The 142,724-nt window shown below is 45.4% G+C and overlaps 5 protein-coding genes across 8 annotated transcripts in view; 1 reads left to right on the top strand and 4 right to left on the bottom strand.

Annotated features, from left to right (window-relative positions):
• The first annotated feature begins 708 nt into the window (after window positions 1-708).
• KCTD17 (potassium channel tetramerization domain containing 17) lies at window positions 709-20,891 on the top strand. Its single transcript, XM_080971820.1, has 6 exons — window positions 709-948; window positions 3,993-4,101; window positions 11,752-11,843; window positions 13,709-13,804; window positions 14,462-14,587; window positions 17,222-20,891. The coding sequence occupies exons 1-6, from the start codon at window positions 733-735 to the stop codon at window positions 17,357-17,359; spliced, it is 777 nt and encodes a 258-aa protein (XP_080827946.1). The 5' UTR covers window positions 709-732; the 3' UTR covers window positions 17,360-20,891.
• Window positions 20,892-21,625: 734 nt separating this feature from the next.
• On the bottom strand, window positions 21,626-50,958 carry TMPRSS6 (transmembrane serine protease 6). Its single transcript, XM_080971694.1, has 18 exons — window positions 50,916-50,958; window positions 48,828-48,985; window positions 46,534-46,670; window positions 45,799-45,866; window positions 43,554-43,738; window positions 36,244-36,285; window positions 34,308-34,512; window positions 33,045-33,181; window positions 31,545-31,657; window positions 30,809-30,918; window positions 28,351-28,496; window positions 27,724-27,822; window positions 26,600-26,713; window positions 25,431-25,547; window positions 24,441-24,609; window positions 23,550-23,821; window positions 22,903-23,039; window positions 21,626-22,717 (listed from the first exon to the last, which is right to left on the bottom strand). Exons 2-18 carry the CDS (start codon window positions 48,973-48,975, stop codon window positions 22,556-22,558), a joined length of 2,361 nt encoding a protein of 786 aa, XP_080827820.1. The 5' UTR covers window positions 48,976-48,985; window positions 50,916-50,958; the 3' UTR covers window positions 21,626-22,555.
• Window positions 50,959-57,387: 6,429 nt separating this feature from the next.
• On the bottom strand, window positions 57,388-87,274 carry IL2RB (interleukin 2 receptor subunit beta). 2 transcript variants are annotated; one of them, XM_080971715.1, is made up of 10 exons: window positions 87,206-87,274; window positions 84,134-84,256; window positions 81,056-81,170; window positions 78,741-78,816; window positions 74,770-74,875; window positions 69,735-69,880; window positions 68,050-68,221; window positions 66,109-66,229; window positions 64,738-64,822; window positions 57,388-63,776 (listed from the first exon to the last, which is right to left on the bottom strand). In XM_080971715.1, exons 1-10 carry the CDS (start codon window positions 87,237-87,239, stop codon window positions 62,979-62,981), a joined length of 1,776 nt encoding a protein of 591 aa, XP_080827841.1. In that variant the 5' UTR covers window positions 87,240-87,274; the 3' UTR covers window positions 57,388-62,978. The 2 variants fall into 2 exon arrangements, with proteins under 2 accessions (XP_080827841.1, XP_080827842.1); XM_080971716.1 differs by having other exon boundaries at window positions 86,980-87,224.
• A 23,012-nt stretch (window positions 87,275-110,286) lies between these two features.
• Window positions 110,287-119,060, bottom strand: C1QTNF6 (C1q and TNF related 6). Of its 2 annotated transcripts, none has more exons than XM_080971113.1 (3): window positions 118,823-119,060; window positions 115,432-115,681; window positions 110,287-113,841 (listed from the first exon to the last, which is right to left on the bottom strand). In XM_080971113.1, the coding sequence occupies exons 2-3, from the start codon at window positions 115,673-115,675 to the stop codon at window positions 113,294-113,296; spliced, it is 792 nt and encodes a 263-aa protein (XP_080827239.1). In that variant the 5' UTR covers window positions 115,676-115,681; window positions 118,823-119,060; the 3' UTR covers window positions 110,287-113,293. The 2 variants fall into 2 exon arrangements, with proteins under 2 accessions (XP_080827239.1, XP_080827240.1); XM_080971114.1 differs by lacking the exon at window positions 118,823-119,060 and adding an exon at window positions 118,355-118,783.
• A 21,150-nt stretch (window positions 119,061-140,210) lies between these two features.
• Window positions 140,211-142,724, bottom strand: part of SSTR3 (somatostatin receptor 3) — an 11,794-nt gene continuing 9,280 nt past the window's right edge. For both annotated transcript variants that reach the window (XM_080971780.1, XM_080971781.1), the window contains one exon: window positions 140,211-142,724. This exon is cut by the window's right edge and continues 1,066 nt beyond it. In XM_080971780.1, coding sequence (XP_080827906.1) covers window positions 142,523-142,724 — 202 coding nt within the window. In that variant the 3' untranslated portion in view covers window positions 140,211-142,522.

Consider the following 142,724-nt stretch of genomic DNA (forward strand, 5'->3'; position numbering starts at 1 on the left):
GTTAATATCATGGAGTTAGCTGTCCTACTAGGCTTAGCTATGTCCACTTCCTTTACCTTAGGAGGAACTAGTCTATCAGGCCTATCATTCTCTCTCAGTCCACCAGAGCTCAGCATGTAAAGAGCGTTGAGCTGGTTGCTCCAGCTCAGACCACATGGCTCTCATCAGCCACTCTTGAATTCCTATACAGTACCAATAATCTAGGAACCTTCACCACTTTGTAGCTAAGCCAAGTTTTATGCTTATTGGGTAACTTTTCAGAATGCTGTATGGAAAAGCACATGAATCTGACCTTGGGCGTGTTTGTAAGTAAACCATTTCTAATGTACTAAATGTGTGGTCTTTTCCTGTGCTGGCGGAAGAGGAAAACTTTGGAAGGAACTTAGAAGTGCACATTTTTAAAGGTCTAATAGCCTCTATTTCCATGCTTGACTGGCTTGATAGTTTGTGATTTTGAATCTCTCACCCAGTACTTGCCCCAAACCTGGATCTTGGCATCCAGGGAATCTCCTTTTTCAAGCATACCTATTGTTTTTCCTTTAACCCATGAAACGCGCTTCGAATGCGCTCTAACTGTGCGTTGCGCTGCTCCAGCCCACTGGGAAAGCCTCCTTTGTGGTGGCGCTGCACCCGAGGAGAACTACAAGCCCCAGAATCCTCCAGGCGCCCCCACCTGCCTCCGGAGCCCCGCCTCCCCGTGGAAGTAGGAGGGGACGGCGGCGAGGAAGGGAGATGAGGATGGACCGAGGGGAGGCAACGCGAGGCGTGCGGAGGGCTCCTTGCGCGTGGGAGAGCTCCCAGCAGCCTCTGCCCCCCAGCAGCCGAGGCAAGTGGGTGAGGCTCAACGTCGGCGGCACCATCTTCCTCACCACCCGGCAAACGCTGTGCCGCGAGCAGAAATCCTTCCTCTGCCGCCTGTGCCAGGGAGAGGAGCTGCAGTCGGATCGGGTAAGCGAGCGAGCCCGGCGTGCCAGCGCAAAGGATCGCGGTGTTTTCGCGGGACACGTGCGCGCCCTGCTCCTGCCGCGGGGATCGGTTGCGCCTTCGGCTCGGGAGAACAAAGGAGACGCCGGAGGAAGCGCCCTCCGCCGCTCCTGTGTCCCTCGCTCAGCCATGCACTTTGCAAGGCGCGCTCGCTGGAAGGAGTCGGGCTTGGCTTATTTTTTAATTTTTTTATTTTTGCAAAGTCATAAGGCTTGCATTGCAAATGTTGCTGGGCCGCTGGATTTCCATGCATGCACCCACCCCCGGTCAGTTATATACAAAGCCTCTCTCGCCTCCTTTCTGGCATCTGGGAGATTTGGAAGAGGCGTGCCGACGAAACGCAGCCGCTGAAGGAATCAAGTCGTGGAGGAGGAGCCTGATTCGGGAAGGAGCCTCGTACTGAGCATACAGTATTCGCAGAATTAAAATAAAATGAAACGACGCCTGTTTACTCAGTAGAGATTTCCCTCCGCGCGCCCGGGCAATTGCAGCACCGCCTCCCGCTTACTTTACTTGTGTGATGATTAGTTTCCCCGGGGAGGCAATTGGGGTGTTTGGGCGCGCGCTCTGGATCTCAGATGCGCCTGATTTACAGACCGCACTGATGGGCGCACCCTCAGAAATACGAGCGCCCAAAGCGATGTAAGCGCCGCGTTTGCCTCTCCTCTCCCGCGTTGCTGGTTTGCCCCGCCAAGCCCTCACTGGACGCTGGTCGTCAGGACAGGGTGGCGCGCCATGAAGGCTCTTTTGGCCAGCCTTCCGGGCGGCGAATCCAAGGAGGTGTCCCAGAGCCCAAGGTGGGGCGTTCGGGCTGCAGTCTGGACTCGCTTAGCTGGGAGTCGGTTCCGTTGAATCCAGTGGGGAGTATTTGAGTAGAGATGAGTAGGATGTATCAGTGTTGAAGACCAAGAGTTGATCTTGGCTCTTGATTGCTCTTGCAGTGATATAAATACTTAAAGTATGTTTTATCAGAGAGAGTGAGCGAATTTTTGAAGTACGGTATGCAATTTCAAAGTTTCAGCTTCCCAGTTTTAAAAGTCATAGCTGCTGAGAGCAGATGGAAGAAAGAAGTAACGCCAAACCTGCAAATTTGGCTTACAATAGCCAACATTTTCTGTCTTCCCAATCTCTCCCGATTCCTTTCTCTCAATAGCATCATCCTGTTCTGAGGCTTCCTGCCGCCTTGGCTCCTGTTCTTGGCCTCCTGCCTTCCAGCCCAGCACTTTCTGGCCACTGCATTCTGTTGCATTCAATTTCCCCTATCCTTAAGCAGCTTGCGAGAAGCTTCTTTCCCATTCAAGCCAATGTTTCACTTCCTTCACAGTAGTAATGCTGACTTAAGAGTCCAGGACACCCTCTTCCTCAGTAGTTAGATTTATGAGCATTCTGTGACATCACAGCAACAGAGGGGACATACCATGGACTATTGACAGCTAGCCATCAGTCAGATGACTGTTGACAAATTGGATGCTGTGTTTGGACACAAGCATCTTTGGACACTTACTACCTTTGAGATTTGGTGACCAGAGCTGTACAATATATTCCAAGGTTTGTCCAAAGTAGGGGTGATGAAACTCTGGCACATGGGCCTAATAAGGCCCACTAGGCACCTTCATTTTACCCACAAATCCATTTTGGTCAAGCCATGCCCACCTGCCCTATACCTAATACAGTGGTACCTCGGGTTAAGTACTTAATTTGTTCCAGAGGTCCGTCTTAACCTGAAATTGTTCTTAACCTGAAGCACCACTTTAGCTAATGGGGCCTCCCACTGCTGCCGTGCCGCCGGAGCACAATTTCTGTTCTCATCCTGAAGCAAAGTTCTTAACCCGAGGTACTATTTCTGGGTTAGCGGAGTCTGTAACCTGAAGTGTATGTAACCTGAAGTGTAAGTAACCCGAGGTACCACTGTGCAAGCTATGTGGCAGGTCATCATTATCTGGCTCAGCCAAAACTGGCCCTGCAAGATGGTGTTTTGCAAGCGTCCTCTGAAGTCCCTTGCAAAGTGCTCTGCAAGACCTACACATGCCTAAAAAGACTCACTTGACATTGCAGTGCAGTCAGGTGACTATCAGGTGGGCAGACGTGTCCACCTATAAAACATGGCAGGCAGACCTGCCCACCTATAAAACTTGGGAGAAGATAATGATCAAGTCCACCAGCCACTTCCAGTTCCCCACCTGTAAGCTAAAGGCATTATGCTGCTAGCAGTTTTATTTCCATCTGGTTGGTTGGATGGCCGTCAGTCTTGGTTGCTTTTGTTGAGATTCCTGCATTGGTGGGGGGCTTGGGTTAGACTAGGTGACCCTTGTGGTGGCTTCCAACTGTACGATTCTATGGTGACTAGAGCTGTACTCATTATAATACACACCAAGGTTTGTTTAAAGGCATTTTGGTATTGACAGTTTTGTTTTAGAGCACAAACAATCCCTAGCACGTAATTTCTGTTTCCACAACTTCTGCACACTGGATCAACATTTTCTTTAAGCTCTTCACCATGACTTCCAAGATCCAATTCTTGGTTGGTTACTCCCAGTTTGCCTTCCACCTGTATAAATGTGGTTAGGATTTTGGTTCAGTGGCTCACTTTGCACTTGCTTACATTGAACTGCATTTGTCATTGTACGGCCCATTCTCCCAGTTTTGAACTGCTTTACAATCACTTCTTGTTTGTACATCCTGAATAATTTGGTTTGTCGTCAGCAAATTTCGCCACCTTGCTTCACACCCTGACTCTTGGTCATATGCAAAACAATTAGAAAGCACCAGTCTCTATACAGATCACTGGAGGAGCCCATCTCTTGTATTGTGAGATTTGCCCATTTATTCCTCCTCTCCTTTAGTCAAGTTCTGACCCATAAGATGATTTCCCCCCTCTTATTTCATGAATGCTAAGTCTACACAACAATGTATATTGGATCACCCCTATCCAGATGCTTATTAACACACTCAAGGGTGGTTCATGAGACAAGATTTACACTTGTTTGTTGTCTGCTTCTTTTGTTTAGGATGAGACGGGTGCATACCTCATTGATCGGGATCCCACTTATTTTGGACCCATTCTGAATTTCCTCCGGCATGGGAAGCTAGTACTGGATAAAGATATGGCAGAGGAAGGTAAGTTTTCAGACTTGTGCAACTATCGCACCCAAGTACAGGACTGCCTGATGTTGCTTGGCGTGGCCAGTGGAACAAACTGAGTGCATCAAGGCATGAGTGAAGCTGACTGTAAGAAGTGGATGAACTAGCCTATAAACCAGTGGTAGGGAGCTTCTGATCCACAGGCCTCTCCATTTGGCCCATGAGATGCTTTGGGGGAAAAGGCTTAAACTGCAAAGTAACAGTCTTCAAGGAAATGCTTTGTTTACAATGCTGCTAACATCCACTGTAAATAGAGTGCTGGTGCCATGGCTCTTGTTGTGCTATGACAGATCCTCTTTCACTTTTTGTCCCTGCATCCATGACGTGGGTGTGCGAAAGGAATGTCAACATTTACCGTAGTTCCATTTACAGAGTACAGGGAATGGATCTAATATATTGTCCTGTGATGATGATGTTTTGATACTCTTGTGCTTTCGTGTCCTCAGTGTTTCAGATTTTGTCCTCTTGGTACAAAGAGAGAATTCAAAGCAAAACACTTTGTTCCAGGGCCATGAAGAATAAGGTGCCAGCTCCAGGTTTAATGGGGAGGGGAGCTTGGGCAGGATGCCCTCACAGGGGAGGGGGAGGCTCCATCCCGCAGTGAGTCTACACCCTCATTGCTATTGTTTTTACAGGTTTTTGCTCCTCTGCCGCTTCATTGTTACCACTTGCATGCTTGCCAGACATAGTCAATAAACAAGCAGGCACTGGGAACTTCACCATCACTTGCTTGCCCTCCCTTCTGAGCCAGAGGCAAGCAGAACAGATTGTCTAAGGGATCACATAGCTCCATATATACCTGCTGGGCAACTGTGCTCCTTAGATGGTGCACTGCTAAGAGCACTATGTGCTCCAGAGGTGCACTTAGTATGCACTAGAAACCAGGCGTTTAAGTTCTGCATCTCCATTCCTTTGGAATCAGTTGGCAGCTGAAGTGAGACTTCTTATTCCAATTGCATCTCTTACTTCAATTGCATCTGTGCTATGTAGATCTTTGTGTTCCTTGCCTTGTTTTTGATTCTGGACTTGGCTTATCCACACGCTTCCATTCTTACTATATTAATTTATGTTGTCTTCTGTGTATGTATCTAGGCAATTTACAAACATCATAGAAACAGCGAAAATAGTTTTAAAAACTGTACCAAACATAACTGAAGAGAGGTTTAAAAACAATACAAAAAGAAAATCTAAGGCAGAGAACTTTTCATCCGGCTGGAAAAGCCTGTTTGAACAAAAATATCTTCCACTGTTTCTGGAAAGTTCAGATAGTGGGTGCCTATCCTATCTTGACAGGAATGATGTTCCACAGAACAGCGACAGCCACACTGAAAGCCCTGCTCCAAGTTACTGTGGAGTGGGCTTCTGATATTTTAGTCACTTGAAGAGGTAGCTTTCCTGTAGAATGCTGTGGCCTACCGGGTACATAAGGAACAAGGAGGCCTCTCACTTAACCTGCTCCGCATTGAACTTGGCAGAATAGCAGATTGGCAGGTAGTGCACATCCCACAAGCAAAGGTGTTGTATGCTGATGGCACTTGGCTCCTACAGAAAAACAATCTAGCCGCTGACCTGCACCTCCAAACCAGCTTATATCGAGCACATTGCAGTAAATCCAACTTGGAGGTTACCAGTGTGTGGGCAATTACAGCCAAGCTGTCTTGACTAGGGCTGGGCAATGTCAGGTTTTCAACATTGTGATGTATCACCAGCCAAACATTGCGATCTGGCAGCACATTGTGATGTTGAAAGGGAGGAACAAGCTGCATTGGCCCTGGCCCTGCAAGGTGCTGGGGTGAAACCGCTGCCCCCCCCCCCATGCTGAGGAAGTTTGCGGTGGTTTCACTCTGGTGACTTGTGGGGTGGGGAAGAGGCAGCTGGCGCCAGGAGGAAGAGGCTGCCTGCCCGTGCGAAGGCGGCGAAGATAGCTCTGCGGATGGAGCCTGTCAGGATTTGTCTGCAGGGCTCCCTTGCCACCTTCACATAGGTGGGCGGCTTCTTTAAACTGCTCTGCTGAGGGGTGCACAGCTGTCAGAGCCTCAGCAGAGAGGTTTAACGAAGCCCCCATCCTGTGCGATGGCAGAGGGACTTGGGAGCAGTGGTGATTTCAGCCGTGATACATCTCCCAGGCTTAATCTCGAACCCGGAGCAGGTGTAGCTATCTTACCAGCTTAAGCTATATCCTAATAAACCACCTCTTTCTCAGGGGAATGGGGGTAGACAAGTCAAGATCAAGAGTTGTCTCTGAGCTGCTCCACTTTTCATTCATTTTCTGTATCGCAAGCCAGGAGTAAACACAGTGGAAGAAATGCTTGCTCTGACAAGCAGTTATGGATGACCCTGACTGGTGGCGTGGTGCAATTTTGGTATTCTACTTTTATCCTCACCCCGTTTCTGGGAGCTGGAGCATTGGGCATGGGCAGGAAACGGAAAGCTCATCAAGGTCCTCTTAAACGTTGATGACTAGAACGTCTGTGGTCATGTCAAAAAAGGAAGGTCCTCTCCCTCATCTCCCGCTGCCCCCTGGGATTGAAGCTTTCAGTGGCCATAGTTGTTTATTCACCTGCTTCTGCAGAAGGAAACAGATATTGCAAGGTCAAGGTTCGAAATAAGATGGTGTGTCTGAGCGGGTTCTGGGTAATAACAGAATGCTGGTTCCTAAGCATCGTTCTGTTTCCACTGTGGATTCATTAAGTGTCTATTGCTACTGCTAACTAGGCAGCGGAGGAGGTTGTGCATGCCTCTGGGGAGGCGATGGATGCAAATAACCAGAGATTAACATAGCAGATGACAAATGCTTATTTGCCTATGTTGCAAGAAGCAGCATCTCATGTTAACGATCGAAAGGCAATATATATCCCTATATCTCTTACTGAGGTCACTAATTTGTCTTTCTGGATAGGGTAGCCTTCTTCTTGGGTCCAAAACTTGTTGATTAGTTGATTCTCCTTGGTTGACTAAAAGGGGTTCATTGGACGGAGACTTTATTTTCTTGAAGCTGACCTCATTTGCACCTCCCATCATTCCATGTCCCATTTCTCTTCTGTGATAGAACATAATTTAGGAAGGGGAATAGTCTTCTTTGCTCCAGCAGGGCATCAGAGAGCTCAATCATTATTTTCCATTTTTCATGATGCACAGCTTGCCCTTCTGTTTAGAACTATTCACGAGAGGCTGTTCCAGAACCCTGCTCAGGGGCGTAGAAACCATTTCACCCGCATTAATCCCACACTGAATAATGGTACAGTTGCTTTCACCCCCCCCCCCCGCTTAACCTAAATGGGTCGCCTTCATTTGAGTACCAACCCCATGTATTCATGGATTATTGTCTCCTCTATCTTTGGCACTCTGTGCTTGTATTCATTTAAAGTCTTCTCCATACTTACTGATTTATTCATATATCTCTTCATCACCCTTAAGAGTGTGCAATAGGTGCAGAATTCCATGCTTATGTGAAACTGCTATCCACACACGAGGACACAGGGCTGCCAACAGGATTGCTGGGCCCTGGTAAAGGTGTGGATTGGGCCTTCAGCTCCATTCGCAAAAGAGGAGACAAATCTGTACCACATTTTGCATATGCTCTGTGTCACATGCAAACTTGTACTATCTTTTGTGGGTGGGGTGGAGGGCTAAAAAAACAAATCTCTCTGTGTGTGCACACCCATGTAGGAAGATATCTACCGTATTTTTCGCCCTATAGGACGCACTTTTTCCCCTCCAAAAATGAAGGGGAAATGTGTGTGCGTCCTATGGGGCGAATGCAGGCTTTCGCTGAAGCCTGGAGAGCGAGAGGGGTCGGTGCTCTTCAGGAAGCTATCCGCAAGTCTTGCAAGCCCGGCGGGAGGTCCCGCGGGCTCGCAAGGCTTGTGGGCAGCAGCCTGCAGCCCAAAAGCTCGGGGGACAGCGGGGAGGTGCAGCACCGCCACCCCACTATTCCCCGACCTGGTCTGGAGGCTGGCAGGGGGGAGAAGCAAGCTTGCGCTGCCCCACAGAGGCTAGGGAGGCTGTCCCTGAAGGCAGAAGAGGGAGACGGAGCGCTCCATCTCCCTCTTCTAGCTTGGGGATGGCTGCGCAAACCTGGGGCATTTCCCTAAAGCACCCTGGATAGCATCACTGCTGGATTGTCGTTCACAACTCTCTCTCTCTCTGAGCCCCTCTCCAAAGTGTTAGTATAGCAATATGTGAGCTATGCTTTTTCAGGCACAATGTCCCCCCCCCCCCCCCCGCAATATGGCTAGACTAATCATAGCATTTTTTTCAGTGTTTACATAGGAGGAAAATACATTATTGCACAAAATTAAATTTGTTATAGTTTTCACCCCCAAATCCAGCTTTCACATTATTAAAGGTAAATGTGCTCTAAAGGTGTTCCAGGACCTAGACTAGTATTGTCCTGAATATATGTGGACATGCTGTTTGCTTTCCAAGTGCTAGGTTCTGCTTCCAATTTAATTCTTCCGATTTACAACTTCTGTCGTATGTGCCTCCCAGCTTCTCACTCTCTGTGGGTGTGTGCATGTGTACACTTCCCACATTTGTATACGTGTGTGTGTGTATAGTGGCCATTTGCTGTTTAATTTTGAGCACTGTTAAAAGAGTGCTGGGTTGTATTTTCAACATTAGCTGCAGCATTTTCCTTCCTTTGCTCTCATTTACATGAAGTGCCCCTCTGGGGTTGCCATCCTTAAGGTCAACTGGGACATCTTTATAATTGTGGCATCTCTGCGAAGTCTTTTTACTTTGCAAAGGGCATAAATACCAATGGTAGAAATAAATACTATAATAAAATGATGGGCCTTTTCTGCAGTGGTTCCCCATTTGTGGGATGCTTTCCCCAAGGAGCCGCACCTGGCGCCTTTATAACATATCTGTAGGCACCAGGCAAAAACATTCCTCTTCTCCCAGGCCAGGCATCCCCAAACTCGGCCCTCCAGCTGTTTTGGGACTACAGTTCCTATCATCCTTGACCACTGGTCCTGTTAGGGATGTTGGGAGTTGTGGTCCCAAAACAGCTGGAGGGCCGAGTTTGGGGATGACTGTCCCAGGCCTTTGGCTAATGAAATAATCTGACCTTTTAAACTTGGGGGGGGGGCATAGTTTTTGTTCGTTACTACATTATGAATTTTTGTGTTTTTATATTGTAAACTGCTCTGTGATCCACAAATGAAGGGTATATAATAGTAATAATTTTTAGCATTTATTTAAACATTAGCAATAATAACATTCCCTTCCCCCCCGCCCCTGTAGCTTTCTTTTCTCTCCGTATTTTCTTGTTAGCTTTGAATTTCCTTTCTGGGGTCCATTGTATAGCTAGAATCAACTCTGTCCGGCATTCATTAAGCCGATAGCTGTTCCTCACTACACACCCTTTGAAAAACCCCTACTTTGAACATAGTTATCAACTTATTTAGGTTTGGAATCTTTTTCTCTTGCAAGTTGTATCTTGGTGCTTGGTATGCAGACTGCAGTTACTGGTATTCTCCCTGCCTCTAGCAAATTTAGACTCATTTGACTCCACAGTGCTGTGGAAGTCTTGGCTTCAGGCAGCGTGCACAGAAACAAGCTCTAAAACTAAAAGTGTTTTCTTCATCTTCTCTTAAGAGTTCTGCCCAGCCACAACTGAACCACTATCATTTTCGAAAGAAGAGCCAACAATCCTTTGCTTATGTTATGAAACCTAGGTTTCTTTTCATTGCCCATTACTTTTAGCTATCAGTTTAGTTCCTCTTCACCAACCCAGTGCCTTCTGGATATTGCTGTACTACAACTCCCATCTGCCCCACCCAGCACACTGGGTGGCCTTGAGATTAATTGCTCTGAAGCCTAACGACCTGCCTCACGGGTGTGAGGATTAAAAAACAGAAGGGGTGGAGGAGAGCTTTGTGTGCTGCAATGAACTTGCAGGAAACATGGGATGGCCATGTACGTAACAGGGTGCTTCACCCACAAAGGAAGAATGGCAAATGAAACTGATGAGGTATGCAGAATTAGCAAATCTAACAAGTAACAGAGAACAAGAAGAGACTAGATTTAAAGAAGACTGGAAAGCATTTGTAGATTATTAGAAAAACTATTGTAAAAATGTTAAGGCACTAGTCGGTTTGGAGTAAGCTCAGCTGTTTAAAATTATATGGAGGGAAATATAAGTTTATTTATTTGGTTTTTCAAAGTAACATTTTACAGAGATATATCAAACAAAATTAATAAAAACAGGATTCCAAGGAATCTCCTGGACTTCCATTCTTCCCTTTGTGGGTCCTATTATTAATCATTTCCTCCCGCATCTTTTATGATAATCCAAATCCTTTACATTTCCATTGTGTCCAGAATTCAGCCTTAAACTACAAGTAATATTCCAATCCTACTCACTATATGGAAGGAAATATAGACGTAAAATGGCTTTGCTTAAAATAGAATATGCAGCAGTAACCATTAATTTAAAGAAACCATGGAAGATGGGTGGGAAGTCAATTGTATTTTTTATGTCCTTCCTGTTTTTATTTCTCTATTTGTCATGCTTGTATTTTGAAAAAAAAATGTATATATTTTTTTAAATGTATGAAAGTAAATAAGAGGATGGCCTTGCTAGTTGGTTCTTATGTGTTTGGAGTACACATGTGATTCAGCCTACCCATGGGATCAAAGCATCCCTATGGAGCCAGCAACAAAGGAGCACATAAGAAAATAAGAGCCTGCTAGATCAGAGTCCATCTAGTGGAGCATCCTGTTCTCAAAGTGGCCAAGCAGATGCCCATGAGAAGCCCCAAAGTAAGACCTGGGTGCAATAACACTCTCCCTTCCTGTGGTTTTGAGCAACTGGTATTCAAAATTATGTTGCCCCAAATCATGGAGGCAGACCATATCCATCATGGCTAGTAGCCATTGAAAGCCTTTAGCTCCATGATCAAGGTGTCTCTGATGTTGGAGAGAGGCTGAGTTGAGAAAAAGACCAAGGGTACATATTGATATAGGAATTTATTAGATAAAATGTAAAGAAATATTCAATAATAAGAGTACATTCATTTGAAAAAAAGGAATATACAACGGGATAGACAGGAAGTCCATAGTGTTGGTATATATATGATTTTGGAATAGTTTTTTGCCCTTGTTTTTTTCCCTTTTCTTTTAATATATAAACTTTGTATACACGTTGAAAATTATATTATAATAAGCCTTGTCATGTAATATACCGGTAATAGTTTACCAATGTAACATAAGAGCTTTAATAAATAAATTAAATTCAAAAATAATAATAATGAAAGCCTTTAGCTCCACAAGGTGTGTATGGCACGATAAATCTGCTCGTCTTTCAAGTGCCCGGTTAGCTCAAGCGCCCAGTGAATTCACCCTTCCTCGCTGTACGTGGACTTAGGGTATGAGCCCTGCTTCCCAGAGTCGCTGTTAATAGCAGGCTGCTTTTCAAAATTTCATCTGTGTAATCTTTAAACTTCTGCAGCAATATAACTCTGACTCGGGATCCAGAATTAACCAGCTGTCTGGTTATAGAATGACTAGATGATGGTAACAAAGGATGAGTATTTTTATCGAGAGCTGCTTGACAGTGAGTCAGCTCAGTGGCTCGGTGCTCATTATTTTATCTCTTGCGCTCTCTGCCTTTATTTCTAGGGGTTCTGGAAGAAGCCGAATTCTACAACATCGGGTCTCTAATCAGGCTAATCAAGGACAGACTGGAAGAAAAGGACTACACTATAACACAGGTGTGAATGGAATGGCCCCAGAAGGCCTTTGGCAATAAAATAAAAATACTAACAATAACAGGGAGCCTTCATGTATGAGGTGAAAACCAGGGGCTTTGCACCTCCCCAGAATGGCAGAATATCTTAAATTCCACCTTCTGAGGATGCGCAAGCAGGAAATCTTGCAGAACTGGTATAAGAAAGAAGGCCAATCTTTCATCCCCCCAGAGGAGGAAGTGAATGAATCTGGTTGTTTTAATTTCTGAGCACTCCCTAGCCTGGATCTCAGATTACAGTTTTAATTGCAAAGTAGAAAAGGGTGGTGAATCATTGCTGGGAGGGATACTCCTGAGATTCTGCTTCTCTGCATGGTTTGGAGATACGGGGAGGCAGGAACAGAGAGAAAATTGGAGAAAATAAATTGTTTGAGAAGCAGAGGGAGATCTGTGGACACTCAATGGAATGGGGGCATTCCAGACTTCTGGGCTCTTGTCCCTCATGGTAGCAGTATGACAAGAAGCCAGCACACCTTTCAAGCAGCGTAAGAAACTCAGATATATAAGGTAATTGCCAAATGGCACCTAGAACCTAAGTTACGGTCGCCACAGCAGGACAGCTAGGCTCCATTCCCTCCACCCAATGAAATATATTATTATTTCATTTCGTTTCCATACCACTTTACATTTTAAAGGGGGGGGGGGAATCTCAAAAGCGGTTTACAACACATTAAAACATTCAATAGAACAAATTCAGGCTTCAAGGGAAATCTCTCTGATCCTTCTCTAAGTGACATTTTACTTCCCCCATATTTTTTTAGCTGCTTAATTTATATAGCTGCTGCATAGCAGAAGCCAGTGTAGTGTAGTTGTTGGAGTGGAGGACTAGGACCTGTCTGGATTTTCACTTTTTGAAATATGACAACCCTATCTTAACCTACTTCACAGGGTTGTTGTTGTAATTAACTGAGGAGAGGGATAAACCATGTATTCCTTGGAGGAAAAGGTGGGATATAAATAAGTGCTTCTGCTTACCTACTTAAGAAAGCTGGAGAGGAGAGGCCAGCCAGGTGGAGATGTCTGTCACCAACTTGGCATGCAGAGGTCTCCATGTGGTTGCCATTGGACCTGTGCCAGTTGCAAAATGTGCCTGGGGAATTTCTAGCATGGCTTTCAAAGAAAGGCTCTAGTAACCTGCCTTAAGGCAGGCCAGGCACTCTGCTCATCTTGCTCAGTGTTGTCTGTTTTGATTGGCAGTGGCTGGAAGGCTGAAGTCTTTCACGGCATGGGCTGCTGAATCCTTTTAACTGGAGATGCCCAGGCTTGAAACCTGGGACCTTCTGTTTGCGAACTGAGGTCTGTCTCATCCCTGTTCTGAACGCATCCAGTCTACTGACTGTTTCCCTGCCACGTGAGAGGTGCAGAGGACGCCTTTGAGTCAGGAGCTGGCAGCCAACTGAATTGATGAGGAAAGCCTCAAAGAATTATTTGCATAGGTGCATCGGAAGGGGCCTTATACCAAGACAGGCTATTATTGGTCCAACCATCTCAGTTTTGTCTCTGCTGACCAGCAGTGGATCTCCACAGTTTCAAGCAGTTTTTCCCTGCCATACCTGGAGATACCAGGGCTTGAACCTGGGCCAATTTGCAGGTAGATCATTTGATCTACTACTGAGCTTACAGCTGCTTCCCAAAAACAGATGTAAATTCTCACAGCCACCAATTGCTTCTCGCTTTGATTTTCTGCAACAAGTAGATAGTGCAGGCAGAACTATCTGAGGCCCAGTGTTGTTGATAGCCCCATCTGGCTTGGTGTCCTAATGAGAATCTGCATGGATGAAGCGGTCTGCTTTTTCATCTCATACCGGTGTTTCCTGCTTTTTTTCCTAGGTGCCTCCGAAACACGTGTACAGGGTTCTGCAGTGTCAGGAGGAAGAACTCACACAAATGGTTTCTACTATGTCAGATGGATGGCGTTTTGAACAGGTATGCAGCAAGAGGTGGGGTTATATAAAAAGGAAATGGATTTTGCCAGGGTTTAGCTTCTGCAGAATCTCAGACACCCAGACAAACGCCACTTGGCAGAGGGGAATATAGGAAGCAGATCTTACCCACTGAGAGACCAGCTATGTTGGGCTTCTCTCCCTCAACTGTTTCCATTCATGCTGGTCCTTAGCAAAACCTTGTAACTTAAGAATTGGTGTCTATTACCCCCAACTCTCCCCATTACTTGTTTGTTTGTGTTGTGTCCTTTCTCTGTATTTCAGGGATGGTAAACCTGTGGCCATGCAGGGAGTGTTGGACCACCTCTCCCACCCCCACCCTCTGGCCATTAGCTCTGCTGTCTGGGACTGTTGGGAGTTAGACTTCAACAACTTCCCCATCCCTGCTCTTTTTGCTCATGCATGCTTTTAAAGTGGCCGCATGCCCAAATCTTTACCAACCAACAAAGACAGGAAGTGTACACATTTACTGCTTCATTTTTAGCATTCCTTCACTACTTTCAAAAGCAGTTTGCTCAAAGGTGGCCTACAGAGCCTTGAAGCTTCCCATTTTTACTGAATTTGGTTCAGAGAAGTACTGAATGTTCCTCACTTGGCTTACTTTGCAGTAAAAGGCATTCTCTCCTTTTCCACTTCTCAGCTGGTGAATATTGGGTCGTCCTATAATTATGGGAATGAGGACCAGTCGGAGTTCCTGTGCGTGGTCTCCAAAGAGCTCCTCAGCTCGCCCAGCGGCCTGTGCACTGAGCCTAGCCGGAAAGCCAAGGTGAGAGCAAATCACTAGCATCTCGAATTTTTACCAGTTCCATGTTTTCAGATACAGAATTATAGAATTGTAGAGTTGTGAAAGGGACCCTGAGGATCATCTAATCCAACCCCCTGCAATGCAGGAATATGCAGCTGTCCCATACGGGGATCAAACCTGCAACCGTGACCAGCCCCACACTCTAACCAGCTGAGCTGCGAAGAATCTAAATGACAAGCTGGTTAAGACTACACTACTTTGCTTTGGGCCATGAGGCACCCTTTCACATCAAATGGAAGGCACAGGGGCATCTTTCACAATGGCCAACTAGATCCCATGGGAAACCTGCAAGTAGGACATGAGTTCAGTCATCTTCTCCCATTCAAGATCCTCAGCATCTGGTACTGGGAGACATGCATCCTCTGATACTGAGGTAACACCTAGCCATTGTAGCTAGTGGCTGTTGATGGCTGCATTGTCCATGAATTTGCCTGATTCCCCTTTAAAGCTCTCTAAGTTGATGGCCATCACCACATTCCATGGCCGCAAGTTCCATAGTTTTAACTATGTGCTTTGTGAAGTAATATGTCCTTTGGTCTGTCCTGAATCTTGGACTGTTTAGCTTCATTGGGTGATGACCTTCAAGTTCTTGGATTATGAGAAGGGGAGGGGAAATCAAACCACACATAATTTCATACCCACTTTCTTTGCTAAACATGGAAATGTGGCAGAACCCCACCAGAGAGCAAGCATCTCATACCTGCCTTATGTGGTCCTTTGCTTGCTATTCTAGAACAAGTTGAATTTCCCAGGAGGCCTGACTTGACAAATATAAGAATCCCTAATGTTTGTGTAGTGCTGTCAAGTGTCCAGAGCTTTTTGCAGGCATTATCTAGTTGCAATCTTTATAGTACTCTTGTCAGGAAAATCAGTATTATCCCCAGTATTGCCATTGCGAGGTTTGAAGCTGAGAGACGGTGGTTTGCTTAGGTCCATCTCATGCAGTGGTGGGGAAGCCCAGGACTGGGGGGCAAATACAGCTCTCCAAAGCCCTCTTACCTGGCCCTTGATTCTCAGGCTGCAGCCCATCTCCCAAGTCACACCATTCCCATATCTGTTCCAGCTTTACCTCAAAAGCCTTTGCCATTCTGGTTCTGTGAAAATGCCTCTTGCTTGCCTGTGTGCACGAGGGAGAGATGGCACGTTTGTGCCTAATGAATACAGGCAGGAACTGGGTCTGTTGCTCAGCACACACTCTGCTGTCCAAGGTTCCCCACCCCTAATCTAGTGAGTTCGCAACAGAGGTGGGATTTGAACTGGAGGCTTTGATTCATCACTGAGCCTCTTAGCTGCCATATTATACCAGTTCTTTGAACCAGGAACTGCAATTATTTCATAAGATCGTAAGAAGAGCTTTGCTGGATCAGGCCAATAGCCCATCAAGTCCAGCATCCTGTTCACACAGTGGCCAGCCAGATGACAGTGGGACCCCCACAAGCAGAATCTGAGCCCATGAGCCCTCCTCCGTTATTTCCAGCAGCTGATATTCAGAAGCACTGTTGCCTCTGTCTGTGGAGAAAGAGCGTAACCATCTCCCGCTTGGACTACTGCAATGTGCTCTACGTGGGGCTACCTTTGAAGGTGACCCAGAAACTACAACTAATCCAGAATGCGGCAGCTAGACTGGTGACTGGGAGTGGCTGCTGAAACCATATAACACCAGTCCTGAAAGCCCCACATTGGCTCCCAGTACATTTCCGAGCACAATTCAAAGTGTTGATGCTGACCTTTAAAACCCTAAACGGCCTCGGCCCAGTATACCCGAAGGAGCATCTCCACCCCAATCGTTCAGCCCAAACACTGAGGTCCATCTCCAAGGGCCTTCTGGCAGTTCCCTCACTGCGAGAAGTGAGATTACAGGGAACCAGGCAGAGGGCCTTCTTGGTAGTAGCACCCACCCTGTGGAACGCCTTCTCATCAGATGTCAAGGAAATAAACAAATATCTGACTTTTAGAAGACATCTGAAGGCAGCCCTGTTTAGGGAAGTTTTTAATGTTTGATGTTTTATTGTGTTTTTAATATTCTGTTGGAAGCTGCCCAGAGTGGCTGGGGAAAATCCAGCCAGATGGGCAGGGTATAAATAATGAATTATTATTGTTAATTTTATTATCCTGGTTAGTAGCCATTGGTCCCTTCATCCTCCAGTCCTCTCTTACAGCCATCAGTGTTGGTGGTCATCACGGCCTCTTGTGGGAGTGAGTTCCATAGTTTAACTAGTTTCTTTTATCTGTCCCGAATCTTCCAACATTTGGCTTCATTGGATGTCCATGAGGGTTAGGAAAGAGTGAGAAAAACTATTCTGTATCCACTTTCTCCATGCCATGCTTTTTTTATATATAAACTTCTATCATGCCCCCTCTTACTTGCCTGTTCACTAAACTGAAAAGTCCCAAAGACTTCAGTCATTCCCCATAGGAGAGTCTCTCCACCCCCTTGATAATTTTGGCCGCCCTTTCGTGAACCTCTCAAGAACCCAAATCCTCGCCTACAGAGCACCTGCCTTGTGTGCAGAAAGTCACAGGTTCAATCTAGTAGCTAGACTTACAAGTATTTGTGCTCCACCTTCCTTTTTTGTACTGCATGCTGGGATACAGAGCACAGAGGAGGACCTAGAGGAGGAAGAGCAGAAGGAAGCGGAGCTGCAGGAGGAGGAGGAAGAGGAGAAGGTGGTGGAGCAGGAGCGAGAGGAAGCCGGAGTGGAAGAGGAGGAGAAAGGTGCAGCCAACCTCTGAAGACAGCCAGGAACAAAACTAATACCGAACCTTAAAGCCACATGCTCCCTTTTCTGGCGGGAGCAGGTGGGGGGAAGCACGAAAGGGGTGCTTCTGCAGGTGATGCTTATGCAGGGAGGAAGCAATACCTGGTGGCTAAAGGCTCAGGGAGGGTGGGGGGAGATCAGTTCATTTCGGAAGCCACTGCATTTAGGTCTAAACCACGTGTGTGTAGTGGTGTTTTTCTTTTTCTTACTTCTGAATTTGTTGCAGATTGGAATTGTGTCTACCCCAGGGTTCCTCCAATTCCCTCCCTGCCCTCTTCCCTTTTGGGTTCCTCTTCACTTTAGCTTTTTCAACTCGTGCACATTTCTCCCTGCCTTGCCAATCCTTCTTTCCTCACCTTCTTTCTTCTCTCCCTGAGCCAGCAAAGATCTTTTATTCTTTCCCAGCCTAGATCTCTTCCTCCTCCTCCTCCTCCTCTGCCAGCCCAGCCCTGGTCTGCACTCCCAGACTTGGACGAGTGACTCCCACTCCCTTCCCTTTGCTTGGACATTTGGGTGGGCTTAGTGCACCCTTGTCCTGAATTTGTCTTCCAGGGTAGCCCTTGCAGCCCCGGAGTGGGATGAAGAAACTTGGGGCAGAAGAGAAATGCAATTCGGCCAGGGAGCAGGGGAGAGATAGCTGCCTGCAGTGAACCTCTGAAGCTGCCTTTATAGCAAGAATGTGAAACCTGTTGCCCTCCTAGCTGTTCTTAGACTCCACCATCCTGGATGATTGGCTATGCCAGCTGGGGCTGATGGGAGATGGAGTCCAATAACAGTGGGAGATTCACAGGTTCCCCACACTGCTCTATGGTAGAGTAGGCCAATAGCCCACCCAGTCTACTGCTGTCTATTTTTTGATGGACAACAGTTCTCCAAGGTCTCTGTCTGGAGTCCAAGTGCTATTCCTTGACCCTCATAGCTGGAGAAGCCTGAGATTGAGCCGGAGCCTTCTGTGTGCAAAACATGCTTCTCTCCATTCAGCAGCAGGGCAGGCACTTGGTGCTAAACCAGAGAAACCCACATCCTGTACTGCAGGAGTCCATGTATCTGTGCTCAGAATAAATCAATGCAGATTTGCATTGCATGTAATATGCTTATTTCTCGTTATGGTGCTTAAGAACTATTGCGGAGGGCAAGCGGCGTGGTCTGGGAAAACTAGCAGGAGGAGAAATCGGGGCCTAGGTGCAGGATGGGGAGGGGCAGGAATCGATGCAACACATAGCAGATCTGCTCCATGTCCACCTCCCTTCCCCTAATAGTCTTGGTTACTCGTTTTCCGCAGGGGCTGCTCACTTTGGCCCATCCTCTCTCCTAGCGCATCCGCCTCCCTTCAACAAGCTCACAACCTTTAAGCCTAGAAACTGAAAATTTGGATTCGCAAGAAGCCAGATTCAGTGGCCAGGCATTGTCCACAATCCAATACAGAGTTAAGTGCTCTTAAGGATACTGATTTCAACTGAAGGTGGAAACAGAAGAGTGTAGCAATCATTTTCAGTATCTTCGTACAAGCTCTATTCCTAGAAGCAGCTATCTAATCCTTTGGAGGGGAGGTGTGGATCTTGCTGGTACTTTGCTTGCAAGTTCCCACATCTGCCTTCCTTCCGGTAATTGTAAAAACTTACGTTTTCTTGGCAGGAACAGATATTGCACTGTAGCTCCTGGTCCATGAGAAGCGTTCCCTCTTCCTCAGAATTAGAACTCAGGATTTAGCAGAAGGGCTGTCTTTTCCATTACGAAGAAGCCCTCATTGTCCTCTGCAATGAGAGCTGGAGAATTTGGTTCTAGGAGTGCAGGCTTCTCCTTTCTCCTTCTGTGCAGGAACCTCTTCAATCCACTGTGGCTTGATAATATCACATCGCCCTTCAGGCTACTAGTGCTTTTATGTGCATGACCCCTGCCCTCCCTCCCTCCGTCTCTCTCTCTCTCTCTCTCTCTCTCTCTCTCTCTCTCTCTCCTTCCCTCCTTCCACTTGCCCCTCTTCTGCTGCCGCCTTCCTCTGTCTTAATCCAGCTTTCTCCCTTTCACTTGGCTTCTCTGGCTTTGCTTGTTCTTGTCACTTTAAGCTGTTACAAACCAGATGTCTCAGGATATGATGCTGATCAATGTTTTTTTTTTAATGTTAATTTTAAAGTCTTTATTTTTGTACTGTACTTTTTTCAAAATTAAAAAAAACACAGCCGGGGGGGGTGCGGGTGGAGTTAGAATAATATTGCATTGTGGACCTTTTTACACAGCATTTTACGTTTGTCACAAATTATGAGCCACTCTTACACGGATGGAAGAGGTGTGTGTTTTGCCTTCAGCAGATCTCTCCGCTCCCCTGCCCCACAAGCCCTAGGGTTGGCATGTCATGCTGACCTGGTTCACAGCCCCCACCCCCAGCCAAACCATGGCTTAGTGCAGATGGGCGAGCACCTGGCCTACAGGAGAGGATGCTGCTGCTGCTTCCGCTGCTTTACATTCTCCCTTTTTGTTCTGAGCTGTGCCAAGCCTAGATTTAAAGTACAGTCGTACCTTGGATCCCAAACGCCGCAAAACCGGAAGTGAGCGTTCCGGTTTGCAAACGTTCTTTGGAACCCAAACGTCTGACGGGGCTTCCACAGCTTCCAATTGGCTGCAAATCAGAAGACACGCTTTGGTTTCCAGACGTTTTGGAAGTCAAACGGATTTCGTTCGACTTCCAAAGTACAACTGTAATTTGAACCCAGGCTCATGGTTTAACTTTTGCAGAGACACCATGAGCCATAAGCCACAAATCTTGGTTAGAGTTCATGGTTAGTCTGGAGAGAGGTAAATCACAAGTGTAGGTTTGGATGATAGGCTAGGCAAAGTCATGGCTTGTATCAGTGGAGCAACTGGTGAGCAAAGCAGTCACAATCCCCTCTCCTGGAGTCTGGACCCTCAGGGCTTCACTCTCAGCCATAGTTTGACTTAGTGTGGCATGTGAACTGGACCACAGTCACAGCGACCCCTATGGGGAACAGCAGAGCACAGCCTTACAGCTTTTTTGTCTCCCATTCCAAATTCCCATGTTTGCTCTGTAGGGAGGCAGTTTCTTGATAGGCTTGAACTCACAAATACACTCACCCCTGAATAGAACACTATATCAGAGACAGGGGATCTGTGGTCCTCCAAGGTGGTGTTGGACTCTTAACTCCCATCATTCCAGGCCACTGACCCTGCGGGCTGGGATTGATGCGAGTTGGGAGTCCCAACAACAACTGTAGGGCCACTGGTTCTGCTTTATTTCAATAAATGGGAATGACAGGAGGATACTTCCTGGAGTGTTAGGTCAGGAAGAGAACACCTCTAACAGAAAGCCAGTCCCATTTTACTACAGCAGGCTCTGCCGCTAATTCCGTTAAGATTGGATGGTAGCCACAAAACTGTGCCTGAGATTGCTGTGTAATAACTCCTGAATAAATTCTCGCGTCATCTCACCGTATGTGAGCTGGGTGCACTTTTATGTATAGAACCGTTTTCTCCATAAAGGCATTTGAACTCTGCCAGCTGTCTTACATTTTTTTCTCTGCAGCAGACAAAACTCCACACTCGGTTTGTGTGTTTTGGAATAGGAGTGGCTGCAGTCCTTCAGCCCAAACATGTTGATATCTTCAGGAGCATGTCACCAGTTTCTGCTTGTCATAGTATTTGAAAATGGTCATAGGATAGATAATTTCCATCGGGCTTAAAAGACAAAGGAATAGAACCTAGAGATGAAATCTAGGGCAATAAAACTTTTGTTATGAAACTTGGGACTTAACCTTCTCTGATGGGTTAAGGCAGGTATGGGTCCCCGACTCCCATAAGCCCCAGCCAGTATGGCCAACAGTCAAGGATGATGAGAGTTGTCCTCCAATGGCATATGGAGGGCTACAGGTTCTCTCATCCCTGATGTGCTGCTGTTGAGAGAGAAGCATACAGGGTCTTCATTGCTTGTGAATTGCTGCTTGCTGTCTTCTGGCAACCTTTGGAGATACCAGAAGCAAACACCCTGCTGCTTCTGTTGTTTTCAGCTGGTCCTACCTTCTGGTTGACCTTTCTATCTCCAGCCTCGGATAACACACTGCTGCATACTAGGAAACAAGGCACATCCCATCTTGCCTTACTGGAGGATCAAAAGGTTTGGATGGGAACAGAATCCTGACAAAGACCCAGAAAACGAAATAGGCCACAATTGGCTACATTTGCAATATTGCTTGTACAAAGCTAAGGCATTGATCATTTCAAATTTCATAAATATGTCAAATGCTACAATTTTATATTTAAGTTATAAGACGATGTATGCTGGTAAAGCAGTAAAAATGGGTTTGATAAGAAGCTTAGTATTGCATATATTTGGTTTCTTTTTCTCTCCCTCCACCCCCCGCCCTGCCCCAGTCCTCAAGATTTCTAGAAAGTGTACATCTCTTGTTACGGATGGTGGCAGACTGAGTCCAGCAGCAACTGGGGGCCCTCAGATTATCCCCGCCACTGCATTTATGTGTTTCCACAAACTCTTCGGTCACCCCCACTGATTTTTCTTTGTGGGGGGTTGCGTCCCACTCTCAGCAGAGTTCCACAGAGTTCTAGTCTTGTGAGCAGCTCCAATATGCTTTCTGCTGTTCGCTTGCTTTACTCTGGCCAAATTTAATGTTTGAAATGTAGCTAGTTAGTAATTGAGCATGTGTTGGATCAGTGCCCAAGTTTTTGGGGTGCTTAAGGTGAAGGCTTAAGCATTTCTCCAGTTCCCATCAGCTGCAGCCAACAGGAAGGATGGGAGTTGGAATCTAGCAACAGCCGAAGAGCCAAAAGTTCCCCATTCTTGTTCTTAGATTACCCATCTCTGGTTATCGTAGAAAACAAACCAATGACAGACACTACCTTTGGTAGCACCAAAGACGCAACTGACCAAATGGCAGGGGAGCATAACTTGCAGTTCCTCATAAGTCAGGGACACCTCACATTTTGGGTTTCATATCAGTCCCACCTCACTTGTGGTCCTTGCAGATGCTTTCTGCTACCCAGCACTGTATCTTTGACTAGCAACAGTTGAATATTAAGTGGGACATGAGCTGATGTGGGATGTCCCAACAAATATAGGACATGGGAGAGAGAGGGGTGAGGCCTGCAGGTGGCTCCTCCACGCAGCCTGCATTGCCTCGAAAGAGAAAACGGGTTGGGCATTTGCTCAGCTCTTCGTGGCTTGCTTAATCCATTCCATTACACTGGTGATCCTGGTGTAGACCCCGTAGTAATTCGGACGTGCACATCCCATTCCCCAGCTCACCAGGCCAGCTAGAAACCACCTGCCGCTCGGCTCCTGACAGGCAAGGGGTCCCCCAGAGTCGCCCTAGGAAGAAAGGAGAAGGAAAAAACACCAGTCAGGTCAGGGGGAAAAAGTGAAAGAGAAGGAGACAAATCGGAGAAATGTGCTTTGAAACTGGCCATGCAATGAGTTGCATGGAAACAAGAAAGTTTGTTGACAAGGGCCTGAGAAGACCTTTCTGTGCCGTGGGATGTGGTGCACCCAGTTACCTGGCAAGAGTCCTTCTTTCCATCATGGTAGCCAGCGCAGAGCATCTTGGACGTAACCTGGTAGTGATAGGCTTCATTGCACATGTCCTGCTGCACTAGCGGCACACTCACCCTTTGCAAAATCTTACTGCTGGGACCTGCATGTCGGGTACAAAGGTCAGCAAGATTGACTGAAGGAAAAAGAAATCCTACCTCCTCATGAAATTCTCCACAACACATATTTTATTTCACATTTGCATTTCCTACCCATTCAGTAGGTCTTAGGCAGGAGAAGCAGTGAAAACCTCCCCATATATCCACCTCCCCAAACAAGCTTATTGGCAAACCCGATACTTTGAAATACCATCCATACGCTTGCATGATTTTCTGGAAAGATTCGCTAGGGGGAGCTTGGGAGCATCTTGCTGCAAAGCAGGTTGCAGCGATGACATTCTGCCTTAGCTTGTCATACTACTTTATGATGGTGAGTTGGGTTTTTGACAGGACAGGACACACCTAAGCATTGTACATGCACCATTTCTGCAAAACACAAGAGGTGTTCTCGCAAGGTTGCTGCCAGTTGCATGGCTTCGGTTAGATTCTTATTTTAAAAAGCTGCAGAAAGGGGACTCTTGGAAAGGATGCGATATATATATACTGCGGATTACCTCCTTCCTTAGTTGCACCCCATCCTGTGATCCAGCACAGGAGGCCTGCCTCAAAGAGATGGGAGCTGGCAGGCAGACATATAGGCTGGATGAAGGCTGAATAGATGACTGGGTGGTCGAGCTGCAGCAGCGCCACATCGTAGTCATGGCTGTCCTCTTCGTAGTACGGGTGCTGCAGGATACGAATCACCTTGAAGGAGACCTCGTTTGGGCTGCTGACATTCAGAAGCTGCTTGCCAAGGTAGACTGTCCAGACAGTGGGGGAAGCCTGCCTGGAAAGGAAAAGGGTAGGGAAGGGTTTTGGCAAGATCTTTGCACGCACGCCACTCCTGTTCTCCAGCACCCAAAAGACTGCTCACGGGGACAGGGTCAAGGATCTTGCCTCACACCAGGTCACACTATTATCCACCTAGCTCAGCATTTTTACTGAGAACATAAGATGAGCCTGTTGGATCACACCAATGGCCCATCTAGTCTGGCATCCAGTTCTCACAGTGTGGGCGACCAGTTCTGACTGGCAGCAGTGATTCAAGACCATTCCCCTTACTTGCTACCTGTGCCTTTCACCTGGAGATGCCCTGGATCGAACCTGTGAACTTTGGGTCCCTTTTGGCTGTGGCCTCCTCCCTTTTCCATTAACAGTGTGCCCCCAATCTGCAGAGGTCTGCAATTACAATTCCTTAGCTGGAGAATTCTGTTGCATTCTGAACTGACTGGTTCACCCTGGGGGACGTTGGAGTCAAATAAAGGAGGCCCGGAATAACATAGTAGACGTGGACCCAAACATCATCAGGTAGAGATGGGAGGCTTATCTGAGTGGTGGCTAATGGACTACTTGAATTGTATCATTTCTAGAGATTCCAGCTGTCCTTCCCCATCACCCCAAATCACCTGTCATCCAGGAAGCAGTGAGCGGCGGTGATCACCCAGCGATCTGCAATCAGTGTCCCACCACAAACATGATGACCCCGCACCTGGAGACTAGCTTGCCATGGCCACTCCCCTTCCACAGAATGGGCACCACCCACAATGCGGTTCAGTGCAGGTTGCAATCCACAGTCTGAGGAAAGAGGGAAACAACTTAAAATCAAGTCCTTAAAAAACAAGGACTGAAGCTCTCTGTGTTGAGCCATCCCCATCTTTTTTGGCACCTCCTGTAAATCATCACCTCAGAAGACAGACAAACATGTTTGCCTTGTGCTTATTATAAACAAATACTATTGATTCAGAAAGCCAAGGATGGTTCCTCAGCATAATGTGAACCAAGCATTTTGGATCCTCTCCAAGCTGAGCATTTAACTGCAGTGCATCTGCCGCATCCCTGAAGGCCCACCCTGACAGCGCTATTAGCAAGACATCATTATTACCATCTGAGATGCTAACAGGGATGGGAAAGCTGTGTCCCTCCAGGTGTTGCTGGACTCCAGCTCTCATCAGGCCCAGTCAGCATGGCCACTGGTCAGAGATAGCGAGAGTCCTGGCACATCAACATCTGGAGGGACACAGGCTCGTCATACTTGCTTTAACAGCATAGTCCTAAGCATGTCTATTCAAATGTAAGTCCTGTTACAGGGGTGGGGGAACCTCTAGAGATAATTGGACTACAACTCCTATCAACCCCAGCCACCATGGTCAGTTGTCAGGAATGATGGGAGCTGTAGTCCAACAGTACCTGGAGAACCACAGGTTCCCCATAGGACTTAAGTTCAATAGGACTTATTTGCAGGTTAGTGTGTATGGGCAGAGGCCCCATAGACTCAGCTCATGACAGAATCATCTTCTTTAGAGCCCCTCTGCCAATGCCACTATAAATAGAAGGGTCTCCTCTGATTTGGCTGCCCACACTAAACTAGAGCAGATCTTCCCCTATTAACATCTCACCACAGTGCATCTCATCAGAGCGATCCTTGCAGTCAGGGACTGAGTCACACTGAGGGTTGGGTTTCTTCACGCAGCTCCCATCGGCACACAGGTAAGTGAAAAGTCCACAGGGAACTCCTGGAAGGAGAGATTTGTGGAAGCAGAAAGGAATGGGAAGTGTTATTTCTACTGGGTTGTATTCAACTAAGTTTAAAACAGAGTAGACCCATTAAAATTAATGGATCTAAGTTGTGTATATAAATGCCATGGGTCTACTCTGAGTAGGCCTAGCACTGCTAAAACTACTTTCTCTATGCCCAAAATGCTTGCCTGGTACCAGCAGTGTGCTATACAGACTGTTGTGGTTAGCATGCAGCACCGGTTGCCTGACCTCCCATCACTGCCATCATTAGGAAGGATGAAATGGTGAGGTTATATTGGTGGAGCCTATATGGTGCTCCTGCTGCTCTGCTTACGCCTTGCTGACCTCATGCTACCTTACCCCTCCTCTTCACAACACACCATGGTAACAGCAGTGACATGAGGTCAGATAAACAGCATTGCCCCAGGCCCCTGACTGATGCTGGAAATTACATGGTCAATTGGCCCATAATATTAAATAGTGAAGTAGCCTATATTTTAGGGGGAGGATGGGGTACAGCCCTCCTTGACCTCAGGCACATGCTAACATGCCTGACTTCTCCCCCTCCCCAATTTGCCCAATAAAAAATTCTCTGGCAGAATGGGTAGCTGTAGGGGGGGGGGCAAAATGATGGGTGGTGTAAATACTGGAGTTGATGGGGTTGGACAAGCGATATGATGGAGACACTACAGAGACATTATGGACAATATATGATCAAACTCTATGTTATGTTATAAACTTTTTTTTTTTTTTTAAAAAAGCAAAACACTAAAATGCTTAGAAGTGGCTAAGCAGCTGGGAGGATCCCCCAATCCAGGAGGGAAGGGGTTAACTTGTTATCCTCATGTCATCTTCCCACTGAAACTGCTATTTATCCCAGAAGAAGCTATTTGCTGCAGGAGGATCACTATTGGCAATGCAGTGACATTGACATAACATTCAGAAGGATAAATAAAGTATCCTGTGTTAACCAGAAAGCAGTACACTCTGCCCTGTTGATGCCAAATTTCTGGAATGATATTTTAATGTAGGTGCCTGACTCCATTACCTTCATCGCACTGTTGCTCATCACTCCCATTGATGCAGTCCAGGTGTTTATCACAGACCTTGGAGAACTCGATACACGTGCTGTCTTCCTGACACTGGAATTTTGCAGGGCATACTGGCAAATTTCAAAACACAAGAAGAGAAGAGGGACTGAGATGGGCGTTGGGAGCCTTCAAGCTGAAGAAGGGCAGAGGTGGGGTGGACTATTATTTTATTTTGGGGCCCTCCCATTGTGCTTTTTGTTGTGCGTTCATGATGATTTGTGCTCATGATGGCAGCTATACACGATCCCATTTTGAATACTATTTGTGTCTGCAAAAATTCCAGCTTGGACATACAGCTACATTTACAATCAGTGCATGTCTCATAACTTCCTGCCGAAATTCTGTAACTTTTTTATATCACAAATGTTCTGGTTTATTTTTTGTCCTGCTTTTGTTGGTGAAATAATGCAGTAAGTTTGGGGAAGCCTTGCAGAACAACTAATAAAGCAGAATGATGCATTGGCGGTCCAGTATAAACCCACCACTATGCCACTTTGATTGCATCAATACCACATTGCAGAAACCCCAATCTGGAGGGGCCTTTTATTAGTGTTACAATGGTTACTTGCTGTTTTTAATAATGTTCCTGCTGCTGCTCTCTGCTTCAGCTTGTATATTTTGTGTGTGTGTTTTTTTATTATCAGTTTTTGAAATCACTTTGCACTAGTGCTCATAGCCCCACTGAGAAGCTGAAAGTCAGGGTATCAATACTTTAACAATAAATAAATATTCCCCTCAAACAATAGAATGTTACAGAATGTTACAGAATGAAGATTCAAGGGAATATCTCTAATGCTGATCAAACCTATGGATGAGAACAAATGAGAAACAGAGGCTTTCTGATCAGAGCAGATTAACTCCTTAGAACAAATTCCTTGTGCTGACTGGGGCAGATGGAAGTTTGAGTGCAAAAGAACTGGTGAATACCAGGTTCAGGAAGGCTGCCTTGGAAACTTTCTTCCCTCCTCCAGTGTTCCATCTTGGGTTTAGCTGACCAAGCATGGATTGGAGGGGCATTTGCTAAGGAAGGGCAGTTAACAGTGTGAATGGAGGAGAATGAAAAAAGTAAATAGCCACGCACCACAGTTTCTCTCATCTAATCCATTGGGGCAATCGTTGATCCCGTCACAAGCTGGCACACAAAGCCCATTCACAGAACAAAGGAACTCTCTGGGGCATGCTTTTTAAAACAAAATAAATGAATAAAATAAAATAATGTTAGTTCATTCAGTCTACAATACCCTACACACTTACTGGGGAGTAAGTCAGCCCCACTGAACTTAATGGGACTACCTTCTGAGTAGAGACGCATAGGACTGTGCTGTCCGCATGCTAAGTTAGAGGTCAGTTCAAATATTGCATGCATTATTTTTCTATTTTACTGCTCCTAACTCACCTCAAGTTCCATTTGGAGGCAGGCAGAGTATAGGTTTTCAAAATCAATGTTATAAAGTTCTGGGACATGAGAAGGAAAGGTAGGATTGCAGCCTTTCTGAATTCTATCTGCATTGCATGTTTATAGAAACAGGGTGCTCGCCAAATCCTCAAAGCTGAATTATTTGTGTACCCAGCCTGGTACACAGATTGCAACACTCTTTGAGTGTAAGGCATGCACACCCCTCAAGACAGCAAAGATCCAACGGCAGGGTATGATGGGATTTCTCCCTAATACTTTGATCAGCTGCTAAACTGCGTGTTTTGAACTCACGGTCTGACTGATTGTATAGGCTGTAAGCCGCTTGCACTCCAGGCCCCGTTAGGGAGTTTTGAGAAGTGAAGTTGATGGTGACCCCAGCACTGGACACGACAGGGATCCTTTCAGCATAGGCCTGCAAAGTCCGCAAGCCACACAACCTAGTTAAAATGAAAAGAAGAAGAGCAGGCAGGAGAATATCCTAAAGTCCATGGTGCTGCCTTATGACATTGGCAAAGTGGTCATTCAAGGCTGAATCCATGTTTGAGGCTCCCACCCCAGTTAAGTTTGCTGGTCAGCAGTGGACACTGCAATGGGATGGCAGTGCTCAGCTGCAGTGCTGCTTCTTACCGGGAGGTAGAGGGGAAGGGACAAGGGAGCAGCTAGGTGTCAGGGACTGTGCTGAGGAGGGCTGCACTGAGGAAAAATGGCAGGAGCCACCCCCCCTCATCCTGAATCTTCCCAGGAGCAGGAGGACAATATAGATTTCGATCAGTGGTTTGCAGAGGGGCATAGTTCAGAAGGCAGAAGCTGGGACATACTGGATGGGGAACAGCTAGCAGAAGAAACACTAGAAGAGAGAGTTAACAGATTCAGTCTCTGGGTAGTATCCACCCCCCTTCTCCAAAATCACAGAGAGCTCAGAAAGTGTCAGAACAGAAAGCACAGAGGCTATAAGCTCAGATTACAGGACATAGGAGTGGACGTAGATTAATAGGGACAGAGAGGGGGGTGACACTTAATTGGGAGCACTGCCATTCCTGGAGATGTGTCCTTTGTTCTCTCACTGTGATTATTAAAGATTCTAACTGGTAAGACATTTCTTTCATTTAATCTTCTTATCTAAGGCCACAGGGGAGGAAGCTGATTCCCCAAGCCTGACACTAAGTCAGCATGGTGCAAGCACCAGCAGGAATCCTGGATTGCACTGCATCGACCACATCACTGCTACTGCCTCCCTCTTGTTCTCCCCCCTCTACCTTCCAGTAAGCAGCAATGACATCATTGGCCAGAGGTCAGGTGAGGACCTCTGCCCCTCCATGCCATCTGCTACTGGCTCCAGTAGAACCACCAACCTAGTAGGGCAGGCATAGTTGTAGCCAATGGCAGACACAGTGGGCAGCAGCAGGCGACTGAACTGCTTGCTGTTTTGATTCCCTATGAAGAATTCTTCTAGGGTGGCAGCTCAGCAGGAGAGCATCTGCTTTGCATGCAGAAGGTCACCGGTTCAATCTCCAGGTCGGGCTGGGGAAAACTCCCTGTGTGAAACTTTGGGGAGCCACTGCCGGGCAATGCAACACTGAACTAGATAGACCAATGGTCTGATTCAGTATAAGGTAGATCCTTAGGTTCCAGGGCATTGTGGGAAATAAAATAGTGTGTATCTTTAAGACCCAGCCACCCAGCAGGAGGGCAGGATGAGGTAAGGCATTAGCAGTATTCTCTGCCAGGGCACTTGAACCCTGAGTACTAGCCAAGGATGCCAGATACTGGTTGTGGCCAGTTTAACAAAAACAGGAGGTGGGTTTGAAACAAGCCCTGAAAAAAGGAGTGCCCTATGGATATTCACTGTGATGATACCTCTGAAAATATAGAAGGAAGGAATTATAAGCTGGGGAGTCTAAACTCAAGTTTGGATAAAATCTCAAGTCTGGATAACTTTTAGGACTGATCCACATGGAAGGAGTCCTCAAGTTACTTTATGCGCCTACCAAAGCAAGGGAACCAGAAATGCTTGGGGTCAGTGCATCTCCTTTTTCTAGCTATGATTGCAAGTAAATTAGGAATGCCACCTTTTCTTCTGACACTTCCAGGCTCTCACACTTTTGCACAGACTAGTTGCTAGTATGTGCTCTTTGCACAATAAGAGTGTGCCTTTATAACCCACCACAAAGAAAGCAAATACACTGCAATAGATAGGAACTGCTAAACAACGTTCTCTTGCACAACAAATCCTCTCCCACCCACTCCTTAAAAATAACTTTTTACTGTAAGAAAAGTGACCGGAAACTACAGTGGAAAATTCAAGATAACAACCCCTTGATGGTGATTGCGTATGACCGCCATGCAAACTTTGTGAAAACAAATCAGGACGGTTGTTCCATATGCACTTCATATAGAAGTAACCAGAGGACCAGGGCTCTTAAAAGCCACACTATGGCAGAAATGCAACAAGTGATATGGAGATATAGTGGGGGAAACGGGGGGGGGGGGGGAGCTGCACCTCTTGAATTTCTGCCTGTCAGGTGGGTGTTCAAAGTGCAGAGCTAGAAGAAGTGAAAGCACAGAGGATATGATGTCGCAGGAGCAGGTGGAGAGAACCTTTCCCAGCAGATTCCTCTTTGAATGATGGGCAGCAGGAAGAACAAAAGCAGAAGTCGGGGAGATAATGCCAACCCAATAAAAAGTGAGCTGGAGCGTCCATGAAGAAAGGGACATAAACAGCCATACCAAAGTGTCATGATCTCCTTACTTTCTGTTCTGGATGGTCCATTGCCCTTGGGTACATGGGAGGTCATGCTTCTGTCTCCTCAGAGTGTAAGCATCAAACCAAAGGACGACTCCATATTCCAGAGATGGGACCTGCAAAGATGGAGATGTTGTCCATGTTAACCAGGGATGGGGAACTTGTTGGACTACAACTCCCATCATCCCCCACCATTTGCCATGCTGGGAGTTTGAGTCCAGCAGCATCTGTAGGGCCACAGCTTCCCCGTCTCTGATGTTAACTATCGTATTTGCATAATGATATGTAAAGGGGCTTTGAATACAGAAACGAGAGCAGCAAAGCATGAGGGAAAGAAGGGGAAAGAGATGAGCACATGCAGACATAGTATCCTCAACAAGAGGCTCAGTAATGGGGTTTTTTAACAAAGTGTGCAAAATAAGAGAACACATTAGGGCTGCAACCAGGGAGATCTGGGTTCAGATCTACATTTACCTGGTGACCTTTGGCCAGCCACACTAGTTCTCAGCCTAAACAACCTCACAGGGTTGCTGTGAGAATTAAATCTGAGGCTGCAGGAAGAGAGCTATGCACACTCCACTGAGTGCGATCCTTCAAGATAGGGACCCGGGTGTAAATGTAACAACAATAACAATAATAAGTGCATAATGCAATTCTTTTGGTACAGAATTTAATTGATTGCTTTGTTGCAGAAGGACACACACAGCCCATCTTCATCTAGCAAAGGACAAGGAGACCTCACCATCATGTGCCAAGTGCACTGCGTATTGGGCGCATAGTAACTAGGGTAATACGGAGTCCTGATGTTCCCTTGTATCTCCTGGCTTCCCCGTAGCGTTAGATTCATCTGGCAGGCTGAAAAGACAGAAATATTCTGAACACCAGCTGAACCACTCAAAAAAATGTTGTTTGTGTTTATACTTCTGACTCAGAGGAAGGGGCTGCTCACAGAAACACTGTAAAACTAGACAGTCCTTTGTCTCAGGGAGAAATGAGTTATAGTTCTTCTGTTGATGCAATGATTTAACCGTTGCTAGCAAATCTGCAGTTGTGCATGGCAGACTGATAACAGATCTCGGAGATGTAAAGGAGCTTTCTCATGTTTACACTGAATATATACCAAGGAAATATATGCTTGATTGTGTTTTTGGACTGCCAAAAGGCACCTTGTCAATTTCCAGACCCTGATGTCCAATCCAATGAACAAGAGGAAGTGGTGAAGATTCAGACCCTGGCATCTCCTGGTAGCCCTGGGGGAAGACTCTTGTCTGATACTCTTGAGAGCCACTGCCAGTTAGTGAAGACAATATTGAGGTACTTGGATCAATGGTTTGGACGTGGTATAAGGGAATTCTTTGGCTAACACAGTCCTTTCTGTATAGCCAGTGTGTGCGCACATGTGTGTGTGTGGGGGGGGAGCATGCCTGTGCATTTGACTGAGGCATTTTCACTTCCTTGCAAATCAGAAGCTATGGACCTTCAAGTCCATTTACTTTCTTTTTAGCTAATAGAGAACCACTCAGAGCAGTTTTACTTAGAACAGCAATGGACAACACCTGGCCCTCATGCTGGTTGGGGCTGGTGGGAATTGGAGTCCAACAACATCTGGAGAGCCACAAGTTCCCCGCTCCATAATTTAAGAGGTTGCTGTTTGGATATCCTAATGCTAACTTTGATAGAGAATCCCTGTGGTGATGGCGTAAACACCCAAAGCTGCCTTATATAGAGTCAGATCACTGGGTCATGTAGCCTTGTATTGTCTATGATGACTGGCTCCTCACGCAGAGACCTTCCCCAGCCCTAAAGTGAAATCACTTTAACTGGAAATGCCAGGAGATGAACCTGGAATATTTTTGCATGCGAAGGAGATATGCTTTTCTGTGGCTCATCTGTGTTAGAACTATGTAGATGTGGTGCTAAGTATTAAGCTTTCTCCTGTCCAGAGGCCAGCATGGATAATTACTGCACAATCTTCTGTCCCAGATTCTGGCTTTAGTATAAGGTGGAAATTTGTCTTACATCTTCTTATATAAAGGTTGCTCTTATCTTAGTGTCTTGGGCCAAATTATTGTGCAAAGCTTCCATTCCATAATAGATAGCAATTACTCTACAGCTCAGATACGGTGTTGGCTGCTGAAATTGTAATAAATATCTATATCTATGATGAGTGATGTTTGGCAAAGGAAGTGAAGGGTTTGCATCTTCTTTCTCTCTCTCCAGACCTCTCGGGATCCTTGCTCACCTTCAAAGGGCACAGCCTGTGCAGAGAGTATGAAAGGATCGTAGTAGCTGTACATCCCCTTCTTCCACACCACAGACATAACGGGGCCTGAAGACAGGACCTCCACCACAGGCTCCTGGCGGCTGCAGCCGTACAGCCTGGAGCAGAGGGTGAAAACAGAGGAGATGAGTGTATTGACAAGGTGGGAAAGTGCAGAGAGAAAACAAAGGGACTTCGAAGGGGGGAGATGAGGACTCATCTACATTTCCACTTGTGCTGTGGCTAGAAAGCACAGGTCTGAGCAGTTTCTCCCTTGCCTAGCTCCTTTCCAAGGGAAAACCCACTCTGGGGAAAACCCGAATTGCCATTTGCTCTGATTGAGCACTAAAGAGCAGATTTCTGTGGGGGAAAGCAGTGGTACATGAGGAAGTATGGATAAGCCCTTAATCACCGAGACAGCTAGAAATGTTCTTTAAACATGCCTGTGTATTTTTGTTTCTTTAAAGTGGGTTTTGTATTCACAGAATCATAGAGATTGAAGGGACCCAAGGGGCATCTAGTCCAACCCCCTGCAATGCAGGACTCTCAGCTAAAGCATCCATGACAGATGGCCATCCAACTTCTGCTTAAAAACCTCCAGGGAAGGAGAGTCCACCACCTCTTGCGGAAGTCTGTTTCACTGCTGAACAGCTCTTGCTGTCAGAAAGTTTTCTCGAATGTTTTCCAAATGTTCTGGTCAGATTACCCTAGTGCTAATGTGGAAACCTGGCCATGACCCTTGGCTTACTGTTATGTCTAATGCAGAAATTGTGATTCCTTTTGCTCCAAACAAGCCATTGTTTTGGGCTTCCCAGCTGTGGCATGTTTCAGTGAAACGAACCACCATTTCCGACTCATTACACAAGCCAAGGGCTCATGCACACTTCTGCTTGTCCCACTCTCAGTTCACTGCTGAATTGGAATGCATTCCAATCAGTTTCTCTGCAGATTGGTGATTGTTCCGATTCAGCAGTAAATAGTGAGTTTTCCTGAGGAAAGCAGTGGGACAAAAAACAAAACAAAACCCCGCTTGGACCCATGGCTAGAAAGCATGGGGCAACTGGAAAATCTCTTGGACCCATGTTTTGCAGAAGTGTGGACGAGCCCCAAGCCGAGAGGGTTGTGCCACATTGCTATGTGCTCATTCACTATAAGCCATTAAACACGGCTTTACTGTGATGCGCAAAGCAGCCCTGTGGCTCCATCTTTTGCCATTCACGCTTCTATGACATCAAAGCTACCTACGAAGTGATGAGCCGCTTTTCCAGAGGTCCTGAGGCGTCATACATGGCCAATCGGTCTCTGCATTCGGAGAGGGTCCATTCCAGGCGCAGCTTGATCATGTGGCCTTTGGGGCCATGGAGATGCCAGAGGCAGCTAGAGGCAAGGTAGTCTGGGCCCCTCAGCTTGAGCACAGCATCTTCCCTGATGTAGCTGTACCTGTAGCAACCTACAAAGAGAAGCAAAATTGCAGAGCGTCCCACTAGATTGGGGCGGGGGGGGGGAGTTGTCTTGCAGAAAAGGGGTCTTACAGCACCACCATCGACATGCCTCCTCAGAATTAAACCCCATTGAGTTCAATGGTGCTCACTCTGAGGAAAGTGAGTGTTCTGTAGGATTGCAGCCTGTGAAGTAACATAGGAGGGGTTTGCATTCTGCATTCCTCCAGGTTCTTTTGATACGATCAAAATTTAGTAACCCGTCTGATTCTTCAGTGGCACTACTCTCTCTCCTTAAAGCGTTGCTAGCCATCTCAGTCCTTGTCACCCCAAAAACTGTGCTCAAGTCCTTTTGTCCCAATGGAAAAAGGTGAAAGATGGACTTAAATCTCTGATTGAAATCAATAGAATTGTTATTAAAAAAATGCTTTGCTTTGACCCTATGGTGCTCTTCATTTCTGCTCATTTCCGAAATGTTTCATTACAAAATGACATTTTAAAAGTGCACTGTGAAAAGTCTTTTTTAAACATCTTTTACATTTTACATTTTTTAAGTTTAAAGCACTAATAAAACAGTCATAGGAACAGGGACAATAAAACTACAAGATAGTAAAAGTAATAAGTAGCTGTTTCAAAGCATATGTATTATACTTTATGTCATTATGATCAGGTGAGTGACAGGTGGATGCTCCCACCCACCAGGCTGGGGGATTTAGGAATCTTGCCCGGCAGCTAGATCCAGTTCCCCACACTGGAATATAAGCACAAATGTTAAAAACCCCCAAAGACATATACATATACATGGGCAAAGACAGCATGTGGATGTCAGCTAAACCATGGTTTAGCATGATGTTAACAAGCCTAGCCTCCTCCCAGGTTTGCATGCTCCCTCCTCCTTTGGGGAGATTTTCCTTTTAATTAACCATGGTTCTGTTGTGTTATCTGGAGTGAAACTGTGGTTAGCATTAACAATTGTTAGTTTAAAACAAGACCACTTTGAAGAGCATTTTCTGAAGCAGGCTTGATTAAACTAGCTATATTTATTATTAACCATGGTTCCCAGCTTGGACAACATGGTAAGTTGTGGTTCAGCAAAAGTGGAAATGAAAGTTTCTGAGCACCTTCTCTCAGTCCTGCAAGAGATGGGAAGGGGAGTGAGGAGCTCACAAGCCTGGAAGAAGGCTATATCAATTTACACTACGCTAAACCATGGTTTAGTGTGACATCCAACATCCACATGCTTACACACAAATGGCAAGTGCTCATAAAAATATTCTTTAAGACAATTAGACATTCCTCATTTGCTTTTAAAAAAGGCATGTGTATTTCACACATTGCATACCCACAGCAAACTCCAAGTCTATGCTGATGTTAGAGGTATTAAAAACAGAATCAATGCATGAGGACAAGGACCAACCACAATGATACCTTTCCCTACTGAAGGTAAACCCAAAGATGCTCAGAAGAATCGGATTAAACATCCACCCACAAAACAAAGGACAATAACAATATATAAGAATGCAACCTATGAAAATGAGGCCGAGTGCTATTAGTTCCTGCTGTTTTCAAAATATTTTTATTGTTTCATCACTTGTTTGCTACCCTGAGCTCCTTTGAGAAGAAGGGCGGGATATAAATTCAAGAGATAAAATGTCACATTGGTTTATGGATTTTTAAAAATAAACTCCTCTCACACACTTCAATGCAAGAAACATAAAATAAGGGAGAAATAAACAGCCTACCCAATGTGGATTTCAGGACTTTTATGTCTTTCACACTGGATTCTGTTAGAAAAAACACACACAAAGAAAAAAACAAAACCACATGAGATCCTGCAAGACCAAAAACTAAAAACTTAAAAAGGCTAGAAAGATCCACTCCATTCATGCCCAGCTTCCTTTTTCATGTTGCTTGCACCATACATACCATGAATCGTTCCCCCCTTCCCATTATCAATAAATGGTTGGATAGAATGCCAAACCATAGTTCAGCACAGGGATCGATTTAGGTTTGATGAGGCCCTAAGCTACTGAAGGTCATGGGGCCCTTTATATGTCCAGCTGTCCCTTGTCAACAACAAACTATTGCTTTTTTTGTGTTGAATATATGCTATATGGTAATTTATGGACCTTATAGGTATCTAAAGCCATTTGCACATAAAAAAATATGTATTTTATCAAAGTAATTGTTGAACTGAAATACAATTAAGAAGTATATTTTTGGTCATGAGTCTGACCAAACTGCGGGAGGCAGTGGAAGACAGGAGTGCCTGGCGTGCTCTGGTCCATGGGGTCACGAAGAGTCGGACATGACTAAACGACTAAACAACAAATATTTTTGGAGGACCCCCAAGGGAGTGGGGCCCTAAGCTATAGCTTGTTTAGCTTATACGTAAATCTGGCACTGGTTCAGCACTATATGTATGAGCCTGCCTGCTCAAGCACCCCCTTTCTCTCTCCTCCTGCATGCAGCAGAAAAGGAGATTTAAGGCTTCTGGTTCCAACCCAATGGCATGGGACAGGCAGGGAGGCAAGGAGCAAAATGTCCTCCCTCCCCCCAAATGCGCCCGGGGCCACTGTCCCCCCTGGCAACACTACTGATTGTTTATACTGACTAGCATCAGCTTTCCCCGGCTTCAGGCAAAGGTCTATCCCAGTCCTACATGGAGACACCAGGGATTGAACCTGGGACCTTGTGCATGCAAAGCTCTGCCACTGAGCTATAGACATTTCCTGAATCAGGGCTAAATGGTATCAAAATTAGGGTGGGGATGCTGTCATTCAAAGGGATCGGTCATCAAGAGGACGCTTTAAGCTATCAAATGCCTTTTTCAGAAATCTCTACTACAAGTATTCCCACTGAACTGAATAAGCATAAGGTATTGAAACAAGAGGCGGGGAGGATGTGGGAAGAAAAACAAGCTGGGGTGAGTGATGTACAATGGAAGAGACACTGAGCTGTTCTTTAATGTCAGATGGCTTTGACAAGGGAAAGCAAAGCAAAAGACAATTAAGTTGTTGGGTTTTGTTTTTCCCCCTTGCAGCTTTGTAAGAATAGAGATGAGTCAAAAGAAGTGGAATGGTGGGTGGGAATACACCCAGATACTAGTCTTTAGAGGGGAGGAAATGGAGAGGAAATATTCTTGCACTTTGTAGGTGCTTCCAGACTAGAACACTTTAGCAATGCTGAATTATTCCACTTGTGCAAAGAAGTGGTAGTGGAACAGCCATTGTGATCCCGCATTGCACCCAACACAGTGCTTTATCCTAACTGCAGTCTCACAACGCTCCATTTCTATATGAAAGGCAAAGGGATTACAGAGCTGGGATTGGCAGTCCTAAATATATTAGTTATTCTATTCAATCAAACCTACACCCACAAAAGTGTACTTTAAACTGGTAGCCTTCAATTTAGGGCTAGATGGAGCCAACTAATCTTAGTCCAAGTCACTTTCACATGTGTTCCATCCCATTTGCACATTAAACTGATTAATTTTTTTATATTTTTTTTAAAAAACTGGGATAAATCAGATTCATGTAACCAACATGCTTAACTCTAATAAACACACTGAGGGCTTAAGAACATAGAGTAAGCTGTCTGCCAGGCTTAGCTAGGTCACAACCCCTCACCTGAGGAGCTAGGTTTGCCAAACACTTTGTTCTTTTTTCTTCCACCATGATGCGAACCCTGCCAGTAAAGGAGTTCTAAGCTGGATGCTCCAGCCATCTTTGTGTTTTTATACAAATAATTTACTATTTTGAAACTAAGTTAAACTGTCTGTCTTTTCTTGCTGCTGTATGGGAAAGCACATGAATCTGACCTTTGAAGAATTTGTAAGTAAACCATTTTTAACTTATCAAGCGTGAGGTCTCTTTCTATGATAAGGGAAGTGGGGAACTTGGGAAGCAACTTAAAAGGGGATATTTTAAAAGTCTAAGCCTACATTTCCACTTTTGCTGCATGTTTCATGATTTTAAATCTCTGCTGGGGCTCTCTCAGCAAAGAGTACTTGCCTCAAACATGGATATGGGCATCCAGAGAATTCATTTATCTTATCTAAAGTAATTCTCTCCTTAAACCAAACACAAAATAAATAGCAACAAAAGGTCTACAAAACTTTGCACTTAAATATATATTTCTGAATCTATTTCCTTTTAATAGGTGCATTCCTAAACCTATTTTGTCTCAAAGAATTTTTTTTGAACCAACATTTATATGGTTAGAATTTATTTCAGAACCTAGTTAGTATTTTTTTAAAAAGATAATCTGTTCTTGATTTTTAACAACTCAAACAAAATAAGGAGAGTTAATGCAGGACAAATCCCTCCAGTTAAGAAGCTCTTAAAGCTTTAAAAGAATTTGTCACCATACCATGTAATACGACAATTATCATAGCGAGGCTTCCTTCTGAGGTACAAAAGTCTTTACAGTTACCCATTAAATAATGAATCACGCCTCTCTGCATTTAGCATGGAAGGAAAGCAATGATTATCTCCAATTAGAGGGAAGTATTATTGTTGTTATTTATACAGTACCCCCAGTGTGCACGGCACCAAGCAAACTGATGACCTTAATACAGGTAGCAAAGCAGAAAAAGACTGTGTATACACCATGTATTTAAAGTACACACCCCAAGAATCCTGGAAATTGTAGTTTATTAAGGGTTATGGGAATCACAGCTCTGTGAGGGATAAACCACAGCTCCCATGATTCTTTAGGGGTGGGGAATGTGCTTTATAAGTACATATTGGTCTGAATATAAGCCACGTTTTTTTTCTTCTTCTTTAACTTCCGACTGTGAAAAGTTAAAGCACGGCTTAAATTCGTGACCTTACCAAAATTGGCTTGTATGATATTGCTGCTGAAACAGACATGGTAAAATGAAACGGGTGTGAGTGCCTGCAGAATTTTAAGGGAGCGGCTTATATTCGGGTATCGTCTCCCCCCCCCCCCGAATTTTAAAGGTGCAGCTTATATTCAGGTGCGACTTATATTCGGACCAATACGGTAAGTTGTATACTCTGAAAGTGTGGGTTGCCAGCACCCAGGGCAGGGCAAGTATTAACCCCCCCCCCTGGTGGACTGGGAAGCTGAGGTGGAGGCATGGCAGTGGAGGAGCCTGTGTGGAGGGAAGGGCTAGCTGGTCTAACCTCATTGGCCAGCCCAGGAGGAGGGCGCACGTGAGTCCCTTGACTGGCCATGTGGAGAAGGAGGCACCGCCCCAGTCCCGAAGGCCCAGGCCAGGTGTGGCTTGCCTTCCCATGGCTCTGGAAGGTGGTAGGAGCTCAGCCACATTGAGGGAGCCTGGTTGTATGCCTCTCAGAATTTTGTACCCAGGGCCACTGCCCCTCTGCCCCCTCCCCACGCTACACCGATGTGAGTATCAGTTGCTGGAAACCCACTGGAAGGGAGAGCATGCTTGGACCCTGCTTGTGGACTTCCCATAGGGATCCAGTTTGCCACTGTGAGAACAGGAAACTTGACTAGATGGGCGACTGGCCTGCAACGGCAGGCGTCTTCATGTGTTCTTACAATATAAAGAACAGAGGGAAGCATCTTAGGTGGAAGGCTGAGATGTTCAGCCTTGAACATATCAAATTCTCAGCAGCACTGAAACATCCAAGTGGATTGCATGGGATTCTTATGTAAAAGCCACAGACCTACAGAACAAAGGAAAAGACATCATTTCTTACTCACTTAGACATCTGCTTTTATAACAAGCTGGATTGAAGCACTTGAACAGACAGGTATAAACAACGAGTATAACGAATGCAGAAACATACTGTCAGGCTAAAGATGCAGGGTAATTTGGCTTTAAAGGCTTTATTTACAAGGTTCATCCTAAGAGTGTTGGGGGGGGCAGGGTGGCGGCATTACAGCCTTATGCATTTTCTGTTGCCCATGCATAATTATTTTGCCTCACTTTTTAATATAAAACATTTTGCGTTCAGTGTATTGTGCAAAATGGATGCACCAGTAAGTCTGAGCCCAATATGGCTACCTATGTGATGGAAACTGAAGACTATTCAGAAGATCCAGATAACATAATCTATTGTAATCCCACTGAGATTTGACAGTGGGTTTGAGACTTTGTCACTTAGATAGGTTGTCACTTAGATAGGTTGAAATGTGTCCTTCCGCTCTTTGCTAAGTGTGATTTGCAAAATTATAATACACAAATTACTTAGAGCTGAGCAGCGGCACGCAGAATGCCTCAGGAATGGAAAAAACTGTAAATAAAAGGTAATGATGAATGATGGCAATTTCTTAGCAGGGAGATTTTCGGAGGCATATAGAGTTGGTCTCATTTAACATTTTTGCCAGCGGTGAGGTAGAGAAATTAGAAACCAAAATCCATTCATTGACATGTTCGATGGCAAAAGGGGCAAGCATCTAATATACAAAGAGCTAATAATAAGGCCAGTTTTATGGGCAGGCACAATGCACTGAAATAGGAATGATTGTAAAAACAGGCAAATATTAGAGTTGTAGTGCAAATGCACCAGCTTTATTTCATTTAACTGTTTGTCATGGGGTTTTGTTTTGTTTTTGCAAACAAACCAGGTTTTAATTCAAGATGATTCCGAGAATATTTTGTTCAAATCCCAACTCTTCCCACCGCTAGCTACTAAAACTCCCTGAAATTTTCTGCATTCTCTGAAAAGAGGGAATGAGTGTAGTGTAAGAGTGAAGGAACACACATTGGCAAAACACAGCCAACTTTTCCACACGGGAACATCGCAAGGTACCGTATACTGTAACAAGAGGAAGGCAAAACTGTTGAAAGAGACTTTGAGATGTAAGTTTGCTGTCAGGTGCAATGCAATGCAATGCAAAGGGGGGGGGGGAAGGTTTATGGGGATGTTTAAAGACTATCTGCCAGCAAGTGTGATTCAGTCTTGGGAACAGGTTTCCATTGTGGGTGGTACTTGTTCTTTTTAATGGCTACATCTAGCAAGCTGATCTGCACCCGCCATTATCCATGATAGATTAGGTCCTGTGCATATCCTCTAAATAACACAACTTGTGGCTTTCCAGATGTTGTTGAGCTACAGCTCCCACCATCCCGGTGGACTGTCCCTGTTGCCTGGGACTGATGGGATTTGGAACCTGACTGCATCTGGAGGGCTATAGGTTTCCTACCCACGCCTCTAAAAGATGGCTGATCAGATGTGACAGCCAGTTGATCACTGAAAAGACAATGCTGACCATCTGTTTGGAGGGTGAGTGAGCATGTTAAGATTTTCACATGCAAAGATCTGGGAATGGTTATACTATCTCCAGCAAAGAGGGGATACTTCTGCTGGATAAGGTATGAAATATATAGTATATCTTCATTTTTCCAAGTGGCCCAGGATGCAGCCAGATAATCAGCTGGTCAGATAAACAAGGAAAACTTACGTAACTTTGCCACTTGGGTCAATGGAACTTTGAAGAGTCATTTTTGGCTGCAATGTATACTATTAGTTTTAAGCACTGTGACACCATTTGTTGCTGTTATAAAAATTAGGACTTCTATCACATGCTTTCTTTGAGAAAGATTTAAAGAGGGGAGTCATTGGGTTGGATGTAGACTCAGTTATGCTTAGATGAGAAATTGAAGAATTTGTCAAATCTGCTTTCTCATATTTCCGGTTTTAAGTTCAGTTTTGCCACATTTCCACATCCGTTTGCAAATTTGTTAAAAAGAAGAATCCTCACAGAAGTCCACCAGCATTTTAGTGTGCATATCTCCTGTGATACAAATTTGCAAGCATTTCCCCTTCATATAATGCTTTTCTTGGTACATTTTAATTCACATCCCCCCCCCCCCCCGGCAACATACACATTTTTGCTCACAGTTATTTGGTTGGAGAAGTACAAAGCCAAATTTGGAAAAGTGGAAACTTTGAAGGATAGTTGTGTTTCAGTTCATGCATTGTTTCGGGAAGTGCACATGGGATAGGACTACATTAAAATACAAACTTAATTTCTCCCTCATCCCTAGAGTAGACCCACTGAAATAAATGGGATTTAAGTGGGTGTGGGGGATTCCCTGGTCTTGAATGGGGTAACTGTGCCCCTGAAGGACCAGGTGTGCAGCTTGGGAGTCATTTTGGACTCACAGCTGTCCATGGAGGCACAGGTTAACTCTGTGTCCAGGGCAGCTGTCTACCAGCTTCACCTGGTACGCAGGCTAAGACCCTACCTGCCCGCGAACTGTCTCCCCAGAGTGGTGCATGCTCTAGTTATCTCACGCTTGGACTACTGCAACGCGCTCTACGTGGGGCTACCTTTGAAGGTGACCTGGAAACTGCAATTAATCCAGAATGTGGCAGCTAGACTGGTGACTGGGAGTGGCCGCCGGGACCACATAACACCGATTCTGAGAGATCTGCATTGGCTCCCAGTATGTTTCCGAGCACGATTCAAAGTGTTGGTGCTGACCTTTAACGCCCTAAACGGCCTCAGTCCTGTATACCTGAAGGAGTGTCTCCACCCCCATCGTTCAGCCCGGACACTGAGATCCAGCGCCGAGGGCCTTCTGGCGGTTCCCTCATTGCGAGAAGTGAGGCTACAGGTAACCAGACAGAGGGCCTTCTCGGTAGTGGCGCCCGCCCTGTGGAACGCCCTCCCACCAGATGTCAAAGAGATAAACAATTACCTGACATTCAGAAGACATCTTAAGGCAGCCCTGTTCAGGGAAGTTTTTAATATGTAACGCTGTACTGTTTTTAACACTTGATTGGGAGCCGCCCAGAGTGGCTGGGGAAACTCAGCCAGATGGGCGGGGTATAAATAACAAATTATTATTATTATTATTATTAGTCATGAATTCATCTGCTCTAATCCAAGCATGACTAAGTCTGGATCCATCTCACTGCATCTTTCCTTTCTTGGTCTTATATTGTCAGCATCCTATTCTGTTTACAGACACACTCACTCCACCCTGTGTTTCCTCTCATCTTTTTCTTCTGCTGAGTCAGGCAATCTGTTTTTCAGACTATATAGGTATCATAGGCAGCTCTTCCTTCTTGGAAGTACAGACTGCACATATGCAATCAGTACTCACCTAGCAAAACCAAGGAATCTGGGTCAACCTTGTATTCCGTCTGGTATGAGAGGTGTCCTGTTCCATCGGTGCTGCCAAGAAGCTCTTTGTAGAGTGTGGCATTCACTTTCTCTGCAGTCATCTCCTTGTGCTGCCCTTTGGGGACTTGAAGGGCGAACCAGAAGAAGCATGTCAGAGATCCCTCCCTAGCAAATGGAGAAAACAGATGGATTTTTAATTTATTTTAATTCATTTAACAAAATTTGTATATGGCTTGAGTACAATAAAGGGGACGCGGATGGCGCTGTGGTCTAAACCACAGAGCCTAGGGCTTGCCAATTGGAAGGTCGGCAGTTTGAATCCCCGTGACGGGGTGAGCTCCCATTGCTCTGTCCCAGCGCCTGCCAACCTAGCAGTTTGAAAGCACGTCAAAGTGCAAGTACCACTCCGGCAGGAAGGTAAACAGTGTTTCTGTGTGCTGCTCTGGTTTGCCAGAAGCAGCTTATTCATGCTGGCCACATGACCTGGAAGCTGCATGCCGGCTCCCTCGGCCAATAAAGCGAAATGAGCACCACAACCCCAGAGGCGTCTGCGACTGGACAGGAAGCTGTCTGCAGACGAATGCCAGCTCCCTCGGCCTATAGAGCGAGATGAGTGCGCAACCCCAGAGTCGTCCGCAACTGGACCTAATGGTCAGGGGTCCCTTTACCTGAGTGCAATAAAGCCTCTATGTGGTTTACAGGAAGTATTAAAAGCATTGATAATCTCCCCCCCCCCAAAAAAGCATTAAAAAATAATTAAAATTAACAATAGAAGAAATTAAAATGTAGAAACATCTACATGCCTGGATAGGCTTGCTAAACAAAAAGATAATTTAAGCAGGTGCTGAAAAATGTTCAGTGAAAGGCCTGCCTGCTTGTAATTGGCACGAGTTCCAAGTGCAGCTGCTTCCACACTAAAAGATCAGTTTCTTACAACTGCAGATCGAGTCTCATGCGGCACGTGCAACAGTGCCAGTTCTGTAGATCAAATGGGCACATGTAGGGTGAGGTGTTCCTGCAAGTAAACTGTTCCCAATTAAAGGCTTTACATAGCGATGGTAACATCCTGAACTTGACACAGTCAGTAGTGGAGAAAGGTGAGGGCGGTGGGGGCAGTGGGGGTGGTCCACCCTGGGTGCCATGAGGGGGGTGACATCACTGTGGGCAGCACACCCCCGGGATGCGCACTGCCACTGGTGCACCCCCCTGGGACGCTCCTCGCTCCCCGCTCCCCGCACAACCCCTGGGACTCATGCCGCCGCAGATGCAACCCCGCGGGTGGCTAGCCCTGCCCCCGTGGGCCACTCTGGGTGCTGGAGCAGCTAGCGCCACCTCTGGACCCAGTAGCATATGAGCAGCCAGTGCAGATCTCTGAATAGAGGTGTTACATGCTGATAAGGCCTCCCTTCTGTCAGCAATCGTGCTGAAGCATTTTGCACTAACTGCTGTTTCTGGGTCAAGCTCAAGGGAAGCCCACATAAAGTGCACTGTAGTCATCCTGTCTTGATGTCACCAATGCCTGGACTATTGTGGCCAGCCTCTCCTGCGTTAGGAACAGTCAAAGTTCAGGCTCAGCTGGAAAAGACACTTCTAGCAACTATGGCTACCTTGCCCAAAGAGCTCCTTCACAGAAAGCGCAACCCCATCCAGGGCAGGCAGTGGACCAGTTAGGATTCAAGCCCCATTTATTTTCCCTCATCCATCCCACTGCTCTGTCCAGACACAGGTCCGGGGCCTACACAGCATTTCTTGATTCAGATGTTATGGAGAAATGGAGCTGAATGTTACCAGCATATTGAGGGCACCTTGCTCCAGAACTCCCAATGAGCGCCCTCCGCAGCTTCAAATAAATATTAAATAGCAATGAGAATAAAGCTTTTCCCTTTCCATTTGCGCATCTTAAATTCATAGAGTTAGATGGGACCACAAGAGTCATCTAGTCCAATGCAATGCAGGTATCCTTTTGACCAACATAGGGCTCAAACCCACGACCCTGAGGTTAAGAGTCTCATGCTTTACCAGCTGAGCTATCCCAGCTTCAATAGTGGCGATCATGCCACTGCTACTGAAGCTAGCTAAACATTTCCAGCTTTAAGGTGTATTAACCCAAAGTCACGACCGATAATCATTTGGGGGCAAGTATGGCAGATTCTTCATCTCTGTAAAATAAACAGACTGCAGCTTCTAAGGGTAGCTTTCAAACAGGCTAATAATGCTTCACTCACCCAAAGGCATAGACAGTGCTGGAGTTGTAGTAAGGAGCCAAATCGGTGGCATGAATGAGGTCTTTCAGCTGTAAAAGAATGCTCTCTAGTCATTACCAGACAATGGTGTCATCAGAAAATAATACCCAGTCTCTCTCACAATATAATTCACCTATCATTCAGCATTCAGGCATGAACCAGTACTGCCATATTTATTTTTACCATCTCTGCTCTAGGGTGCCGCTTCTGAATTGCCCCAAACATGGAAATGCATCATGAAAAAGAAACAATTGCTATAATGTAAGCAGCAATGCAATGCATTTTGCCATAGCGGGGAAGATTGTGACCAGGTGAGCTGTGTGCCTGGCCTGCTCAGTCTGCCGTTTAGGTGCTAACCGTGTCAATAGGCCATGTCTTCTGCTTTCCCTTCTTACGGGTCTTTATCTGTAAAATGGACTTGGGCGTTTCAAATAGAGGACACCTTAAAACAGAGGACTGTCCTCTGCAAAGTAGGGCGCTTGGCTACCTATGGCTGCTTATGTGCCTTTTGTTGCAGACTGAAATGTAGAAATTTAGCAGACGAGGCTTTTCCTGCTGGGGAAACCCAATAATGACTCAGGGGAAGTCACAACTTAAACTGCTTTGAAAGATACTGGAGGAGGACCCATAGAGAAGCTGGCAATTCTGCACACTAATAACCTCTGTACTAATGCCTCACACTAACACCGTCTGTAGCTCATGAAGTCATGCCCCTACCATCTTCTGAGTCTTTGTTGTCTCTGTCCAGAAGCCTCTGGATTCCATCCGCCCATGATCCAGGGAAAACTGTCGATTAAGGATCCTTAGGCTGCCTGAGTAGAAGTGCAGGGATGCTGTGTGGCGTGGTCTGTAGTCTGCCAGGAAGACGAGACACATGGATGAGTTCCATACAGTGGAACCAAGATACCACAGGGGCTCTCACTGCACCACACTTGAAATGGGTAGACTTCACTCAGACAACTCCGTCAAAGGAGCCAGGCTGGTGGGGAAGGGTGAGATCCAAGTAAAATAAATAAATGGCAGGCCCTCATCTGCAAAGCAGGATGTATGGCCACCCTAATGAAACCTGCAGAATGAAGTAGTATTAGAATGGACAGTACCACTTCAGACTGTAGGTGGGGGAGTGGCACATCCGGTCCCCTGCCACATTCTAAGCTGGGCTGGCCTGCGCTGGCCAGGGTGCTAAATTGAGCAGTTGGGGGGGGGGGAGAGAAAGCCAATTCTTCCTTCCTTCCTTCCTTCCTTCCTTCCTTCCTTCCTTCCTTCCTTCCTTCCTGTTACACCTCCTGCCTGGTGAATAGCTAAGGGGCTGTGGGGCTTTTGAACCAGTGGATGCAAAGAATCTGGTGCCCAGCCCATTCTTGTTGCAGGGCTTCCTGCACACTATGGTGCAACAGGATCCTCTTCTGGGAAGGAGAAACGAGAGGAAATATGAACGCCAAGGAGAATGAAAAACAGATGAAGAGAAAGCCAAAGAAGGAAGGAAGGAAGGAAGGAAGGAAGGAAGGAAGACAGACACATATTTTTTAAAATCCCTATGCATTTCAAGAACATCAGTCGTTTTTCAAGGGTTTTTTTTTTTTTAAATCAAAAATACAAAATTATATATTCAATAAATGCCGGATTACGGAATTGTATAGCGAGCATAGGAACACAGGTAGCTGCTTCATATTGCCTAACTCCTTGCCTAACTCTGTATTGTCTACAGCAATAATGGTGAACCATTGTCCTGTAGCAACCTTAGGCCCATGTTGGCTCTTGGAGTCGCCCTGTACCTGACATCAGGCGAAGGGCAGGTAAGGACATGGGCCAAAAGGGAATTTGCAGGCACTGCTCATCAGCTGATTGTTGGGGCTTGCAATCCTACCTGGAGATGCTGGGGATTAAGAATGGGACCTTCTGCATGCAAGGCAGATGCTCTAGCACCAAGTCTTGTCCCTCCCCCACTCTAGAAAGTCAGCCCCCATCATTACTGTGCTATATTGAACAAATTCTGCAGTAGTTAGCTATAATAGAAATAAGACTTCAGCATACTGTATTTAATTAAACCACATGTAACTGTTTAATTCCTGAATCTTTAAACTCATTGTCATAATATGTCAAGTGTAACTTACTTAGAATCTTCCTTCTTTCATGTATAATAAAATTCAAAACTTGTATCTTTCAGTGCTTCTTGGGAAAAATGCTTGGGGCAACTTCTCTTGATGCTTACCTAAGCAAATTAAAATGTAGCCATCCCAACAGGATATATATCAGATTCTTCCTCTAGCCAGCTATCTATAATTAAGTTAAATTAGCATATTTTGTGATAATGCTGGACCTAGATGCTTCCATGATGGTGCGGTGAACTGATTGTGTGACTTTTTCAACCTTCCCATGAAACTGACCTGCATCTCAGCTGCAGATTCTCCCTCAAACCATTTTTAAGGGACATACAATCACTTCACCATTCAGCCACATGAAAGAGGAGTTGACTTCACCATGTCAAAAGTGAGCGGCAAACGGGAGGTCAGGTACAGATGGAAGTGTCTTTGAGACACTTCAACTGGCCTCATTCCCCCACCATGCTGCGTCAGTAACAGGGATGTGGTTTTTCTCTCTCAGTTTCCCATTTTCCCATTCATATGTTCAGTTCTCCACATTAGTGGAGTTCAGTTCTCCACATTTTTGTGTGTGTGTTATTGTTGTTGTTATTTACAGTCCTCAGAAAAATTTGTTAAGAGTTTTGTGTGAAGTGCTACTATACACAATCTTGCATGTTATTTGCACTAAGGCATGCATTTAGATGCACACCTCAATATATGTGTGTTTTTATACATTGCTTGGCTGGAGAGATGCAAAATTGGGATAAGCGTGAATTTCGAAGAATCATTGTGTTTCACTTCCTGAATTGTTTTGGAAAGTGCGAATCAGGCAAGTTCACATTTAAATGTGAACCAAATGGGATTTCCCCCCTCATCCCAGATCACCAACCATCCCGGAGAAGAACATTGAAAGACTCAAACAGTTACCTATGAAATACCAAGTTAGCGCTCCAGCACAGCCCAGCAGCACCAAGACTATCCAGAGTGGGATGCACTGCTGGCAGTTACAGAGTCCACGCTTGTGTCTTTGGTGAGGCTGCACCTCTGAATGGTCCTCCTGCTCCTCTCCCTCCATTGTGGACAACCTACCAAACAAGCAAAGCAAGGATCAGCCTCCTCTCCATTCTCCATAGCTGAGGTTCTATGTCAGAATCATCACAATAAAACCATGATAACTTAGTGGAAAGGTGGGTTCAAAGCTTCCTCTATTTTATGCCATTTCCATAAGTTCACAGCTGTATATCCCACACATTCCCATCCCAATCTGCAGCCACCACTGGACTGAGTTCATTTTTAAATAATAGTCGTACATCTTACCACAGTGGGGAAGACTGTGATCAGGGGACCTGTGCTCCTGCCCAGTCTGCTGCCCAGGTCTAACCACTGATGGGTGACTTCAGGCCCCTGCTGTCCCCTTCCTAGGCCATTTATCTTTAAATTGGACTTGGACCCAACAGCCATTCAAATAGGTAAAGGTAAAGGTAAAGGTAAAGGTAAAGGTAAAGGGACCCCTTACCATTAGGTCCAGTCACGGATGACTCTGGGGTTGCAGCGCTCATCTCGCTTTATTGTCCGAGGGAGCCGGCGTACAGCTTCCGGGTCATGTGGCCAGCATGACTAAGCCGCTTCTGGTGAACCAGAGCAGCGCACGGAAATGCCGTTTACCTTCCCGCCAGAGCGGTACCTATTTATCTACTTGCACTTTGACATGCTTTCGAACTGCTAGGTTGGCAGGAGCAGGGACCGAGCAACGGGAGCTTACCCCATCACGGGGATTCGAACCGCTGACCTTCTGATCAGCAAGTCCTAGGCTCCGTGGTTTAACCCACAGCGCCACGCGAGAACCCTTTAAAACAGCCTCTGCGAAACAGGATACGTGGCCTTTTGTTGGACTAAAATCCTGCTCCGATCCAATCAGGAGGTTACTGTCACAAGTGTCGCTAATAAGCAAGTAAGATGTCAGTGGGGCAAAACAGCAACATCTGACCTCCATTTAAGGCTTCTCAGGGATGGCCCAATACATTTTGTTGCCTGTACAGAAAACGTCCTCCATGCCACCAGAGGGCAGCAGGCTAGATTAGGGGATGCATATGGCATGCACAATTCTTCTGTCCAGCTCCCTACCCCCTAGTATCTGCCGCCTGAGCTGTCTGTCTCATTCTGCCCAATAATAGAACCAGCCTTGAGTTTTGAGTTAAATGTGGCAGACTGAAGGTGAAAAGAAGCAACAGAACACAAATATATGTGCATACCAGCCCCTCCACAACCCGGTGACCTCCATATGGCTTTGATTATGACTCCCATCAGCCCTAGCTGACACACCCATTGATTGGCAGATAATGGGAGCTGTGGTCTAAAACATCTGGAAAGCACCAGATCAGGGAAGTCCAGTGTGGTGCCTTTCAGATGTTGTGGACCACAACTCCCACCACAGTATAGCCAATTATAATGTTGTAGCCCACATTGCCTACCCCTGCCAGAGGGCATAGAACAAGGCTATAAACCTATTTCTGAGACAATAATGCAGTTGTTCCTGATAAATCACAGCACTAATCACTCCTCACATTCATGGCCAGCAAAGTCAGAATGAAAAGAATGGATATCCATGGGGGCAAGGGGGCAATTGCTCCCCAATAATGAACCATAGCCTCCAAATTCCCAGCTTTCATTTTAAAAGAGTGAGTTTCTAGCAATTGTAGGACCTGAGACAAAATGTACAGACTCTATTCTTATCACTTTTTGATAGAAACTAGCCTCTTTCCTCCTTTCAGTGCTTTTACTTTGCCGATTGCCACATTCCCCCAGAAAAAATCCTGTGAACGCCCATTATGTGAAGCCTCATGTTTCGCCTCTGTAGTTTTTTCCTACAGGCCCTGCACCAACACATCCATAAGGAGAAGGCTTGGGCTGCACTCTATAGCCACCTGTAACCCAGCATCAGAACTCCAAGCCTCTTCTTCCTCACTGGGAAGAGAAATTCTAAATACCAGTGTGACCCCAAAGTGACAGGCCTACCTTTGCAGCTTCCCGTTGTGGTTGTGGCCTGGTGCGGTCTCATCTGAAATCACACACACACACACACACACACGCACGCACGAATGTAAATACTGAGCAGGATTGAATATTTACTTAAGCCCAAGGTCTTCCTTGTGACTGGTCTGTTGTCCAATGCTTTTTGTCCTCTGTTTTCGGCCTTTGCCCTATTCCAGCTCAGCACTGAAAGCTGTGCTTAAATGTTCTCATGCCACATCATTCTTCCTCACAAAGTGTTCTGTGTCGCTCAATAGCTTATGTGAGGCTAGTGCCCTAAAAACCCTCTTGGGTGTTAAGAATGGCAGTGGGGAGACCTTCTCGGTAGTTTCACCACCCTGGAAAATTCAGCAGTGTGGCGTCTCAGCAGAAGACATTCTCTGTGGCAGCCCCTAAATCTGGCATCTTGGCTGAAGACACACCTCTTTACCTGGGCTTTTGACACCTGTGCAAGATGCTTTGGGACCTACTCTAGACTTTTGATTGTAAATTGTGTTTGTGTGTGTGTGAGTGTGCGCAAATATGACTTTGTGGTGGAGGACAGTTAAAAAATCTTAATAATAATAACAATAACAATAACAACAACAATGTTTTTCCCAATGAAAAGCCATCCCCTTACCTATTTGATATCTTTCATTCCATGAGAATCTTGTAGCAATTCTTCTTACAAAAAGCGGAAGACATTGTAGCTTTTCAAATGGGGGAGTGCCAGAGGAGAGCACTTGGGGAGAGTGGGGAAGGGCAGTTTGGAGGACAACAGCTTGCAAGATGTGGAATGAATGATGCTCTGAAGAGCCAAGGTAATGCACTGCTTGCTCCCAACCATCTCCTCCTCCTCCCTCATGTGCCCCCCTCTAGAGGGCTGCTGAATAGTTGCCTGGCAACTTTTCCCTGTCTTAGTTACACTCATTTGCTCCAAGGGGATAAAGTCAAAATATGGCTGAATGGGTGGGTGGGGGAAGCCTTCTGCTGGGAACTAATGCCTATATGTCCATCTTAGAGCTGCTATGTCTCTCCCCCCTTGGAAGAGCTTTTGCACTTTCAATAGCTGTGCAACAGACACAAATCAAACAGGTGCAGCCTCCCCCTCAAGAAGATGCTGGAGTGTGCTTTTTGTTCCTTAAATATATGCACCTTGCACAGCTGGTAAAAGGCACAGTCAGGGGTGAGTAGGGGCAGCCAAATCTCTGCTGCCTTGCTAGAGGGCTGTCAGCAGAGGGGATAAAGGAGGGGAAGTGAGCAGCAGAGAGAGTGATGAAATGGGCTCAGCAGCGATAGGCTGGCAGAGTCCTAGCCAAACAGACAGCGCTGATAAGCTCAAGCAAAAGTCTGTCTCAGACAACCAGCCCTGATATTCTGAACCCCTTTGAGTCTCTGCTTCCCTCATCCTCACTTTCTGTTTTGAAGACAAAATCGCATTTACTCATGATAGCCCTGTATGAGGCTGGTGTTTGTTTCTCGTTCCTTATTTGCAGTTCCTGGTGCATTACTCATTCAAAAGGTACTGACTGAAAAAGGAACTGGGCTATAAGCAAAAGTTCATCCAAAAACAACCTTTGGATCACCCCAAATAATTTCTCTAGCAAACTGGATGTCTGCCCCCTGTGGGCCACTATGGCTATATACTGATGTCTGGTCCATAGGTCCACTAACCAACTTAGATACAGTCAGAGTGCCTACTGGGTGCAATTATTTTGGAGCCCTGTGAAAATTCCCCGAGGTTCATAACTAGAGTTGCCAACATTTATTTTTCCCTGACAGAAATCCAACAAGTGAATCTTTTCCCCTTTGTGCATCTGCAGGCCATGCCAATTGCATTTCTACTTGCCACACAGCTGATAAATTTCTCTTTTGATCATTCTTTCTTTAATGCATTTTTAAAATTGTGTATACCTTTACCCCAGCTTTCAGGATAACATCTATGCAAAGTGGCTTGCAAAAATAATTTAAAACAATAAAAGAACCATTGAAACACAATGACAGGTAAAAACAGCAGGAAGTCAGTGTAGAAACAGTCACTGGCGACCTATATAGAAGAAATAGGCTTTCAGGAACTGTTTAAACACAGGCAAAGAGGGAGGGTGGCCATGTGTCCTACTTTGCAAATGACATTCATCTATCTGCATGTGTCCTTTATTTGAAGGGCTATCCAGTAAGTGTGGCTTAAAGATGAAGAACTCTCAGGAGAGCTGCAGATGACTTGAAGTTGCCCGTCAGCAGTTAGCACCTGGAGAGAAGACTGAGCAGGCACACAGATCATACACTGCAGTGACACATACTGTATTTCTAATTAAGGTGTAATCATAGTTTTAAAATGTGTGTCTATTCATATACATTGGCGCCTGCAAATCTGGGGCTATTTTCAGCTGTTCAAGGGAGACCCATTGTTATTAACGGACCTAAGTGAATCACATCCATTAACTTCAGCAGGTAGGACTAGCATTGAGTGCCATCTTTTCTACACATCTGTGTCCTGTTTTTCTTTGGTGGGGTGTGATGCATTTCTTCCTTTTGTGGAATGCATAAGTTGCCATCCCCTTTGGCACTGCCCCATCAACCTCAATTTGCCCTCGGGAGAACAAAACCAGAATGAATGGGCCCTGTGTCCTGGCTCCCTCTGGACAAAGGACTCGGACTACATTCCCTGCCAAAAACTTTAATACTCAAATAAACATGGTACTTAAGCAAAGTACAGTGGTACCTCGGGTTACAGATGCTTCATATTACAGATGCTTCAGGTTACAGACTCCGCTAACCCAGAAATAGTACCTCGGGTTAAGAACTTTGCTTCAGGATGAGAACAGAAATCGTGCAGCAGCGGCAGCGGGAGGCCCCATTAGCTAAAGTGGTACCTCAGGTTAAGAACAGTTTCAGGTTAAGAACGGACCTCCAGAACGAATTAAGTTCTTAACCCGAGGTACCACTGTACCAGGAGTGCAGCAGGTGTAAGGCATGACCACACAAGCTAATACATTGATCCAATGGTCAACATTCCCCCTAGGTTCTCCTTATGTAGGAGTGGGCATGGCTTTAGTATGGCAAGCGTGATGTCCAGGGTCGTAAACTGATAACTCCTCCAGTTCCTTTGATCCCTCATCTTGATCTGACCAGCCCCTCCAAGAGGTCTCATTGGGACTCATGACACACACTCTGTAATTGGCTTTTGTGGTTTCTCTCTTGATCTCATTTGTAGGTGGCATGCAGATGATAATCTCACGGTCTGGATAGGTTCATGTGGAGAGAAGTGGTCCTTTACAGGGAGAAGCACTGCCCAGAGCAATTTGGATGACTAGTGAAACAAAAAATGCCATTGATAATATTTTGTGGGCTGGGGGAAGCCTAACCCTAACTGCAGCAACCAGTTGGAACGATTGAGGAAATGACATTAAGTTTTAAATAAGCTTAGGTGCTTTGTGGATAGAATAAGATGGATGATGATAATGATGCACGTCAAGCAATAGCTAGGGTAAAATTTTAAGAATATTCTGTTGCTGAAAATGATTCATAGTCCAGAGGATGACGTTTGCCATCCCTGGCGTAACTACCAAAATGAGATTTAAAAAAACTTATCCTGGGGAGTAGAAAAAGATCTAGATTCCCTTGACACCAGGCTTGCATGCCAGCCACTGCAGAACTTCATGATCTTATGGAATGCATTTTTCTTGGGCCTTTGATCATCAAAGAAGAATGAAGCAAATATGAATCTATGCAGACGTCCATAGCTTGCTCATCACCATGGTATCCAAATGTCTGAATAAGACAAGGACACAGCAGGCCAAAATTAGACCCGGTTGCAAAGGAATTGTACCCACCCACCGGAGCTGCATTTGCTTCTCGACAGCCATGTTTCCATGGGAATGTTGTGCGTCACTGGGTACACCACAAGCGAAGGGCATGCTGGCAAGGATGTCAAGGTGTTGCTGAATGGGAATGCCAAACCGCCCCTGCCCATGCTGCACCTGCTCCACAAGATAAACAATAAGATGAGCACATCAGAAGAGCCTTGCTGGATTAGTACAGAAGCCCCTCTAGTCTAGCATCCTGTTCTCACAGTGGCCAACCAGACACCGATGGGAAGCTTGAAAGCAGGACCTGAAGGCAACAGCACTCTCCCATACTTGTGATCCTTGTAAACTGGGCCTACTGCCTTCAACCATGGAAACAGAACATAGACTTTGTGGCTAGTAGCCATTAAAATGCCTCCTCCCTGCTATGGCTGGTGAGGCGCTGTGCTCTGTCAACTCCTCTTTGCAGCTTTGCTTATGTTACTTGCATGGCGAGGCCCCATGACCACCCTATTCCCTAAGGTGCAAATAACTAGACAACACACAGCGTATTGGGCTTTGGGGATCAAATAAGGCCACAACCTTATCAGTTACAGATGTGAAATGTTTGATCATAGTCATCAAGGTAAGCAACTGGGAGTGTTTCTAAGGGTGAAGCCAGCCGGGGGAGAGGGAATGCCCTATGACCTACATCAAATCAGGGCATCCCCCAAGTGGTCCACGTTGGAGGAGTGGTATGGCCCTAGCCCCCACCTGAGCATCGGACAGGAGCCACTCCTCCTGGATCCTTTTAACAGGATACCCTTACCTGTGGAGGGGCAGGCAGAGGCTACAACCTCCCCTCCAACCAAGACTTGGCTTACCCAATGCCTATCCACCAATCGAGGCATTATTGGCTCGCCACCAAAGCACTGACACCTGCAACCAACACTCAATGCCCTCCACTATATTGCATAGCCAGATATTATTGCCAGCATCCGAGAGGTGGACCCCAACTTGGTGGAAAAGCACCTCCTGATTAACATTGATGTCTGGGTGATGAATCACCCAGCCATTGGAACGCTCCATCCTGTGACCGATGGCGCAATTGGCCTGCTTCCATGCCTGATTCATGCTAGCAGGGTTGGGGCTGTTGCTCTAACAATGTCTCCAAAGGCCCTGCCAACCAGGTATTTATCCTTCCTCTGGACGCGATGCCGAGCGCTGCTACAGATCAGTTGGCACCGCGCCTAGGTGAACGCCCCCTAGATTCCTGCTGCCATTGGCCAATTTGGCGGCAGGAGTATGATCGGGCCAGCAATAGGCCAGTTCACAGAGGAGACTCAGTGCCCGCCCGCAAAGGCACCCACCTGAGGAGGGCAAATGGACATTCTGCAAGCACTCCTTTCCTTGGAGACTGTGTGTATGGCAATGCTGAAACACCACAGTCCCAAGATCTTCTATGCCAGACCTTTCGGCTTCCTGGAAAGGAAGGCCAGCTATAGATCATTCCTTTTTCAAGCAGAAGTTTCAGGGTCTGGCATGTTTAGCTGACAAAGCTGGCATTAAGAGTAGATAACATCAGGCACTTGACTCTGCTTCTGTGGGATCCGTATAGTGTTGCCTTTTAGCCCATCTCCCTGATGCATTGGATACTATTAACCAAGCAGAAGCATAGCATTTACTTGCAGCAGAAGTTTATGCCTTAAGGGGAATGTAAGCTGAGCAGTTAATGTGCATGAAAACTGGACATTGTCCACATTCATGCATCATCCTCCCATGAAGAGGGAATTCTGCACATTTCCCGGTCAATATATACAACCTACAATACTCCTTGGGGAATGAGCATGTCTCAGCTGAACTTTGTACATATGCACTTTGTGCATAATCCCTAACCGGCCTTAGGGAATGTGCATATATGTACTGAATTTAATGCATTATTCAGCCATTAGGCATAATCTTCAAAGGTCCCCTGGCTCACCACCTACCTTGGTCCCAGGGCCTGAAGTTCCCCTCCCCTGAAGCAATCTCCCAAACTGTGACTGCTGACACAGCCACTTTTAATTCAGTACTAAGTATGGATGGGGGACAAATTTGATTTAGTCTGCAATTAAATACAAATTTACCAAACTCACATTTTCTGAAACAATATGCAAATTGGAACCCAGGCTTCCGTTGAAGTTCACACGTATCTGAATTTTGCAATGAGTTCTTCAGCTAAGTAATGCGTACAAAAACACCCATCCCAGGGGAGAGTGTGCATGAAAATGGAACATATTAGTGAAAATACCACAGAAATGCTTTATGTTAGGGGAAATTGCTTTTCAAAAATGTGTACATTAGGAGAGATGATGAATTTTTATGAGGGTGCATTTTTTTTAGAAAATTGCAAACTGATGTAGAAATATGGAGAGATGAGAAAAATGAGAAGCCAAGTGAATCTCTTCACTTAACCCTAGTGCCAAGTCCGTTTTACTTCCATGGCTCCCAAGCAAAGGATCCTGAAAGGAATTGTTTTGTGAAGGGGGGTAGTAGCTCCCCTTTGAGGTTTTCTGAGGAGAGCCAAGAGAGGCAAAATGGATTTCCTGCCAGTATGGAAATGCAGACGTATTGCAAGCATCATAAGATACAGTGTGACATGGGAGAGCTGCCCTCTAACCAACCGTTCTGAAATTAGCACAATAAATGCAATCTTGTTTGAATACAGGAATTTTATTATTTGCTACGTTTGCATCCCATTGTTCCTCTGAGGAGCTTAGGGTAGCACACATTGATCCCCGCTGCCTCATTTTATCCATGCAACATCTCTGAGAGACTGAATGGCCCAAGATCACAGTCAACCTTACAGCTGAGAGAGAGGTAAGCCCCCTATAGGGTTATTAAAGAACTCCACTAAGATATGATCAATGGTTCTTTTAATCATCTCTAGTGTGCAAATGAACGCCCACTGCCGGATTTACGTATAAGCTAAACAAGCTATAGGTATACGGCCTCGGTCCAGTATACCTGAAGGTGCATCTCCACCCCCATTGTTCTGCCCGGACACTGAGGTCCAGTGCCGAGGGCCTTCTGGCGGTTCCCTCACTGCAAGAAGCCAAGTGACTGGGAACCAGGCAGAGGGCCTTCTTTGTAGTGGCACCCACCCTGTGGAACGCCCTCCCACCAGATGTCAAAGACAACAACAACTACCAGACTTTTAGAAGACATCTGAAGGCAGCCCTGTTTAGGGAAGCTTTTAATGTTTAATAGACTATTATATTTTAATATTTTGTTGGAAGCTGCCCAGAGTGGTTGGGGAAACCCAGCCAGATGGGCGGAGTATAAATAATAAATTACTACTACTATTACTACTACTACTACTACTTCTTAGGGCCCCACTCTCTTGCCCCCCCCCCCAATTTCACTATTAATATACTTTTTCTTAATTGTATTTCAGTTCAATAATTACTTTGATAAAATACATATTTTGTTATGCGCAAATGGCTTTAGATACCTATTAGGTCCATAAATTACCATATAGCATATATTCAACACAAAAAACAGTGACAATTTGTTGTTGACAAAGGACAGCTGGATATATAAAGGGCCCCATTACCTTCAGTAGCTTAGGGCCTCATCAAACCTAAATCCGGCCCTGTGAATGCCCATACATGCAAGCAAGCAAGCAAGCAAGCAAGCAAGCAAACAAACAAACCTGTCTGTACACAGTGTGTGCTTGTTATTAGATCAGTACCATCAAAAATTAAATGTGTTGACACACACTTCCTGTTTTTAGAACAAAGAGCATAGGAAACAACTGAGGTTAGCCTCACATTGTGGCAAGCACAATATTAACAGGCGAACCACCCACCAATGCACGGCTGCAGAGGTGGCAGCACAGAAATGCATTGGTATTTTGTGGTTTCCTGTTCTATAACCAGGACAAACTCTTTAGTGCAATATTTTCCCCATCATAAGATTCACACCCAATAAATTCTCCCTCGCCTGACAAAATTTTATGTAACAGGCATCTAATATAACTATGTAGATGTTTAGGCTTTCCTATATGATCAATAGAATTAAAAGATATGAGAGGGAGAGAGAAGGTGTCATTGGCATGCATATTGCATTACATAGGACAAGTTTTTCCCCAAGGAGCTTACGATCTAAAATCCTAACTTCAGCACATTTATATAAGCACATTTCTTTCTGTTTTTAAATGAAAAAAAAAAAAAAACACATTATAGAATACTGGAGAGGTTCCTTAAATCCTCATTCCATCCTTAGATATTTCTGAAAAAAATTAAGTGGAAGGAATTCATTTTCTGATATTTCTTGATTCTTGTCACAAGTGAAGAAAGAGACAATGAAGAAGAAAAAAGAATGCATTGCGATCACTGAAAATGGCCATCACAGCAGCCACGCAATCAGTCTTTTGCCATCTACCCTTCCACTGCATCATGGTAAAAGTAGTATCTCTGTGCTGCATCATGGTGATGGTAGTATGTGTTCCTCAAAGCAGGGAGAAAGCATGTCAAATGTTAATTGAATATTTAATGCTTTGACGTAAATAATTTGGTTTTGGTTTCAGGCACAGGTGCAGATCTGTATCTATTTATGTGAGATGATTCATCCATCATCTCTGTTAATTATGTGATTATTTCCTCAAGCAAGGGAAACAATGGAATGGGCTATATCAATTAAGATGATTTTTCACTGGCACAGGCTATGAGCTGTGCTGCTCTGTAATAATCTTATCATAATCAAATGAAAGAGGGATATTTTGTCGTGCAAGGCAGAGCGACATCACTAGAATATTCCAGTTGAAATGGGAAATTAGATTGGCTTTTGCTGTGAAAATGTTTCCTGTATTCAAACATGGAAGAACATGCACGCATGGTCCCGTTGTAAGTGCATTTAGAATATTCTCTAGTCTGCTTTTCTTCTGCAAAAGGGACTCAAAGTAACTAAGAGCGTAACCATCAAAATAATCAACACAGTACATCAAAAACACTATAATGAAGAGAGAGAAAAGCAGAAGTAAGATTTACAGGCTGTTAAGAAACTACACTTCATCGGCAGTAAAAATAAAAGTGACTAAATGCCTTTGTTTCAATTACAGTGTCATGTTCTTAATTTGAATCATCAACCTTTGAATCACTTTAACTGTAGTTTGACTCATTCAGCTTTGTGTCTGGACCCAAAGGTCAAGAGGAAGAGACTGAAACTGGGTGGTAGAGCCTTGCATGCAAAACAGAGCAAAGGAAAGACCCTCTGTAGCAAATACTGGGAAGCCACTGCCAATCATGGTGAGCAATGTGGGGCTAGACGGATTAAGGGTCTGATCTGATATGGCAGCTTCCTCTGTGGGGGAAAGTGCCATTTGAAGTCAAATGGGACTTATCTCAGAGCAAGCAAGTGTAGGATTAGCTTGCCCATGATTAGGGCCAGGTCTGCTCCGCAGTGCAGTCCTGTGCATATTTACTCAAAAGTAAATCCTACTGTATCCAACGGAGCTTACTCCTTAGTAAGTGCATTTAGAAATGCAGCCTCAGCCAGGTAACTCTCTGGTGTTTCAACCAACCAACAACAACAACAATAATTTATTATTTGTACCCCACCCATCTGGCTGGGTTTCCCCAGCCACTCTGGGTGGCTTCCAACAAAGATTAAAAATACAACAAACTGAAACTGACACGGGGACAAATAGAAGAAGACGCCTTCACCCCGGTATGGTTACCCTTTATCACATATACCAGGGGTCGGCAAAGTTTTTGTGGCTTGTGTTCACAGTCCTGCAGACGCCATGGTGAGCTGGAGTGTGTGTGTGCTTACGCACGCATGCGCAAATGCTATTTCTGACGCTCCTTCCAGCACGGAGGAGGCGTGCGCAGCTTCCCATTGGCTGCAGGAGTTTCCTGCAGCCAATGGGAAGCTGGCCAGCATTGCAGAAGGCGGTCCCCACTCTGCTCTGCACCGGGTTAGTGCGGCCCATGGGAGCCGACCGAGTGGGCCAGTTAAGCGACCCTATGGGAAGCTGTGAGAGGGTGTTGGGACTTTGCCTACATGCAGCTTCCCACAGAAGCAATTAAGGAGTAGGCCGAAGGCCAGGAAGACTGAGCAGGGGGAGTTATTCTGCCTGGTGATATGGGACCTTGGATACAACTCTGCTATTGGATAAGGTCACCCATATAGGCATGATGACTCATGACTTTCCTGTGTTGGTTGGTCAGTGGTTGTTTGAGAGTTAGTTGGAGTTTGTTCAGAGAGAGAGTTAAGATCCGTGTCTGTATCTTGTATATAGTAACTTGTGAGCCTGCTGTAAGTAATAAACCTCTAAGTAACCAAGTTACTAGTAGCAGCATCTTGTTCCTGCTTCATCCTGCTAGCTTGCAACCGACTGCTTCTGGACAGTCTGCGTATGCTTTGCAATATTCAACAAGCATCTGCGTAGGCTTAACAAAACTTTTAATCTATTGAATTTCTGCCTCACATTTGTAGTCCATAGTGCTGTCTTGTAGCAGCCTCCAAGTATAAAGCTATACAACTAAAAGTACACACACACACACACACACACACACACACACACACCAAACTAGATTCTGAGCAAGAAGCTACTGGATCCACATTCTGTAGATGATCAAAAAGATTCTGGACCTTCATTTGCCTCTAAACCCTAAAGGGTTTTTTTTAAAAAAAGGAAGCAGTGCCTAGAGACAAAGGAACATTACTCTTTCACACGGTCCTGGTAGCACAACTGCGATATGCTGACTGCTGCAAAAGATGCCCTACATCTAAGAAAATGGCTCATTAAATTTTGGGATCTTGTTATAATGAACATCAATGGCATATGCACATCCAACAAGGGAAAATTTAAAATCAACAATTGTGGCGAAAGTGGGATTATTTCAAAGTTGTCATATTCAAAAGCTAAACAAGTTATTGCTAGAAGTAAGCCCTTTCCCTTTGCTGCAATGAAGCTTAAATTGCAAAAAGAAAGGTAACCCCAATTAACCAAACATTGAAAGCAATTTAAAACAACTAGCCAAGATACAAATAATGGGTTGTATCCCATGCTAGTCCTACTCAGAGAAGACCCACTTAATACACACGACGAACTTAGGTTCATTTGTTTCAGTGGGTCTACTCAAATACAACTCAATACTCTTAGCTAAAATGCTGCAATGACTTCAGTAAACTATGTTCATCTGTTTTTAACATATGGAATTACAGAAGATTTTATAGACCAGCAGAAGGTAATGCACCTCACATCTTCAGTGCATCAGATTCTTTCGTAGTAGCAGTAAGGTATAAACCCATATAATAAAAAGCACCAGAAAATTTTCAGTTACATCCCTGACCAACAATTTACTGGGCACGTGCTGTTCCACTGGAGCTTCATAGACTTATAGGATTCTTTTAGACCTGTAGACAACAATTCACTACCTTGTACCTTGGTTCCCAAACTGCTTGGTTTCCAAACAAATCGGCTCCTGAATGCTGCAAACCCAGAAGTAAGCATTTCGGTTTGCGAACGTTTTTTGGAAGCTGAATGTCCTTTTTGGCTGTCGGCATTGTTTCTGGGGCCCATCAGCCAATCAGAAGCCACGCCTTGGTTTGCGAATGTTTTGGAAATCGAACGGACTTCCAGAACGGATTGAGTTCAAGAACCAAGGCACCACTGTACCGAGGTAGGATCTTTGCTTCCTAATGGGCACAAGAATGCCATTGTTCATGTTATCCATAGTAGGGTGTACCACGTGGAGAAGGCAGAGGTTTCTGTGGGAAAGACATGCCTCAGTGGCATATCACATGCTCCCAAAATTCAAGAATTTATTCAAGAAAATGGATTAACAGATGACAATGGGCTCCATTTATAAGTTTCTGGGTAACCACTTTCAAGATAAAATGCAGCCATATGCTTCCCACCCCATGTCATAAATCTGGTTCCTATTACCATTTTCATTAGTTACTAGGGGTTGTACCCCTGCCCTCTTTGCTCGCCACCCCCTTACAACTCACCAACCCCCCCTCCCCTTACAGCTAGCCCCCCTAAACCCACCCCTTACAGCACCTCAAAACCCTCTCCTTATACTCCAGTAGCATCCAGTGAGGCAATAAGGGTGGGGCTCTGTTGCTCTCCTGGCTTCCCAACACTACAGGGTGGGGGTCACTATTGCGTATTGAGAGGGGGAGGGGAGAGTTAAAATGTAAGTCCCATTGCCTGTTAAAAGCCTTTCATTTTCTTTGATGACGTTTAACTGATGGTGTTGATGCTTTCTTGCTTTCAGGGACGGTTCAGAACTCAGACTGAGTGATGGCCATAATGGCCCTGAAGATCTCTCAGGGTCAAGTAGGCCTCTGAAGAACTCAGCACCTGGCTGGAAGATGCAGCTCTGCAGAGATCATTGGCTTGGCCTGAGTTCTGAATCATAGGCTGGGGAAATGCAGGCCCATTGTCTTCCACAGAGCCTGTAGAAGGATCTACCCTTCCAACTGCTTCTGTTTCATCAGTATTGCTGCCAGACGGCTCCCAGACACATGAAAAGTCCATGGAATACTTTTCTGGAGACTTGTTGGGGTGAGCAATGGCCTCACTCCCTTCTTTGTTCTCATCCTCTTTCACTTCTGATGTCACGGGGAAGCTCTCTGATGATGGAAGAGTCCTTGGACAACCTCCAACCTTCTGGTTTGGGACCTTTGCTTCTTGCAGAAAAGACTCACTCTCCTGGTCTGCCATGATGCTGTAGGCAGGTGGCGGTGACCGGTTGTCCCAAGTTTCATGGAGCACTTTGTAGGAGTCAGGGTCGCTGTCCTCACTGCCACTGATCTCTTGAGTAAGAGGGTCGTAGGTGAAATACACCTTGCAGGGCTCAATCTCGAGAGAATCATCGGTGTGGAAGAAAAAATAGCCCCGGTTGGTAACGCAGCTGGATGAAGAATGTCCACTAGTCTCTGGTGCATCCGTATGAGTAGGATGTTCCTTGGGAAGGAGGAGGCAAGGCTCTTGATTGCCTTTCTGCATCACCTCAAGCACAGAAACATCTGGAACTGCTGCAGCCAGGTAGAAGGAAGACATGGGCGCTGGCGAGGAGAGCCACTTCTGTTGGTTTTAGTGGGGAAGTACAAAAAGAAAATAAAGGGTAATGTTCAAACAGGTGCAATGCCACCATCAAAGAAACAAGCAGAAGTTGGCGAGTGTTCCATTCATGTATTCAATTCATGTATTCAATAAATTGAACTCATACAGAATAGCTTCCCCTGATCTATAATCCAGGGCTGGGGAATTGGATCCAGTTGGCAGGACCCATTTTGACAGGTGAGCTGTCTCTTTTTGTATAACACCCTGAGTTCTAACTGATGCAGAGTGGTTTAAAAATATGTCAACAAATAAATAATAGCAACGACTGTGGTCATGCTACTTACAATAAGGGCTAAAACTGGAGGGGAAGAAATGTGTTTCAGTTTGCATTTTCACATGACTCTACCAAATTTGCACTTCCTTGAAACAACATGTGGGCTGAAAAGCAGCTCCCTCCTTCAACATTCACACTTCTCTGAATTTTGAGATGCAGTTCTCCAGGCAAATAATGTGTACAAAAATGCATTTTGTTAAGGGAAATTGTACATAAACGTCAGTATATCAGGAGAAATGCACACTATTATTATTTTTTGCGATGACTATTTTTTTCAATAGCGCCAATGTGGGAATGTGGCAAACTCAACATAAGACTGGAAAAATATGAAACTGAGGGAAAAAATGAAATTGATGGATTAATCCCTACCACAGATATGCAATATTTGTGTGGATTATGACTTGTCTAAATTTACCAATAGCAACCTTCAGACAGACAAAAATCAGATTGAATACAAATACTACAATAGGAGGGACTGAGAGTCTTTGCTGCGCCTCACAAAAAAACATGCAAAGTGAAATGTTGCAAGCTGCACTTAAGGTTGGATAAATGAGAAGCTTAAGATAAGCAAAAACTATCCATCCCAAATTATAGGCAGCAGTCTTGTCCTCCATCTCCTTACCCCCTCAACCTCCAATTCCACCTTACCTGGATATCTCCTCCATGGACAGCAGTGAGAGACGGGAAGAACTCAGCAGGGTCTGGCAAATGGATCTTCAGCACCTTCCTTAAGCTAAAGCAAACAGAGCTTAGGGTGAGAAGGGTGCAAAGGGAATATGGGTTTGGACAACAGTACAACTAAGCATAGCCAGGAATGCAGGAGGGTGGTGGACTAGTCGTGTGAATGTTTGGCAGCTCTTTAAGCAGGGCTTTGGTTGATGGACATCTGATGCCCTTTTAAACATATTGTGGAAGGGGGGGATTATTAGGTTGTCTTTGTTCTTATTTTTATTAGTGGGCATTTTATATTGTAATTTTATGTTGTGAACCGCCCTGAGATCTACAGGTATAGGGCGGTATACAAATTTAACAATTAAATAATAAAAAAATGTAATTTGTTCAACTGAAAAAAGGCAAAAAGGGTATTAACAGCAACATAAAGCCATTGCCTAGTAGGTAAAAGACCCCTGGACAGTTAAGTCCAGTCAAAGGCGACTATGGGGTTGCAATGCTCATCCTGCTCTCAGGCCAAGGGAGCCGGCGTTTTTCCACAGACAGCTTTCCGTGTCATGGTGCCAGCATGACTAAACTGCTTCTGGCACAACAGGACACCGTGACGGAAACCAGAGTGCATGGAAATGCAGTTTATTTTCCTGCCACAGCGGTACTTATTTATCTGCTTGCACTGGTGTGCTTTCAAACTGCTAGGTTGGCAGGAGCTCAGACAGAGCAATGGGAGCTCACCCCATTGTGTGGATTCAAACCACAGACCTTCTGATCAGCAAGCCCAAGAGGCTCAGTGGTTTAGACCACAGCGTCATCTGTGTCCTTATTATGAATGAAATCTAAGGACATTCTCCCTCCTCCTCAGCAACAACAACAGAAACAGAGGATTTGGATGACTGGGAACCATGTGAGATTTCTGACTTAGGTCTCAAAAATTCAGAGAAACCTTGATGCCATTTTTTCAGGCTGGTTCTGCCCATTCAGCAGAGTGCAGCGGTAGAAACATGAGGCAGTGGAGAAGACAGACTGTACTCCTTCAGACTGCAGGGGTGTGTGTGGGTATCATGTCTGAAGATTCCCCTTCAGAAGAAAACTCCTTGCACGAAGAAAACTAAAGCCTAGGGGAGAAAGGTTCAAGATGAGTCCTTTCCTTGCTCAGCTAATTTTCTGCTTAGGAAGTGCTTACATCAAGGATCATTAAAAGTGGAATCTTCCAGCTGCAGTCAGAAGCTACAGCCCATTCTACCACCTCATTCCCATCACATGCAGAAGTGATCATTATCACAGTATAGCTGTTGGCTAAGGAAACAGTTAGTGTCAGAGTATGGAAGCAAGATCTCTGTTCCCTGTTACCGTTTTGATGCCGGTGATTTGCCCCTCAGGAAAATGGCAATGAAGAAGGGGAAGATGAAGACGAGACTCCCCAAAAGGGTGAGAAGAACTGCCAGGAGCAGACTTGGAGACGATGCATCCCCTACAAAGAGGAGGAATTAGCCATTCATGGAAGACAGTTGATTCCCATCTGAACCAAAGGAACAGGTGTATACAAATCACCTCTTAAAATTATCCACCCTATTGGTGTGCAGAGACACAGAATTTCTCCAGGTGTGGGAGAAATTCACCAACACAGGGTTGGTTCTTAGCAGTGTTTGTTTCCTAAGATTCTTTTTGCATGTGGTGCTGCAACTGTGTTGTTAGGCTAGCCCCTTTCCTACAACCTCCACAGTGTCCCAGACTATTGTCATTCCAGGGAATTGTGAGGGAAGAAGGGAGGAGGAATGGTTGGCATTACTAACACCCTCCCACCCACCCACCCCTACAGTGGAGAATATTCAGAAAAAGTTCTGCAAAGTGGCGTTATTTTCTCTAAGGGGTTAGAAAAGAGAGAGCGCAATCTCAGAATTTTTCTCTGAAAAAAATGTTTTCGGGGAAATTTTGGCTCAGCCTTCATCCTCAGATTTAAGGGTGCATGGATTTAAGGGTGTGCAACTCAATGCATCCCTGCAAGTGTTGGTCTCCATTCAACAAAAAAGTGGAAGGGAATATTTATATATGGGTGGCTGAAGCACTTTTTGTAGTGCTGCCTTGAATAATTAATAGCAAATAATATTTGCACTTCTATTTTGTTGCTCTCCCCTTGCAAACACACACCTTGATAACCTCTAAAGTGTCCCATGATGGCTTCCAGATTAAAAGCAGATATGTACAACAAGGGGGGAAAAATGAGAAGGGCCTAAAAACGGTACCTATAGAATAGGAATGGGGGACCTGTGGCCTGCCAATGTTGCTGGACTACAACTCTCATCACCCCTGACTGCTGCATCCTATTTTATGGGGAAACCCCAGAAGGGTTGGTTTTTTTAAAAAAATACTTAATTTCAGCAAGGGGAGACTCAGGGGCCCCATGTAAACAAACTTGCTGTAGTAAGTATGCTCAGGCCTGCAGCCTACGAGGATCAAAAAGGGTTTGAAAATCCATACTTTGAAGGGGGAAAATGTATAAAATTACACTTTTAAGTGTGAATCTTCATGCAGTTTTTTTTTTAAATGCAGTATCTCAAATTAATGTCTGAATGAGACTGAACAGACTTATGGGTGATCTCATGTGAAATTGACATCGGCTAAAAATAGCCCAATTTGCTCATTCCTAGAGTGGCAGGCTGTATGGGCAAAGGCCTCTGATAATGCAATATGTTTTTACACTGACAGCTACATTAGGCAAATTAAGTTATAAATGTGTTATAACACAGTGGCACCAGATGGCGCTGCAGAACTGAAATCTCAACTCAATATTTTCCATTGTGAGAAGTTTAAAAAGTTTTTTTTTCCAGAGTGTTTTCATAGTGTTTTTTGAACAGCTGTGTAGATCTAGCCAGGCTGGAAAGTACAGTGGTACCTCGGGTTAAGTACTTAATTCGTTCCGGAGGTCTGTTCTTAACCTGAAACTGTTCTTAACCTGAAGCACCACTTTAGCTAATGGGGCCTCCTGCTGCTGCCGTGCCACTGGAGCACGATTTCTGTTCTCATCCTGAAGCAAAGTTCTTAACCTGAAGCACTATTTCTGGGTTAGCGGAGTCTGTAACCTGAAGCGTATGTAACCTGAGGTACCACTGTATATGCGTTTCTCGGAGATTCCCCCCCCCCATGCTCCAGTACATAGATACACCCCTGATTACATAATGCAGAGCCTGTTTGACACTAAGTCCACCCCACCCCCCCAATTTATAAAGGCTTTGGGGTCCTTATCTGTCCCATTTTTCATGTATCCTACAGGTTTTGTTCTGTGAGCCTTACCTTTATGGGTTGTCCATGTTACAGGCACACTCCATTTGCTCCATGTGCTATTGTAAAGAGCCGTGCTCTTTTTTACCTTCACACGAACAGCGGCCTCATACATTGTGTCGGGAGAAAGAGTCTCAAATTTCATCCACCTCTGATCCTGAATATTGGAGCCGATTATGTAAGCCTGCAAGATAGGGAATGATTTCAGACTGTGTGCACTCCTTGGTTATACACAACATGTTTGTGCATTGCTGCCCTCTAGAAGAACATAAGAAGAACGTAAGAAGAACCCATCTAGTCCAGCATTCTGTTCTCATCTGGCAGTGGATGTAGTTCATGGGTAGTAGCCACTGATATCTTTATCCTCCATGAATTTATCTAAGCCTCCCTTAAAGTAATCTAAGTTGGTGACCATCACTACTACTTCTTGGGACTGAATTCCATAGTATAATTATGCACTCTGTAAATAAGTATTTTCTTGAGTAATTATGAATCTTCCAACAATTAGCTTCATTGGATGTTCCCAAATTCTAATGTTATGGGAGGGCAGGAAAAATTTTCACAATCCACTTTTTTTTTTGCACCAAGCAGAGTTTTTATACACCTCTACCGTATCTCCTCTAGCTCACCTTTTCTCTAAATGAAGAAGTCCCAAATGCTGTATCCATTACTACTACTATTACATTAAATTTGTATAGCATCCGTCGATTTCAGGGTGCTTCACAACATAAAACTACACTATAAAAACTGCAAAATACATGATAAATATAAAAACAGCAACAAACCAATAATCCCCTCCTTCCACGACACATTTAGGGCACCGGATGTCAATCAGCCCAAAGCCTGATTGAAGGGGACAGTTTTTGCCTGGCACCTAAAAGTGTATAATGAAGGTGCAAAGCAAGCCTCCCTGGGGAGAGCATTCCACAAATGGGGAGCCACTGCAGAAAACTCCCGTTCTTGTGTTGCCACCCTCCAGACCCCTCAAAGAGGAGGTACTCGTAGAAGGGCCTCAGATGATGATCTCAGGGTCCAGGTGGGTTCATATGGAGAGAGGTGTTCCTTGAGGTATTGTACTGGGATCTGCCCAATAATTCCTTAATCTCTATATGGACACACACTCAGTGATTATCCTGATCTGTTCCGTTAGAGTTGATCAACTGATTGAGGCATGAGAGCCTGACTTCTTTGACCTTCGACTTAACTTCTAATACAAAAGGTATGGGCAGCTAACCAATAAATACTTCACTTTCTCACAGGGGCTCAGCCATGTGATGTGTCACATGATGTCACCCAGCATGTGCTGGGTGGGGGCAGGACACATGGAGGGCGATCTTTGCCTTTGCTCGTTCCAGCCCCCACCCGGCTCCTGGGCTCCCAGGTAGAGGCTGGAGAACGCAGAGGGCACCCGGCTGTGGCGGGAGATGTCAGCCCCCTCAAAATTGGGGGTGGGGGCTCAGTGCCCTGCCCACCAATATTGAGGGAGCTGAAGTACCTTACACCCCCTATAGTTGGCACCCCTGCTTTCTCAAGAGGAGGTTGCATTTCTGCGGCACCTCTAAAATGTATCACTTTATTGTTTTGGATCTTGTATTAGAATGGCTTTCTGGGTCCAAGGAAAGGAAAGGAAAGTGGACTACAAAAGAATAAACCAGATCAAATCTTTACCATTCATATAGATGTCTCTTCACACTCACCTTACTAGGATCTTTTTTTATATATCGTATTTGGTACTCCACCTCATTTTCTAAATAATGTGAGAGAGCACAGAGCTTCCAAGTTAAATTGTAGGAAAGCTTGTCGTCATTTTCCATTTGGACGTTGCAAGGAGACCGCAGTTGAACTAAAGAGAACAAGAGAGGACCAGCAGGTAACATTAACAACAAAACTGCTGAGCTGGGAACACATTAACTTTTGCTGTGGTTTCAGTGCTTTTCCACTGCTGACTTTTGAATCTGTCTACACATGAAGTTACCCGCAACACAGAGCTATCCTGTTGCTTCTCGAGAAATGATGTTGTTTGGTGCCTTTTCTCTGAAACCAGCTTCAATCTGAAAGGAAAACTGGAGCCGCACCCGCTTGGCAGTTAAGCTGACGTGTGTGCATTTGAGACAGGCATTGCACATGTGCAGATGACACCTTCATGATTGACAGTTCAGGGGGGCTGCAGGGGCAGGGAAATCCAACAGGTAATGTGCACCAGGTGAAGACTCTCTAGTGTATAGAACAGCATGCAAATCACAACTTGTAACGCAGCATTTTAAGCCTCTACTGTGTGCCTTAGCCAAAGATAGCAATGGATGAATCTTTCAATTTCAGTTCTTCTCAGTTTCTCCTTTTTCTAATCTTCAGCTCAGCTTAAAACAGTTCCACGTCAATTTGCATTAGAAAAAAATCCTCCTCACGAAAATCTGCTAGCAATTAAGTGTGCATTTCCCCTACGATACAGTACGCATTGCCACATACAATTTTCCCTAATACATACATTTTTGCAGTTTTCCCTAATGCAATTCATTTTGTGTTATTTTCATACATGCATGCAATTTAAGAAAAAAATGTATATTACTTAACTGTAAATAAAACCTTAAAGCAGTTTGCTAAGACTATAAAATATTCTCTTTTTAATGTGTTTTTATGCACCTTTCCTACTAATATACACAGTTTAATGCATTTCTAGGGGGTTGAGAACTGCATCTCAGAATGTGGAGAAGTACAAATTTCTAAGGTTTGCTACACAGAATCATAGAAACATAGAATTGTAGAGTTGGAAGGGAGCTCTGGGTCAACTAGTCCAATCTCCTACAATGCATGACTCTCAACTAGATCATACATGACAGATGACCATTCAACCTTTGCTTAAAGACCTCCAAGGAAGGAGAGTCCACCTCCTCCTGAAGGAGTCCATTCTATTGTCCAACAGCTCATACCATCAGAAAGTTCTTCCTATGTTTAGTCGGAATCACCTTTCTTGTAACTTGAAGCCACTGATTCAAGTCCTAGCTCCTGAAGAAATGAGAAAACAAGCTTGCTCCATCCTCCATGTGACACCCTGTAGATATTTTAAAATGGCTCCCCTCTCAGTCTCCTCTTTCCCAGGCTAAACATACTCAGCTCCCTCAACCTCCCTCACAAGTCTTGGTTTCTAGACCCTTTATAATCTTGGTTGCCCTCCTCTGTAGATGTTCAAGCATGTCAATATCCCTCATAAATGGTGGAGCCCAAAACTAGACACAGTACTCCAGGTGTGGTCTAAGGCAGGATAGAACGGTACTATTACTTCCCTTGTTTTGGGTAGGCTTGCGTTAAAATGCAAGCTGAACTGAATGAACCTACGACACTCCATATTTTGTTAAGTTACAATATCCATAATACTCAGTCATTGGCTATCTTGGCTTGGGATGATGGAGGTTGGAGTCCACAGTTTCCCAATCCTTGTAGAAGGGTCTGTTGTGACAGTAAGCCTCAATCTCTCAGTGAAAATGGGCCTTGCTCCACTCTTTTCTGCATGACTGTCTCACAGATAGAAAATCACAGCCAGTGGTGGAGCAAGCCCAGGTGGGGCCAACTGCCCCCGGGGAGGAGCAAGCCAGGGCTGGGCGCTCCACAGGGCCTCCAAGGAGTCTGCCTGCCTCCTCCTACTCAGCCGCCCTATAGTTTGGGCAGCGGACAGTTTGGGCAGCGGGGAGCCTGCGCTCGCCCAAGCCACCACGTCTCTCCCAGGAGAGAAGCATGGCTCAGGCGCGCTACAGGCCCCACGGTGAGTGCCGCCCGGCATTTTGCAACCCCCTCAGTGGTGACACCCGGGGAGCACCGCCCCTACTGCACCCCCTTCCTCTGCCCCTGATCACAGCTACAGTGCCTGCAGTGAGACAAACCACATTGTCCTCCCATCTTACTTACACCTGTCACTCACTACTGGAGGAACAATAAATGGAACATCTTTGCAGGTAGGGGAACTGAAAGAACCAAGTGTTTGTTGCTGTACAGTCAGGAACCAATGCCACACTCCCTCTGTTTCTGTTGGGGGTGGGTCCCTTTGCAGCAGTCACAGCTGTAACAGCTATAGGGGAAGGGGAGAGACGGAGAGACGTTTACCATTTACATTGCTCTCCCTTTTGACTTAATGCTTATTTATGAAAATAATTTTTAGACCACATTTTTATTTTTTTAAAATCCTAGAAAGGTGGTGGACAGCATATAGAATTACAACGAGATAAATAAAAACACCAATAAAATGTGTCGAGAGAAACATAAGAAAAGACCTGCTGATTCAGGCCAGTGGTCCATCTAGTCCTGCATCCTATTTTTACAGTGGCCAACCAGATGCCTGTGGGAAGCCCAAAAGCAGAACCTGAGCGGAAGAGCACTCTCCCCTCCTGTGGCTTCCAGCAGCTGGTATTCAGAGGCATTACGTCCACTGACAGTGGGCATAGAACTTAGCCACCAGGGCAAATAAGTACATATTCTTTGGCAAAAGAGCCCTGCCAACCTAGGAAATGAAAGAGCTGAACACTAGTTGTTGCATGTTTAGGGGCCAGTGGGGCCCATCTTAAAGGAGTCACAGCCATAACAGGAGTAAGTTTATTGGGTTTGTTGTGGCAATCAGAAGTTCCTCCACCCTGGCCATAGTATCTTGTCTGTCTCATTTACTGTCAGTTTGACACCCAAGAACAGGAGATCTGATGGCAGGATAAGATACCACGTGAAATGACAAGATGGAAGATGTGGTTGGGCTCAGCCCTACTCTTATCTTTGGCCCATTCTAAGTTATGTGGACTTGGTACACACACACACATTGTCCTGACCTTGATGACTGCTAATGTCAAGTTAGTTACAAATAAAGCACCTCTTCTTTGCAACCTTATTTTGGTGCTACTTGGAAGGTGGTGTACTCTTGTTCATTGGAGGCTTTTAAACAGAGGAGGGGTGGCCATCTGCCATGGGTTCTTTAGTGTTATTCCTGCATAGCAGGAGGTTGGATGAGATGGTCCTCTGGGTCCTTTCCAACTCTAAAATTCTATGATGCTAATGAGGGTTTAGGTGCATGGGGCTGTTGCTTTCCACGTGTCTTTCTCCTTGTGAAGGTACACAAACGGCAACTGCATTCACACAATCAAATCCTGGTTTGATAATATAGGAACACAAAGAGCAGCCTTATACTGAGACAGACCATTGGTCCACTTAGCTCAGTATTTTCCACACTGATTGGCAGTGGTTTGGCTTTCAGGCAAGTGTCTCTCCCAGTTCTATTTGGAGATGTGACCTTCTGCATCCAAAGTCTATGCTATACCAATGAGTTACAGCCCTTCCCCAGGGATCTGCACAACTAACTTGCACCCACACATAGTCCAGTTGCTGCCACTTTACTCCTTCCACTGCCCAAGTAATGAAACAAACCCAGAAACTTGACATGAGCCAACAGTGTGACGCGGCAGCTAAAAAAGCCAATGCAATTCTGGGCTGCATCAATAGGAGGATAGCATCTAGATCAAGGGAAGTAATAGTGCCACTGTATTCTGCTCTGGTCAGACCTCACCTGGAGTACTGTGTCCAGTTCTGGGCACCACAGTTCAAGAAGGACACTGACAAACTGGAACGTGTCCAGAGGAGGGCAACCAAAATGGTCAAAGGCCTGGAAACGATGCCTTATGAGGAACGGCTAAGGGAGCTGGGCATGTTTAGCCTGGAGAAGAGGAGGTTAAGGGGTGATATGATAGCCATGTTCAAATATATAAAAGGATGTCACATAGAGGAGGGAGAAAGGTTGTTTTCTGCTGCTCCAGAGAAGCGGACACGGAGCAATGGATCCAAACTACAAGAAAGAAGATTCCACCTAAACATTAGGAAGAACTTCCTGACAGTAAGAGCTGTTTGACAGTGGAATTTGCTGCCAAGGAGTGTGGTGGAGTCTCCTTCTTTGGAGGTCTTTAGGCAGAGGCTTGACAACCATATGTCAGGAGTGCTCTGATGGTGTTTCCTGCTTGGCAGGGGGTTGGACTCGATGGCCCTTGTGGTCTCTTCCAACTCTATGATTCTATGATTCTAACCTGCAGTAAAACCATGGCTTCTTGTTATGTGCTAATCGGAGAATTGGCTTCTAAACAAGCCAGAATTTGGAAACCAACTTTTATACCCTGGTACAAAGCTGGCTTCTGGATCTGGAATGTTTGGAAGCCGTTAACCATAGTTCCCTGTTTTCATGTAACCATGGTTTCCGGTCTGTGCAAAGGAGGAACAAAGCTAGAGCAAAGGGGCTGGGAGTAGATGCATAGAGCTCAATCCCCAGATTTGATCATGGGAACCAAGGCAGGGCACAGCCTTGGTTGTGTGTGTGAATATATATTTGGGGTTGGGTTTCTAGGACAGTTTGGGATTATAGCTGCCCAGTGGGTGCCTGTGCGTTACATTGGATTGTGAAGCATCACAATGACTTCCATCCAGGCAAGATTATTTGCCCTGAGATGAACTTATCTCCTATTATCCACAGCTGAACACCAAACGGGCTGTGTAGAAGCTGTCAAATGGGAGCTCAGGTGCAGTGAATAGGTAAAGGCATGATATCAGAATAATTCAACATGGTACCCTCTAGATGTTGATGGACTCAAACTCCTGTCCATCTGAGCTAGCATGGGATGAGGGGAGCTGTAGTCCTGCAACATCTGGAAGGAACCTTGTTGTATGGTCCGAAAAGATAGCACAGTGCATCAAGAAATGTAGGTACTTTAAACTCACGGTTCTGAAAAGGACACATCCTTTGATTCTGCATCCACGTCCGGTTCTGCCCAGTACGGCAATACACTTCCACAAGAATAGCGTGTGTAATAGTCATGTCAAATTTCTGAAGACAAATAAAAGCGTTATTGTGATCATGATCAGTTATACTATCATTAAGGATGTTGGAAATAATAGTTGGAAAGGCTGGTATCTATAATTTGAACCCATCAGCTGGTGAGTCAAAAATACCTGATAGCTGTGCCACACCTGCTCACCCCACCACCCAGCTTCACAAGTTATAACTGGAAGTGGCAATGGGTGAACGTGTCAGTTTTGGTTTCTTTCTCTCTGTTTCTCACTTTCCTAGTTCAGTTCTCCACATTTCTATATCACTTTCCTCCCCACCCCCAAAAAAGCCTTCATGAAAATTAATCAGCACTTTAGTGTGAATTTATCCTAATACACACATTTTTATACATAATTTTGCCGAACATGCACATTTTTACAAAGCAGTTTCCTATAATACACAGGTAATGCTATTTTCATGAATACATGTATAGAATCAAAGAATTTTAGAGCTGGAAGGGACCCTCAGGATCATCTAGTCCAACCCCCTGCAATGCAGAAATATGCATCTGTCCTATATGGGGATCAAACCTGCAACTGTGGTATTACCAGCATCAGGTGAGCTATCCCATTTCAGTTTGTGCAGTTTGTGCATTATTTTGGAAAGTGCAAATTAGGTTCATCTTTAAAAGTGAAGTTAATCATCATCATCATCATTCAATGGTGAGTTGCTTTAAACACTTTGTACTCTTTAGTAATTTTATGGGTTGTGATTGTAAGGCCCCTTAAGGACCACTCTCACTGCAGAAAGGCAGCATATGAATGTAACAGATAAATAAAAAATAAGACACATATCCCAGGGCTGTTAGATTAGTTTTCAGGCTGCAGTATAGATCTATCCATAGAAGAATGGTGTGAGGCAGCTGTGGGGAATCTTTGGCACTCCTGATGTTGCTAAACTGCAACTCCCATCAGCCTCACCAAGCATGGCTAATGGCCAGGGATGATGGGTTTTGCAGTTCGGAAACATCTGGAGAGCCAGAGGTTCCCTGCACCTGATGTGGGAGGAATATCAGAGGAATGCTGCCCCTTTTTCCTCCCCCTTCCAATGAAGAAGGAGATAACCAAAACAACATGGAGAGAGGAGTAATGGTGGTATAACCTCTGGTTCCCTACATCCCAACAGTAAATAATTTTGAGTTATTCTCTGCTGCTGGGGCAGAAATTTCAACTTTATGGCACAGATGCTCACAAAGGGAAAACAGACTAAAATTGTAGCAGAATCTAGGGCAGGCATAGGCAAACCTGGCCCTCCAGATGTTTTGGGACTACAACTCCCATCATCCCTGACCACTGGTCCTGTTAGCTAGGGATGATGGGAGTTGTAGTCGCGGTGGGACTTCCGGGGTGGCGCCATCGGCAATGGCGGACTCCCTCTGAACTGGAGGGACCAGCTCCACAGGAATCGGGTCTTTTCCGCTACGGCGAAGCGGGGACCCATTCAAAAATCACAGGCGGATGGAGCCTGTGACCATGGGACTCGGTGGGCACCCTTAGCGCCCCCCCAACCGGCAAAGGAACCCAATAACGGGCTCCGAAGCGAAGAGGGGGAAGTGGCGCGGTGCTGAGAGTCAACTGCTTCTTCTGTGGAGCGAAGCCGCACAGCCATTGCCGGAGAGCGCTGCCTTTTTCCTGGGACAATCTGGCTTCTAAAATAATCACCCGTGAGTACCTAAACTCGGATAATTGGACTCTAAATAAGGACTTGTGAGCAGAAAGGAAAATTGGACTTAAAAGTTCACCTTAATTTGGCGCTGAAACTGGAAGGTCTAAACAGGAAGTCAGCCTTCCGTTTCTTTGTAGATAGATTAAAGCAAAGACATGGCAAACTAGAGCTCAGAAAATCGCCTGTAAAAGATTAACTTTCATCATTTAAAATTGTTGAACCCCCTTCGGAAGCAGGAGAAGAGGGGGGATTTTTCCGGACTGTTTAAACCTGCAGAAGTAAGGGTAAAGTAAAGTAACTTTCCACCGTCCTGATCCTGGAGCGGGGTGTTAGGACTGACGTTTTTTGAAGCTCGTTGACCAGAGACAACGTTTTTGACAGATAGCTATAAGAAGAGAAACTTTGACTCCATTGTTCCCCTTCGCTTCTTAAAGGAACAAATATTGACAAAATATATGAAAAAGGAAACTTTTGTTGCTAGACTTGTCTTTAAAAGAAAGAACAAATAGAAGTTTTCCCCCTAGAGGGAGACTGTGAAACTGTAACTAACTCCGGGGAGCTGACAGCTGTTACAGATTACAATCGTGGGAACAGACATCTGACCTTGCAGGACAATGTATTCAGAAGCTCTGTTGTGTGCTTTCTATAAAACAAATGCCCTACTGGAACAGCTACATGAGAAGATGAATTTAATGGCTGATTCGATTAGAAATTTTGAACAGGCAGTGGGAAATTTTGAACAGGCAGTGGAAAAATATGTGGAGCCCACCCAGGAATTAAATCAGGAGTGTGCCTTGACAGAACAGGCCCAACAGGAACATGAGCTTTCGGATTTGACAAATGAACTTGGAAAAAGCCAGATTTGGAAAGAAAAAGTTTGGTTTGGTTTGGAAATGGGGGGTTGGATAGACCCCCCTATGCAGGGATGTTTGGACTTTTCAAGTCTGGCAATGGGCCGTGAGATGTCTGGGATTGTGGGGGCTCCTAATTTTGGAGGGATTTTGAAACATGTTCTTAAATACCACATGGAGTGTGGATTATGGAAAAGGGGCTGATCTGTCGAGAAGGGTCAAAAATATTGTTAAGCTGGAGTTCCCACGAGTGAAACGAGCAGGAGACAAGGGAAAATACAGATACAAATATGAAGAAGAGCTGCAGAAGGGACATGGAAGAGACTTAAGGGCCTCGGATATAAGGTTACCAGGTTAATGCGCTAGATCGATGGGATAACAAGGACTGACAAAACCCGGGACCAGGAGGAAGGGACGCTGGATGAAGATTGGATTGTTTTTATTTCTTTTTCTACTACTAGGATTGTTTTATAAAATTGATGAATGTTAGAAAAATGTTGGAATGAAATTACTTGGCTTTAGTAAAAATGTTTAAAGAATTATGTAAGAATATTATGGTTATGAGAAGTTGGTAAAAATAAGATTAAAGTTTTAAGTTTTAAGGTTTTTTATAGTAAGATAAGATTAAAATAGTTTAAGGTAATGTAATGACAGAATTTTATGAAATATGGAAAGGATTAGCTGCAACAATTAACAACTAGGATACAAAAAAAAGGGAGGAGGAGGAGGTCAAAGAAAGAAGGTAATGACAGTTGAGGATTTGAGAATAATGGATTTGTTTTTAAATGTCTGCGGTGTATTTTTTTTTTTTATTTGTATTGTGGGATGTGGTTTGTGTTTTTCTCTGTTCTTTCTTTGTTCTTTTTTTTGTAACTCTAAAATTTCCCCCCCAATAAATATCATTTAAAAAAAAAAGGGAGTTGTAGTCTCAAAACATCTGGAGGGCCAAGTTTGCCTATTCCTAATCTAGGGCATGGGTAGGCAAACTAAGGCCCGGGGGGGCGGATCTGGCCCAATCGCTTTCTAAATTCGGCCCATAGACAGTCTGGGAAACAGCATGTTTTTACATGAGTAGAATGTGTCATTTTATTTAAAATGCATCTCTGGGTTAATTGTGGGGTATAGGAATTCGTTCATTTTTTTCTCTCTTCAAAATATAGTCCGGCCCCCCCCCCCAAGGTCTGAGGGACAGTGGACCGGCCCCCTGCTGAAAAAGTTTGTTGACCCCTGATCTAGGGGCACTTGAAATTCTATATTATTGCAGCAAATGTATTTTCAAACAATTATAATGAGAGCAACAAACAGCTTCTCCTCGTTAGCTAGCATTTTCTTATTAGAATACCCACCAAAACGTTCAGCTCACAGCTCCTGTTGGCTATACCTTGCAGTTGACATGTCTCCGGTCCTTTGTACCTGTCAGACCTGTAAGAAACAATTCCTGTGAGGTGCTCTGCTCCTCAAGCTTCACGTTTGGCGGCTGTTTCACACATTCTAGTTATATCCCACTTGGACTACTGCAACGCGCTCTACGTGGGGCTACCTTTGAAGGTGACCCAGAAACTGCAATTAATCCAGAATGTGGCAGCTAGACTGTTGACTGGGAGTGGCCACTGGGACCACATAACACTGGTCCTGAGAGATCTGCATTTGCTTCCAGTACATTTCCAAGCACAATTCAAAGTGTTGCTGCTGACCTTTAAAGCCCTAAACGGCCTCAGTCCTATATACCTGAAGGAGTGTCTCCACCCCCATTGTTCAGCCCGGACACTGAGATCCAGCGCTGAGCGCCTTCTGGCAGTTCCCTCATTGCGAGAAGTGAGGTTACAGGGAACCAGACAGAGGGCCTTCTTGGTAGTGGCGCCCGCCCTGTGGAACGCCCTCCCTTCAGATGTGAAGGAAATAAGCAGCTATCCTATCTTTAAAAGACATCTGAAGGCAGCCCTGTTTAGGGAAGTTTTAAATATTTAATGCTGTATTGTTTTTAACACTTGATTGGGAGCTGAGTGGGGAAACTCAGGCAGATGGGCGGGGTATAAATAATTTATTGTTGTTGTTGTTGTTGTTGTTGTTGTTGTTGTTGTAAGGCAGGGCATTGTGCATTACAGTAGCCCAATTGCGAGGTTAACCAAGACGTGAATCATAGCAACCAAGCCATTCCTGCTATGGCTTGCTCACGTATGCAAGCCTTGACATGCTCTTGCTGTCAGGCAATAAACCATTATGTGTGATGAACCAAGTCAAGTGCTAAATGAATTCTTAGAGGTTAGGGAGGAGCTGCTATCTCCCAATATGCTTTTACAGATTCCAGCTGTCCTTAAAAGTACTAAAAGCACAGAGCAAATGATAAGGGATATTCAAAACAAGCTGGAACATTTCCTCAAACAGGTGGAGTAGCACAGAATACTGCAATAACTTTCAGAGGCAAACATACTGTAAATATTCTTTGCAATAACAGTCTTCTTTGGCTCTATCTGCACCACACATTTAAAGCAGTATCATAATAGTTTGAACAGTCATAGCTTTCCCCAAAGAATCCTGGGAACTGTAGTTTGTTAAGGGTGCTGAGAATTGGTAGGATTCCCCTCACAGAACTAAAATCCCCAGAGTTCCCTGGGAAGAGGGATCGATTGTTAAGCCACTGTAGCTCTGTAAGAGGAATAAAAAAAGGTAAAGGACCCCTGACCGGTGGCATAGGAAGGGGGGGCAGAGTGGGCGGGCCACCCTGGGTGCCACTGTGGGTGACAAGATGGCCCCTGCCTCCCCCCAGCTGTAGAGCGGCCGAGGTCACCCACAGTCCGTATGGGCTGCCGCTCTCGCTCACCATCGCTCTCGCTCGCATCACCGCTCTCGCTCACCGTACAGGCATCCTTACGGGCTGCTGCTATCGCATGGTGACTGTACGGGCTGCTGCAAGCGAGTGGCAGCCCATACGGACTGTGCATGTGCAGCATCCTGTACAGTCGCCGCACATGCGCAGTCCGCACGGGATGCCGCACATGCTCAGTCTGTACGGGCTGTGCTGCCCCGGGTGCTGGAGAGGGTTCGCCACTGCCCCTGACAGTTAAGTCCAATTGCAGATGACTATGGGGTTGAGGCACTCATCTTGCTTTACAGGCTGAGGGAGCCGGTGTTTGTCCACAGACAGTTTTTCTAGGTCATGTGGCCAGCATGACTAAGCCGCTTCTGCCGAACCAGAGCAGCACACGGAAATGCCCTTTAGCTTCCTGCTGGAGCGGTACCTATTTATCTACTTGCACTTTTGGGCATGCTTTCGAACTGTTAAGTAGGCAGCAGCTGGGACAGAGCAACGGGAGCTCACCCTGTCACAGGGATTTGAATCACCAACCTTCTGATCGGCAAGCCCAAGAGGCTTAGTGGTTTAGACTACAGCGCCACCCATGTCCCTGTAAGAGGAATAGGAAAAGGAGACTCCTAACAACTCTCAGCACCCTTTACAAATCACAGAACCCAAAATTCCTTGGGGGAAGTAATTGAAGTTTAGAGTGCTACGATACTGTTTTAAATGCATAGTGCAGATGGGGCATGAGCTAAAAGGCAGCATATGATCCTTAAAAACAAAGACCGAAGAGAGGACAATAGTCCTGATAGACCAACAAGGCTGTTCTTTATCATTCATAAATATATTTCACTCATTACTCACGTTGACTCAAGTCGAACCTCGAGCTGACATTGTGCTTCAGTGATATTTTTCATCGGGATCCAAGTGCAAGAGAGAATCTCCACTGAGTCATAAAAGCAACTGAGACTCGAGGAATCTGTTAATGAAAAGGTGAGGCTAAATAGCATGGAGTTTCATTTGATGCTCTGTGAAAAATACTAAGATAGGTTATTCTGTTTGGGGAGTATAAGAATGGTTTCACACAAGCTCAGAGAATTACTTTCATTTTGGGGCATCCCATTTGCCTTTGGCTGACCTTTGTGGCCCACCTGGACCTTGAATACAGGCAAGGGCACCATCTTTTCCAACCAGAATTCCCTTGTCTTTGCCCACTGAAAACTGTTTTTAACATTGTTATGAGGTGGTTCCCCCCCCCGGGGGGGGAACAGGAGGAAGTAGGCTGTATGTAGAGGCCCTCTTAACCTCTGGTGTTAAAATATAGCCAGGCTAGCTTCCTGTTGGGGTGATAGCCCAGGTTATGGGCCATTCAGGGAAACAAAGGAAAGGAGTTCTGTATGAGATGGCAAATGGGTGGGGTCCCTCCTTCAACTCAGAGATAGTTAGAAAGATGAAGCCAGAGTCTGGAACTGAGTGGCAGTGATGTGAGCCAGAAGCAGAGCAGCAAGCCTGAGCAACATTTGATTTCTGTTTGAATCCAAGGCTGCAGCTATGGGAGAAACAAGACTCTCTGGTGGTGCTGAGCAGCGTAGCTAGCCACTCGGGTGCCTGGTTCAGGGGCATGTCCTGCAGCTGGGGGCCGGGCGATCTGCCCATGGGGGTGGGGTGAGCCTCTCCAATGCTTGGAGCCTCTCTGCCGGCTCCCCCTCAGCTGTAGGGCGACTGAGGGAGAGGCAGTAGGCAGACGTAAGTCCCATGCTGCCGTTTCAGGCAGTGTGGAACCTGCAGGTGCCTAAGCCCACCACATCACTCCTAAAAACATTTGTGAGCCCCCCCTTTTAAAACTCATTTTGTCACCCCCCCCTCAGTGATGACACCTGGGGCGGTCCACACCCCCTGCACCCCCTTCCTCTGCCACTGGGGGTGCTAATGCTGTGAGACCCTTCCATCATAGGCTCAGGTTGTATATTTGTGCAAATAAACCGTATATCATAAAGACCCCACAGTCTCCACTATGCCTCAATCCAAGAAGAAACACAAACTCTGGGTGAGCACACTGCTCAGAGATTGGGGTGGTGTGCAACAATATGCTTCTCAAAAGGGCTTGTTAGAGACATGTACAACAATTTCATCTATTTATGATATGGTGCTACATGCACCCCAATCTCTAAGCAGTAATGGAAGTCGGGGTCTCTGTGCAAACCTTGGGTATGGTTTCCTTGGGAGCCTGTGGCTTCTTCATGGTATATGTATATGTATGTATTTACACTTACATACAAACTGAGCATAAGGTTCAGAGTATTAACACTTCAGCAGCTCTCGGTCCCCCATTAGGGTTCTGGTGGTCACCAAAGCTACTGCTTTGGATTTTCACAGAGAGCATATCAGGCTTCTATGTATTCCCAACTCCAGCTGCAAGAGGAGACTGGCTTTTATTCATATACACACAGCCAAGAGAGTCACACTATAGCACAAGAGGGACCTTCCAGATGTGGTAACCCTAGGGAAGTGTTGAACAAAAATGAATAAATTGGAATGATGTGTAGACGGTTCTGCATAATGCCACCACTAATGCAATATTATTGTGTCAGTGACATTTTGCAACATACATCTGCAAAACCCCACACAAGCCTGGAGGGGCTGTATATGAGGGCACATTATACTCAGACAGTAACCTTCCTCCAATTACTTAGGGTGTTCACAGGACTTGCCTTCAAAATAATTCCATTCATGTATCCTGCAAGGGAGATAATATATGCATGCCACAACAGAAGCCCAAATGTTACTTTGGCTCCAATTATATTATATGGTGATACAACTCACAGTTTATTATTCTGCCCGTTATATGCTGACCCATGAGAAAAATGGTTAGCATTCATCTTTCTACAGTGGGTGGATCAAACATCTAACAAGATTGTGACAGAGTGATTATTAGATAAACCAGTTTTATAGAACTTATTATATGGTGCTGTCATTTGTCACAGGTGCCAAGAAATCACATGCACATTTTTAAAAATGCATTTTATTAATGGCTTTTATGGAGCTTAGTTACATGAGCAGTGAATATAGTAGATATGGATTTTATCAATGACGTATTTTTGAATGCTATTGATGTACATCATATATTGTCAGTTGTTAATTCTGCAGAATGAATTAAGTGATGTTTGCAAAGGCCTTTGGCTATATGCAATGAATTTTATTACTATGGTGGGGTGTTTGGGGCTTTTCCACCTTCAAGGAAACCCTTCCCACATTAACTGGACTGCTGAAGAACTCCTGCTGTGGAACTTCAGTGCATAGCAGAGAATTTCGGGGCCTGCTTTCTGGCACATTTGGGGAAACCTAAAGAAACCACTCTTTGCATATTCTGATACAAATCAGTCTGATCCTCACTTCCCTGGCCAGCGTGTGGATTGGAATAAAGCTATCCAGCTCACTTTTCTGAAGGCTGCAACTCAGTTTTCAGTTCAAAAAGGGATCTCAAAATAGGTTTTGAAATGTATATTTTGAGAGAAAATACATGTTCTATAGCTAGTTAAATTTAAAAAAAAATGTTGTGTTTTGTTTTTAAAGATTTGTAGCTGTTAAGTTGTGGGTGAACATATCAGCCGACACAGCGATTCTTCAAACAGCTCTTGTTTATTCACAGGCCAGAACAGAACTGAACTGAAGGGTTCAGCCAGCCTGCTTATATAGAGCTCCACTAGAATGCAACAGTAACCATTTTCTGTAACTATCCAATCACTGAACATCATTTTCAATCCCTTATTTGCATATGTGGACCTGAGTGAAAATTATCTACAGTATCCCCCTGCTGGTCCAGGGTGAGAACTTCAGTACATAACAGTAGCTTAATGTGAAATGGATTTATGGGGGAACACAGTAGAAGCTGTTGTAGTGAGGCAGAGCCATTCTTCCAACATCAGTGTCACTGCTGCTTACCTGGAGAAAGCCCAGATGGGGCAGGCTGCCAACATGGTGCAGACATATCGGTGAATGCCATCAAGATTGACAGAATGTAGAGCAGTGCTGGAGGGCTGGTCTTCATGACTGCAGAGTGAAACACTGATGGAGAAAAAGTGGCAATCAAGATGGAGTCTCAACAGCAAGCATACATATTCCCAGTGCTATTTTTTCTAGAACTCACCATGAACACCTCCCTCATTCTCTTAGAGCGGCAATGGCACCCACCTGAGAGGTGCCAAAACTGAGTTCTGGTGAGTTCTGACTGCGAAAAAGCCCTGCATGTTTACTTGCTAGGGACCAGTCCTACCATTAGGCAGCATGAGGCAATTGCCTCAGGTGGCAGGTGCAAGGGGGCCACAGCCCTCCTGGCTATTCCTCTTTAATCTCCTGTCCATTCCCCTCTGTTGAAGATCAGAGCTGGGACTCTACTCAGCCTTTTCAGCTCTGCTGGCTGTTCCACTGTCAATGTAGAAGTAAGATTTATCTGCCAGTCCAGTTCCCTTCTCTAAATTGAATGAGGTGACAGCGTCACTCTGCTCTTTGCCTCGGGCAACAAAATGTCTTGGTGCAGCTCTATTCTCTGTGGAAGGGGCTTCACACACACACACACACACACACACACACAAACACAAACACACACACATGTTAAACAGATGTGAAACAGCAAAATACTATGGCCCATACTTTCCTTGGGTTTTCCCTTGACCCCAGTTTATCAGAAGATGACATTACTCCATCTATTAGGCCAATGTTCATATATCTCCTTTCCTGGTTGCATTTCTCGGTAATTACAGACTAATCAGCAGTGATGACATTTAAACTTGCCGTGGAAGATTTCACAATCAAAGGCTGACTCAGAATGCCTGGTTCAACACTGCTAAGAGCTGTATTCTCACAGGGAGCAAGTCATGTCTGTGTCCCTTTTGGACTTAGGTCCAGGACTCCAGCGTATTTATTTCATTCACAAACACTGATCTGTTGACATAATATCCAGCCAGGCGATCCTTTCTAAAAGGATCTCTTACCATTTGTTACACTTGGCCATCTCCTTAGTTACTCAAAAGCCCAGCATCCCAACAAAATGGAATCTACAAGGCTAACCTTGTTGAATTGGTTTGACCTCCTTAACCATCTCTTTTTACAACCAATTTCATAGGTCGGGTGGTGGGAATAGAATTATTGAGAGATCATTCAGAAGCCCCCAACCCATTATAATATCCAATACAATTATAATACAGTATAATTTATTTCTACACATGTCCTACCATTTTCTTTACATGAAAGCATGATACCCACAAGCATTAGTGGAACTTGTTTTATGAAGAGAGGAGAGGTGTGAACAAAACTTCGGTTCCTCAAAGAACTGAGCCCATGGCTCATTTGTAAAATGAGTACCGATTTCAAAGAGATAAGAATCAGAATGTAAGAACTGGCTTCCTAGATCACACACAGGTCTAGCCTAGCCTAGCCTCCTTCCTTTAGATGTGGCCAGTCAGATAAGCAGGGCATGCTGGAGTTGGCGATATTCTACCGTTTGTTCCCAGCTCCTGGCGACCATACTGCTTCTGAACCCAAAAAAGCCATTGTTTGCCAAGATGGGTAACAGACATGAACAGATTTATCCTCTATGAGTTTATCAAAGTCTATGCACATGTATATGGGAGCAAAGGCCTTTTAGTTGGGTTTCCTTCCAAACAAGCATTCCCAGGCTTGTGCTGTCATCTGTTTTTGAGACCTCAGGTCATTCTGATAGGGTGATAATGTGTTCTTACTTTACAAAGGAGAGTCCTGCATTGGAAGAACTTCAGGAGACAACCCCCTGTTTGTAGGGCTGTCTGGTCCGAGTCAAGCTTAAAGATAAAGAAGCATAAGAAGAGAGAACAACAGCCTTGATCATAGAATCATAGAATTGTAGAATTGGAAGGGACCCTGAGGATCATCTAACCCAATCTCCTGCAATGCAGGAATATGTAGTTTTCTCATATGAGAATCGAACCTGCAACCTTGGCATTAACAGCACCATGCTCTAGCCAACTAAGATAGCAACGCAGTTGGCACATGGGCAGCAGACTGAGCAAGCATACAGGTCACCTGGACATAGTCCTCCAAGCTATGGTGAGATGTATTAGATTATCATATTTCTGAATCTCCATTTATACATATAAACAGGGCTTTTCTTCAGCCAGAACTCACCAGAACTCAGTTACGGCACCTCTCAGCTAGGCGCCATTGCCGTTATAAGAAAACAAGGGAGGAGTTCATGGTGAGCTCCAGCACCTCTTTTCTAGAAAAATAGCACTGCATATAAACTATACATGCACACTTTATGCAAATCTGTATCCTCTTTTTTTGGGGGGGGTGACGTGTAAGTGGTCACCCTACATTAGCAAGAAAGGGGGTGAAAATTATCCCCAAGAATTCAACCACAGTATGTCAGGAAGCTTGAGCATTCATCTACCCAACTGGTATTCAGTCAAAGTTCTGACTAAGACCCCTTGAAATAAATGGATAAAATGAATTTTGGTTAGCTTAAGTCTCAGTATTTCCAACGGGATGTGCAGCGCAATCGTACACATTATTTACTCAATGAGGTTTACCCACTAGCAAGTGGGGGACCTAGGTCTTTGCAAGGGTCCCATGAAGTTAAGAGCCTTTGGAGATGGGACCAACTGCGCGGCAGGTCTCCTTTTGTGCGTTGCCACAATAATTAAACAAGCACTCTCAGTCATGCCAAACCTGTCAGATCAAAAGCTCACTTGAAAAGCTTTTCTCTCTTTAAGTCATCCCTGTGCAGAGAACTGTTTAATACCTATGTACTTTACCTGACTTCAAAATGGTGCTCTTCGTCTCGCAGTCTCATGAGTCAGGATGGAGTTGCCATGCCAAAGGCTGATTGCCCAGTATATGAGGACAGCTGGTCTGGAATTCAGCCTGCTGCAGTGAGACCCCTAGCCTACAGAGTAGACCGTTGATGGCATCGGAAAGGCGCGAGTTGTCAGCAGACAGCGAACTAGCTCCCTCTCATACTCACTCATTTCTGGTACTTACTCTCTGACACAGGAAACTGCAGCTCCTTTGCCATCTCAGAGCGAGATGAGGCCCCGAAGTATCAATAGGGCTTGCAAGGCCAACAGTGAGAAAGCCCCAGACCACACCACATCCCACTTCCTGATTCGTAAAGGTGATGTGTACGGGTGGGGAATCAAGTGTCAAAAAGTGTCGAGCATAGAGTAGACTGAAATGATTGATAGATAAGAGACAGGCCTCTCCCCCCATAGCCCCCCTGTCAGCCTTGCATGGCCCTGGCAAGGGAGAAGGAGCCTCAGTCATACCCTAAACATGAGTCAAAGGCCTGGAAGCCCTTTAGCTGGGCTCACTGCCAAGACAATACTGTCCGGGGGCTCTGGAGGTCTTCTGCCTCAAGCCTTTGTCCATCCTTGATCAGGTCAAATGTCCATCTAGTGGTTGTGGCCAACTACATGCCTCTGGGAAGCATGCCCATAAAGTACGGTGCTCCTGGCCATTCCTTTCTGTTTGTCCTAGGATCTAATAATCAGACAATGTTCCTAACCATCTGAGCAGTTGAGCTCTTACTAAGCTGCCTGGGAAGGTTGAGGTTGAACGTTTCCAAGAAGAGTCTAATGTTTGTTACATAAGGTTTTAAAGGGTGTGGGGCTCTTGTTTTTGTGTGATTCAAGGACATACATCAAGAAGTGTCAGCACTTCAAAAGACACATATGCAGGTGCGATTGACTGAGTCAGTTCTGAAGCTGGGGCTATCCCCATTTAAAAGATCTGCACAAAGAGGTTTTGCAATGACTGGTTCTGTTTACCACTTAGCCAGTCAGCTGCAGTACTAGGACCAGAAGATCCCAGGAGTTTACGCATGCACATTGTTCATTGCTTGAGAAGTGCATTGTCAACTGAGGGGTTTTGCATGTGTGAAAGATCCATCACAGTTCAAATGGCCACAGGGGCTATCAGCCAAGAGGCAAGGCAAAAAGAGAATAAAAACACATCACTTGTAGCCATAATGTCCATATCATCTCCAACTCAGGCCACATCTGCACCACACATCTAAAGCACTGGGCTTCTGGGTCTTTCACAGTGCCTCAGAGCAGCTGATCAGACAGACCCTCACCACCTCAAGTGGGAACTCCCCTTCAGCTGCATGTGAATTCTCCATTTCTCCTTTAAGGCTGGGTTTGCTGCTCTACTTGCTACTGAAGCATCAACTTAATCTGCTCCAAGAGCACTGCTGTTCCTTCCTCCATTTTAACACTTAGCTCACAGGTCTTCTCCCAGGAAACAATATTCCACTTCTAATGTCAGTGCTATGTGTGCCCTAGTCTCTGAGTGGTGAAAGACATCATGGGTGCTAGCGCTTACCTCAGCTTCAGTTTCCTTGAAATTAAAGTCACTGGAGTTGTGGTGTCTTTTAGATATATGGTTTTATTTATGCATATATATAAGCTGACTTGTGGCATTAATGTTCCAGCAGCTCTTGCTCTCCCATTAGGTTTCCAATGAGGCCCCCAAAGCCATAGCTTTGGTTTCAGTACAGGGAGCAAGTCAAACTTCTGTGTCTTCTCAGCCACCAGCTCCAGATGAGACTAGCCCAGACTAACCCTTGGCTTATCCTTCTTTATGGCAACACATCTGTACTTGGCCAACTCTTTAGACATGTGAAAAAGGTGCTTAGCAGGCTCAGTTGGGGTCATTAAATGAACAAAGAGACTGGTCTGACTACTGCAGCTGTTCCTTATACTACAGACTCCCATCTTACAGATATAAAACCATAGGCCTGGAGCAGACCCAAAGAGACCATTGAAAGCAACCCGCAAACCTATAGCTTTATAATGAAGATGATTTCAAATTACAAGGTCAGATGTTTTGGACAGCAGCTTCTGTCAGACTGTGCTATACAATGATTTTTAAAAGGTAAGAAAAAAAGCACTGACTATAGGCTCATAATTGGGGAAATAAAAGTGAAAGGAGAGTCAGGCTGCAATTCTATGCTCAGAGTCAGTCCCACTGAAATTGGTGGGACTTACTTCTAAGCAAGCATGTATTCCGTGCATGATTATTCAGGAAAAGCCAGACTGAAGAGATGTATTCTCAGTAGAGCTTTGAATTTATTGCACAAACATGCCCATAAAGATAGAGACCAGAAGTTGCCCCTCTGCACACTGCAAACCGGATAAATTGTTGCAGGCATTACACACATGCTGCAACTTATTGCATGGACAGGCGGAGTCCCCAGATCCCGAGCGGTCCCCCCCCCCCATCATGTGGAATAATGACTCAAGACAATGTGCTATGGGATTAAATTGGCCACAACTATATTAAATTTCAAATGTGGGTAGACCTTGGCTCAGGCATTGGGTGTTCTCCCTCCCCAGTCCCCAGCCGGGGACCTAGGGAGCTTCAGGGTTATCCAGTGTGTGTGTGTGGGGATGGGCCGGCTCTGGAGAACATATGTTCAAGCAGAGATAGCCGCCCCCGTTACCCCGCCGCCGCAGGGGAGAGCAATGACGACCTTTCGGCGTACGGTCAAAGCCTCCCTTCAGAAACCCCTTTAACGGGGAACCCTGGTATCGCTGCTGCAAAGAGGAAGATGGACTAAAGGATTCCGCCCAAGGCCTGATACCACCAAAGTTGTGACGTTTTGCTACGGGAAAGGCGAAACCTGCCAATACAGGGAAATTCCTTTCCGGCCCTTTAACAGCGACCTTAACGTAGCAGCGCCCACATACCTGTGAAGAAAAATTACCTGTAAAACCAATGAAGAAAAGTTAACCTGCAAAGAAGACATTAACTGAGGGTGGGTAGGGTGGGAGAAGCTCTGGAGCCAAGTGAGGATTCCCAGGTAAGATCCTCCCTCTATTGTGTGGGCAGGTAATCCCTCCCCTACCTGGCCTGGTCTCCTTGGCAACGCTTCCCCCAGGTGGGATTGGACAACTGACTGAGGTAGGCGGAGACCTCCAGGTATCCCACCTGAGGGAAGGCAAAGCCAAGCCTATGCTGATGGGGCCGCTCCAGATCCAGGGCTGCGCGTGTCCACGCAAAGGTCGCCCCCCGTTTTAAGCGGGGAGCGGTCATTATATAGGCTGCAACAGAATGCTTCTTTTAAAGTTAATTCCACTGAGGGGAGAGGATCCCTGGGGACACCATGGTGGGCCTTTGGGGACACATGCGTACCCATAAGCACCACATTGGTAACCCATTATATAGACATATATCAGACCTATACATGCCCATCCCTAAATGTGCTTCTTGCCCCTTCCCTGAAAAAAAGAAACCCCTAATTTCTCTGCAGTTCTGTTTGTACTGGCTCATCCCACTTTTGCAAGGATTTTGGAAGAGCCAATAACACAAGCACTCTGAGATACAGAAAATGCTTCCCCCCTCACCTTCCAAACGTGAGACAGAATGGTCCTCACAGAGGTATGTTCACGCATAGCAGTGCTTGTACATTTATTTTTTGGTCCCACTCCCTCCAACAGCGATCTTGGTTGGTGAGTGCCAATAGGACTGCAGTAAAAACAGAGCCACTGTGAAATGCAAGGGAGGTATTTGCATGCGTATAGGAACCCTAAGCTTTGCAGAAGTAGGAAAGGTTTGGGGAGGGGGTTAAGGGGCAACCCCCCCCCCAACTGCCCAAAGAGTACTGAGCATGCTCGGTGACCACAGAATACTGTCATGGCTTCCCCTGAATAATCCTGGGAACTGTAGTTTATTAAGGGTGCCAAGAATTGTTAGAAGACCCCATTCCTCACACACAGCTATGATTCCCAGAGTGGTTTAATAATCAACCCCTTTTCTATGAAGAAAACTGTCTTGCTGCCCTCAGCCACCCAGTGCAGGAGAAACTGAAAAAACTACAAAGTGGAGGCTTTTTAGCACCGGTAAAAAACGGTACTTCTTGGATGGGCGCGGCATCAGGCAAATGTTGTATTTGCATTGACCCAAAGCCATTGAACCGAACACTGAAGAGATGTTACTACCCTCTACTCACAATAGATGGCATATTGCCATAACTTTCAAAAACTAGAATCTTTACAGTCTGAGACACAGAAAGGATTTTGGCATGCAAGACTAGACGAAGACTTCCGGCTGCTTATTACCTTTATAACATCTTTTGGATGGCTTTGTATACCAATGGGGATTAGGAGAGCACCATATGTGTTTCAGAGGAGACTATCCCAAGCACTGAGAGGGCTTCTGGGAGTGAAAATAAGAGCAGGTAATAATTGTGCTGCTCTCCTTCAGTATTTTGGATTGCTATGCAGAGTAGCCAACTGACCAGAATACACACCTGCTCTTGTGCCTTTAGCACCAGCTCGATGTGCAGGACCTAGCAGGCAAAGCTCTGCAAGCTGTGCAAGGCACAGGAGCAAAGTTGGGTTAAAAGCAACCCTTGCAACCCTGTGGCTATGTTTATGCATTGTTACTTAGCATTTCCAGGAAGCTCTTTTCCATAGAACAATTGTTTCAAATTGAGCGCAACTCAGCAACAATACGCACCACTGCAGTTGCAGCGAAAACCCCCAAATAAGGACCTGTTTAGACTCTGATGGTGGCATCTATTCATAACCACCTCGCTGGACAGCCTCCTTAGGCTCTTTGGACCTTGCAGTTGTTCACAGTCTTAGAATCCTCCCGGACCTGTGCTGCATGAAACTCCTTTCAGAAGTGATGTGACTCAGATTCTGAACCCACCATATCAAGGAACAGAAACCCGGGAGCTCCTCCCCCCCCCCCTTATCATTGGCCTTTAATTACCAGCAATCAGTATATCAAAGAGCTGAACATTATTTGATAAAAAATATGCTAGAAACCTAAAGATCAACTTCACAGCCTGGCAAAGCTGGATGAGAACAATAAGTGCTCAATTTGTGTGAGATTGTCTGCTCCATAGTTATGGCCACCATCTTGGATGGCTTTAATAATAATAATAATAATAATAATAATAATAATAATAATTTATTATTTATACCCTACCCATCTGGCTGGGTTTCCCCAGCCACTCTGGGCGGCTTCCAACAAAATATTAAAATACAGTGGTCTGTTAAACATTAAAAGCTTCCCAAAACAGGGCTGCCTTCAGATGTCTTCTAAAAGTCTGGTAGTTGTTGTTCTCTTTGACATCGGGTGGGAGGGCATTCCACAGTGCGGGTGCCACTACTGAGAAGGCCCTCTGCCTGGTTCCCTGTAACTTGGCTTCTCGCAGCGAGGGAACAACCAGAAGGCCCTCGGCGCTGGACCTCAGTGTCCGGGTAGAATGATGGGGGTGGAGACGCTCCTTCAGGTATACTGGACTGAGGCCGTTTAGGGCTTTAAAGGTCGGGATGGCCACTGTGGGAGAAGGATGTTGGACTAGATGGGCCTTAGGCCTGATTCAAAAGGGCTCTTCTTATGTTCTTTCGATGCTTTGGAAAGTATTTTTAGAGGCTGGGATATAAATCTTATGAAAATACTTTAAAATGCACATAAATAATCAAACCATGAGATGTACATACTCTTCCCAGTTCTTTTCATGACAAAATTTCCACTCAACCAATATAATAAGTGAATCCAATGCTATATGGAGTGAACAGCTCTTTGGGGAAAACAGTGACACCACCTCTGCATGCCTCCTGTTACACAAAGCAATGACCTCTGACCTCTGGTGAAAGTTCCCAGTACACAGGAATACCTCATCACAGGGCTGCTGTGGAGTCCCAATCTTTTTAATTTGAGGTTTCAACACCTTGTGGTTTGTTGTTCCAAATACATAAACAGGATGTTAACTTCTCTGGATTTAGAACAACTGGGTTGTTTGTTATGTGCAGGTAACTGGCTAGAAATTTGCTTTTTCTGAAGCTCATGCTGCAGTTTGACAGCCCAAGACCAAAGGTTTTATGAGCTGCTATTTTAGGGACACTTTTTCTCTTCACAGTTACCCTTCAGAAAAGCAGCCAAACCGAACACCAGTGTGTAACATCATTAAGGAGGTCACTGGCCTCTTAATATTAACCTTTTGAATTTGTTGAATTCCCCCCCCTCTCTCTCTCTCACACACACCCCTCTCTTTGCTGCAGACCCTGGGAGGAAGAGCGTGGGTGGTGGAGGGGGCTGTGGTCCCCATGTGTGTGAAGTAAAGACGGCTAAGGCATTGTAGCTAAAACAGATAAAGCGGAAAGTAACAGCAGTGTGGTGTGCATATGGGGCCACTGGCTTGGTGTTTGCGTCAATGACCGTTTCCGCTTTCCCTTTTACCTCTCATCTGGCCATCTCAGTTTCCTCCCCTACCATATCTCCTCCACTATAGTCACTTCTAAAACTCAAAAATAACTGAAACCAGGTACATAAATAAATATGCTTATGCGGTGACGAGTGGGGGGAGCATTGCCCCTTATGTACATGCTTACATCTCTTACACTACTTCTCCCTATCTAAGCCTAACATATTCTTGCTTTTCTGCCTCAGAATCTCAAGGCATGTTTGTCTCAAGCAGCTTCTGTAGCATTATTGCTTTGGTGTGAGTAGGATGGGCGAATCTGTCAACTTCAGTTTCTCTCCATATCTCGTTTTCCCACTCTTAAGTCCAGCTCTCCACATTTACACATCAGCCTGTGGTTTTTGTTTTTAAGGCCTCATGAAGATTCACCACTGCAAGATCTCACTGGAAGAGGTCGCAGCCACGTGACACCAGTGTGTGTGTGTGTGTGTGTGGCACCCATGAGGGCACCACCTTGTAGGATTCTACAACCCATGGTGGCTGCTTCAGTTTGCCTAATGGGAGGGCTGGCCCTGCTGTGTCCCTACCCACCACTAGCACGTGGCCCTTGGGAGGTTGCCTGGGAGCCAAAGTGGGCTGAGAAAGATCTCCCACCCCTACTTTATGGTTCCCTCTATCCAGTCTACTGTGAAGCCAAGTACTTCTCCTTTCTATGTCTTCCTGCCTTGCGTATTTCCTTTTTTAAAAAAAATGATATTTATTACTTTTAGAAATTACAGAAAAGAAAAAGAAAAGAAACAAAAGAGAAAGAACAAAGAAGGGGAAAAAAAGAACAATACAATACAATATATAACAATACAAAACACAACCTAATCACATTAAACTAAACTAAGCAAAACCCTAACCCTAAACAAAACAAAACAAAACAAAACAATAACCATTTAAAAACATAAATCACACCCTTTCCATACTCTATTTTTCATTTCCTTGTTTCCTCTACTTCCTCTCACCTCCCTTTTTGTATTCCACTTCTATTAATTGTTTCAGCAAACCCTTTCCATCTTTCTCTATTTTCTGTCTTATTATAAATATCTTAACATATTTTTTATCATTAAAAACTAAATACTCATATATCCTTAACTCCTTATAACATTTCTACTAAAGCCATAAAATTTCTTTCCACCATTTTTCTATCATTCATTAATTTTGCAATATTTCTATATATAAACTTTAAAATCTCTAATCTTCATCCACCATCTCCTCTCCCTGGTTTCGGATTCTGCCAGTCCTTTCCGTCAAATCCATATAGTCCATCAACCTGGAGCTCTTATGTCCGAGGCTCTTACGTCTTTTCCAGGTCCCTTCTGCAGGTCTTCTTCATATTCTTTAGTGCCAAAAAGCAAATCTCGAAAAAACTCCAACCTAGCAATACTTTTATTCCTTCCGGACAAGTCAGCCAAATTTCCATAGTTAGAGCTGAGGTCTATAAGATGTTTCATGACATGTTTCAATATTCCTCCAAGTCCCAAGGCCCCCAAAACTCTAGTCTCCTCCAAACCCAAGTCCATGTCCAAAAGACAGTTAATCCCTGCATAGAAGGATCTTTCCAACTTTCCTTCTTCCATCCAAGCCGGGATCCAATCTTCAAAATCTGGCTTTTTCTAGATTCAATCGTAGAAGGCCTCAACTTGTAGTCCTCAATTTGCTTCTGTGTGGCTGAAAATCCCACTTGTATTACTTTAGGCTCAGCCACCACAGCTTTCTCTTTCTCCTCCGCAATCTGTCTAACCAAAGTAGTTTCTTGTGCCAAGTCCTGAATTGTTCCTGTATTGATGCTCACTTTTTGACTCCATTTAGTTACTTTTTGGTCCAAATTGTCAATTTTAAAAGAAGTGTCATCTGTCTTCTTATGGAGCTGTTCCAGCGAATAGCTTATCTTACATAATACCGTCACAATGGTTTCTCCTATCAACATTTTGAGTGATCCAAGGTCAAACTCTAGTTCTCACACTTACTTATCATACAGCTGGTGCAGTCCTGTGACAGTTACAAAAACTCCCTCTAGAGGGAAACAGTCTCCACTTGTATCAATCCTTTCAAGCACAATTCAGACCATAAAAATAGTTTCACTTTCCAGTTACTTTTCCTCTTTTTTAAATGCAGAAGAGGACAATGGAAACAGTATCTTTCTCTTATATAACTAGTTGTCAAAAATGTTCTGTTCACAGTCAATGAACTCTCCCAAAATTTCCCTTTTTCTGGCAGCATTTCCAGGTTCGGAGCAGTGATAATTTGATTTTTCACTCCCTCCTGCAGGCTTGCTAAGTCCAAAATCCCCCCCCCCTTCTCCTGCTTCCAGGGTTTTTTTTGTAACTTTAACCGATGAAAATTCAATCCTTTGCCAAAAGCTTCCAAAGACTTTAGCTTATAACGTCTTTGCTTCAATCTATTTACAAAAAAGGGGAAGGTGGACTTCCTGTTTAAAACCTTCCCCGTTTCGGTGCCAAATTAAATTATTTGAAGATCCAATTTTACGTTCTACACACGGGTAGTTGTTTAAAGTCCAATTGTCCACAGGAAAAAGTCAGTGCTCTCCGGCAACAGCAATGCGGCTTCACTCCGCGAAAAAAGCAGTCGATTCGAAGCACCGCACCACTCACCCCACGTCGCTCCGGATCCCCGAAACCGGGTTTCCCCGCGAGTAGGGGAGGCGCAAAGGTGCCAGCCGGATCCCAAGTTCACAAGCTTCTCCCGCTTGTGATTTCAATGGGTCTCCACCTTTGCCGTGGCGGTCAGACCCTGGTTTTCGCGGAGCTAGTTCCTCCCGATCGGAGGAGCTCCGCCATTGCCGGAGGCGCCAACCCGGAAGTCCTCCTGCCTTGCGTATTTCCTGCCCTGGTGGGTGGGTAAAGTGGAACATGAAGTACTTGACTCCTCCGGTAAATCAGGCTCAGGGAAAAGGTGTCCTGGAGGCTGGCCTCGGACTCCGTGTTGGGAACTCTTGGGCTCAGGCAGCTCATCCACCTCTGCCTCAGAGTCTGAGGCTGGGGCCATGGCAACCTCTTAGCTACACAGGAGGGAAGGGTGGCTGAGGCTTGCAAGCCTTGTGAATGTAATGCTTAACACTTTGACTTACTGGCAACTGTTCATGTGAAATGTCTCTCTAGATGAGTGGGGAGAAATCTTTTTCAAGAGTAAGAAACTGTTACTGTCAGGGGTTCAGGGACAGAGGCACAGGGTAGGCAGGAGATGGAGAGCGATGGGGATGAATCCCAGGACAGCGAGGAAGAGGATGACAATGACTCAAGAGATTCCATGAGTCTTTCCAGCGAATCAGAGGATTCCCAGAAGGGGGCGCCGGTGGTCAAGGCCAGGGGAGCCCCAGGGGGGACGTGTCAGGAGCAGGGGGCCAGCGGGGGATCCCAAAGTGGCAGCTGGGCGTCAGGACCAGCCTCCCCGCCAGAGTGCAGCGAAGGGGGTGGAGGTTCCAGTGTATCAGGGGAGGCGGCTCTGGCAGTAGAGAAAGGAGGGAGGTCGGAGCAAGCCACCCTCCCGGAAGGGGAGGGGAGTAGTGAAGGGAGTAGCGTAGCTGTCAAAAGGAAAGTTAGAGGTTGGGCGCGCGTGCCAAGTTCAAATGTAGAGGCGCGCGGAAGTACAGGGAGCCCGGAGGAGGGGCCAGGTCCCAAAGCCCGCAGGAGGGGGCAAGAGCAGTCTGATTCCACGTCGGAGGAATCCAGGAGGGGCGAAACCCCAGCGGGCAGAAAGACCCTGCGGAAAAGGAAAGAGAGAAAGAGGTGGAGCAGCGCAAGCCTCTTAAACTGGTGCAGGGGAGGGACGGATTCAGAAGGGACTTCAGCGGTCTAAGCCTAGCAGACGTAGGGCTGCGCGCCTCGGATCTTAAGCAAACAATGAACTGCAATAAACACTTTTGTATATAAGAAAAGAAAGGCGTTGGTCTTTTGTGAGCTGAGACTTGAGGCAGCCCTGACAGTTACGATTTCACATTTCTGAATGGTTGAATACCTACTGTACTGAGCCATCTTTCCCTGTTATGATTTTGCAATAAAGACAGAGGTTTCACTGGCCTTTGAAGTCAATAACTGCCACTTCACCTGCCAGCCACTCTTGCCTGCCCCCTCTCCCATTGATACCCGTACTTGAGGTCTTAATAGAGTTGGACAATGTGCTATCTAAACTGAGCAGAAGCAAAGCCCTGGAATCTCTATATTTGTTTATCCATTGCAGCCAGAGTTTGAGTCTGGGTAGGTAAGAAAGAGAGAGAGAGAGAGAGAGAGAGAGAGAGAGAGAGAGAGAAGAGTCAAGTTGTGTGATGTGATCATGCCAGCACCAGAAACCTTTATATATAGACACACAACTGTAAAACTGAAAACCTAAATAAATAATGATCCAGATCTGGAAAATGGAGACCCATGCTAAAGAAGATAGTGGATTTGCGACACAACTGCATAACACCTTAAGAAGCCATTTAGATGGGCACTTTGTTCCCACAATGGCCAACAAGATTTCTATGAGAACTTGAGTGGAAAGTGCAGTACTGCCTCTTATAACTGTAGCTAACATACAACGAATAGCCTTACCTGCTACAAAACCTTTACGGGTGGGCGAGGTACGGTGTGTATGCAACCTAAATTGATGGTGCCTGCTAATCTTCTGGAACAATCACTTATAGTGTCTGTTGTATCTTTTACATGTCTCATTGGTCTTGTTATGGTGATAAATAATAGTAGTAACCTCAGGCAGAAAGGGAAACAGGAAGTGGGCACAGACCACCCTAACAAGCAGACAGCGTTGGCGGAAAAGAGTTGCAGGCACTGAGCCTCCCCAGGCAGGAGAACACATTACAGTGGTACCTCGGGTTACAGACGCTTCAGGTTACAGACACTTCAGGTTAAAGACCTTAGTACCTCGGATTAAGAACTTTGCTTCAGGATGAGAACAGAAATCACGCAGTGGCAGGCCCCATTAGCTAAAGTGGTCTTCAGGTTAAGAACAGTTTCAGGTTAAGAACGGACCTCCAGAACGAATTAAGCTCTTAACCCGAGGTACCACTGTATGCCTATATAAGGGGTAGGCATGGCTGCTCTGGAGCTTAGAGCTGCTACCAGATTTCGCCTAAAGTGAAAATCGAGGAAAGCCAGGAGGTTCCCGCTTGAGCAAAATGTCCAAGGAATGTCATACACCTCCATTCCCTTCAAGGCACAATGCAGGCAACAAGTTGCTTGAGCAGAATATCTGAGAAATTTTGAGGGATGCTAGATGTTTCACTAAGTTGTGTGACATTTCTGAAAGGTTCTGGGGTTTTCTGTCATTTTCACACACATGAGCTTTTCTCACATGCTTCAAGGGCCAACAAGAAATAAGTTGGTCTGGACTGCAAAGATTTCATATCCTCTTTCCATTCTGCTAGGCTATTTTTTCCTCCTGGCTCACAGATGTACTATTGAGTTATGTTAGCTGATCCCGGGGTTGCTGGCCGTTCCAGATTGGGTGGGGGAGGGGGTGAGACGGGCCTCCCATTGCTCTTTTCTGATAATTCATTAAAGAGTTTGCAAAGTTTCCCCTAACTAGCACTAAGGTTTGGAAGCAGGGAGGGCAGTACCCAGAAGGCAAAACAAACGAACAAATGGAATAGCAGCCAGCTGGCAGTCCTAAATCAGCCACATCACACAGCTGGCCTGGAAACACAACACCACATGTAAAGTGTGTGTGTGTCTTTGAGAATCAGGAGAACAGAGGAGGACGGAATTCCTAACTGTGCCTGTTAAGAAGTTGCTGAACAGACAAGGGGATCCTCTTCTGCCTCCCAGTTCTGATCCTCCAGTTCTCATTGTGCTGTGCCTGCTCTCCTTTCAAGATACAGACCTGAGCCTCCTTCTCCCCGGCCTCAGTCACTGCCTTTGAACCCACCCCTTTGCAGCTGGGATTTTGAAGTTCTGTTTTCAGTGACTCTTTGTTTTGTTTTGGTTTTTTGGCTTTGGAGTTCCTGCCCCTCCCTTCCGAGTTCCTCTCAGGGTTTTCTTTACATCTCCACTTCTCTTTCTTTCTTTCCTTTTAACACGGGGCAGTGGAGAGAGAGAGAGAGAGAGAGATCCACAGTTTCTCTCCAGCTGTTCTGCTCTGGGGCTGAGTGTGGCATCCTGGCTGGCACCATTCTTCCAGCTGCAAAGACAACTGGCTTGCCTGGTGTTTTCCCCATTTGCCACTTTAAACCTGTGTGCAAACCGCAAATAACCATAAAAGCGACAACAGGAATCCAGTTGAAAGGGCAGCTCCTGGAACAGAACCCTTTCAAGTTTTAGACGGCGCCAGAGTTGCTCTAAAAAGGTTAGGCTGGGCCAGGCAGTCGCTTCTGAGGTGTATCCTCTGTTTACACCAGCTGCACAAGCTGGGAACAGATAACAGAGAATGAAGGATACAATTTAAAAATATATACTATCACTTCCAGGGCTTTTTTCCAGTGGGAAGGTGGGTGCCATTGTTTTAATGTTTGATGCTTTATTATTTTTTATATATTCTGCAAGCCGCCCAGAGTGGCTGGGGAAATGCAGCCAGATGGGTGGGGTATACACAATAAAATTTATTTATTTTATTAATTATTATTATTATTATTATTATTATTATTATTATTATTTATTAAACAAGGGAGGTGTCAATGGTGAGTTCCAGCTCCTCTAAACCACCGAGCCTCTTGGGCTTGCTGATTGGAAGGTTGGCTGTTCAAATCCCTGTGAGAGAGTGAGCTCCCATTTCTTTGTCCCAGCTCTTGCCAACCTAGCAGTTCGAAAGCATTACAGTTCAAGTAGATAAATAGGTACCACTGTGGTGGGAAGGGAAATGGCATTTCCGTGCACTCTGGTTTCTGTCACAGTTTAGTCACACTGGCCTCATGACCTGGAAAGCTGTCTGCGGGCAAACGCTGGCTCTCTCGGCCTCAAAGTGAGATGAGCGCCACAACCCCATAGTTGTCGTTGACTGGACTTAACCATCCAGGGGTCCTTTACCTTTACCAGCTCCTCTTTTTCTAGAAAAATAGCACTGATCACTTCAAAAGGAGGCAGGTCTAGGATCCTACTTGCCACAATTGCCAACTATGGGGGAAACAGCAGGTAAAAAAGTAAAATGTGGGTCCCATCTCTAAAAAGACCGAGGAATATTTGCATGAGATGTGCAGATGGAAATATGGTGAGGAAGTGCTGGTGAAGCCTCAGTAGGCTGCACATGATGATAAGATCCAAATGGTCAAGAGACCACAGTTATAGCTTTATGCAAATAAGGTGTGATCATGTGTTTCTCAAAGGTTTCAAACAAGGAAAGGTTTCTACAAGTGGAATGCAGAACGACACACCATAAAAGGGCATGAGAAGCGAAGCATAGCTGTCAAAATTCCTGGAGTGACAGCATAGTTCTCAAAATGTGGTGATGCAACATCTTAGATTCACTCCCCTAATAATCTTCTCATCTGTATCCTGATAATGTCTGATCAGGGATGATAAGATGTTTTGGACCACAACTCCTGAGAGTATCAAGTTTGGGAAGGTTGATGTACGTAGTCTTTTTTTTGTGTGTGTGTGTGTTTTGCCCCCCATCCTCTCTAGCTAGATACATTTTGCAGAGTTCAATGAAAACAAGAAAAATCTGTTTGACTTGAACTGAGAGTGGGATAGGGCTGCCACCTTGCAACCCAGACAGTAGAAACCCCTGATTCACTGGGAGGGAAGGTACCCCTGATGTCTCCTACCTGCACTTGTCACTCACCTGCTGCCATCCTTGCAGTGCCAAGCTGGTTTCCTAAGGGTGCCTCCTGGTAGACGTGGAAGGGAGACTTCATAGAGTTGTTGTGAAGATTGACCCACTTCCAAATGCTACAGTCAATGAGCTCCTTGGAGGAAGGATGGGATAAAATGCAGCAAATAAATGGAAACAGCTGCTTGGCAAGCAGAAATCTTTCAAGCCCAGCTTCCCTATCACCCTCATGCATGAAAAATATTCACCTGCTGATTTTCTCCCTATTCTGCAACTAGGGTAACTCAAGAGCACCTGTAGCTTAAGTTCCCTCTTTTATACATCTGCTAAAGACTGAAAAGGGAGGAACACTGTCAGAGACCAGGCTGAGGAGTACTGCTCTGATGAGGAATGGTGGGAGCCTCCCCCCACCCTGCTCCTGACCAGGATCCTGAAGCTGCCCAGGAGCAGTAGAGATTTGGATTAGTGGTTTGCAGAGGGGCATAGTTCTGAAGACAAAAGTTGGGAAGAACTGAGGGGTGAGCAGCAAAGTGAAGAAGAGCTGGAAGAGAGAGAGCTAGCAGACTCTTTCTCGCTGGAGAGTGTCCAGCCTATCAGTCCGAGGTCACGTAGAGCAGATAAGGTGGCTACACAAAAAGCAGGGTAGTTGCGAGATCAGGTTGCAAGACGGAAGTGACTAGGAGGGAAGTGGGTAGAATCCTTAATTGGGAACACCTTTATTCTGAGAATGGATCTTTGATTTAAATGGTAAGGGACTCAGTTCGCCTTGTCCTGCTTATCTACGACCAAAGGGGAGGGGGGGGAGGAAGCCAAGTCACTGGAGCCTGACAGACACTATTCCATTTGGTTAGATGCTAAGTACCGTATTTTTCCGTGTATAAGACTAGTTTTTCCCCTAAAAAATAATGTCAAAAATTAGGGGGCGTCTTATACACAGATACATCTCCCCCCATTTTCTTAAATCTGAGTCCCCAAAAATAGGGGGTGTCTTACACATGGGGGCGTCTTATAAATGGAAAAATACGGTAAGTGTACTACAACATTGATTTGACATGTCAACAAAGGAGGAGGAACCAAAACAAGTTGACTTCACCTGCAGTGATCCCCTCAGCCACTCCAGGAGGTGCAGTAAGGGACCTTCTGCATTAGGTGAGGTGAAGCTATTTGCTTCGGGTGGAAGATCCTACCCTCACCCCTCCCCACTGTTGGGCTGCTTCCTTCTGTCTAAAGGTAGAACTGCCTCCTGGGGAATTGGGGTGGGGTGGGGATTTAAGAGAATGTGTCTTGGTGTCCAGCTTGTGAACTGGCAATCCTGCAGCCAGGTGGGCATTGCCTGCTGTCTCTTCCGGTCCCTCACTCTTGTCTCTGTGGCCTTCCCTCCCCCCCACCCCCGCAACTTCTGGCCTCTGCCACTCTTTTCACGGTCAAACAATGTCGACCTCTTTTAAGAACCAAACCATGGAAGCAGAACAAATTATGCAAAGCAAATAGATGCATATGTCCTTAATCTGTGCAATTTATTCTTAGCACAGAATGTGGATTACTTTGGTGCGGCGTAAGTCCCGGCCTTAGAATTAATAAGGAAATGATTTACGTGTGATTTGCTGAAGCCAGAAGAAGGGATTCCATTCTCCAGGAGCACTACCAGAAAGCCCTGCTAGAAAGCAATATTGGAAACAGAGGGAAATCTCAGTGCAAGAAATATGGGACCCACAAAATATATGCAAACCAGGAATGCACAGGCTAGGCATGTTTAAATTAGCATACTTTCTTTGTATTCCCTTGTGGTTTTTCTGTAATTTGAATGGCATGATTTTGTACGTGAAAGCCATTGTTGTGAAATGGTTAGAGTGTTGGACTAGGACCTGGGAGATTTGAATCCCCACTCAGCCATGAAGCTCAATAGGTGACCTTGGGCCAGCCACTGCCTCTCAAAGCCTAATCTGCCTCACAGAGTTGTTGTGATGATGAAATGGGGAGGAGGAGCATGATGTACACCTTGAGATCCTTCAAAAGATAAAGGTGGGGTATAGAATAAAGTAAGTTTCTGTTATGGGAGCCTATAGGCAAATATGGGGTGGGAGGAAGAAAAGGATATGAGTTCTAATGGGGAATGGGGGTGCTTTCTAAACCCTATAGTGCATTTCAAGATGTCCAGGAAATCTCCTCTTGCCTCATGCCCAGGACATGCCTTCTGTCATTTGGTTCTGTGTGCACTGATGGTGGAAAGGCTGCCAACTTTTCTTCCAACAGAGTTCCTGTGACTTTAGCAGCTGCCTGGCAAGGTAAATGCAGGGCTTTTCTTGCCATTATGTGATGGGGAAAGCTTCACCGCTTAAATTGTTTGTTTTTGTAACTGTTAAAAGGTCCAGAAGTCTTGCCCAGACTTGCATATAAGTCTACAAAAATTGCTACCCGGCAATAAGCAGATAAATGAATGAATAAATAAATGCTAGTCTAGTGAGGGTGCTGTGACCCTCCTCTGCCAGCCCACTCGTTCATCAACATGCAATTCCTTGTCGCTTATAGTGACCAGGTAGTGCTTAAATGTAAGTCTGGCCTTGTTGGAATATGAAAAGCTGGCAGAGCAAAGGGGAGAGGTTTTGAGGTCTTGGAAGGGACAGCAACACTGCCCTCTGCAAAAGCATGCTGCTGGCCACATTAAACACTGCTTTCCTACACAGCCCAGAGCCCCAGCTAACACCTGTCTTGGGCTCACCTTTCAGAAAACATCAGCTCTGCTCTAGCTTTTTGAGCAGTGCTGGATTGCTGGGTCCAGCAGTCATTAAAATTTCTTACAATGCCCCAGAGCAATGGTTTTCAACCAGTGTGCCCTGGCACCCTGGGGTGCCTTGAATGATGGTCAGGGGTGCTGTGGGCAACACTGACCTCTGTCCCTCCTTTCTACCCTCTGTTCCTCTGATGCCCTCTTGCATCTCTGCCTCCCAAAGGCTTGCACAGCTGTTCATTGCAGCAGCTCTGGCTACAAGCTCCCCAGGAGAATGGTGCCTCTGGGGCTGGCCAGGGAGTGCTTCCCAGGTCCCTGTGGGGCAGTGTGGGGAGGCACCTCTCTTTGGGGCAGGGGGCAGCTCAGAGAACCAGGGCGGAAGCTGCAGCTGCCCAGAGGACTCCCAAGGAGAGGGGGAGAAGAGAGGAGGCTGAGGGAACACTCCACAAAGGAGGCTGTTCGAAAAGGGATGAGGGGCTGCCGGCTCTGTAGGCAAAGGGTGACATAACTGGGCTCCTGAGACCCACAGGGGTGTCACAGAAAGAATGTGGTCATGGGAGCCGTGGGCCCAAAGAGGTTGAAAACCTCTGCCCCAGAGTGATGCGTTAATACAAGTGGTGGCTGGACCCAGTTGTTTGGTGCAGCTCAGAGCACTGCTGCCACTGTTACCTGATAAGCACCCCCAGGATTCACTTTGCCCAGGACCTGCTCAAACATGGAACCATCCCTGGCTGACCTAGCCAACATATATAAGGCACCAAACACTTCTGTACCAAGAAGAAAGCACTTTCCTTCTAGAAAGTCTATTTCTGTTTGTATAGATTTTTATCAGATTTACGGCTTGTAAGAAAGAGGAAACCACACATTGGGGTCAGTATTTGGAAGGCCAAATGAAACACGATACCATCAGCCAGGTTTTGTTAAACAAAGTGTATGTGTGTTTTCAACATCAAAAAGGGGCTCAAAAATTAGGGGAGTGCAACTTTCCCCTATCTTAACCTCCTGTACCCCAGGCATTTCTCCCATAGTCAATTGCAGAGTTGGGTTAGGTGGGGGAAAGGCAATGCAGGTGACAGTGCACAGGGAAGTTAGGGCCGGCGAAAGAGGTTTCTTCTCAGTTCAAGTTAGGTCTGCTAACTGAGGTGAAGGACAAAATGATGCCCTCTCTTTTCCTTCCACGTATGAAAACAAACTGGGCTGTTGAAGCTTCCTTCAACACGAGCAGTAGGACAGGACTTTGTTCAACACTGGCAGTAGATACAGAGCATAAATGTGTAAGAGCCCCTGCTGGATCAGGCCAAAGGCCCATCTAGTCCAGCATCCTGTTCTCACAGAGGCCAACCAGCTGCCTTTGGGAAACTAACAAGCAGGACATGCGGTCAACAGCAGCACACTCTGCCCTTGTGATTTCCAGCAACTTGCATTCAGAGGCAATCTGTTTTTTTTTTTAAATCATATTTATTAGAATTTCCAATAATATAGAAATATAACAGAAAAGAAAAGATAGAATACATTTAGAGCCTTACTTTCGTTATCTTCTTTCTAGGACTCCCTCCCCCCCCCGACTGTATTCCCCTTTCATTAATTTGGTTCCACAAGCTCTCACTCCCAGTTTAAAACTTAATATGTTTAACCCATTAACCAATTTAAATTATACAATTTTATCATCATCCCTCATCATTAACAGAAAAAGAAAAAAGATTTTTCCCCAAGATCAACCCCAATTTCCTTCCATGAATTCCCTTTTTTTTAAACATGCCAAATCAAAATACCATGATATACAAAAGTTATATAAAGAAATAGAAGATAAAAAGTATAAGAAGGTTCAAAAAGATGGTTACATTAGCCTTTGGATTCCAAAACTCCCCCTTCCCTTCCCCGGTTTGAATTCCACATGTCCATCAGTCTATATGTTGTCAGCCTGGAGGTCTCAAGTCCATGGCCAGATTTTTCCCATTCCACCTTGCCGGTTTTCTTTTAATTTGTTTATTTTAATAATGTTTAACTTCAAAAATCCAGTCTAATAGAGGCCTTTAATTTCCTTGGTCTTTGCTGCTCCTCCCATTGTTCTTTCCGTGTCGTAGTTAGTCCTTTGTTCTTTTTATTCCTTACTTTCTCAGGTTTCTTGTCTTGTTCAGCTGCTAAAACGTTCTTATTCCGAAATCTGGTATCTCTACAGAGGTTTGTTGTTCAGGAACAAAAACTTACGTCCAGTCCCTTCCTTTCTTCAATAGAAAATTCTATTGTCTCCTTTTAATGTAAACACCTCTGTAGACAAAATACTATGTCAGTTTTGCAGCTTTCCCAGAAGATAAGTCCTGTGCGAATCCCAGAGTGATTTTCCACGTACGACCACTTGTAATGTCCCGAAACCCCTCTAGGGGGATTGTAGTAACTTTATATCCTCTAATCCAAAAGTCAAATTGTTGTTCCTTATTTTCCGACAGTTTATATCCATATTGTGTCAAATTGTAACAGAATTAGCCAGCAAAGTCCTTGTAACAAAGTCCTCTTTATATTCTCCAACTTTGACAGCTACTTTGACAGCTGTCAAAGTCTCCGTCTCTCTTCGCCAGGCTCTACGAATCGCCCCGGTTCCCAGGGGGGGTTGCATTTTCCCTCTCACCCTCCACTCTTCTCCTCCAGCACAATTCTTGTAATTTCCCATCGTGGAATTAATGAATTTTGTCAGCAATAAACTTCTCTTTCGATCTTGGTTACCCAGTCCTTGTTTTAGAATGTTTACAATCGGGGGGGGGGACTGACTTCCTTTTTAGATCCCCCCCGCTCGTGCCGAATCCGAAAAAAATTTCTTTTTTTCTCCTTTTGTACCCGGTTTCCCAATTACTCACGGGTTGTTGTTGATAGTCCGAATTTCCAATGGCAGAAGTCAGCGCTCTCCGTCGAATGGCATGCGGCTGCGCTCGGCAGGGGAAGCAATGGACTCAAAGCACCACGCCACTCCCCGGCACCCGATCCGAAGCCTTTAAAAAGGCTCCTTCACGAGTCGGGAGGGCGCTAGCGGTGCCAGCCGAGTCCCCATGTCCACGGGCTCCGTGCCCGTGGTTTTTGAGGGTCCCCGCGTCGCCGGCGTGGTAGGACCCAGCCCCTGCCGAGCAGACTCCCTCCGGAGCTCGGAGGGAGTCCGCCATTCGGCGATGGCGCCAACCCGGAAGTGCATTCAGAGGCAATCTGAGTCCAGCAGCAGAAGCAGAACCTAGGCACCATGGCTGGTAGCCAAGGATGGTCTTAACTTTCATGACATTTAAAGCCATACAAGTTGGCCGCTACCACTATCTCTCATGGAAGTGAATCCCATAGTTTAACAAGGCACAGTGCGAAGAAGAACTTTATTATGTCTGTCCTGAATATTCCAACATTCAGTTTTGTGGATGTTCCTGAGCTCCAGTGTTATGAGGGAGAAAAAAATTATCTCTTCCCGCTTTCTCCTCACATACAATTTTATACATCTCTACCATGTCCCCCTCTTGAGGCTTACTTAAGAATATAAGAAAAGCCCTGCTGAGTTAAATCAAAGACCCATTTAGTCCAACATCCTGTTCTTGCAGTGATCAAGCCACATGCCCATGGAAAGTCCACAAGCAGGACCTGAGTGCAGCAGCCCACTGCTTCCTTGTAGCCCCAGGAACTGGTATTGAGAGGGGGAAATATTTATACACAGAGAAAATGGCATGTCAGAGAGAAGGTGAAGCTGGAAGCCATAAGCCTGACAAGAGTTTTCCACATGAAGGGATTTTATTATTATTTTTGATAGGGAGTCCCTATATCTAAAAGTAGTACAGTCTAGAAACAGGTTTACAGTCTCCTCTGTTTACATGAGCTGGGTCTGAGGGAATATAGGATATTTCAGTTGTCCTTCCACTTTCTGTCACATTATTTTGGAGATATTTAAAAACACTCAGCACCCCTGAAAAGAAATTCAGAAAGACCTTTGTGTGTTATCCTTGATCCCTTGAGCAAAACCAATTCAATCTGACTTGTTTTATTTCTGCAGCTTGTCCAAGCCCTTCACCCACAGCCATGAACGTGATGCCTCAAACCTTCCCTTTCCACATGCCCTTGAATCAAACCCCACAGTTCTTCTCATGTAATCATTTTCAAAGCTTGTAAAAGTCAATCTGGAGATGTTGTGCGTGTGTTTTTTCTCTACTTCCAGTTCCTAAAACAAAATGGACATACAAAAAAATTCCAGAAGGAAATACTGCTGTTCCTAGCCAATTAGAAAAAGGTTCCTGTTCTTCCATGAGACTCTTATTTCCAGCTTCATTAAGTGTTAGTTATAGGGCCAAAGTGTCAATCAAGTGGCTTTGCACTCCTCTTTTCCAGTACTTCTCTAGTGACCCCTGCAGGTTGAGTTTTGTGAAGGTCATTAATTCCAAGTTAACATTCCGAGAAGGAGAGTGAGAGGTGGAGCAGTATTAGTGACTCCTGACCTGATGTCACACAGCGGGGACCAGGGCAATAGTCTTCAGTTCAGAGGCAAACTATTCACACTAAAACAAAGACTCAAATTCTGTGTTCTGGAAACCCAAATTCTAGAGTTTAACCACACAAGGCACGCAGTTCTGCATGCATGCATTATATCTCTCTAAAGTGAGTTTGCTTCCCCTCTTTCCGCAAGGAAGAAAATTCTGGTCCAACAGCCAGTTGTCCCAGGACTGCAGAACCAAAGGGAGGCATCCTCTGGCCTCTCCCACCAAGCAGGGCAGCAAGGGCCACTGGGAAACTGCACCCTCTGCTTCCGAGGCACAACATCAGGGCATGGGGAAAACCAGCCTGGCCTCACCTATCAGCCAGTTGTTGTTGTTGCTGTTGTGATATGATTGTTAGGTGTGCTTTGGATCCTGGAAGGATGCAGTTAACCACTAAAACCAGATATTTATCAGGTGACTAGCACCAGAGATACTGAAGTCTAGAAGCTAAATGTTTTGCCTTCTGCCTTATTACTGATAAGAATCAAAATGTGCTGTGGTGAAGGTGGCAGTTGTAGAGTATTTGGCAGTGTGGCATTTGTTGTGGCTGTGTGACATGAGATGTTATCTTTTCTAAGCCGAGACCATGTGGAGTTGGAAGCTATGCCAAACATCTGATTAGTTTATGGGATTCAAGAAGAGCCCTGCTGGATCAGGCCCATGGTCCATCGAGTCCAGCATCCTGCTCTCAAAATGGCCAACCAGATGCCTGTGGGAAACCCGCAAGCAGGATTCAAACACAAGACCACTCTCTCCTCCTGCAGTTCACAGCAACTGGCATTCAAAAGCATTGCTGCCTTCAAGTATGCAGGCAAAGCATAGCCATCATGGATTTGTCTTTCAAAGCCATCTTGGTTGGTGGTCCATCACATCTCCTGCAGGAGCAAGTTCCATATTTTAAGACTGTGATGCATTAAGAAGTACTGTCTGAATCTTCCAACCTTCCGCTTCATTGGTTGTTCAAGAGTTCTAGGGCTAGGAGGGAGAAAAACTTGTCTTGATCCACATTCTCCATCCCATAAATAATTTGATAAAACTTCTATCATGTCACCTCTTATCTGCCCTTTCTCCAAAGTAAACAGTCCCAGACATTCTGAAACATACAGCTGCCTATGCATGGTTACCCAGAAGATAATCCCAATGAGATGAATGGGGCTACTCCTAAGTTAGCTTTCATGTTATGTACTGTTATCCTGCACTTCCTCCAAGGAGCAGCTTTCTAGCTGCACTACATCTGTAGGCAAGTAAGACTGAAAGGCAGTATCTTGCCCAAAGTCAACTGTTGAGCTCATGTTCCTGTTGAGCAACAGAGCCTGAGGTTTCCCATGTTCATAAGAACACAGGAAGCAGAGTCAGAGCATTGCTCCATGTACTCAGGGCTGTCAGCTCACAAGGGTTTCAGGTAAGGGCCATTCCCTGCCCCACCTGGAGGTGTTGAGACTTGAACCCGGGACATCCTGTGTAGGAAGCAGATACTCTACTTCTGAGCTACAGCTTCCCCCCAGTTCCAGTCCTCCAGCCATACCTCTATACCGGGTCTCCCCTCTTTTTAGAAATGCCCCTCTTTTGCAAAGAAACAAAACGTTCAATTCTTAAGCAGCTAAAATCTTGACAGATCCTGCAGAGCAGAAGTAGAAAGGATGTAACGTGGCTCTTGCACAACACAGTGTCATAGCTGCTTCACAGAGAAACAGGGTGGGAACAAAAGGAGAAAAACCATCTCAAAGTGCAATAAAGAAGTTTTAATATTTAGGAAAATATACACACACACAAGAAATCTGGTTGGGGGATTTGGGTTCTCTATAAAGCACCATAAATTCCACAGTCCACTATGTCTGCAATATATCTCTCATTAAGCACCAATTAATCTCCAGGATCCTGGTTTAGCACCAAAGGAGCTTCTTTAAAAGTCAGAAGCCTCTTGCACCAAAAAGCAAGCAGTAAACACCGACACACCACACACTTTGCCTTATTGACTTTAAACGCAGAACTTCTCGGTAGGAACATTTGAGAGCTCTGCTGACATTGGAATGGAAGCAGAGGCTCGAGGAATTCAGAGCTCAGGTCTGGAAGCGATTCAGTGCTAGAAATTCCTGCTATTCCCTAGAGAGACACAGGGACGCCACGCGTTGCAAATATACAACAGCTGGTTTCTCCGTTTATGCCTTGCAGAGAGGAGGAATTTGGTTCCTTGTCCAGTCAGTCCCGGACTTCCCCATCTGAAGAAAGCCCCCTTTCCTGACTCTTTCTCATAACCTTGCTCTGCAGGGCTCTCCATGGGGGTCAAAGCAAAAATGTCTGCCCCCACATAGCCCTTTGCCCCCTGAGAGACCTGTCAACTTGGAAGGAGAGCTCTGCTTTCCTATCTGCTGTCTCTGCACACTTGGCCACATGGCAGTGGGAGAGGCAGCGAGTACGCTTGGTGGGGCATGTGCAGATTCACAGCTTGTGCATAAAAAGTTGCAGCTAAACATTGCACACAGCCATATGCCAACTACATAGCCCTTTAGAAACTTCAGAGTGCTTTACACAAAGTACCTCTGCAGTTAGGGCTGGGCGATTTATCAATATATTGTCCAAAACTGGATTGATACCAATATTGTGATATCGGTTTCATAAGTTTTGACCTGGCAATATATCATGAATCATGATGTGTTTGTGTGTGCTATATGAAATTTACAATGCAGGAAAAACCGTGAAGCCAGCCAATGCCTGTACATAGCTCCAACCTTATTTCAGACATTGTGTTTAGCTGGTGACATATCATGATGTTGAAAACCAGATATTGCCCAGCGCTATCTGCAATCCTGGCAAAATCCCTGTGAGGGTGATCAGCAACATCATCCCTATATAATAGGAGGAGCAGCGTTCTGGATGAGTGAAAGTAGCTTGCCAGTGGGTGGAAAAGGGTTGTTGCTTTAGCTACCTTCTAAACTGGCTGCAGCTTGCTGGATATGCATAAGACAAGGAACGGGGGGGGGGGGGGGGCTAACCACCTACCGTGCCCAAATGGTAGTACAAGGTGAATAGAGAAATCATCTGCTACTCCTTCTTCTGATGAAGAACATTAAAGCTTTCTTCTCTCGAGTCAGACTGTTAGTCCATCTAGTCCAGGACTGACTAATCCAGGACAGCAGCTTCCCAAGGATTCAGACAAGGTGTCTCCAGCTCTGCTACTTAAGATACTTTTAGGTAGACATGGGGAACTGAACCTGGGGCTTTCTACTACTGAGCTATGGTCTCTTTCCTATGATGGACAGCTACCCATTCCCTGCTCTATCCCAGACTGCTTCCTGATGAATTGCCTGCAGGAATAGGAGCTAGTCAGTGCTGTGCCACTGCCTGCAATATGACTTTAATTTTTTTAAATCAACCCAGGATTAATGTGTTATATATTATTAATAGTGAATTCATTATCTTTGTTTGGATCATGATGTATAGCAAAGAGCAATACTCAAAAAAGTGATAGCTACAGAGAGTCGGGGTGGGGTGGGGGTGGGACCCAAGGTTTGCACAGGTACGCATTTTTTAAAGGAAAAAATCCTAAGGACTGGGTATGCTCAATGGGCACAGAATACTGACTAACTGATGGAAGGGGTGGGATGGAAAAGCAGGAAATAAGGGCATGGAATGGAGTATCTTCAATGTGGGTAGGGCTGGCTAGTTGGAATCTTGAACAAAAGCACTCTACAGTGTAGTAGAGGCAACGGCGCTTTAAAGCACGCATGACTGTGCACATGCACATCACTGCAACCTGGAAATGGCTGGAAAAGGGGGTGGGGATATAATGGGGTGGAGTGGGCTCTGTCAATGTGTATGAGGGGGTCATGAAAGCACCCCCCACGCAAAATGATCATTGCCTGTACATAGGTGCAGGTCTCACTTATGAGAATCAGAAAAAATGTTCCCTCTAAAAGCCTTCTTTCCTTTGATGTTTGCCCCAGCCTGAGCTGACTTATTTCTTCAACACCTAAGGCACCATCAAAGTTAAACCAGTCTAGGCCCATATTCCCCATATGTGCAAATGTCCCTGCACGGCAATGGCAAACAGAAGTTTACGAAAAGGTAATTGCACCATTCCTTTCTTTACACTTCCCTGTATCTTTTGCACACCTATTTTAAACCTTGACTGTTCAGCTGACAAGCTCTAAAATCACAGGCTACGATCCAGTTCACAGTTGTGTAAGCCCCATTGATCTCATGCACAATTTGTGGGCTGGATTCTGACCTTTGTGTGCACAGCCTACTGAAGAGACCTAAATTTCAGCCTACAGAGCTAAAAACCTGTTCAGAGACGAGCATGGCATGCACACAATGGGTGGGATTCAGAGTCGAGCTATGGCAATTGCTCCATCAGAGAAAGCATTTCTACTTGCCAGGCAGAATTGCCTCCCCTCTCTGCATAAGCTTTTTTGGGGGTTCTCCTGACCCTCCCAACCAGATTTTGGAGAAGAGGGAGGAAGGTCTCATTGCACCAAGGGCACTCATTGTGCAAAAATAGTGGCTGCCGGGGTGTGTTTAGCTTGGAATTTATATGAAGATGTCACTCACTTGAGACTGCTCAATTCAACTGTGTCCTTCATGTACAACAAGAGCACTTAGGGCATTCTGGTAAGGAAGACCACTTTCCAAGTCCATGCACCAATATTCCCATGAGGGAAATGTCTGGGGTAGCAGGTGTGAAGATTTCAGATAACCTAGAAAGCCCAGCTCTAACCTCACGATCTTGTCTGAAAACAAGCAGGCTTATGAATTGGTCAGCAAAACATTCCCCTTCTTCCATCTTAATTTTCTAGTGAAATGGTCTTCTCGAATGGCCCCGCATTCTTCGGATGCTTCCAGTCCTTCTGTGAATGATTTGCAGCAGCTTACAGGCAGTGTTACAGTAATGCTTAGGAGGGCAGCGGAGGTGCTTGAGAGGCAAGCAGCTACTCAAGGCTGGGCTTGATCAGGTAGCCGCTGAAGGTGATGTAGATGTCCACGTTGTCACTGTAGATGGCGTTGTCGCGCTCTCGCTTGTAGAGGCGCACCCAGACCTCATCATTCTCCCGCAGCTCCAGCATCAGGCTTTGGCTCTGCATGATGCTGCGGTCGCTGGGCTGGGCGTAGAGGATGACCTCCTCCTGGTCATTCCGCATGACGTGCATGTAGGTCTCCTTGAAGTTCCAGGTGTGGACGTTCAGGCTGAAGAAGTACAGGCCAGCCACGTAGCAGTAGAACTTGCCCTTGAACATGTCAAAGTGGCTGTAGAGGTTCACGAAGACCGTGTCAAAGATCAAGGCCTGGTAGCCTTCGCTGCTGTGGAGCGCCTTCTTGCGGCCGACCGAGAAGGCCGCGTACTGGTGCTTGCAAGGATCTCCAGGGGCACCCATCTGCCCCTTGCTGCCCTTTGGGCCCGGGGCTCCCCGTTCACCCGGTGGCCCCTCTTTGCCCCATTTCCCAGGAATCCCAGGTTCTCCTTGATCTCCTTTATCTCCTGTGGCGGGAGAGAGAGAAAGAGAAAGCAAAGGCTTAGGTTACCCATGGTTTCGTTGGTGGGCTTGGAACCCTCTCTTACAATGTGTTTCCATGCATTTTGCAGCATCCTTGGCAGTCATCGTGATAAAAGGACGACACAGCTGCCAGCGAAGGAGGTGGGCTGTGGGGAAAGATCTGTGACGGAAGGCGGGGCAAAAGCAGCAGCTATGTCCCACATGCAAGGACAACTGGAGAAGGAGAGTCTTTGGAAGCCCTCAGAGATAGGAGGCTGCAGCCAAGTAAAACATATGCTACCACTAGGCAGACTTTCCTCAATTAGTTGCAGGCTGGCAACCTCTGTCTGCTTTGCATTTGGCCTGAAGAGGATAACTTTTGGTCTTGGGCCTGAACTGATTTCAGGCTTTTCTAACCAAATGGAGCCATTCCTTGGACTTTTATGGTTCTGCTACAGACAGATGAGCAACTTACCCAGCATTGAGGAATGTTACTTATGGGCAACTTTAGTTACAAACAAGCTTGTACTGGGCTTAGATACACACACACACACACACACACACACACACACACTCATATTGTACATATTCAGGGGAATGTGAATTGAGTGGTTAATATGTGTAACAACTGACCGTTGTGCACATTCATCGGGTCTTATGGAGAATGTTCACATAGCGTCAGATTCATTTGGGTTGCTGCACTTAGGAAAGCCAGGGCAGTGAATCCCACTAGCTTCCCCCACCAACATTTCCTCCCTCCATACCCTCCCCAGTTCTGCTTTGGATGGTCAGGAGATGCACACCCTGAACACTGTGCAGGGGTGGAGGAGATTGTTTTATCTGGCAATCTGAAAAGCTTGGGCTGAGGGAACATGGCCTTAGTGTGACATTGAATTCTACCCATAATCCTTTCATGAAGAGGAAATTGTGCACTTTTCATAGTCAATATGCCTAATTGCCAACAGACATTGGAAAATGTGCATATCTTGATTGGATTTTGTACATTCTCTGGCCAGCATGCATAATCCCCAACAAGCCCCATTGATTGACCAGGAAATGCACACATTTTCCTCTTCATGGAAGGATTATGTGCTCTCCATGAGGCCTGGTAAATGTGCACAATGGCCAGTTGCTTTGCACATTAACCACTCAAATTACATTTCTATATATGTTATATACACACAAGTGTATACAGTGGTACCTCTGGTTACATACTTAATTCGTTCCGGAGGTCTGTTCTTAACCTGAAACTGTTCTTAACCTGAAGCACCACTTTAGCTAATGGGGCCTCCTGCTGCTGCCGCGCCGCTGGAGCACGATTTCTGTTCTCATCCTGAAGCAAAGTTCTTAACCCGAGGTACTATTTCTGGGTTAGCGGAGTCTGTAACCTGAAGCATATGTAACCTGAAGTGTATGTAACCCGAGGTACCACTGTATATAGTAACGACACTTCACACGGAAGTTTACAAAGTAACAGGCAAAATTCAAGTACATCCCCCAGCCCATTGGGAAGCTTAAAATATGATTTTAGGCACTGAGGTAAAGCTGGAAGGAAAGAATGAAGGGAGAGGAGTAGCAGCTGAATATACACTTACCCTTCAGAATGGTAATGTTGATATATGGACGCACCTCTGGAATAATATATGGCAAGGAGTGGGGACTGTTTCTGTCGGGACTGGCCTCAGAGGAGCCAGGTGCATTCAGGGAATCACAGCAACGTTTGCAACTGCTCGAGGTGATGGTGACTTCTTGGGGGCCAGACGCATCAGCGGGCGCCCCAAATACAAATAGTGGGAGTACAAGGAAGACCAAAGGTACTTGCATTTGGATGGTTTCCATAGTGACCTGGCAGAGAAGAGAAGGAAACACAAAGACAACTGAAATCGAGAGGATGTGAAAGGACAGGGTGTTTCTGGACCACGATTCTCTGTGACTAAAAATGCCTCAGAAGCAAGGAGAAGGTAGCAAGCAAGCAGAAAGAAAGAAGAGCGAGAGCGAATCCTCTTCAGAGAGGTGCTATATCAGTCCTTTCAGGTTTCAAAAACATGGCTGAGTGCCTCTAGTCATGAGGGAACATTCTTGATATTTTGGGGGGTTTGAGGAGATGGGTTGGATAAACACTTACAGCAGGGGTCAGCAAACTTTTTCAGCAGGGGGCTGATCCACTGTACCTCAGACCTTGTGAGGGGCTGGACTATATTTTGAAAAAAGAAATGATGCAAGAGCACCATGAGCCCCCATGGCTGCTTACCTGTGTTTTGCGAGCGGCAGGGGCTGGCGGTGGCGGCAGGACAATGAGCGGCGCACGAAAGGGCTCTGGAGAAGGCCTGCTTAAAATGGCAGCTGCTCAAGTGCTGCTGCTGCTGGCACCAACAAAGCCCAGCTCCCTTCCTTCTCTAGGCAGGGCGGGGAGAAGCCAGGAGGGAGGGAGGAGGCGCCGGCGCCATCGCTGCCGCTGCTGCCCTGTGAGGGAGAGGGAGGGAGAGGGAAAGAGCGTGCATGCTGGCGATCCATGCAGTGGTTCCCGGACTGTCCGCAGGCCAGATCCAGAAGGCAATTGGGCCTGATCCGGCCCACAGGCCTTAGTTTGCCTACCCATATCTTACAGTGTAGGGGTGGTATTCAACTAAGTTTTTACTCAGAGTAGACTAATTTAAAAGTTTGTTAATTTCAGTCTACTCTAAGTAAAGACTTAGTTGAGTACCACCCCGCCACTGTAAGAGTTTATACAACCCAACTTCTCAAGCCCCCTTAAAATACCAAATGTGTTGTTCTCTTGTAATTAGAGGTTGTCAGTCATGTTTTTGAAACCTGAAAGCATTGATATAGCACCTCTGTGAAGACGATTCTCTCTCTCTCTCTCTCTTCTTTCTAGGTATTTCCTGTTTGCACATATGGTAAATTACTTTGCAGCAAGTGACACGGTTGTTCCTTCTGCACTCAGAGATGATGAATAGCTCCTGTGGGCCGTAATCTTCTGCATACGTCCTCAATGGACCTTTTCTTTTGAGTAGACCTGCACAGGATCACTCCATTGGTTGCACAGAACATGTGGTAGAGGTGATACATCTCCAGGAGCATCAAAGAAACAACTTGAAAACCAGTAATTCCTTCACTGGCCAACGGAAAGCTTGATAAGGGCAAGAGGCTATGTATGGGACAAACAGGATGTGATGTGGAAGATCTGTGATTGGATTTCTCAGAGTCCTTTATCTTCAGTTAAAAGCACCCATGGGAGTGGGATTCGGATCGGGGTTGCAGCAATGGAGGAGGAGGAGATTAACTTTCCCTGCTGTGAAGTCTCTCTGATTTACAGCTGCCATCAGGCATTGTTATTAACTACAGGGACCTGTGTTGTTCCTGTATCTCCCTTTCACTTTTTTGTTTGTTCGCATCTTTATTTAAGATGGGAAAATGGTGTGGATTGTGGGTGTGAAGGGTAGTCCCTCTTCGCCACCCTGCAATCCAGATTCCCCCTCCTCCAGCAGTTGCTTTTAACCAAAAAAGAAGACATAAAGAGATCTTATCAACAGACCTTCCACATTACATTTAGTCTTGTTCCTATAATTTATCATGTTACCTTTAGAAAGGTACCATAAGCGGGAAAACAATAATATGTGCTAATGTACACCTTCCTTATATAATAACTTTCTTAAGTTACCCCTTTTCAGCACCATTCTTAAGCCCCCTGCCATGATTACAGACATCACAGTAATTACAAGGGGATATTTCCCTCCAGGATGACTTAACTGAGATAAGTATTATTTATAGTGATCTTGAAAGATCCCTCCCATTCAGGGAGCATTTTGGATGAACACAGCTCATCCAGTCAGGAAGGCAGAGTTTAGATTGTTAACTGATCTTTCTTCCTTGCCAGAAAGTTTCCTGTTCTAAAAATGAAATCTCAGTAGTATTAGAAATGTTAAAAGTCTGGTGTGTATGTGTGTGTTTAAATCTTATGAACATAGTAGCATAGGAAGCTGACTTATACCAAGTCAGTTCCATCTGTCAATCTAGCTCAGTTCTGTCTACATGGACTGGCAGCAGTTCTCCAGGGTTTCAGGCAGGGGGCATTCCCAGGCCTACCTGGAGATGCTTGAGAGGACTGAACCTGGGACCTTCTGCATGCAACAAAGGTGCTCTCTCCCTGAGATGCTGTACCAATGAGCCCTTCCCCCTATCAATTTTTAGGTGGGGCAGTTTGTCTGCAGTGCCCACCCTAACCGAACATCTGAAAGGATGCTTTAATTTCAGTCTGCACATGTGTGCAATTGAGAACTCCAGATAATAGCCTGCCTCAGTTTTGTGATCTGCAAAATGGGAAGGAAAGCTGGAGCAAAACAAACAAACAAAAACCCAGAACAAAAACCAAAACCCTCATTCAAAGGGAAGTTTTGTTGCTTGACAGGGCATTTGCACATTTTTTTTTAAATAAAAAAAATATTATTTCTGCTAGGGATGGGGAAGGAGAGAAGAGCTCCGTTTCCGCTCTAGCAAACCGTGCCTGTGAAGACCTACCTCGCGTGCGTTTCGGAAAACTGTCTAAAAGGCAGCTGACTTCTGCCCTCTGGTGAGGCAGCACCCCTTGCATTTGAAAGAAGAAGAAGAAGAAGAAGAAGAAGAAGAAGAAGAAGAAGAAGAAGAAGAAGAAGAAGAAGATAATCCATGTGTTCTTTTGACCCTCCACCCCTTTGGAAGTTTGCAGAGCGGCTGTGGAAGCAGGAATATGCAAGCCTTGCAGAAGAGGCGGAGGGGCTGGCACGGCTGGAGCGCGAGGGGAAGGCAAAAGCTGCTGCTGCCGAGGCATGTGCGTTTGATTAGGGGCGTCCGGGCTGGAGTTTTGCAAGCTAAGCATACACACGCACGCGCGCAAAAGTGACACGGAGGAGGGAACGGGGGGCTGCAAAGGGGCGGAAGGCCAAGGAGTTCTTCTTTGCCTGGATCCCTCCCTCGGGACACCTAGCCCGTGACCACCAGCAGGCTCACCCTGGAAGAGTGGCGCGTCGCCGCCGCCTTCTTTCAAAATCCCTGAAAGTTTCCGCTCCTCTGCCTTGCCGGTCAGTCCCCTCTGCACACTGGATCCCCTCTGCTAGCCAAGCCAGCCCGGAGTCCCATGTCTTTAATAGCTTGTTGTTGGCAGACGAAACTCAAACCGCCGGCGCAGCCCGCCTGCGAGGCTCCCGTCCCGTCCCCTTTCTCCCCTCCGCGTTTGGGCTCTACGGCTCCAGCGGGTGTTAGGTTTCTGCCGCGTTAACTCTTTCCTCTGCAAAAAAAAAAGCAGATCCTGCCTCCTTCCTGCCTCCGTGCCTGATCATCCCGGCCCCTTTGCTGGGCCAGAGAAAGGGTGGAGGGAGGCATGTCTACTTGGGAGTAAGCGCAGGCGGACTGGGCCCCCAGCCCAGGGAAGGGAGTGAAGGAATTACAGCCTGTCCTCTGTTGAAACACAGAAATGGATGCTGACCTTCGTGTCAGAACCGAGGTGAATTACCGGTATCTTAGCATCACCCGCCCAAAAAGAGATGCCTCACTCCAAAAGATTTGCACAACACTTTCTGCTGCTAATTGTTAGATATAGATGTGGCTTTAGAAACAGTTCATCACAGTGGGGAAGGTGAACTAGGTGGCTGGTGTGGCAGCTCATATTCCTGTCCAGATTTCACAATATTGTTGTGGGTTTGGCAGTTAGCTTAGCTGGCGTGTTGTTGATAATGCCAGGGTCATGGGTTCAATCCTCACATGGGCATTGCAGGGGGTTGGACTAAATGGCCCTTGGGGTCCCTTCTAATTCTACAATTTTATGGTTCTAGGGTTTGGTCTGGATGATATCTGTGGGTACCATCTAGGCCTGTGATCCAATGTATATAAGGTTAGGATCCATAAGAGGAAGCCTGCTGAACCAGTCAAACCAGCTCCTTTGTTAAGATCATGGCCTTATCCACTCAGCTAAGTAAAGGTAAAGGGACCCCTGACCATTAGGTCCAGTCATGACCGACTCTGGGGTTGCGGCGCTCATCTCGCTTTATTGGCCGAGGGAGCCGGCGTACAGCTTCCGGGTCATGTGGCCAGCATGACTAAGCCGCTTCTGGCAAACCAGAGCAGCGCACGGAAACGCCGTTTACCTTCCCGCCGGAGCGGTACCTATTTATCTACTTTCACTTTAATGTGCTTTCGAGCTGCTAGGTTGGCAGGAGCTGGGACCGAGCAACGGGAGCTCACCCCGTCGCAGGGATTCGAACCGCCGACCTTCTGATCGGCAAGCCCTAGGCTCTGTGGTTTAACCCACAGTGCCACCCGCATCCCACTCAGCTAAGTACCACTCAGCTAAGTACCCATCAGCATCTCATAGAGTAAGCTCTGTTACTATAGTGACAAAGGAGTGGCCCTTTCCCCACCTCACTTGGCTAGATGCCTCTTCATACTGAGCAAAGTGGACTAGTGGTCTGACTCAATAAAAGACAGCTTCTAACCTGTGCAGAGGAGGGTGACCAAGATTATCACGGGGTCTGGAAACCAAGCCTTATGAGGAACTGTTGAAGGAGCTGGGTATGTTTAGCCTGGGAAAGAGGAGACTGAGAGGAGATATGATAGTCATCTTCAAATATCTAAAGGGCTGTCATGTGGAGGATGGGGCAAGCTTGTTTTCTTCTGCTTCAGAAGATAGGACCCAAACCAATGGATTAAGTTACCAGAAAGGAGATTCCAACTAAACCTCAGGAGGAACTTTCTGACAATACGAGCTGTCTAACAGTGGAACGGTCTCCTTTTGGGAGTTGGTGGACTCCTTCCTTTGTGGTTTTAAAGCAGAGGTTGGGTGGCATCCATCAGGGATGCTTTAGTAGAGATTCCTGCATTGCAGGGCATTGGACTAGATGGCCCTTGGAGGACCTTCTAACTCTATAATTTTATGATTCCTCCAGGAATTTCCCTCATGCCTTTTTAAAGCCATCTAGATTGATGGCCAACACAACATCTTGTAGCAGTGAATTCCATAGTTCAACTACGCACTATGTTTTGACTGCTCCTATCTTCTACCTTCAGGTAGGTAGCCATGTTGGTCTGACGCAGTAGATATATATATATATATATGTGTGTGTGTGTGTGTGTGTGTGTGTGTCCAGTAGCACCTTAGAGACCAACTAAGTTTGTTCTTGGTATGAGCTTATGAGCTTTCGTGTGCATGCTACTAAGGTGCTACTGAACCGTTATTTTCTACCATTCAGCTTCATTGTATGAACCCAGGTCCTGGTGTTGTGAGGGAGGAAACAAAGGTTGTGTGAATTGTTTCTTTCATAACATATCCTGTTGGAGCTCAAGATTGGGCACCTTTTAATGTTGGATGTGTGCAGTTAAAGTAATCTGGGGTGCAAGCTGGTAATAGTTCTCACAGTTTTGCTATCATATTTGGTGGACTGGCTGGGCTAATTCATAATAAGTATCAGGAAAGGCTAGGCGATATGTTTGTCATTGCTCAAGTATTAATGGCTCAAAATGGAAGGAAACAGGAATTTCCACCAGTAGAGAACTGGAAACAAAATATATGGCATAGACTAGAGTGATGTTGTATAAGATAATGTATTATATTAAAAAATGTGGGAAGCATGTGTGACAATAAAAGACTCTCTGGATTGTTGGCAGAAATTTATTCAGTGCTGAAATCAAACAACAAATTACAACAATGTTGGGAAAGAAGTCTTGGAAATGATTTAAGTTACTATGACAATAAGCCAATCTATTAGCAACAGCAGTAGTATTGAAATAGCCAACAGATAATGCAATTTAAATAAAAATGTGTGTATGTATACATCCAGCTGATATATTCAAAAAGATAATACTCTCTTTTTAAAGAAAAAATGAAAATAATTTCTATCAACACTGCAGTCCCACTGAAAACTGCACAAACGGCATTCATTGGGGAAGGTCTGTAGTTCAGTGGTGCAGCATCTATGCATAGAGAAGGTCCTATGTTCAATCCCTGGTACCTCCAGGTAAGGCTGGGAAGAAATTCTGGGGAGCCACTGCCAGGCCATACTGAGCTAGAGGGACCAATGGTCTGATTCAGTATACGGCAGCTTCTGATCTCTTTTCCTGTGTTGTTCATGGCGCAGGCTCTGCTTTTGGCTGTCACCAACTTGTCTTCTTTGATAACAGAGAGGCCAACACCTACGAATGCAAGTCTCCCTGGATGCCCCCTACAATATGGTACCAGTCATCTTCTTTGCACAACCTATTTAAGAGCTGCAGAGCATTCCCACTGACAGCTTTCAGGGTAGAGACAGCCGCTGCTGCTGTGCAATACTATAAAGGGCCCAAGTGCATGGTAACATTTAATGTATGCTCTCTTAAGTGCTAAATTGGACTTGATTTTCCTGGCTTTGCACCCTCCCGTTCTGGCAACAAGCAAAGAGAATCACATTCTGGCCAGTTGGAAATCCCAACTGGAGGCTTTCCTGGCTTCTCCTCCCAAAAACTGTGTGAGAGGGTTTGGTGGGTCCATTCCTGGCTGAGGCATATAAGGGAATCAATTTTTGCTTGCTTCCCACCGAAGGCAGAACAGCAGCATCAGCAGGTTTACTGTATCTCTCGAGTTATTTGAGGAAAAGCTGGAGGATGCCTAACATGAGGCTCTGGAGCGGACAAATTGTTTCCATTTGTTTAGATTAGGGAGTTGGAGATGGCTGTAGCCAAATCTGGGTTGCTTCTCACAGCTTGGCAGGAAAGCAAAGAGCACAGAGGAGCAAACGGAAAGTCTGGAGAAGGAAATGTGGAGGGGAGGGGAGGGGAGAACGGAAGGTACTGGGATGTTGTTGCCTTTGAATTGTATCATAAAAAGCCATTTCTGAAAATGGAGTGGGTTTTATCTGCATCCCTGGAGCAAGTGTGGTCCTCCCCAGCCAATGGTGGCTGAGATGTGAAGCTGTGAACAAACCATGATGTTCCAAGTAGTCATCCCTGCTCTGCTTCTGGTCTTCCTGTGTCCTTCGCTAGGTCATTCCATCTTTTGTGATGCTTTGATTGCTCCTTAAGGAATTCCCCAATGTGTCTGGAGGAGGAGGGCTGGCGGTATCATTCCTCTTATTGTGTTCCCCATTTCCTCTGCTTGTCCCTGGCTTTTTCTCTCTGTCTCTCCACCTCCCTCCCTCTCTCACACACTTTGCCATTTCCAAGAGAATTCCTGCTAAATGCATACAGCCATATTCCGTCTTCTGCAATTAGGCTTTCAACGTTAGGGTAAAGCTGACCCTTGAATCATCTTCTTGTCTAGGGGAGCTGCTGTTGAAACAATGTCTCCTGCATCCCCTCCCCAAACCATTCTCCGTCAATTGATGAGGGAGAAATTTGATTCAGAAGTAACCAAAGGGGCATCCCCATGGGTGGTGTGGGGTTTGCTGTTGTTGCTGCTGCCCTTTCCTTACTTTCAAAGTGACCAAGGGGTGTTTGTGAGTGTCCTTCCTTTCACACTACAAAGCATTTCCCCAGCGGTCTGTACTCTGCAGCCTCCCAAGGTGCCCATGTTTCAACCAAAGCCCAGGGGAAGACATTGTTAGGTAACTCCTACCATAGGGCTTTTTCAGCTCAGGAAGCACAGGTAGCTGGGGAGCCTGCAGAGAGGCTTGAGAAATGTTTGCTGGGAAAGTGAAATACACACAAAACCCTGTGCTGAAGTTCTAAAGAAATTATTTAGTGCCCTGAGAGGGATGCAGAAAAAATGGAAGCTTCTTTCATACAGGGAAGAAAACCAATGAGAAACTGGAGGATAGGTTTTGGCAGAGCACTAGCTTTTGGTTTCAGAAGTGGGCACCCAGTTTGCTTATGACATTACTCATATGTGCTGAGCCTCTAAACTTGGGTGTGTGTGGGAAAAATCAATGGAATCTTGCTATATACATAAAAAGGGAATGCTGTTGTCACACAGTCCCCATTGGAGGATCAGAATCCTGGCTTTTCAGGGGAGGGGAGCCAAAGAGAAGGCAGATTGCACAAGAGCAGAGGCTATGGTATGGAAGTGAGAAGGGAGGCACACAGAGTAAGGAGGAGGCATGGATATGCGGGTGAAAATGGGTGCAAAGTGGGACTGCAGAAGAGAGAGCGGCTTCAGAAATGAGGTTGGGAAGGTGAAAATTGAGCTTAGGAAGTGGAAGCTCTAGTCTAGGGGTTTAATGTGGGGGGATGGTAGTGGGTTGGCAAGCAGGGCTGCAGGCTTTAGTAGCCATGTAAAGGTATAAGCAAGCAGAATGATAAGATTACATTTCAAGAATCTAGTGCTTGCACCCGGGGAGGGGGTGTCACTTTGGTGTGCAAATGCAGCGGTTTGACTTCACCCCTTGAGGTGCACTCTGTTGTCTCTGGAGACAGATGGATGCAAACAACAACCTGTGACATTGAATGCATCTTTACATTGAATGTGCATGGTTGTTGTTTTTTTAATTGTACAAAAAACAGCTGTTCTGGGTGATGACAACAATTACTGAGACCAAAAGCAGGTTTGGTGAGGAGGAATTTAACTTTTCTGCTGCTGCTGCACTTCTGAGGAAAACCCTTCCTCTGAAAGTGCCCTTTTCATTTGGAGGAAATTTCCCACTTAGATCCCCTCAGCGGATGCTATTTGTATCGCCAAAACCTTTTGCGATAATTGTAAAGACGTGTCTCAGATCATGTCTAGATCTTAAATGTGAGCACCATGTCTTAACAGGGTGTTATCACCACCGAGTTGAATGGCAGATCGCTAATAAAATTTTCCAACTAGTTTATGAAAGCGCAAAAATAAATGAAATGGCACAGGCTAAACAAAGAAAATAGTAAGATCACCCTGACATGTTCTAACTCTCGTGCATGCTTCTAGCAGGGACTTAGTTGATTGCTCTGAAGGTAGGGGAAATGTGGTAAGCTAGCCATGAAACTACCATATGTATGGGCTATGCATTAAATCCAGAGAACCAGAGGCCAGTTCTGATTCACCGTAATAAAAAAAGGGGGTGGGGGCAGGAAGCTCAATGTATCCTTTTTCCCAGCATCTGGATGTACTCTAAATTAAAGAAGGAAAATACAATATGAGGGAGGATGCTTCCTCTCGGAATAGACAAAAATCCCAGGGAACTTTATGCATAATGAGAAAGGCACTGCAGAACATTTCATAATGGATGGAACAGTCATCCGCCGATAATCTGTGGAGCCCTGTTCAATCCATTATGAAGTTTTTGATAATTCAGTATTAGGCAAGTCAAACAGGAATCAAAGAAAGCAAAGCAGAGAAAGGAAGATAAAAGTAAGCACAGAAAGATGCTTTTAAAAAAGAAGTTGGATAACACTCCGCTAAAACAAAACATAGATGGAGAGAAAACTTGCCCCTGGCTAAGAGACCAATTTCAGAAACCACTGTTCGGTTCCTCGATATCTTTTTCTTCTTCTTCTTCTTCTTCTTCTTCTTCTTCTTCTTCTTCTTCTTCTTCTTCTTCTTCGTGATGTTCTATTTATTAAATTTCTATACTGCCCTTCATCCAAGGATTACCGGTTGGTTTACAATATAAAAACACAAAAATACAAAGTATAGTAAAAAAAAACCAAAAAACCCAACAACACAGTATTATTATTATTTATTAATTTTTGACAGCATGTCTTTACCACAAAAGGCTCGACCATGGGCAGGGATGTTGAAGAATTCTGATGAAAACTGCCATGGGAACAGAAACTGCTAAAGTTTTTTTTATTCGTTCCATGAAATCAATCTCTCAAATACGATTGGTATTTGCTGCTGCTGTTTATTTCAGTCTGCAAACAATACTTAATTGATTGTTTTCCCCTTCCACATTTACATTATATTTCCTTTGCATTGAAATGAATGAGGGTAGAAAACTACATATACATACTTTTATCTGTATGCCACCTTTCCACAGTTCAAACCATGATCATGGCAGCTTACAAACATGAAAAAATACATAACTACAACATAACAAGAGTAGTCATTAACAATAAATAAACACTAAAAAAATACACACCCAACTGGACAATTTCCGCCTAAATCACAATAAGATCTAAAATAAAGATTCAAAAAACAACTGCAACAAATCTCCCTAAACAATATCAAAGTGCGAGAGTCTGTTCACCAGCCTTAGCTTTTGTAGCTGGAGTCAGTCAAGGCTGTGTCCCCACCCCTGCCCCCCAGCCAGGTGGGAAAAAGACCTGCAGGGCAGGGAGCCGGTCTTCCAGGACTCACAGATAAGATACATAATTAATTAGGTCAGTTGTGTAATTTTACTTCATTGGACAGCGAGATGAATAACATTTTTGGTGGAAGAGGAACTGCAGCAGAACAGAAGTAGTGCTGCATGCAACAAAGCCATGGGCAACAATTCCTTAAAAAAGGGGGGGGGGAATATATAAAAACCCTGTGACCACCTTCTAAGTTTATGTAAAGTAAGCAGCAATCTCTTGAAATTTTCAGCAAATTTTCTCCCTGCCCATCATTTTTCACAAGGGGTTAATTTCACCCCCACCCACCCAGCAAGTGGTTGGAAAATATTTTTTTCTAGAATTCACAAGTAGTAGAGAGAAAGTATGTAAAACCTGTTATGATAATCCAAAATAATTACTTTGCTGGCTTTAGATTTGGTTAAACATGCCCAAGATTTCACTCTGCAGCTTAAGATAAGCTTTACAAGGGGTTGGTTTCCAGAGTAAAAGGTTTACAATTTATAACCACAGTAAATTTTTGTTAAACGGGCAAAATATTATTCTTTACAAGATAAGCTTTATGAGAGGTTGGATGCCAGAATTCCGATTTAAAGCATGCATATCTTCTCAAAGTATGAGATGTCACTGACCCCGGCTTCAGTGCTGGCTCCTTGGTTTGCAGAGCAAGAAGACTGGGGCAGAGAGATCAAGGGGGAAAGTGGGGCGGGTGGAGTTGTAAGTAAATGCCCTTTGTGAGACTAGAATGTGTTTACTTCTTGTGGGGCATGAACATAAAAAAGGCATCTAGACAATTGCAGATTTCATGCTTTTTGTTGAATGAGTGCATTTTTAAACACTTTAAATCTTTTCTTAAACCAAACAGGGTTCTTAAAATCAAAGATAAGTGTATGCCGTGCTTTTCTCAGCCTGAGCTCAGTTCCAGAACCTCTCAGGTGGGTGCCATTGTGGGCCAGTGCTCCTCTTGGCCGCTTCTTGCTTTTTAATACTTCTGAGAAGCCCCAAATGAGCATTTCAAGTCAAAATGGAAGCTGGTCAGCGTGTGCAAGTGTACACTTTTTAAAGACCTATGACTCCACCTAGCTCCTAGCTGCTTCTATGACTCCACCTAGCTCCTAGTTGCTCCTAGCTGCTTCTAGCCACCATTGGTAAAGCTATGGGATGGGGTGCTGAATGGGTGTTTTGAGGTAACGATGGTTGGATAAATTGAAACTGAATCCTGAAAATACACAGGTGTTCAGGGCCATCTTTACCCAGGGGTGCAAGGGGTGCGGGGCACCCGGGTGCCGAATTCTGGGGGGAGCCAGGCACCCGCCGCTGAAGCCGCCTAAGCTCTTAACTATCTACCTGTTATGAAATAATAAATAATTTTGATCAAGCTAGAAAAACAAAATACATCTATACCTAGGTGTTACCGAATGTATACCTACTGTTTCACTAAAGGACTTTTAACCTTGTGCACTCATTTACCAAAGACACGCCGCACCAGCGGTGGCGCTTGTCATTCACAACAGTGGCGTTTGTCAGACTCAACGACGGTGCTTGTCATTCTCAACGGCGCCATGCACGCGAAAATAACTCTTACATCAAAACATTATGTTACGAATTGTATTGAGCTGCTATGCGGCAGCAGGGTCAGTGGCACCTTTGACACGACTGATGTTTCTCCTAAGTAGGTGCCTAAACAATACAGTGGTACCTCGGGTTAAGAATGTAATTCGTACTGGAGGTCTGTTCTTAACCCGAAACTGTTCTTAACCTGAAGAACCACTTTAGCTAATGGGGCCTCCCGCTGCCGTCGCACGATTTCTGTTCTCATCCTGAGGTAAAGTTCTTAACCCAAGGTACTATTTCTGGGTTAGCAGAGTCTGTAACCTGAAGCGTATGTAACCCGAGGTACTACTGTACTTACAAGTTTAAGTGTGGTGGTGTTGTATACTTAAGTATTGGTGTATTGTAAATAAATGAACAAATAAAAAAGTTTGTTTCTCCCCCCCCCCTTTTTTTGTAAACAAGAGATAAGGTGTAAGCATGGTGTGTGACATAAGCATAAAAATGTTAATTTGGGGGCTAAACTAAATTTGGGGGTGCTGGGTGGATCTTTGCACCCCAGTGGCGCATATGCTAAAGACGGCTATGCAGGTGTTATATGTTCCAAGGTATTGAGTCCATGTGTTGCAGCGTTGTCAAGGCACGGAATGCCCAGAGTGAGGACTTAACTCTTTATTTTCAAAACTACACATACAAGTTAGGAAAAGGCTGGTCTATCAGTTCTACATCTCTCAGCTCCTCCTAGGTGTGCACCCAATGAGGCAGTTGCAGCAACAGAGAGGCCCCACTCCAACCTCAGCTCATGTATCTGCCCTATCCGAGCTGTGTGCAAGCAGGCGAAGATTCCACCTTCCACTTCAGTCCTCTCCTGTTCCTGGGAGACAGTGGAGCAGGAAAGGTGGAGACAGGAGCAGGAAATGTGGAAGCCCTTGACTCTCCACCAACCTGACTTATCTCCCCCCATCTCCTGCAACTGTTCCTCTCTCTCCAGTCCTGCAGCTTCTCCTGCCTCTGACTCTCATCTACTGGCTGTTACAGGCTTCCCCCAAACCTCTGCTCCCGTCTTCCAAGTCAGTCTCCAACCCCTCTTCTCCCAGTGCCCACTCATCAGAATCCAGCCACACTCCTCAGTGTCCAGCCAGTCCCTGGCTGGTGGGAAGACAGCTTGTTCTGGGTAGAATTACACTCCACTGGAAGGAGTAGGTTCATAGCTTGGAGGTTCATATTCCTGGAACTAAAATTGTCACTTGAGGCCCAGGTGGTGTTGGTGGTTTGAGTGCCTATTCCCAGCCCTAGCTAGCTTACCAGCTATGATCCCTTTGGGACAGAGATGACTTGGGCACAATGCTCCATGCTCTGCTAGCTTCCAGATTGGATTATTGCGATGCGCTGTATGTGGGGTTGCTCTGGAAGACACACCAGAAACTTCAACTGGTTCAAAATGCAGCAGTCAGATTACTGGCTGGGCTTGCCTTTACCATTTCCTGAGTGGTTTAACAGTCAATCCCCTTTCCCAAGGAACTCTGGCAATTGTTCTGTGAGGGGAGTAGGGGCCTCTTAACGACTCTCAGCACACTTAACAAACGATAGGTCCCAGGATTCTTTGGGAGAGGTTGTGAACTTTTAAAGTGGTATAATAGTGCTTTAAATCTATAGTGTAGATGTGGCCCTTGACTGGCGTTGCTCTGAAGTGTATGTTTGGGGCACAATATGGAAGTCCTCCTTTCCTCCCCAACAAGCTTTGCCTACGAAGCCAAGTTGTTTATTTCTCAAAGCGACTGAGGTGGAAATAATTCTTCCTGATAGCAGGCACCCCCCACCTTAGTAAAGAAACATTATTTTAACCATTTTATACGACAGGCTGACTTAATTTTTGTCTCCGAGATGAGGCATTTCTTCTGTGGAGCAGCTACTTAAATGGGTGACCCTGACACGGTGCCATTGTGAATCTGCCTTAAAGGCTTTCACTGTGATGACTTGCTCACTTGCCAGACTGGAGCCTGGCTACTTTCCTCCACTCTGCTGCTCAGCTGTTTGGAAGTCTCAAGACGGATTGTCTGATGCAAAGTACAGTTATTCCCAGTTTGTACACCAGGTTTTAAATTTCGGATTCCCATATTTTGACCCTGGGACAATACACCTTTCTGGGTTGGGTGTCTGAGGTATTCCACTAGCGAAACCTAAGAGTAAGAGTTGTTGGACAGTGGAACAGAAGAGAGGTGGAGGACTCTTCTTCCTCACCACATTCTTTACAACTTCTGTCATGGCTTCCTGTCTGGTGGAATGGGGCACATCCCATATATTAGATGTGCATCTCCATTTGAAAATTTTTTATCAGCACCACTATTCTGACTTTCCCCAAAGGATTCTGGGAATTGTAGTTTGGTGAGGTCACTGAGAATTCTCAGCTAATAATCTGTAGCCCCTCACAGAACTACAGTTCCCTGAAGAGAGAGGATGACTGTTAAACCGGTTTTAAGTCTGTAAGTGTAGACATACCAAATGAACCAGGAGCTCTTTACTATCTAAAAACTTAATTATCTTTGCTGATAATTAAGCCTTCCCCCTCAAATATTATTTGATATGGGTTCTGGACTTGGAAGGGAGGGCTTTAGTCTGAATTGCATAAATGCTGAAGGGGAATGTTTGTTGGTGTCTGGATTATGGACCTCTGTGAGTGAATGGCTCCTCCTACAGGAGAGCTGGGGAATTGCATGGAGAGAGTGTTGTGCAGGGGGCAGATTGACTATCAATTTCCTCATTCTGTAGCCTTACACTGTTAGCTCAGGACATGAACTCCAAAGCAGTTCACCGACGCAATCCCCACACTTGGTACCAGATTTTGACCTGGAAGGGGACCCCTCTTGACTTCTAGTTCTGCATTGTTGGCTTGAACATGCACACAGCCCAGTGATCAAGATCTGTGGCATGCTGGGATCCACTGGCGGGATGCAGGTGTGATCTACTACAGCAGCCATATTGAAGTGGGGAATTCACCCATGTTGGGGGGACTTCATTGGGACGTCCAGCGAAGCTGAATGTCGGAAGGGTCAGGACAGGCACTTCTTCACACAGTGCATTGGCAAACTATGAAATTTGCCCCCACAAGTGGCATACCCTCCAACATTCCTCAGATGGAAATAGGGACATTTCTCCTCCCTCCACGGAGCATTTCCTATCAAAAGGAAGGACACAGTACGCACACCCTCCACCGTCCTGAGAAAACCCCTTAATCCTGATTTTATTCTATTTTATTCTTTGGTAGATTTACAAAAAAGAACTCAGCATAAAAAAGACTTCTTGAGCTCTGCTCTGCTCTCCCTTTCATCCTGTCCAGGGTGGCCCTGCCCTCTGCCTGCCCCTTAGAACCTGTGAATCATGTGGGGCTGGGCCACAGTGGTGGCAGCCTCTCCCCCACCTCTCCCCCTCTGCAGCAGCTGCTCTGAGCTGCCCAAGGGAGGAGGAGGCTGGCCATGGCATCCATGGATAGAAAATGGCATGCTCCCTCACAGCTACTACTACCATTGCCACTACTCGGGACAAGTGACTGCTCATCCACCTCCCCACTCGGGTCCTGCTTCCCACAGGGATCAGGCTGGTCATGAGTCTGATCCAGCAGGGCTCTTCTTACATTCATTCTTATGTTTGAAACTCCCCCTGTCCCACCCAACGAAAAATAGAACTCAGAGGTCTCATTTTATCTTTATGCCTTCCATTTCTTAGTCTGCTTCTTTTGGCTTCTGTCAATTGGGGCATGCCCTCCTTTTATTCTATAGTATTATTATTGATTAAATTTGTTATATATCACCCTTCCTCTGTAGATCTCAGGTCGGTTCACAACATAAAAATGCAAGATGAAAACACAGAATACATAATGAGAACAAAAGAAAACAATAAACCCATCCCATTGGCGGTATAGATTAGAAATGGAAACGAACTGATGGCAAGTCAGCAAGATTTGAGTACATCAAGGACCTCCCTTTCTCCTTTGCTAAGCGTTCACACAATAATATGCACACACACATATGGAGGATTGCAGTTGCAATTGACTGAGCCAATACTATACTTATTTATTCCCCACCCTTTGCCCTTACATCCAAAGGCAGGTTACAGCATTAATACACAACATTAAAAACAATTAAAAACAACTTACAATCATAAAAATAAGGTGGGTCTTCAAAATATACACCTCAAGTGTCAAAAGCCCGGGTAAAGAGGTGTGTGTATTCAGCACCCTCTGGAAGCTGTATAATGAAGGTGCCTGACACACCTCTATGGTGAGCTTAGGGCTTGTCACAGAGAAGGCCCTCTCCAGGACACCCCTAGCCTCTGAGGGTGGAAGAACTACTAGGAGGGCCCCTTCTGTTGACCTCAGCCCCTGAGAGGGTCTGCAGGGAAGGAGATGCTGTTTCAGATATTTGGGGCCTGAGTCATTCAGGATTTTAAACTCCAACGTGAGCACCTTGAATTGGCTCTGGAAACGAACTGGCAACCAGTAATCTGGCTGCTGCATTTTAGACCAGTTGAAGGCTATGAGTTGTCTTCAAGGGCAGGCCCACACAGAGTGTGTTGCAACAATCCCATCTGGAAGTTAAGCAAAGCACGGACTACAGTGGCCAAGTCTGTGACAAGTAAACAAACATGTGGAAATGAAACACGATCCAAGCTGGCCGATATGTGCACCTAAAACCATGTTGCAACCCTGTTACCTGTGTAGGTGAGATCTGTTGCTGGGATATGGACCCCGAGATAAGAATCTTTGAAATAGCACCTGAATCTCCAATGGTGCAAACAATCTCGATATCTAGATAAGAGGCCCAATGCAAACTTGCTGAGGTTAATGGGGAGATGGAGAGCGATAACCCAAGTTATTTGATTTGGTTTGGCTTTGGGATCATGGATATAATGGTGTGGAAAACTATGTTCGCACTCTGTGAGCAAATGAATTGTTATCCCCGGGAACAGCTGCATCTGTGGTTGAGAACAGCAGTCACAGGACGTGCTGTGCAGGAGGACCTCAGTCTGCAAACACCTGTTCTTGGCTAAGCAGGGCACCTGGACAAACAATTATCCCCCACACAAGGCAGGCACTGCAGGCATACAGTTGCTGGCCTGTGCATGCCATGGTAAGACACAGAACCTATTATTTTTCCAAGTTAATCCACTTGTATTCCATCCCATAGGTATTTTCTGAACGAGTTTGTCAGTAGCGGCAGGTGGGGTGGTGTTGCTTAAGTGGCTTCCCAACGTGGAGGTTGCTGCCAGTTATGGAGATGGAGAGGAATGAGCTGGGGTTGGCTCTGCTGCTGTGCTTGCACCACGCTGGCCTCCTCGCCCCTCTCAGTTACTGACAGCAGCCTCTGTGTTGGGAAACCAGCTGAGCAACACCACCCCAACCTGCTCCACCAGCTGCTACTGGCAGATGCCAATGAAAACCCAACTCAATCAGAGTTTAATAATAATAATAATAATAAGAAGAAGAAGAAGAAGAAGAAGACAGTAGTTTCACGGTCCATTTTGTGGTAGGCTGAGAGTGGTCATGTGCAGGGCTGGCCCTACCATGAGACAGAGTGGGGCAGCTGTCTCAGGTGGAAGATGCTGAGAGGCAGGGTTGTAGTGAATTTCCAGGTATTTAAGGCACAGGAACTGTTCAGTGAAAAAATGTTGGCAATTCTAGTAGATGTACCAAGTCAACATTATCACAGAAAAGAGACTGGTAGGCAACTGCCGCAAGAGGAACTTCCAGTGCCAATGATTCAATGGGAAGAGATAGGACTACAATGCCCGATGTGCCACACCAACTACACAGCGCATATCTGTGCCTGCCTGCCCTGGTTCTGGATAATGTGCCTCTGTGCTGTATGAGGGCAGGCAAGCTGTGTGGCACTAGCATAGCCTATGCTTGAGAAAGTACAGAGCAGTATGCTTTCATGGGCAAATATTTGCATATTATCCACTCATCCGAGCAGATGAACTGCTCCATGCCCGCTCTGGCTCTGTGGAGCCCCTTGCTCATTTCAGAGGTGTGTACTGTGCATGCGTGCAGCTGGTTTTTCACCACATTGGAGCTGCAGCAAGAGTGCCAGCAGCCCAGGCCTCCCCCCCTCCTCCTCCTGACGATAGCTCGCAGTGATGGCGAGTGTGCAAGCAGCCTGCGCAAGTGATTAAGATGCATCGCCTTGTAATAGGCCCTGCGTTATGCCAAGTCAACCCCCTCCTCCGCTTCCCCCCTCCTTCTCTCTCCAAATCTCTTTAAAGCCCAGCAAAGGTCTCTTTTCTTTTCCCTTTTCTCTCTCTCCCTCCGCCTCTCTCCAGACGCCACAGCCGTGGCTTGAGGGGCTACAGAGGCAGTTGTGAAGGGAAGGAGACGTGACTGATTAGTGCAGTGGGTACATTCAGCCGAGGGGGTGTGTGTTGGTGGTACGTGGCGTTTGTGCTGCGTGGGTGAACCTTGTTTGCATGGGAGGGCTGTGTGTCGTTGTCGTTTGCGTGGGCGGCTGTGCTGTGGTGGGCCAGCTGAAACTCGAGGTGTGTGGAGTCGCAAAGCAAAGGCCTCTCTTCCTCTACAGCAGACACACAGGCAGAGGCTGCTTTTGCCTTTAGAATTTGTGTGCGTGTGTGTGTGTGTGTACTTCTTCCTATGCAACCTGACTGTGATCAAACAGGAGCTGGGAAGAGGCACTGCAGGGGCTGGTGTGTCCGCCGCAAGCCTTACAGCTCTGGCCACTGTGTGACAGCAATGAAAAACACTTTGCCCCCTGCAGGGTCTGAAGAAACCTCTCATCTCTCCGACTCTGCACCTGGAATTGGGGGAGAGAAATCCATTTCCACAGCGGATGAAACAGATGCACTAAGACATGCCCAGAATGCAACTCCAACGGCGCTCTGTGTGCGAGGCTCCTCTGCCGTCATCCCCATTGCAGCTCTCTCTTGCGCAGTGCGCAAGCCAGACACGACTCTCAAGGCTGTTCAAGCTGCAGGAGCAAAAGGCAGCTGGGCTTTGCTCCCTCCCAGGACCACAAAGAGCCTGAGTTCAGATTCCCACCCCAACCCTCATTCTTCCTCACCTCTTCCCAAACAGAACAGCCAGTGGGGTTTCATGCAATGGCCTCCGGCTTTTTCCTACCCAGTGTCAGTCTCCTGTTACAATGTGGCATCCACTTGTCCAGCCCGATCTGGGGCTTTCTTTTTACTGCTGAGTTCATAGGGGTTTATTGCCTGGTGAAAATGCAAAGACATTGCAGCCTTAATTTTCTATGATCCATGTCAGGAGTGGGAAACTTTGCTTCTCCAGATGTTGCTGAACTACAAGTCCCATGAGCCGAATAAGTGAACACCGGCAATTTCCGCTCCCGTTTTCATCAGAATTTGACAACCTGGGTCTTGTAGAACCTTAAAGCCTAATAAATAGATCGTGGCACAAACTTTTGTAGGTCAGAGTCCACAACTCACTTCTGCCAGTGGCCAAGCATGATGAATAAATATAGTGGCAAGATGAACCATGTAAGAGATGAGCAATTGAAGAAAGACAATTCCACACTCTAGTGGGCTGGGCATTCCCCGTGTCTATTGAGACCAATATCCACTATGTCAGGTTTGCTAAAACTGATTACAGTTCAGTAGTTTCCATGCTGGAGTCTTCCTTTGAAATTATTATTTTGATAGAGTATGCTATCTATGATAATTTATTTATTGCATTTATAGCTCACATTTTACTCCAAATAGCTCAAAATAGCATACATGGTTCTCTTCCTTCTCCTCAGTTAATCCCCACAACAATCCTGTGAGGTAGGTTTGGCTGAGAGAAGACAGTGATTGGCCCAAGGTCACCTAATGAGCTTCATGGCTGAGTGGGGATTTGAACCCTCATCTCCCAGGTGCTAGTCTGACACTCTAGCCACTACACTAAACGTATTCATTGCCTGTGGAGGTCATGAGTTACGCCCACATTGTATGTTTCTATTCAGAAGGTTTATGTGTTTGACTAATGCCCTGATCAGACATTTGCCTCCATTCATACTCCTGATGTGTGCAGGAGGGAGTTTGGACCACATCCTATTGCCTTGCCTCTGATATCATTCACCCTGTTCCCCAATGTTCATGCATTTGGCATGATGTTTGAAAAACAGGGATACTACATCAACAGCACATCATGAATTCAGAACCCCCCCCCCCCCGTACCCACTTTTGATGTGCAATGGTGTGGGTGTGGGAGAACAACCGAATATAGACTCATATTCTGAAATCAACAAAGAATGGAAATTCAAGATAGTTTATGGGCTTGGCAAGCAATACAAGTTTTGCCAATGAACACTTGAAAGGCAGATCTCTAAAGAATCTGCAGTGAGTGGGGAATGAGGAGAAACGATCTCTCCGTTTAGGAAGTGTCAAGTTTTGATGGTTTGGTTTCCCCAATCCTTCATGTTCATGTTGGCACTGATAGCTATTGTTTTAATAGCACATATGTCAATTACAGCCATCTGGACTCAATTTGGAGTATAAATTGTGCAGGTACAGCAGAACAGGAAGAGATGACTTAGGAGATAGACTGAAACTGCAGAGTTTTGAGAAATTAAAAAACAAAGTGCAAGACTGGCTTCATTATTATCAGATAATGGAGGCATATAATTTGGACAAGAAAATTGGCTTCCAGGTGGAAAAATCAAAATTAGAAACAGAACTGATAGAACCCAAAACTAAGAATCTGTCAAAGATGTATAACTTGCTGTTGAAATGGAATACACAGGACGAAACGGTGAAATCAGCTATGATTAAATGGGCACAAGATGTTGGACATAACATAATGATGGCTGACTGGGAACAGTTATGGACCACAGGTATGAAGTTTACGGCATGTAATGCTTTAAGAGAGAATATTATGAAAATGATATACAGGTGGTACATGACACCAGTCAAGCTTGCAAAAATCTATCATTTGCCCGATAATAAATGTTGGAAATGTAAAGAAACTGAAGGTACATTTTTTCACCTTTGGTGGACGTGCCCAAGGATTAAGGCTTTCTGGGAGATGATTTATAATGAAATGAAAAGGGTATTTAAATATACCTTTCTGAAGAAACCAGAGGCCTTTCTCCTGGGCATGGTCGGCCAAATGGTGCTAAAGAAGGATAGAACTTTCTTTATGTATGCCACAACAGCAGCAAGAATACTTATTGCAAAGTATTGGAAGACACAAGAACTACCCACTCTGGAAGAATGGCAGATGAAGGTGATGGACTACATGGAATTGGCGGAAATGACTGGCAGAATCCGAGACCAGGGAGAAGAGATGGTGGAAGAAGATTGGAAGAAATTTAAAGACTATCTACAGAAATATTGCAAAATTAATGAATGTTAGAATGATGTTAGAATGAAGTTAGGTGGTTTAAGCAGTAATGCTATAAAGGTGTGTGTAAAAATGGATTGATAACAGGTGAAAATTTAAAGTTATAGTATATTAAGTCAAAGGATTAAGAGAAAATAAAGAGGGAAAGAAATTGCTAAATTAACTAATTGAATTGGAATACAAAAAAGGGAGGCATGAGGAGGTCAGGGAAACAAGGATATGAATGTAAGGCATGGAAAGATTGATCTATTTTTTTTTATTCTTCTATTCTGTATTTTGTATTTTTCTTGTATTTTTATTTCTGTCTTTTGTTTTTGCTTTTCTTGTTTTTATGTAACTCTTTTTTCTGAAAGTTTAATAAATATCATTTAAAAAAAAAAAAGGAAGAGATGACTTATTCTTGCCTAGACTGGGGAGAAGGTCCATAATTCTGTGTCTTAGCAGACTGCTCCTGAGAGCCTGATGTCTTGCTCACCATTGGGGTAGTGCTGAAGATGGCGCTTTGCACCTTTACCCTTCTAAACAAACTATCTGTGCATGGCAGGACCTGTTCTTGCATGTTTCCTGCTCCTCAGCAAATAAGGCAAATGTGTGACTGTCTGAAGTAAGTGCCTTTCTGTTCAAATTGCTCTGGTTTCGTACAGTCATACCTCGTGTTGCGTTAGGTTCATGTTGTGAACGCGGCAAACCTGGAAGTGTATACTTCCGGGTTTTGCTGTGCGCACGTGCAGAAGCGCTCTGTGCATTTTGTGCATGCGCAGAAGCACTCTGCTTGCTTTGTGCATGCGCAGAAGTGCTCTATTGTGCTCTGCGCTTGTGCAGAAGCGCTGCTATAGTTGTGGACTTTTTGGGGTGCGAACGGCACCCCGGAACAGATCGTGTCCGCAACTAGAGGTACCACTATACAATGAAGTGCTTCCTTTCTCTCTCTGTTACCGCCCTTGAAGTTATTTTGCACTAGTCTTCAAGGACAAGATCCTCATTCATACATTCTGCAGAGTCTTAACCCTGTACAGTGGTACCTTGGGTTACAGACGCTTCAGGTTACAAACTCCATTAACCCAGAAATAGTACCTCAGGTTAAGAACTTTGCTTCAGGATGAGAACAGAAATCGTGCAGTGGCAGCGCAGCGGCAGCAGGAGGCCCCATTAGCTAAAGTGGTGCTTCAGGTTAAGAACAGTTTCAGGTTAAGAATGGACCTCCAGAACGATATTAAGTTCTTAACCAGAGGTACCACTGTGCAGCAAATATTTCTTTATTTGCATTATTTAACAAAATTTGTAACCTCAATTGTAATAAAACCTCGCAGCAGTTTATAAATAAAATAAAATAAAATAAAATTCTGTTTTCTCTTAAAAGGATGTTAAAGCAACGAAGGGGAACCTGTGACACACACACCAACATTGTTGGACTACATCTCCCATAACCTATCCATGCTGGTTGCAGCTGATGGGAATTGGAGTCCATTACAAGGCTCCAGAACCACTCAAAAAGATTTGTGCCAACAAGATGGCATTTTAAAGCCCAAAGTAATACTGTAGGCAATACTTGGATAGTATACTGACTGAATGTATGCATGTACACTCAGAAGTAAATCCCACTGAGTTCAGTGGAACATATTGCAATATAAATGAGCAAAAGCTCATTTTCTCAAACTCTCTCTATCAGCTGCCTGGTACTAGGCTGTCCGATCCCTCAATGACATCACAGCAGCAAAGCCAATTGTAGCTTCGAGGGTCAGTAACACCGACACTGACTTCAGTCATAGGTACATGCTAAAATCTATCCCTTTTATAGCTCTCTATAGACTTTGCTACAGGTTGTTAAGGAGTAATACCTCAGCTTTAAGTCATTTAAGGTGTTGATAGCTTGAAATGTGCTCACTCATCTCCTTTTAACACATCAGCTCTGACTCAAATATAAGAAAAACTGCACAAACGCTAACATAGTTTCTCACAGTTTCACCTGGGCTGTTCCCAAATGGGGCATTTTTGGGGGAAAAAAATGTAGTATTGAAGAGCAGGGTTTCTCTGTGCACCCCTGCCCACCCATCCATTTCCCTCTCAGCATGTCAAAACCCTTTCCTTCCTGTTCTTTCCTTCTCTTTTGTCCCCCCTCCCTACCCGCCTCTTTCTGTTTCCGAAAGCTCCCTCTGGAGGATAGTGCCCAAGATCACACACAGGACTCCAGATTGAAGTTGGTCTGTGTATCTTAGCAACGGCCGTGTATCAGAAAGTTCAAGGCGTGGGGGTGAGGGAAAGTCATATACCAGCACTTGTGGAAGCAGAATAAACCTGAAGGAAACATACTTGGGCCCACTTGTTCTCCCATCCACCCACCCACTCTCATTCCTCATTGAACACGCTCCCAAACATGGCTGTTTTCAAATAAATGCACTTGTTGAAGCCGCTTGGCGAAGAGGAGAAGGGTTGACACCAGATATTGCCTAGCACCAACATGGAAACTAATTTCAAGGATTCCTACTCAAGCAAAGAAGAAGAAGAAAGCCTGGCTGCAAGAAATTAAAAGAGGCTGAAAGGAATGTTGATGACAAATGGTGAGGTCTTGGAAGCGTTGAAGTGTGCGTGTCTTCACAAAGCTCTCTTAATCTGTTCGGGTTTTTTGCTGACTGCCATTTAGCTTTCAAAGGCCGCTACTTGGGGAGGGAGAAGATGGCAATGTGAGCATCAGAACACCAGGAGAGCTCTTCTGGATCAGGTCAAAGCCCCATCTAGCCCCATCTTCACAATGGTCAACCAGATGCCTCAGGGAGAAGCCAGGGAGAAGGACCAGGTGTAAGAAGGACTTTCCCTGCTTGTGATTCTCAGGAACTGGTATACAGAGGCAATGGAGAGATCCTCTGGCAATGGAGCATTATGCAGCAATCATGGCTATGTTGTGAATACAGTGGTACCTCAGGTTAAGTACTTAATTCGTTCCGGAGGTCCGTACTTAACCTGAAACTGTTCTTAACCTGAAGCAGCACTTTAGCTAATGGGGCCTCCTGCTGCCACCGCGCCACCGGAGCACAATTTCTGTTCTCATCCTGAAGCAAAGTTCTTAACCTGAAGCACTATTTCTGGGTTAGCGGAGTCTGTAACCTGAAGCATATGTAACCTGAAGCGTATGTAACCTGAGGTACCACTGTATTCCCAAAACATTTCTTCTCCTCTGCGCCCTTTCACACCGAGAAACCACCACAGATCCTAAAGTTAGGGACAACACATTTAGGAGAATTCCAACAGTTTTGTAAACATAAAAGGCAGCAATGAGAAATGGAGGCCAATACCTCTGGAGGGAAAAAGTTTATTGTATTTGCTTCCTGAGGAAGTGGTTACTTGTCAGAAAGGGTAGGTATAAGTGGCAGCATTTCATAAAAACAAACTCTTTTTTCCTGCCACCTTCCCTGCTCACCCACAAGGGCACATCACAAACAAGACCCCTTCCACTGAACGGAAGGCTGTGCTTCATAACCTCTCCATATGTTACAGAGCAAAGCTGCAGCGAGAATAATCACAATTCTAGTCTTTTTTTTTTTTTTTTTAAGAGAGCATTTCAGAGCATTCATTGCACTTCACATACATTCCTTACAGGGGCGCAATCCCATAGGGACCGAGCCCTCCCCGCAATATTTTTGGGAGGGGGCCAGGGCTTCCCCCCATGTTCAAAATCAGTGGAGGAGGTCAAGCGTGGAGCCAAGCAGGGCACAGCTTTAGAGGCTGGCTCCTTCTCCTCCTCCTCTGGTAGATGGGAAGGAGGGTTGAAGAGGAGGAGCCATTGAAGCTGTGCTGCCACCACATTCAACATTCTCCTTCAGAAGCCGGCACCTCTGGTTCCTTCAGTCAGTAATCCTTACAACAACCTTGGAAGGTAGGTTAGGATACCCGTGTGGCAGAATGGGGTGCCGAGATTGTTCTCAGTGTTCCAGTTGGTGGTATGGGGACAATACTAGCAGAGAGGAAATGAGATTTAAATCAGGGACTTCCTGGTCCATAACTCAGGCTGTAATCCTATGAATACTCTCTTGGGAGTAAGCTCCATTGAATATAGTGGGGTGTACTTCTCAGTAAATAGGTATACAATCACACTGCACTTCTTCGCCACTATATTGCACTGACTCTCCAAAGACTTAAGTCTTGTCCTACATTTTTGTCCAACAGACCTTGTTTTTCAGGTATACTGCCTATTTTCTGGGACGTTTCCTTAGTAATAACAGATACTTTTTTTAAAAAGAGATTCTGGAATGGCTTTTAAAGCATTTTGTTAGTAAAATGCCCCTGTTAGTAAAGGACCCCTGTATGGTTAAGTCCAGTCAAAGGCGATTATGGGGTTGCAGTGCTCATCTTGCTTTCAGGCCAAGGGAGCCGGTGTTTGTCCACAGACAGCTTTCTGGGTCATGTGGCCAGCATGACTAAACCACTTCTGGCACAATGGAGCACTGTGATGGAAACCAGAGCACACAGAAATGCTGTTTACCTTCCTGCCGCAGTGGTACCTATTTATCTACTTGCACTGGTGTGCTTTTGAACTGCTAGGTTGGCAGGAGCTGGAACAGAGCAATGGGAGCTCACCCCATTGTGTGGATTCGAACCGCCAACCTTTCGATCAGCAGGCCCAAGAGGCTCAGTGGTTTAGACCACAGTGCCACCTGCTCCCATCATTTTGTTAGTGGGAGCACATGGGAAAGTGCCTTATACTGAGTCAGACCATGAGGTCCATCTCGATCAGTACCTGCCCTGATTGCCAGCAGCTCCCCAGGGTTTCAGGCATGTGACATTCCCAGCCCTGCCTGGAAGATGCTACAAACTGAACCCGGGACCTTCTGTATGAAAATAAAATGCTAAGATCCTTCTCCAGATATTCCTTTTTCTCCAATTTCCATGTGCATAAGTTTCTTTTCTTTCTGCTTTCCCATGTCCATTGAATCAGAACAGTAATAAACATTACCAAATGGGGTTGAGTCATAGCTATTCTCTAAGCCGGGATAGCCAATGTGGTGTCCTCCAGAGGTCACTGGACTACAACTCCCATGATTCCTAATCATTGTCCATGCTGGCTGGAGCTGATGGGAGTTTGGATCCAGCCACATCTGTAGGGCAGCAGGTTGGCTGCTCCTGCTCCAAGAAGTCCGATCAGAGTTGGGGTGAGATTAAAGTCCTATTTTAAGTAAATTGTTATGGTGGGCCGAGTTATTAATGCAGGGTATATTAGCACAGAACACCACACAGCGATGTGCAATAATGCATGGATGGAGGTGGGATTGCTTCTTGGCAGAAATCCTTGGTCTGAGAATCATAAACATGAGAATCCCTGTTTTCAGCTGTAAGATGTTGGAGAGGACACAGACTCTCTTGACCTTACTCAGCTGACCAGTCATGTCAGCCAAGGAAATACACTTCTTCCAAACCAAATCCCGGAAGCCTTTGTTCTACCCGCCACTCTGGTTGTTAGGCCTTGCTTTACTGTTTGAAAGCGGATATTTATCTGCCCACATCCCTCTCAGGCTTTCTGTTTTTTAGGAATCCCTTGCATTATGAATGATCCTTCCGTTTGTTATTCCAAATGAGTCACTGCCTGGGTGTTTCAGAGAGAAGAAGAGTCGCTATAAGTAGCTAATGTTCATAACACTAGGCTTCTCAGAGATCCCAGGCTCCTCTGGCAGTGGCTTCTGTTCACTGCTCCCCCCTGCCCCACTGATGGGGGCGCACTCTTGCATGCCATTGCCGTTTTGGGTAATCTTGCTGACTTCACTTGCTTCTGCCTCCATTTCATCGTCTTCCTCTTCCTCTTCCTCCATCTTACCA

The sequence above is a fragment of the Podarcis pityusensis genome, assembly GCF_964106645.2.
Source record: "Podarcis pityusensis genome assembly, chromosome: 10".
NCBI classification, from domain to species: domain Eukaryota; kingdom Metazoa; phylum Chordata; class Lepidosauria; order Squamata; family Lacertidae; genus Podarcis; species Podarcis pityusensis.

Excerpts from the sequence above, each read along its gene's own strand:
- KCTD17 (XM_080971820.1), top strand. The coding sequence starts at position 733 with ATGAGGATGGACCGAGGGGAGGCAACGCGAGGCGTGCGGAGGGCTCCT. Across the intron at positions 13,805-14,461 it reads ATGGATGGCGTTTTGAACAG|CTGGTGAATATTGGGTCGTC; the intron begins GTATGCAGCAAG and ends TCCACTTCTCAG. Across the intron at positions 14,588-17,221 it reads AGCCTAGCCGGAAAGCCAAG|AGCACAGAGGAGGACCTAGA; the intron begins GTGAGAGCAAAT and ends GCTGGGATACAG.
- TMPRSS6 (XM_080971694.1), bottom strand. The coding sequence starts at position 48,975 with ATGGAGGGAGAGGAGCAGGAGGACCATTCAGAGGTGCAGCCTCACCAA. Across the intron at positions 36,286-43,553 it reads AGATTCCTTGGTTTTGCTAG|AATCCAGTGTGAAAGACATA; the intron begins GTGAGTACTGAT and ends TTTTTCTAACAG. Across the intron at positions 28,497-30,808 it reads TGGACCATCCAGAACAGAAA|GTTGTGTGGCTTGCGGACTT; the intron begins GTAAGGAGATCA and ends CATTTTAACTAG.
- IL2RB (XM_080971715.1), bottom strand. The coding sequence starts at position 87,239 with ATGGCAAAGGAGCTGCAGTTTCCTGTGTCAGAGA. Across the intron at positions 78,817-81,055 it reads GAGGTTCGACTTGAGTCAAC|GTCTGACAGGTACAAAGGAC; the intron begins GTGAGTAATGAG and ends TGTTTCTTACAG. Across the intron at positions 69,881-74,769 it reads GATGTGTCCTTTTCAGAACC|TTCAACTGCGGTCTCCTTGC; the intron begins GTGAGTTTAAAG and ends TGTTCTCTTTAG.
- C1QTNF6 (XM_080971113.1), bottom strand. The coding sequence starts at position 115,675 with ATGGAAACCATCCAAATGCAAGTACCTTTGGTCTTCCTTGTACTCCCA. Across the intron at positions 113,842-115,431 it reads CAACATTACCATTCTGAAGG|GAGATAAAGGAGATCAAGGA; the intron begins GTAAGTGTATAT and ends CTCCCGCCACAG.